The sequence below is a fragment of the Ylistrum balloti genome, unplaced genomic scaffold, assembly GCF_031769215.1.
Source record: "Ylistrum balloti isolate Yb309-2 unplaced genomic scaffold, AGI_CSIRO_Ybal_v1 Utg370486, whole genome shotgun sequence".
Classification (NCBI taxonomy): Eukaryota; Metazoa; Mollusca; class Bivalvia; order Pectinida; family Pectinidae; genus Ylistrum; species Ylistrum balloti.
In genome coordinates this window covers 31,457-175,635 of record NW_026782317.1, presented here as the reverse complement: position 1 = coordinate 175,635, position 144,179 = coordinate 31,457, and the positions used below count along the sequence as shown (strand labels likewise).

Sequence of the window (144,179 nt, the reverse complement as noted above, 5' to 3'; positions counted from 1 at the left end):
CTTCTCAAATACTAGAAGGCCTACGGGGCTAATACTTGGCCCATAGCATGCTGGCATGGAGCCCTACAAAGTTTGTTCAAATGAATGACCTTGGCCCACTTTCAAGGTCACAGGGGTCAAATATGTTAAAATATACAAAGGACTTCATCTCAATAAGCAAAAGTCTATGAGTGCCGATATTGGGTCTGTAGCATGCTGGGAGGAAAGGCTACCAAGTTTATTCAAATGAATGACCTCAACCCACTTTCAAGGTCACAGGGGTCAAATATGTTAAAATATACAAACGACTTCTTCTCAACAAGCAAAAGTCCATGAGTGCTGATATTGGGCCTGTAAGATGCTTGGAGGAGAGGCTACCAAGTTTGTTCAAATGAATGACCTCAACCCACTTTCTAGGTTTGGCTTGCTTTTTGTCAGATGACCGTTAAGGCCCATGGGCCTCTTGTTTGTATAATCAGATAGTGTATTTAGCATGTCCTGGAGGCCTTCAATGGTTTTGGAAAAAAGAACCATGTCGTCTGCATACATGAGTAGGAAGAGAGATAACTCTTGCAATTCAATAGGTGTAACACCACTATTTAAAAACTCAAATTCGCAATCATTTACGTATAGAGAAAACAGTAAAGGGGAGATAATTTCCCCCTGTAAGACTCCCATATTGTTGTTGAAAAAATGTAATAATTTACCATTATGTAAGACACTTGATTTTATGTTGGTATATAAAGACTTAACAACATTAAAAATCTTACCACAAATGCCAAGTTTTGAAATTTTCAACCACAAATGAGACCTGCTGATGCAGTCAAAAGCTTTTTGAAAAGTTGAAGAGCCTTACCTTTACCACCTGTTGACTGCCCCCTTCTCAGGCCTTACTTGTTGTTGGAGGTCGTTCCTCCTGTACAGATGGATATAAAGGAGGACTCAGTTCCCTCAACACTTTTGGTGAAGAGGATTCAGACTGAGAGGGCCATTACCACGCAGGAATTCCTAAGAAGATGGTTAAACTTTCAGCTACTCCGTCTACTGCACAGCTGAAGTCTAAGCCTCGCTTCAAGGGCAACAAGGGGGGGGGGGGGGTTTAGAAGGTAAGAACCCTCCACAGGGTAAGAAGAAGGCTTCCTGACTCCCTCTGCTCTTTGTCCTCTTTAGACAGCAAGCTTGTATGGGAGAGCATCATGTTAAGACAATTCCCCTGCTTGGTAGGCTCTCCATTCCATCCAGATCTTCCTATGGGCTGGCTTCTCTCTGTGTTTCTTCAGGAATTGATGGAAATCAGAGAGGATGCTTAGGCTTTGTCTGTGGTCAGGGAGGGTCTAGGAATACTGCACCCTTAGCTTCCTAGCCTATTTTCTTTCCTCCTCCAGCGGATCAAGTGCTGCAGGAGGAAGTAAAGACCATGCATGCCAAGGGCACAGTCCAGGAGGTGCCTGTAGTGGTCTGCACTTCTGGCTTCTATTCCAGAATGTGTGCTGTCCGATCATAGATCTGAGTGCCTTCAACAGGCATATATATTCTCCTCACTGCAAGATGGAGGCTTCTTGGTGCATCAGTGACTCAGTGAGAGACAGAATTTGGGCCATTTCGATAGATTTGAAGGATTCCTACTTCCACATCCCCATCAAGAAGTCTGCACAGATATTCCTCTGTTTTACTATCAACAGAAAGATCTTCATTTGGGCTCACAACAGCACCATTGGTTTTCACCATGCTGTTGCAAGTAGTCGTTGGATTCATTCACTCTCACCAAATAGATGTTCACATCTATTTCAACAATTCCCTTATGCTTCACTTCGCGAGAGAATCTTTGGTGAAGGACACCCATTTGGTCTTGAAAGTCTTACAAAACGTCGGCTTCGTTCTATCCAGGGTGAAATGAGACGTTTTCCCTCTCAAGGTTTTGTTGTCCTGGGGAATCGTTTAAATTTCAACACGGTTCAGGGAATTGCATTCCACCTTTTAAGAAGTTTGAGAAGGCCAGAGGTACTCTGGGGACTAAAGAAATATTTGTGAGGTACTCTGGGCACCAAAGAAATACTTGTGAGGTACTCTGGGGACTAAAGAAATATTTGTGAGGTACGCTGGGGACCAAAGAAATATTTGTGAGTTACTCTGGGGACCAAAGAAATATTTGTGAGGTACTCTGGGGACCAAAGAAATATTTTTGAGGTAAAAAGGACTCTGGGGACTAAGAAATATTTGTGAGGGAAAATGTATTATGGGGACAAATAAAATCTTTGAGAGATGAAATGTATCATTGGGACCAAAGAAGTTTTTGGGAGGTTAAAAGACACTGTAAGGATCAAAGAAATATTTTGTGAAATAAAAAAGCATTCTGATGATAAAAGAGATATTTGATTAAAAAAATGCATGCTTAGAACTAAAGAAATTCTCAGTGAAGGGAAAAGCACTTTGACCAAAGAAATGTTTGCGAGATAAAATGTACATTCGAAATCAAGGAAATATTTATGAGGTTAAATGTCACTTGAAACCAAAGAAAATCTTTGTGAGATAAAAAGCACTCTAGGGAAGTAAAATGTATTATATGGGTGACTAAGGAAATCTTTGTGAGGTGAAATGTATCATGGGGACCAAAGATATCTATGTGAGGTTAAAAGGCACTCTAGGGACAAATGAAGTATTTGTAAGGTAAAAATGGTTTTAGAGGACCAAGGAAATATATTTGGGAGTTGTTTTGAATGGGATTTTTAAGAATAATTGTCATTTATACTGGAGTGGTGATTTACTGGTGGGCGGAGGAAAACTTTATTTGTTTTAGAAAGAAAATAGTTTTGGGTTTGACATTTTTATTATGATAAACAGGAAAGATTTTGTCAGCTGCAAAACTGCAATATGACTGTTAATTTGATTGTTTAACTATAAAAACATGGTTGCTGAATTTACACAAGTAAGCTGTATCTTTTCCATTACAGCAGTTGTTTTGTACCATATTAATTATCGGATGTCATAAAACCTTCAAACCAAATTGGCATCTTTGAACAATATTGGTTTTTTGTCATATATCAAATAAACGGAAGAGAAGTGAATATCTTTCTTGAACTGAAAATCTAAAAATAGATAAATGCAACATCTAACGAGTAAAGTTCTCCTCATCTTCTCCATATAGTTTTATGACATTTTGTAAAATCTGTATGTTGTTACAGAAATTGTTTCTTCCGCTATGAAGATGTCAACTTTAATATGAACACTAGAAAGCTTTCCCATTGGTTTCATGTGTCTTGTTTTTCTAGGCTATAAAAAAGCACTGTTTTACATCACTGGAGAACGTACCTGGTTGTTTCTTTGTTTCATAGACTAGCTGTCATCCTGGAGGAAGGAAATTATTTACTGGGAAGAAATTTCAAGGGCTAAAATTGTATCTACCTACTGTGTTAGTGGTGAGATATAACAGGTATATACCGACAGTGTTAGTGGTGAGATATAACAAGGTTATACCTACATTGTTAGTGGTGAGATATAACAAGGTTATACCGACAGTGTTAGTGGTGAGATATAACAGGGTTATACGTACAGTGTTAGTGGTGAGATATAACAGGGTTATACGTACAGTGTTAGTGGTGAGATATAACAGGGTTATACCTACAGTGTTAGTGGTGAGATATAACAGGTATATACGTACAGTGTTAGTGGTGAGATATAACAAGGTTATACCTACAGTGTTAGTGGTGAGATATAACAGGTATATACGTACAGTGTTAGTGGTGAGATATAACAGGGTTATACCTACAGTGTTAGTGGTGAGATATAACAGGTATATACGTACAGTGTTGGTGGTGAGATATAACAGGGTTATACCTACAGTGTTGGTGGTGAGATATAACAAGGTTATACCTACAGTGTTAGTGGTGAGATATAACAGGGTTATACCTACAGTGTTAGTGGTGAGATATAACAGGTATATACCTACAGTGTTGGTGGTGAGATATAACAGGGTTATACCTACAGTGTTGGTGGTGAGATATAACAAGGTTATACCTACAGTGTTAGTGGTGAGATATAACAGGTATATACGTACAGTGTTAGTGGTGAGATATAACAGGGTTATACCTACAGTGTTAGTAGTGAGATATAACAGGGTTATACCTACAGTGTTAGTGGTGAGATATAACAAGGTTATACCTACAGTGTTAGTGGTGAGATATAACAAGGTTATACCTACAGTGTTAGTGGTGAGATATAACAAGGTTATACCTACAGTGTTAGTGGTGAGATATAACAGGGTTATACCTACAGTGTTAGTGGTGAGATATAACAAGGTTATACGTACAGTGTTAGTGGTGAGATATAACAAGGTTATACCTACAGTGTTAGTGGTGAGATATAACAGGGTTATACCTACAGTGTTAGTGGTGAGATATAACAAGGTTATACCTACAGTGTTAGTGGTGAGATATAACAAGGTTATACCTACAGTGTTAGTGGTGAGATATAACAAGGTTATACCTACAGTGTTAGTGGTGAGATATAACAGGTATATACGTACAGTGTTAGTGGTGAGATATAACAGGGTTATACCTACAGTGTTAGTGGTGAGATATAACAGGGTTATACCTACAGTGTTAGTGGTGAGATATAACAAGGTTATACCTACAGTGTTAGTGGTGAGATATAACAAGGTTATACGTACAGTGTTAGTGGTGAGATATAACAAGGTTATACCTACAGTGTTAGTGGTGAGATATAACAGGGTTATACCTACAGTGTTAGTGGTGAGATATAACAGGGTTATACCTACAGTGTTAGTGGTGAGATATAACAGGGTTATACCTACAGTGTTAGTGGTGAGATATAACAGGGTTATACCTACAGTGTTAGTGGTGAGATATAACAGGGTTATACCTACAGTGTTAGTGGTGAGATATAACAAGGTTATACCTACAGTGTTAGTGGTGAGATATAACAAGGTTATACCTACAGTGTTAGTGGTGAGATATAACAGGGTTATACCTACAGTGTTAGTGGTGAGATATAACAGGGTTATACCTACAGTGTTAGTGGTGAGATATAACAGGGTTATACCTACAGTGTTAGTGGTGAGATATAACAGGGTTATACCTACAGTGTTAGTGGTGAGATATAACAGGGTTATACCTACAGTGTTAGTGGTGAGATATAACAAGGTTATACGTACAGTGTTAGTGGTGAGATATAACAGGGTTATACCTACAGTGTTAGTGGTGAGATATAACAGGGTTATACCTACAGTGTTAGTGGTGAGATATAACAGGGTTATACCTACAGTGTTAGTGGTGAGATATAACAAGGTTATACCTACAGTGTTAGTGGTGAGATATAACAAGGTTATACCTACAGTGTTAGTGGTGAGATATAACAAGGTTATACCTACAGTGTTAGTGGTGAGATATAACAGGTTATACCTACAGTGTTAGTGGTGAGATATAACAGGGTTATACCTACAGTGTTAGTGGTGAGATATAACAGGGTTATACCTACAGTGTTAGTGGTGAGATATAACAGGTATACCTACAGTGTTAGTGGTGAGATATAACAGTATATACCTACAGTTAGTGGTGAGATATAACAGGGTTATACCTACAGTGTTAGTGGTGAGATATAACAAGGTTATACCTACAGTGTTAGTGGTGAGATATAACAAGGTTATACCTACAGTGTTAGTGGTGAGATATAACAGGGTTATACCTACAGTGTTAGTGGTGAGATATAACAAGGTTATACCTACAGTGTTAGTGGTGAGATATAACAAGGTTATACCTACAGTGTTAGTGGTGAGATATAACAAGGTTATACCTACAGTGTTGGTGGTGAGATATAACAGGGTTATACCTACAGTGTTAGTGGTGAGATATAACAGGTATATACGTACAGTGTTAGTGGTGAGATATAACAGGGTTATACCTACAGTGTTAGTGGTGAGATATAACAAGGTTATACCTACAGTGTTAGTGGTGAGATATAACAAGGTTATACCTACAGTGTTAGTGGTGAGATATAACAAGGTTATACCTACAGTGTTAGTGGTGAGATATAACAAGGTTATACCTACAGTGTTAGTGGTGAGAAAATGAGTCTAACATTTCTTTCGTGGGAAGAGGTTAATTTTTCCTAAACTTTTCTAAAAAAATTGATTATTTGAGGACTGGAAATAAATTAGTAAGAATTAATAGTATAGGTTGACAGTTTTGATGTTATGCATATATTGGCTTTTTATCTTCAACGCCACTATTTCTTTTTTCATGACACTTGAAAGCTACTTACCCTTCAACTTTTATATTCAATATTGCTTATCTCAGGTGACTGTTAAGGCTGCTGGCCTCTTGTTTTATTCTCACCTTGTCTGAATGACTGGTAAGCTGATGCCATTGTGCAGTGTCCATCTGGCGTGCAGCATCCGGGGTCTGGTGTCTATCATCTTTTAAATAAAATTAGCTACTAGTCATGAGCAACTTAACAGACTTTGACCAAATTTGATCACACATATCCTTAGAGAAGGGAACCTAGCTTGTATAAATATTGATTCTCAGATTGCAGGGGCTGGAGGGGCCCATAAGGGAGAAATCACCCTGGTAAACTCTTTAAAGTTCTTTAAAAAAATCTTCTTTTCCAGTAGGATTAATCAAATTTTATCTCATTTTGGTCTGAAGCATCCTAGAACAAAAGGAAATTAGTTTTGTTTAAAAAGTTGGTCTGGAACCCAAGGTGCATGAGGGAGGGGCCCATAAGGGAAATTTAGCAAGTACTTTAGAATCCTCCTGAAGAAATTCCAGGATTTGGTCGCAATTTTAATTTGAATCATCAACAGTCAGTCTGGACCTTGAGGGGTATTAGGGTTGGGGCACATCAGGTGAATGTTCTTTAAAATTCTTCTGTAGGAATAAAAAAAATCTTCATTTCATGATTTTGTCCTAGATTGGTCTGGAACATTCTTGAAAGAGGAGCAAGTTTTTACTAACAGTTAGTCAGGAGATGGAGGGGAAGTCCCCAATAGGTAAAATAGTGTAAATTTTTTAATATCCTTCTTTTTCTGTAAGAATGTCGGAATTCAGTCCCAATTTCTTGTGAAGCATTCATTGGTGAAGAGGAATCAATTTTGTATAAACAATGGGTCTCTGGCCATTGTGGCCCTGAGGGGTAGAAGCAGAACACAAAAGGGAGCATAAATCAAATATAGAAAGTCTTCTTCATCAGTAGGTATGACAAAATTCTGTCTTAACATTGTCAGAAATTTCCATGACTGAAGGAGAATCAATTTTGTATACACAATGGGTGTCAGTCTCCATGGGCCAGACAGGTGGGGCCCAAAATGGGAAATAGAACAAATTGTTTAAAGTCCTTCTTTTTCTTTTAGAATGTCAGTATTCTTTCCCAATTTGGTCTGAAACATTGTTGAGTGAAGGGGAAGCAATTTAAAATTATCAGTGGGTCTCAAGGTCCCTTGAGCAGCAATGGGAGGGGGTAAATGTGGGAAATTCTTTACAATACTACTTTTTCTGCGACATTCATTGGATTCGGTTCAAATTTATTTAAATGTTGGATCTCGACCCTTTGGAGTGGGAGGTAGAGCCGATTCTATAAAATCCTTATTTTTTTGTTGGCTGGGACCTAATCTGGTAGTATTCTTTATTTTTTTCAATTCTGTGTTAAATGACATGATAGCTGATTTAGCCTGTTGAGTGATACAGGCCCAATTGACCTCTTGATTGTTTACCTCAGCACTAGTCTGTAACGCATGTGTTTTATCGTTTTAAACTGAAGATGAAAACCTATCCATTAAAATGAAGACATTAAATAACATTTAGTTACAATCCTTAAGTTGTTTTTAAATGGATGGATAAAACCCAGTCAAAGCTTTGGGTTGGGCTATAGGCTAAAGGTAGTACATTTTATAATCATATGTGAAGGTTAAAAGTATCTGTAAATTTCTATGCGAATCAGACACCAGTGTATATACAACTGGATCTGATTGGCATTTCTTATGTGTTGATCAATACTAACAAGTGTGTTGTCCCCGTGATAGTAATATGTATACTACTTATAAAGTGTATTTCATGAGGTTGGCGTATACACTCCCCATCTGTGGCCATACATAGGTTTTAATTTTCTCTGCTGAAGGTATGGTGTGCTTGAAGATTGTAACTTAGGTGTGGGATAAGAGCCCATGATTTATAGGCAAATATGGAGCTCCGTCTTATAACTTCTGACTTCACTCTCCCATTTAACATCGAACATTTAAAGAGCTTATGGTATTATATTAGGATTACAAAAACCTGATATGGTGGTGGATTATACTTGAAGCATTGTATTTCATTAACTTAAGCTTGTAACAGTGTAATTCAATTTTGAAATATACTAATAAGTCTGTCAGGTATATGTCCTTCAGATATATTGATATCGCCAGTACAACTTTCCACTCAGGTGTAGGCAGTCATATGGCTCCAAGTGAATATTCTTTTACGGATTCACCTTTTGAAAAACTGCAGTTATTTTCTATTGATGGCTTTGTGAAAGAGTACGGATCAAGGTTGAGAGTGTTGAAATTTTGTGGACATCCAGAGACATTCATGCATATGATGTTGAGCTTAGCATTTGGGCATAATATATACCTGTATATGTGTATGTGATGTGGAAAATGCTTGTCCAGTGAATTAGCATAAAAAAACATACACCAGCTCCAGAGTAAAGGGATTTGCTCAGATGGTGGACAGGAAACTCTCAATAGTTTAATATTCAAAAGGCAAGCTTGATCTAGGTGGGATCTAGATAGTGTTTTTTGACACGGCCAAGTAGTTACAAATTTCCTAATTCTGTGGATTAAAAAGATTTTTTTTTATCTACTTACTCTACAAATATTTTTTTAGAAAATTAGTGCTTGCTATTGTTTTCCCGATACAGGAAGAAGGAAAATTGTACATACCATTACCTTCGAGGAGAGATAATTACACAAACAACCTTGAAATGATTGGAAATGGATGATTATCACACACTTTTCCAGGTAGCAGTTGGCGATACAATACATAAATATTGAATGACACTCTGAGTGAGGTGATTGTTTCGTGATGGTATTTTTATATGTGCAGTTAGGCTCTGGTGACAACTGAATCAGTGTTGCGGTGTTAACCAAGTGTATTTTCACCAGGACTACAAAGTTGGCATAGGAACCATCAACCGTGGTGTGGGATATACAAAGCCTGTGAGTCCATTGTGTGACTGGTTTGTCTCCAAGACCTCTGGTTCATGTCTAAGTGGGTTGGAGTGTTTCTCAAGGGAGTACGATTGTGTTTACTGGACCTCTGAGACACTCGCTCCGGTTGAATATTGGATGTTATTTGAAGGATTGTGGTTTCTGGGACAAGTTTGAGTGTGATACCCGGATAGTTGTCAGTAAGGAGCACTATATCCTTAGTGTCCAAGTCCGTCTTACTGTTACCCAGGAACCTAGTATTGTTTATTTTGATATACTTCCGTCTATGAAATCTGAGATAGAACAGATAGAAAGAACATTTTGCGAAAAGAAGAATAAAAAACCTGTAACTTTATATATATTTATTTACGTTTTAAGGAAAACCAGTTTCTCAATACAAATCATAGGATTATACAATCTGAGTTAACAATATGAGTATATATGTAAAAGACAAATATATACTACAAACTCTATATAAAACAGGCGACTATATTCTCGCATCAAAATCATAAAAGTGAAATTATTCAAGTATTAAAACAATATATAAAGGTTGTCAAATTCTTGCAGAGAAAATTACTTAGAATAAATACATTAATTTTCAAAGGAAGAAAATTTGCACTCTCCAATAACTTCAGTCTGGATGTCTGGTAAATTTGCATGCACAAACTGACAGCCGAGCCTTACATAAGGATACAGTTAAAATTATCAGGCCCTGGTTATAGAGTATTCCGGCTGCAGAGAAAGCCATTCATGAGCAGAGGTCTACAGTAAAGATACTGGAATGAAGACACTGGGCTTTGCTCTGGTGTATGTTTCCTGTTTCAGTGCAACAACAACAACAGGTCATATGTAAACAAACAACAATTATATCACAATTGATTGATTCTTCGGGACTGTTCGGGACAGTGTGTAGAGTTGGTGCACAGTGATAGGGACGCTGGTCACACAACTCCTCATCTTCCAGCAAGTAGTGGCTTTCACGGGTGATCCCTGACTTGACAGGCCGTGTGTAGTTAAATCTCCTTCTTCTATGGTATCCGTTTCACCAATATACAAATAATTATAGGCTGTCACTGTGAGGACTTTTTATCCAGTGGTTTTATGTGAAATGATGATGGTCTTACAGACTTTTATCACCAGGGAAAATTAACATGAAGGCAAAACTACAAATACATGTGCAGTGAAAGTTTCACCATGGTATAGTACAAAAGTTAATTGACTGATTTGTCAGCTACCCGAGATATTCACTGAGTGGAAGGCTCTGATAGGATCAAAGGATTAGGTTTTCTTTACGTCATTCCTACAGGATTTGAAGTTAAATACCTGGAGCATTGATTAACCTATAAGCTGGGAGAGGCATCAAAATATTGGTGTCCTTATATATTAGATGAAAACAATTTGTGCTCCTGTAATGAGGTTGTATCTTCTGTGAATAGATTTAATTTTGACAGACTTTTTTCTGTCTACACTGCATCATTCAGGATTATTAGATAAACAAGTGATTATTGTGTTCAGGAAGTATTTTCTTTTGCCACAATGCAGGTTGAATCTGGTGACTTACAGGCACTAAAAGCGTACCACCGCAGCATCTACAGTCGCAGCCGACGTCATACACTAGCCAACGTCAGGTAAGTTATACACTGTTTATAATGTCATATGTATTCTTCTGTATTTATTGAAATGATTATCATGCAATACAAACAACCTGTCTTAGAAGACCACCTGTCCATATCCACACAAAAATTACAAACACCCTTTTTTAAAGGTCACCACCTGTCGATAACCACATAGGAAAGAGTTACAACAACCTGACTATTAGGACCACAAGTCAAAGAACCTGTCTGAAATGACCACCTGTCTATAACTGCTCTATGAAATATTATGAACAACCTTTCTTAAAGGACAGCCTGTCTATATATAGCAGAGAATAACAAGCTCTCTGAAAGGACAGCTTGTCCATTACCTTATATTTAACAAACTGTCAAATAGGACCATAACCACACATTTTAGAACAAGACACTTTGTTTTAAAGATTTTTCTACATATGAAAGAATTCACAAACAATCTGTCTGGAAGGACCACCTAGTTATAGCTGCTGATGAAAAGATTTAAAAACAACCTGTCTTAAAAGTCCAGATAGGTATGATTTCACAATTTCATGATATAAGATTTGTTTATGTACTGCTTTACAATTTACCTATACATGTATAACCATCGTCTAGGATGTCCACATTATTTATGATCTCGTTAACTCTGTTTGTCAACGCTTCCTTGTTTACACCTACTTTCAAAATTAGAACCAGTATTAAAGAACCATTTTTCACAAATCAGTTATCATTTTGTGTCTATAAAGAAGTGAAGAAAGCTACCAGTGTCTTAGCTTTATATCAGGTGTTTATTAATTTCTTTTTGTCTGAAACAGCTTTTGTGATTTTCAGTTTTTCTCTCTATTAAGCAGAATCTGTAGACAAATAAAACCCAGTTACTGTCTCACATTTCCAGAACATGTCAGGAAACATTTACTTTTTCCAAATCCCAGACAGGTCTGCTGTTTCCTACACTGCATTTCGCATGGATTTTCTACATATTCATTAAATATTTAAGTGTGGTATATGTCTGACGCACTGCCATTGTTTTCTGGAAAGTTTTCATCTGAATAGACTGTCTACATCGGGCGTGATTGTGTGGTTAAGTTATGAAGTTTGTGCATTGTATTATGTAGGTAGTCTAGCTGGTTTGACCTTTTGTAATTAATTAGTGTAGAGTTAAGGGAAATTTACATGTACCAAATAGACATATATATACCATGCAACTGAAATAAGTGTGTTATGGAAAAGATATCTGGAAGAGATAAGTTAAATTTTTTTGGAAATTTTTAAGGTTAAGCATATTATGGAAATGGTATCTGGAAAATGCTGGTTAACTTTTTCAAAATTAAGGTTTTTTTAATTGGATTATTAATTCTTAAGAAAACCTATACTTAGGTAATGCCTACTTTCTAGATCCATTGGAAGATAGCAATGTTTGTTATCTAAATCATTAATGTAAAAAATCTAAATCCTACAGTGGTAGTTAAGCTGACAGTATCAGAGCCTCACAAGCTGATGCTAACAATTTGCAAGCTCTGCAAAGATTTTTGTTTAAAATATGGAGTTCAAATTTTAAACGTTTTACTTAAATAACTAACAAAATTTCGACTTGTATTGCTTGTTAATTATCATGTTTAACCTTGTGAAGATTACCAAAAAATAAAAAAAAAGGTTGTTGAAATGAAATTAATTTCAATTTTAAAGTAGCATTAGAACTCTATTTTGAAACAAGATTGGTAAAATTTATTTGAGTTATTTGGATTATGGAAATGAAAATTTGGATGTAAATGTGTTACATTTAGCAGTACAAATTGAATACTTCTTGCATATAAATCATTCTTATTATGTAAGAGCTTTTTCTTGCAAAAAAAACACCAAATTGTTACATTTATTGTAAAGTATCCATAAGGAAAAAAACAAAACAAAATAGTTACATTTAAAAGTTTCCTTAAACTGTATGTTTATGATCTCTTGACATTCCTGCTTGAATGAAACCACCTGATAACAGCACTATCAGAGTTATCAATTGACATATTTCTCTATTTAGTATAAGCTGTTTTTAATTACAGCGCAATACTTATATTGGCAGGTCTGGGTTACTAAGTATGTTCTGCATATCCTGGTTGGAGATGAAAAACACATGAAAGAAATATAGATGTTTCTAAAGAAAAGGAGGTATCAATTAAAATCTAGTGGGAGGTTCCTGTACATCTTTGTTGCATTGATGGTGTACATGTGGTGTATAATGTAGCATCAGACTGCAGCACAGGTGTGACCTCAATAAAGGAGAGAACTCGATATAAAGGTCATTTCGGTGAACAAATTAGATGGGCTTTATATACAGATGACTTTGATATTGATAACTGTAATATGGATGACCTTTGTTAAGTGACCTTTATATGAGATGACCTGATTATTGGGGGACTTCTGGAGGAGATGACCTATATTGGATGACCTATGTAGAATGTGACCTATATTTTGTGACCTCTGTAGGATATGACCTTTGTAGAATGTGACCTATATTTTGTGACCTCTGTAGGATATGACCTTTGTAGAATGTGACCTATATATTATGACCTCTGTAGGATATGACCTTTGTAGAATGTAACCTATATTTTTTGACCTCTGTAGGATATGACCTTTGTAGAATGTGACCTATATATTGTGATCTCTGTAGGATATGATGTATATTGGATGGCCTCTTTATGAAAGACCTACATTGTATGACCTTTATAGGAAGAATCCTATACTGGATGATCTATAGGAGGTGACTTAAATTTGGTGACCTGTATAGCAGGTATACTATATTGAATAACCTCTGTAGGAGATGATTAATATTGGATGACTGTTGTGGAGGGTGACCTATGTTAGATGGGGTGTTATGTTTAGCAGGTGAATTAAAGGATGAATTCTCTACACTGATAATCCTTATACATAGCTGAATTCTATACAGGTATGACATCAAGACAGAAATGATTTGTCTGACAGGTTTGACCTCTGTATGGTGTTGACATCTATATAGGTCTGTATAGACTTGAACTGTAAACAGATGTGACTTCTCTACAGAGTTAACCTCTATACAGGTATGACCTATATGCAGACTTGACCACTACAAAGGTGTCATCTCTATAGAGAATTGACCTCTATACAGGTGTGACCTTTATACAATTGACCTCTATACAGGTGTTACCACTATACAGATCTGATCTCTATACAGAGCTGTCCTATACAGAGTTTATACAGGGTTGACCCTTTTTGCAGTTTTGACCTCTATACACATGTGACATCTATACAGAGTTGACCCTCTATGCAGGTTTGACCTCTATACACATGTGACATCTATACAGAGTTGACCCTCTATGCAGGTTTGACCTCTATACACATGTGACATCTATACAGAGTTGACCCTCTATGCAGGTTTGACCTCTATACACATGTGACATCTATACAGAGTTGATCCTCTATGTAGGTTTAACTACTATTCATAGTTAACTACTATACAGGTTGACTTTAATGATCCCTGTTGATCTCCAGTGTTAAGTTTTACCATGATTGATGACTAGGTGGTACATCCTGTAACCTCTCTGTGAACCCTGTAGTTTAAAGACTAGCTGGATTACAAAAGGATGTGTCACTGTTCTTGGGGAATTAACATATAGCTTCAGCATCGTGTCAGTTCCTGTTTTATCCAGCTGATATCAGAACCATTAAGTGAGAATTAAAGAAACTCATAAAGAACCCTTATAGACCAAACTCTGTTGATATTGAATGGTTACCTATAATTATGAAACCTGTGTATACAAAAGTTTGATTCTTTAAATGTTTGAATCAGATAAGTATTTTAACTGATCCCTTTAGATAGAGAATTGACAAAGATAATGTTTGAATCAGATAAGTATTTTAACTGATCCCTTTAAATAGAGAATTGAAGAAAGATAATGTTTGAATCAGATAAGTATTTTAACTGATCCCTTTAGACAGAGAATTGACATAGATAATATATTGAATGACATTACATACAGCTAATACTTTTACATAGACCTCCATTTTATATTTGGAAGAAAAAATAAAAAAAGAAGGCAGTATAGTTTTTCATAGAAATGATTGGAGCTTATAGTCATTCTGTTACAACTGAATAGCAACTGTAACATGTGAAATGGAAATGATATTTGCCTGTTGATTCAACTTAGGAGTTCCACGTCATACACATGTAGCACACCATCCATGAACAAAACATGAACTAGAAGTCTGACCGATGGATCTGGATGTAAAAATGACCATCGAGACCAGTATTAATAACAGTGTCTTGTGACTGGCCATCAAGATTTTAATTGAGATCAGTAGAAATCAGGACATTAACATTAACATGGAACTGACCATTTAAATCAATAACATAGGTGGCAGTGTCTTGAGACTGGCCATTGAGACCAGTGGAAACCAGTGACATGGGAGTGACCATTTAAATTGATGACATTGGTGGCTGTGTCTTGAGACTGGCCATTGAGACCAGTGGAAACCAGTGACATGGGAGTAACCATTTAAATCGATGACATTGGTGGCTGTGTCTTGAGACTGGCCATTGAGACCAGTGGAAACCAGTGACATGGGAGTGACCATTTAAATCGATGACATTTGTGGCAGTGTCTTTAGAGTGGCCATTGAGACCAGTGGAAACCAGTGACATGGGAGTGACCATTTAAATCGATGACATTTGTGGCAGTGTCTTGAGACTGACCATTGAGACCAGTGGAAACCAGTGACATGGGAGTAACCATTTAAATTGATGACATTTGTGGCAGTGTCTTGAGACTGACCATTGAGACCAGTGGAAACCAGTGACATGGGACTGACCATTTAAATTGATGACATTTGTGGCAGTGTCTTGAGACTGACCATTGAGACCAGTGGAAACCAGTGACATGGGACTGACCATTTAAATTGATGACATTTGTGGCAGTGTCTTGAGACTGGCCATTGAGACCTGTGGAAACCAGTGACATGGGAGTAACCATTTAAATTGATGACATTTGTGGCAGTGTCTTGAGACCGACCATTGAGACCAGTGGAAACCAGTGACATGGGAGTGACCATTTAAATCGATGACATTTGTGGTAGTGTTTTGAGACTGACCATTGAGACCAGTGGAAACCAGTGACAATAACAGAGACATGGGAGTGACCATTTAAATTGATGACATTTGTGGCAGTGTCTTGAGACTGGCCATTGAGACCAGTGGAAACCAGTGACATGGGAGTAACCATTTAAATTGATGACATTGGTGGCTGTGTCTTGAGACTGGCCATTGAGACCAGTGGAAACCAGTGACATGGGAGTGACCATTTAAATCGATGACATTGGTGGCTGTGTCTTGAGACTGGCCATTGAGACCAGTGGAAACCAGTGACATGGGAGTGACCATTTAAATCGATGACATTTGTGGCAGTGTCTTTAGAGTGGCCATTGAGACCAGTGGAAAACAGTGACATGGGAGTGACCATTAAAATCGATGACATTGGTGGCAGTGTCTTTAGACTGCTGAAGGTGATTGGCAACATTTGAACAATATCGTGACTCCTCTATATGGAGTCATGATTCTTATCTATATCTTGTTGATGTATGGAGGCCTATCTCAATAACAGCTGCTTCCTATTCTTTGCATACTTTTATCTCTTAACCTCCTCGATGTTATTATTATCAACAGACATTGTCGTCTTTCTTTCAGGTTGTGTACCACTTCATATACAAGTATACATGCACTTTGTACAACATTGTGTCGGAGCCCTACGTAATTCTCGGCTCATTCGTTTGGATTTGGGTATTGATTATGTGTAATGTTCTGGAATAATGGATCTTTTATCAATATTTCTATCCTTTTTCTGTAATGAAAGATCACAGTCCTGACATCAAGCTTATATGAAGCGAAAGTCTTACATAAGCTAGAAAGGCTTTCCATCACAGCATCAGTGCATGTTTAGCATTAAATAGGATTAGTCAACTTCGAAAATAGAAAAAAAAAATCTTACCTTTAAATTTCTTTAACCCCACCCCCTCCCCCACCAAAAGTAAAGGATAGAAGTTTAAAAGTTCAATGAGCATTTTTCCCTAACACACTATCACAAGTAACCCTGACTAGAGACTTTCATCTGATATGTTTTTTTTTTTTTTTTTTTATATTTATCCAGTTTCAGCAGGTTAGTAAATATAAACACTTGCAAGTCTTGCCATCATATCATAAATTCAGTGCTTGATGTATAATTCCTAATTCCTGATATTGAGAACTAAAACTTTTCGTTTAGTGGATATATCATCAAGGGTCACTTCAAGGCAGGAGTCTTCATGTAGTAACTGGAGACTTACTAACTGAAGAACATACATGAGGCCAGTGACATGCCATCCAGATCATGTAGGGTAAAGTGTTTTGTCCAAGGCACGCATCCATGTCAGCACAGGTATCTCAGCTTCCTGATAAACACAAACTGCCCCGACTAGGGATCAAGCCCCACAATGTCACCTGAGATGGCGAATTCTACTGTTCTTAGTACAGATTGAGATTTTTCAATGCCTTTTTTCCTGATGTCAAGAATCCATTTTTTTATGATATGAAAATTAAGTCCCTTTACACTTGTAGGAAATAAATTCTAAAGCTAATTTTAACTGTCTTGATAATTTTTGCCTCAATACCAGTGTAACAATTTGAGGCCATATTTTAACTTGCTCCATTTTGCTTCTGTCCTTGAGAGTTTTTTTTTTATAAAGAACATTGACTTGATAAATATGTTGTGTCATTTCCTGATTCGATAGTCAGATAGAGACTTGAGTAGTTGCTGATGATGGTGTTTTTATGTAAGGTATTGATCGTCAGTATATACTGCTTTTGTCATTAATGGTATATATATTTATATTTAAGAGTCATGACTTGGTTTAAAGTCATGATCAAAGTAGAAGTTGTTGACAGGTATCATCACTGTTATAGTTTAGTTGTAGTCTCATGTAAGGTCTATTTCATCTCTGCATATATCAACAATTTCTTTAAAACAACTTCTGATGAATCGTTGAATAGAGTTTTGACAAAGATGGTGTTTCAAAATGACTGAAGAAGCGAATAAAACAGCTTGTATGTGCTATTGGTATCCTCTGTAGTCATACCTTTATAAATAGGAATTGAAGTCAAAACAGGTAAATATACTAGCATATAGCATCCTTTTTGTGCCAAAAATGAAACAAAATGTATGGTTTCTGTGGATCATGCAACAAAATCATATCTTCATGTTTTTATAGAAAAATAAACATGAAAATGCTGATGATAATATGTTAGATATCATATATGTGTAGCAAGAACAGGAGTTACAAAGGTGATGGATTTTGGAAAAGATCATGCTCTATTTCACATTAAGCTGAATTTTCTTATGGTAAAGAGTACAATTTACTATTGGAGTCCATTCATAATCATGTACTTAAAAACATCTTAAACCAGTATACAATAAATTGCCCAAAAATTGTAATTAGGAGTTTTGTGCAAAGTAAATAAAATAGATTGACAATTTTGCTATGTATTTGTTAAGTAAAGAATAAGCGAAGGGCAAAATCTGTTTTGGATTGAAGTTTTGTAAAGAGAACCGAAATAAAATGTAAAACTCATCTGTTATTTGAAATTTGAATTTCAAGATACTTTTGGATTCTGTTGAAAACTATGCCAGAGAATGGGTGAGGTGAGAATATGCTGCATTGGATTCACTTTCTGAGTGGGTAAAGCCCATTCAGTCCATCATTCGTTAAAGAGTTTGCAGCTAGAAATTGAAAATGAAAGCAAAACACAGGTCGGCTTTCATGATCTTGATGTTAAATTCACACTTGAAAATTTATGACTGGTATGTTATTGTGTCTGCAGGTAAGGCATGCAATAAACTTATCCTTGTCTGCAGACATTTTTACATTTCCTGTATACAAAAAAAAAAACTGTGTTTGCTTGATAACGTAGGAAACCACACATATTATGTAATCTTTCAAAAGGCAAAATGCTGACTATTCATGTTTCGGTATTACAATCATTTAAATTGCCTATTTATGATAAGGATATGGACCTCCCTCGTTTATACTGGATCCTAAAACTTCAGAAGAAACCATATAAACAACATTTTATAGCTGGCTCGTCTTAACTGCTCAACCAAGCCTTTGTCTAAACTACTAACCTCAATTCTGCAGTCAAGTACTATCAAATTTTGGTTACAGTCTTATTGTGATACTGTTAACTCAAGAAGTGGAATAAATAGAATGTGGATTTTGAAAAACTCCAAAGAGCCTTTGACCGAATCTTCAACACCCTTTTCTAAAAAACATTTCTTCTATAATAACATTTGATTTTCCACCCTGTACACCACCATACACAGTTCTAAACTGAAGGAACGTGTTCCACCCTGTACACCACCATACACAGTTCTAAACTGAAGGAACGCGTTCCACCCTGTACACCACCATACACAGTTCTAAACTGAAGGAATGCGTTCCACCCTGTACACCACCATACACAGTTCTAAACTGAAGGAACGTGTTCCACCCTGTACACCACCATACACAGTTCTAAACTGAAGGAACGCGTTCCACCCTGTACACCACCATACACAGTTCTAAACTGAAGGAACGCGTTCCACCCTGTACACCACCATACACAGTTCTAAACTGAAGGAACGCGTTCCACCCTGTACACCACCATACACAGTTCTAAACTGAAGGAACGCGTTCCACCCTGTACACCACCATACACAGTTCTAAACTGAAGGAACGCGTTCCACCCTGTACACCACCATACACAGTTCTAAACTGAAGGAACGCGTTCCACCCTGTACACCACCATACACAGTTCTAAACTGAAGGAACGCGTTCCACCCTGTACACCACCATACACAGTTCTAAACTGAAGGAACGCGTTCCACCCTGTACACCACCATACACAGTTCTAAACTGAAGGAACGCGTTCCACCCTGTACACCACCATACACAGTTCTAAACTGAAGGAACGCGTTCCACCCTGTACACCACCATACACAGTTCTAAACTGAAGGAACGCGTTCCACCCTGTACACCACCATACACAGTTTTAAACTGAAGGAACGCGTTCCACCCTGTACACCACCATACACAGTTCTAAACTGAAGAAGTAACGAGTACCACCCTGTACACCACCATACACAGTTCTAAACTGAAGGAATGTGTTCCACCCTGTACACCACCATACACAGTTCTGAACTGAAGGAACGTGTTCCACCCTGTACACCACCATACACAGTTCTGAACTGAAGGAACGTGTTCCACCCTGTACACCACCATACACAGTTCTAAACTGAAGGAATGTGTTCCACCCTGTACACCACCATACACAGTTCTAAACTGAAGGAATGCCTTGGTTTTCTTGTTACGATAGCTTTCTTCTCCCAAGAAAGGTGAATGGAGGTATAAATATATGGTTGTGAACTTAAACTGAAGCACGTTTCATAAAAATTATGTCCACACACCCTGATGGTTTTCTGTCCAGTAGGACACTGGTAATACTGATGTTTTATATGCTTAATGGTGTCAGAGTTGTCATGCTGGATCCAAACATTGTACTTGCTCTTATGCCTCAAGTGGATCTGACATCGTAAAATGTCCCCTGAGTGCTGATAGATCCAGATCTCGTAATCACCATCATCACTGATGTGCTCACTTACGTAGCCAGCTGCCAATGATATTTGGTATGTGCCACAGGATATTGTCTGATGGTATTCCATGTCTAACTTTTGAAAGTCACAATTATCTGCAGTAGCATATGGTTTGATAAATAGTGACCTGACCCTTCTAGTAAGACCAGGCTCATTTTTCACATGCTGAGATAAGTTGCGGTGAACATTAAGGGACTCTTTCATTTTGACAGCTAGCGCCCTATCCTTTGCGTCTCCCTCTTGTTTTCTAACAAATATCGGTCCTAGAATTCCATTTAGACAGGCTATTACTATTCTAATGAGTGTCTTGATTTCAATTACACCAATGAAATAGTTGGAGGCAAGTTGTGTTTTGAAAAAACAGCCGTTGCTTAAATTGTCTGTGATATGACTCCACAACCTATGTAGAGCCTGCCCAGTTTTAGATAAGACAGCATATATGTTGTGAAACCATGTGATTCCAAATCTGGCAAAACATCCCTAAACTCTTGATCAATAACGATGTTGTCATCTTTTACCAGCCAGGAGAGACTATCAGTGATGGCTTTTGTAATCTTTGCATCATTATCGCTTCCAGGAAAAGGTCCTACTGTGTCCAGAATGTAACCATCAGACAGGGCTATGCTCATGATCTTCAAATAGTTCCTCTTCTTTTTAGCCACAGTACTCTAGAGATTCTCTGGAGCTTGTGATCAAAACTCTTAGGAATAAAGATATATGTACAATCAAATATGACAGTCATCATATGGCTGAGAAATGCTTCTGAGAACACAGTGTTGTGCTGTTGTAATATGTTCATGTCCAAGGAGCAATGATTATATCTAATGCTTTTATTATGGAATGAATGTTTTCAATATACTGGAAATTGACATGTTAAATATAATTGAACTGGGTTTCCATGATATGTCTCTCCTTATTTTTACCCAGAACAACGATAGTGTATCCTCGTGGTTTAGAGTGTAAATACCAGTGCCAATAGAGGATGAACAGTAAGAAAGCATTTTTAGAAACTGTGTCCTTGTCCAACCAGTCCAGGCTTTACAATCTGCTTCATCCAGAGAGGAGAAATGTAGAGTAAAAGAAAACTCCTGGTTTGATAACATATGTGATATCTCCAAAAGATCATTGATGATTTCCTTTGATCTGGAAGGTATCTGGGAAGTCAACGTTTCTCTTTCATCAATGTAGATTTCAACGTTAGGGTTAAGATACTTACCAATGAGATGAAGTGAAGAAATATGTCAGAACAAAGGACACCACAGCTTGTAATCGTTGTTTCGTGCGCTTGCGCAATGTGGTCATGTTTTGATTGAAACTCTTCATACCTAGTGTGTTTGGGAAGACTGACCATAGAATACATTCTGTATGGATAATAGTGGGATGTTTTTGCCACTTATCATAATCAACACCAATGTTTTGACCTTCAGGTTGTGACTTTCTTTTCTTGATCATCAGTAAAGTTATTGCCATCTGCTTTTAAAACATCAGACAACCAGTTGAGCTGGGAAAGTCTTCTAGATGATCCCTGGGTTTTATTGTCTCTCCTAAAGACAACTTTACAACCTGCACCTACACATCTACCTCTCCTTGAGAGAACGGTTCTGTATTAGGTGCTTAAAATCTCTGTCTTTGTAGAAAATGTAGACAGTAATGTCAAAACAACATTTGATGATATTAGGTGATATGTATATGGTATATTGTTGGAAGATTTTTAGAGTAACTATTGGTCAAATGGTATATTGTATTTAACATCCTAATTACAAATGACAGAGTCATTTAAAGACATGTCGGCATTACTTGTATGCATGCTAGGGGTTGTTATGTATTTAGAAAGGCACATGTGTACATGGGTGTAACAGGGTGGTCTCCTTTGTCCACTATCAGTCAAAAAGTCAGTGGGTTGATACACATCAAAGCCAAAAATCAACACTTTGTACAGGTGGTGAAGTTTTGATCTTTGGGCAGGGTTAGGGTAAAAGATGAAGCTATATATATAATCTTTATTTGACTGAATATGGAAGACATTCAAAATGTCATTTGCCTACAAAAATTGACACTTTTCTCACAAAATGCTTAAAAAATCAATAATATCAGCGGTATACTTACTATTAAAGTATTTTTTGGTATTTATTTTATGGTTTTTCCTATTTCTTAAGAATAATTAATTATTTTAACTTGTGACAATCTGCATTCACAGTTCAGTAATTTAGTCACGTAATTAGTTAATCAGGCAAGTGTGTCATTGGTTAATTTTGATTAAAGCCAAGGAAACCAACATTGATGGCACCAAACAGTTTATCAGTGATTGGTCTCGAAAGGTGAAAAAATCTTTAGGCCGACCTCTGTGGGACAATACCATTGCTTGAAACCCCACCTTTGATAGCAAACATTAATATGACAGGTAATGGAAACTCAAACCTGTAAAGAGAAAGTGATTTCTGTAGGCAAAAGGGATGAGGTCAAAAAAATGTGTATAAAAAGTGAAGATATATTTTCTTGAGTTTTAATTTCTGAAGATTTGAGAAAAATGTGCATAAGAGCCATAATCAAAATTCACATGCAATGTTTATTATCAATATGTCGTCATCCACATCATCATCACAATGATGTTTGTGTTCCTCATCATGACATCCACCTCTTAGTTATCCTTGTTGTCACCTTCATGATGATCCCATACCAGTATTTGACCCATGTGATTGGGTAAACCATATTTACAGTCAGAAAGCATCAAAAATCTTTGAATGAGGGGCTCTCAAACTTGGCTATAACTGAATCCATCATTTCAGCAGAATAATGAGCAATGCTGTGAAAATCAATGTTATATTGGCATTGTATATTTTACCAACAATGTCTCTCTTTTTATATGACAATAATTTACTTCGTCATGCACATACAGACTAGTATACAGTATCGATTATTGTACAGATGTTGGATTTTAAAACTCATGTGGGGAATATTGGCTGAGGGAAATCCAGGTACTTGAATTTTTCAGTTCTACATCTTGAGTTCCTCACTTAGCTGCTCCTTCAGTCAACAATTACGTCTCTCTAGTGCTTTGATATTTTGTAATTTGATAATTAAGTGCACCTAGAATCTTGCAATCTGGGATTCCTCACATATCTGGAATCCATATTATTTTTTTTTATTTACCACTGCTTCAAGTAATGTAGATAAATATTACTTTTTGATTTCAGCTGAAATATGCCTAATACTATTTCAACAGCAAACTAAAACTGTTTTAATCTGTTAGCAACTTAAACATTCAGGCATAGAAAAATTTATGTGGAAACTTATGTGTCTATTCCACAGAATGGTAGGTTAGTTAATTCTAGGACTATTTAGATTTTTCCTACTTTCACAAACCTGAGGAAGATTTTGAACTCACCTGGTCGAAAAGGCTTATGATATATATTACGGCACCCGACCTCCATGAACTTTTAGCTCCAAAGGATGAGAGAACTTTCATAAAAAGAAAGTATGTTTTGAAAGGTTTCAATACAGATTTATGCTTTTACCAGCTGACAAGACAAAACAGCAACTTCTCAGAAGTGTGAGGTGTGATCATTTCACAAAAATCTGAAGTGACATGTGACCAATGTACAAATCTACAGTGACATGTGACCAACAGACAAATCTTCAGTTATGTGACCAACACACAAATCTTCAATGACAACGTGACCAACACACAAATCTTCAGTGACATGTGACCAACACACAAATCTTCAGTTATGTGACCAACACACGAATCTTCAATGACAACGTGACCAACACACAAATCTTCAATGACAATGTGACCAACACACAAATCTTCAGTGACATGTGACCAACTCACAAACCTTCAGTGACAATGTGACCAACTCACAAACCTTCAGTGACAATGTGACCAACACACAAATCTTCAATGACAACGTGACCAACACACAAATCTTCAGCGACAATGTGAACAATACACAAATCTTCAGTATCATGTGACCAACACACAAATCTTCAGTGACAATGTGACCAACACACAATCCTTCAGTGACAATGTGACCAACACACAAATCTTCAGTGACAATGTGACCAACACACAAATCTTCAGTGACAATGTGACCAACTCACAAATCTTCAGTGACATGTGACCAACACACAAATTTTCAATGACATGTGACCAACAAACAAATCTTCAGTGACATGTGACCAACTCACAAACCTTCAGTGACAATGTGACCAACACACAAATCTTAGTGACAATGTGACCAACACACTAATCTTCAATGACATGTGACCAACACACAAATCTTCAGTGACAATGTGACCAACACATAAACCCTAAATCACCTCATCTATGGGATAGAAATAAGACAAACTCCAAAACACTATTTGACAGATGCTGACAGACATGTAACCTTCATGTGACAGTTATGTTGGTGTGTCAGTTTATATATCATGCTGAGGAAATGGAATATATTAATATTTAAGTAAGTATCCTCTATCATACACATTATGTTTGAAAAAATATATATAAAATTCATACAATTGTCACTCCATAGGACTCTGTGCACTAAAAACATTTATTAAGCTAAAGTACTAGATCCTACTCCTGTTTTGGTCGCTGTAAAAAACGTTGTTAGTCTATGAGAACCTTGTTCATTTGGAACAGGTTGTTAGTTCATTAAAACAGAGCCTTTTTAATCGGAATTGTTTATCTTGTAAAAGAATTTTTTGTTAGAAGGTTAACTTTACCAGATCAATAAGTGAATGAATGAAAATTTAAAAACATCTTGTATTACTCATCTCACTCCTTTAAGACCTTAATCAAAACCATCTTCTGAGAATGGTGTGGTCTTGTCTTCCCTGTATTTCATTGTTATTACCAATAACCCAAATGAACAGACTTTAAGGCTCAGAGTCACTGTGAATCTAGCCAATTTAAGCTGCAAAGCATTTTTATTTCAAGACTTCAAATCTGTCTAAATCCCAATAGACTTGACTATACTGATTTAATGATTATTTCAAATTTACACTTTGAAAAAGATATTTTTAATCATCTTCAAGAATTTATCAGTTCAGGCAGAGTGCAATCCCCAGTGACTTTGTTTTATGGTTTTTGACATGCAGTAGACATAAAATTAAACTGTTAAGGTCCCAGGTCCTGTTACATGTAGGTTGGAATTGAAATTTTGTTTTCTCACATGGTCAATTTCAGTAAACATAAATTGATATGTATTTGTATGCATAAGATAACAAGTCATCAGGATTTGTTGATTTCTTGATGATCTTGTGATGTTAAATATTTTATGTAGGAACAAAATGGCTGTTAGTCATTGTCTTTCTTGAATTTTGATACTTTCAGCAATATTACTTAGAGATTACATTTCCATTTGGGCCATGGTGGCTGAGTGGTTAAGGTGTCTGACCATCTTTATCACTAGTCCTTCACCTCTGGGTCACAGGGTCAAGGCCTACATGGGACAGTTGCCAGATACTGGCTGCAGGTTGATAGTTGTCTTCTAGAATGCCTGCTTTCCTCCTCCACCCAGACCTGGCATGTCCTTAAATGTCCATGGCTGTTGATATGACCTAAAACAATAATAAACCAGACTGAATTCATAGAGGATATCTAATAGAGTCTTCAGTAATAACAAATATATTTCAAAAATGTGTCTAATATTTTAGTATCTTTCTCGAGTGCACAGCTTTTCACAGACATTACTCACTCAATATAACATTACAGTACGCGACAAGATAAAGTCCATTTTTTTTTTTTTTATTTAAAATATGTAAACATAAAAATGAAATTCAATGTATATTTATTTTCATATTCACATAGAAAATGTTACTTATTCATAACAGTAAGAGACAAAATTTGCTGTATAATGTTCAAAGAAAGTTTAACCTGTGACATGTTGGCAACCTACAGTTATCGCTGACACGAATCCCCTTGAAATGTCTAACGTGTTAGCTCCACATTCAAGACGTTTGGTTGGGGATTGAATTGGATCTCTGATAAGGTGATTTGTGTTGTATTGTTTGCTGACTTTCATGGAAATGGACATTTACTATGGAATTGAAGGTCGTGTCGCAAGTAAACAACCCTTCAGATGACTTGTTTTGTGTTTTTTGTACCAGGCTTCATGATTTGTCAATTTTATCAGATGATTTGTTTTCTCTGTGTTCATTGGCATTTTTCACTAGTGAAAAATTACTTTTTATCAATAATGTTTTTCTCTATATTTCACTGGCAAAAATGTAATAAATTGATATTTGGCTCTCTTTTCAATCATCAAGTTTACATGACTTGACTCTTTACAATCTATTTGGCCATTAATTCATTACACTGAATTTTCCCCAAATCAGACCTTCGTTTTTTACATAATTAATGTTTTTTATATCATCATAATATGTTATTTAGATATTACATATGGTGTATCCAGTGACCATGCAGTAGGTTGTTTTTACCGGGCACCCCCTAATTACAACCTCGGACTTGTAGACTAACACATTACGATTATCTACAGGCTCCATTCAGGATACACTGTTTAAATAACTTCAAATTGTCTGTTGTAATTAATCTATTTACGTATCCTCTGACCATGCTAGCTCCGCTACATTCAGATCAGGCTGTCTCTGCTGGGCTCCCCCCATTGACAGCCTCTGGACTTGTAGACTAACTTAAGTGATTATCTACAGGCTCCTTTCTAAGGATACACAAATATTAATTACATTGCAGAATCTGCTATCAACTGCCTTACACAGTCATACAGAGTAGCCCCTGAGAAGGCCATATGTTATAGAGGAATGTACATAAGTGTTTTACATATATAGTAGTAACAATAAATATTATTCATTTACTTCAATCTTTTGTTGTTTGTATAAATAAGTGTTTTTGATTTTATTAGTGTTTTTGTTTTGCTTGGCCGACCTTGTTAAACAAACAATAAAATGTTTGTCCATCATAATAGTTATTCACTTTTTAAAAACTTTATCTTTCTCAAATTTTGTAAGCAAGTTTCTTGATTGAACCATAAACGTCAGTATGAACTAGTTTTTTGATGTGCATAGATTCCCATGAATTTTGTCAAAAAAATGGGGACAAAACCAAAACAATCTTCCATAGAAAGCATAACAAATTGCTTATCTCTATTTTCACAATATGGTTATCCACTGTCTCATTAGAAAATGTGATTGCTACAATTATTATTGCTCGGTATAATAAAGTGCTGAAAGAGTTTTTGAAGAGTTCTTTCTAGACTCCTCTGGATTTGTTCTTATTGTTCTGTATGTAGGTTGGAAAAAAAAACAAAAATATGCTATCAACTGGGCTTGAATGTAACTCTTAAAGCTTGTTATACCTTATTCACATAATGCAAAGGACATCTTCCTTAAACCTGCTTTATATTTCTTAGTTTTGCATGCTTTGACCTCTTAGGGCTTTGGTCGTGATCAGAAGAACCATGTTAGTTGTCAGAAAGTAGAAATCTCCTCTCATGTTGTGTTTTGATCTTTATACTCCTAGTCAATAGAACAACTGACTACATGGCTTTGACAAGACAATATCTCAAGATAGATTAATGAATTTATGATTAAAAATTCACTACATGATTACATTTATTGCTGATATGATAGTTGTTCATGAAAGAATGTACCATAAATTTTCGCGTATAGTGCGCACTTTTTCAAGCTAAAACTGTCGTGTCTAAAAGGGGGTGTGCATTATATGCAGGAAATGCTATTCTTGGGGTTATCATTCCCGAGTTTTGCGTCCGCCATATTGGATTACCTCCCTTCACATAGTTATATGTAAGTCGTCGGTCTTATATGATAGTTTGGAGATAAAATCAACAGCAACAAAAAATAAAATAAGATCAATTTCGAATGTTTTAATCATCGGCCATTCACGCTAGCATTACGGTGAATCTAATTTCTTTTTTTCGTTTCCCGTCGTTCGAATAGTGACGGTCTTACTATTGGTCAGGGCTATAGTAGTGACTGAATTTCTGCCTCATTTTGATGATGTATCTGTGGAATTCAATGAATCCGAAAGTTTTTGTGCGATTGTCGTTCTGTTCATAAATCGGACAGCCCATCCCACCGATGCCCAAAGTTGGTGACCCCATGACCTCTCTTGATCTGCATGGCCCGCACGCGCAGTTCTGTTGTACTGGCAACGATGCCGTCATCTCGGCGATCGCATACAAAGTTGAACAGCTCTCTCCATCTCTGGGTGTTTCGCTGTCGCACCTATGTCAGCCCTTCTGGTCAGTGGTTGGGATTTTAGACGGTCTTTTCTTTTCTTCCGTGCCTTGATATTTCACTCTGGAATGTCGATGTGGCGACTGGCGGCAGGAAAATCAAGTCTCTCGGCGTTCGCCATTTCCCCATGTCGAAGTCGGTGTAAACAATCTATAACTAAGTACCTTCGGATACCGCGGTAGGTACAGATATGGGGACAAGGTATGATTGAAACTTTTCAGACAGTTAAAACAACATCATTTTCTGAGCAATAGTACGCGTTCATCCGAAGCCGGGTGTCATCAATCTCCTCATACTCAACGTGTTTGTTACCTGTTAAGAACCGTTAATTATCCAATTAGCCAAGCGTTTCATGCTTGTTAAGTGAGGCACCTGTGTGAATTTGTTTACATAAGGTAATTAAATATGTAAGGGTCACGATGATTGTGGTTTCCTAATTATCAATGGATCAAACCACAACTGTTTCATCGCGGTAACCAGTAATCAATGAATCTTTCTGTAGAAAACTTTTTTTTTTTTTTTTTTTGAATCTGACCCCAAAAAAGTACCTGTGCACTATACCCGAGTGCGCATTATACCCGCAAATTTACGGTAAAAAAAAGAAATGATAAAGGTAAGGAAAGAACAGAAAAAAGGACTGATAAAGATAGTCGATCATGAAAGAACACTCAAAAAAGGGACTGATGGAAATAGTTGATCATGAAAGAACACTCAAAAAAGGGACTGATGGAAATAATCGATCATGAAAGATCACTCAAAAAAGGGACTGATGGAGGTAGTCAGGAGAAAACAGAAAAAAAAATCATAAAGATAATCACTGAGAAAAGAAGAGAAAAGGACAACTGATGGCAATAGTAAGGAAAGAAGAGAAAAGGACAACTGATGGCAATAGTCAGGAAAGAAGAGAAAAGGACAACTGATGGCAATAGTTGGGAAAGAAGAGAAAAGGACAACTGATGGCAATAGTCAGGAAAGAAGAAAAAAGGACAACTGATGGCAATAGTCAGGAAAGAAGAGAAAAAGACAACTGATGGCAATAGACAGGAAAGAAGAAAAAAGGACAACTGATGGCAATAGACAGGAAAGAAGAGAAAAGGACAACTGATGGCAATAGTCAGGAAAGAAGAGGAAAGGACAACTGATGGCAATAGTCAGGAAAGAAGAGAAAAGGACAACTGATGGCAATAGTCAGGAAAGAAGAGGAAAGGACAACTGATGGCAATAGTCAGGAAAGAAGAAAAAAGGACAACTGATGGCAATAGTCAGGAAAGAAGAAAAAAGGACAACTGATGGCAATAGTCAGGAAAGAAGAGAAAAGGACAACTGATGGCAATAGTCAGGAAAGAAGAGAAAAGGACAACTGATGGCAATAGTCAGGAAAGAAGAGAAAAGGACAACTGATGGCAATAGACAGGAAAGAAGAGGAAAGGACAACTGATGGCAATAGTCAGGAAAGAAGAAAAAAGGACAACTGATGGCAATAGTCAGGAAAGAACACAAAAAAAATAATCAGGAAAGAACAGACAAAAGGACTGATAAATAAGTCAGTAAAGAAGTAAATGAAAAAAAAGAATGATGAAAGTTAGTCAAGAAAGAACAGAAAAACAGCAACAGACAAAGATCTCATTATTGTAGTTATTAAAACCTCTCTAGCTACTGTTGTTGTTTACATCGACATTGTTTTCATTTCTGTTGGTGATAAAACCATACCATGTAAGACAAAATATAATTACTATTCATGGATTTAATAGATGGTGATAATTGAAAATATATAATCCCTTTTTATGGAAAGAATCACAGCAGGAAATAAGCTGGTATCCATCACACACAAAGAGCATTACATATTATGTGTATCTGGAAACAAATCCTATCTTAAAAATTACGGCGTCCCTACACAATGGCTAAAGCATTATCATCATATCTATACAAAGGTTTAAACAGACTGGGTTTGTCTACAACAAGGCTGGGTAATAGTTTTCCATTTGCAGTTTGTCTATCCCAAAATATAAGGGACTTCTACCATCATGAAGGCCAATCTGGATATCAGGAATTAAATTCAGGTGTCCTATTCAGGTGTTGGGCTTTATCTACATGATACTATGTTTTGCGTGGACAACAAAATCACTGAAAAGCATTTTTGAAAAAAAGCAATAAAGACAGAAAAGTGTATTAAACAAAATAAAAAAATGAAAAGAATTATAAGTTTTTATAAGCATTTTGTGTAAATAAGTATTTTTATAAAAATGTCCAGGTTAATGTTTTTACGTAAGTGTAAAATTTACATTTTGCATGACATATACAAGGCATATATTGCAGTCAAGAAATTAATGCAGATTTTAAGCAAACTCTGTAGCTTGAGAATAAATAAAATTTTGATACATTACATTAGCCTGTAGGTGAGATGTACATGCAAGTCTGTTTTGTTGTTAACCAGCTCTGCATGAGATAGGGTCTAGTGAAGCTATAAAAAATCTGCTAGTTTCAAATAGGTTAATTGTATTAAATTTATGAGAGCTAAAAATGTCTGGAGTAGATATAAGATATTAATTTAAGTATGGGCTAGATTGCAATGTTGTTACTAAATAATTTACCTTGTGCCACGTGTAGGATTACTGTCAAAAATAACCCAAGAGAAAGAGGAGTTATTAAAATGTCTAGCATGATAAGTTGTAGACAACAACATGGTGTCTTTAATGAATGAAGAGATTCAACTATTGTATAACAATGTTTTAACACAACATAATGTTGACAAAGTATTATTATGCCATTGTTGTATTTTCTGTTTTCTCATTTCCTTTTTGTCTTTCAATCCACATGTCCCTTTATCCATATGGCACCTTGGTTATATGATATGTACCTCTCATTTAGAACAATTTTTCTTAATTAATTTGAGCTAGATCTTCGGTCATGTTTAGCCGCTTTTGAGATCAAAATTATGTGTACAATATACTTCCTGAACTGACTGCAAAAAAAATATTTTATAATTGCAGTTATTGTCCCAAAGTATAACACCTGATTAGATTAAAGTTAAAAAATTCACTGTTGACCAGGTTATGCAATAATAAGTAAAACATTCTGTTATCGGTTTCTGGTTTTATCCTATGTAAGCCCACCTAAGCTCACCTATATATGTTGTGCATGTGATCTCTGACTTGAGTTAGTGGTAAGGCTTATTACAGGACAAATTAGAAAACGAAAGTTATTGGTGATTTTGCAGAGCAGAAATAGAAATGGTTTAGACTAACAATTAGGGATATAGCTCTGCCAAACAAATATTGGGTACATCCATAGATCACCATCACTTGATTTAGAATGGATGTCAGTTACATGAAGGGCAATTAATGAAAAGTAACTTAATTAAATAAACTCTTCACGAGTATGCGTGTCTTCTTAGAACTATTTGTTTTCAGAGAATTCACTCAGCAAGATGTTTTTTTGCTGTTGATCACAAGTTTGAAATGAAACTGCATAGGTATCACTACACATGCATATCCTGACTGGCTGTACATATCAGATACATCAATTCAGATATACATTCTATGAAATATGATGGTAATGTTAATGCACAATGCTGGGGAATTTTTGTCAAAAGTCGAAGAATAGAATTCTGTAATATGTAGATGTTATCATAATACTCCAGGGACTTTGCTGGTAAAAAAGCTAGACTCAAACTTGGCTACAATGGCTCAGAGATGATCAGACTAAAAGCTGTATAGTGTACTACATAAGGCTAAATACAATGGATGTATAGGTCCTGGCCTATTACTGTTCCACAAATTACAAATTAAAGTGGAATTTTCTAATTTGAAGCAATACCTGCTTGCATGTATAGATTGTTTCTAGTATGCTTGAGTGTTTAATTTGTAATTAAAAAAATAAACATTTTGTTTTTGTAGTATGGCAGAAAGTACTTTCCTAACGTAATAATTGATAATGATGTTACAACATGTTGCTATGTTTGCACAATTATCAAAAACAAAAGCAAATGCATGTAAAAGAAAGAAGATGAAAGATTTACATGTTGTAAATTTGGTATTGAATTTTGCCTGTAGTATCTGTGTTATTATATCAAAAGTGATATTGAGAATTTCAAAGATTATGTCTCGTGCATTGGTATTATGTATATACCAGTAATTTCCATCAAACTTGATCATCAAGGTATCATGTTAATCTCTGTTGGTTTTCAAAGATTACCAGAGGAATTATGTCCCTTTGAGGATCCCTTTAGAAGCTTGTTGAGAGTAGCTTACTCCTTTAATGATTTTTTATGAGACTAGATATAATAGATCAGACGTTTAGACAGTTATTTCCTTGTATTTTAATTGGAATTAGGCCACCTTTTATGATAACCAAGTTAAAGTTTGTTTGGAGCTGTTCACCAATTTTTGCCCAATATCTTCAAAAACTTTGTGCATCAGTACTTTCATTATTTCGTTGTTGGTCTGATGAGCTATGCCCTGCTGGAATATCTTCATGTCTTGTATGTAGGGCTCAGGGATATATTAATTCACAACACAAATTTTGTTTTTAATGATTTTTGATATTCGTGAGATTCAAATTATAAGTTAAAATTTCTGAAATGGGTAGAAGAATTTGATTATAGCAGAAAACAAGGAAGCTTATTATAAATGATTTACAAATAATACAACAACCTGTTACAAATAATTGATACAATTATTGCCTTGATAAGAAGGAGATAGAAAGGTTTGATATTGTTCCTGATATATGTTTTTCTTTTCGTACTTCTTTATACAAAAATAACTGATTCATTAAATTTACACTGATGGAAAAAACAAAAATGAAAAAAAGTATAAAATAAATGTTATTGAAAAAACCTTTTTAACACATTGTTTTCATTCATTGTTTAAAAAGGAGGAATGAAAAAAACTGCTAGTTCTACATATACTGGGTACACTCCAAACAGAAGTATTTATATTATGGAGACATACACCATGTTTTATGAAGTTGAAGCACACACTACTGAGAGATAATACAATGTTTAATTTCATGTTATGGGCCTGGTTGGTTTACACAATCAGCTTACTGTAACAAATATGAGCTATATTACTGAGACTTGTTAGCTTGATACTATTTCTAACAGCTGATACTTTCACTCTCGTATGTTAGCAGCTGATCTGTCACAGGGAAAATGTACTAGCATTGTAGGTATTACTGAATTAGTGCAATAAGAGGTATATTTAAATACTGATTACGAACTGGGTTGATAGGAGCAGTTTTAATTGGCAAATTGATATGAAGTAACTAATCAGATTAAATCTGCCGACTGTTTTGACTATAAGATATGAGTGACGTAGTTTGCCTAAATTCCTCATGTTTGATGTTTTTTTTTATATGGCAGTTTTCAAAACTGATGAGTTTTGTCTCACCGATAAAGAGGCTGATCTTTGATAGTAAATACGTCAGACAAATAAAAGAAAATCAGATTTAGAAAGAAGAACATTATGGTTACTAGCCAATTATCGTTTTACACAAGCAAGAGCTCATGATGGGCTTCATCATGGATCATTGCTTATTCTGCGATAATTGCTACAATTTTGATGTCGCAATCAATTTCATGTTTTGAAGTGATTGGCTAACTGAAATCAGCTAAGTTGGAAATTATAGCTCTACTACGGCCTTATGCATGCTTTATCAGTTATAGTTTATCTCACAGTTATGTTGTATTTCATGCCATTTCATTATATGCTCTTAGTTTGCTTCTGGGGATTGATTTTGAAGCACGATGGTATGGATACATGTAGCTGTGTTGGTGTTTACTATGTATTTTTTTTTCTGAGTGATGATATTTGCCACAGTCAGATGAATCTGAATATAATTATAATATATCAGGAGAATGTAAAACAATTTGACTACGACTACTGGTTTAACATCAAAAGATTTGTTATTTATATCCCTTTCAAAAATTATAGTATGTTATAGTATGGTATTGTCTACCTGTCCATCCATGTGTCCATTGTTTATAGTATGTTATAGTATGGTATTGTCTACCTGTCTGTCTGTGTGTCCATTGTTTATAGTATGTTATAGTATGGTATTGTGTACCTGTCCATCCATGAGTCCATTGTTTATAGTATGTTATAGTATGGTATTGTGTACCTGTCTGTCTGTGTGTCCATTGTTTATAGTATGTTATAGTATGGTATTGTGTACCTGTCTGTGTGTCCATTGTTTATATTATGTTATAGTATGGTATTGTCTACCTGTCCATCCATGTGTCCATTGTTTATAGTATGTTATAGTATGGTATGTCTACCTGTTCTTCTGTCTGTCCATTGTTTATAGTATGTTATAGTATGATATTGTCTACCTGTCCATCCATGTGTCCATTGTTTATAGTATGTTATAGTATGGTATAGTATGTTTATAGTATTGTGTACCTGTGTCCATTGTTTATAGTGTGTGTCCTGTCTGTCTGTGTGTCCATTGTTTATAGTATGTTATAGTATGATATTGTCTACCTGTCTGTCTGTCTGTCCATTGTTTATAGTATGTTATAGTATGATATTGTCTACCTGTCTGTCTGTGTGTCCATTATTTATTTAATAAAACTTATATTTATTGGAACATTCTGTCCTTCTTTTTGCTTACAATATTTTTCAAACTTGGTATGCTAAATGATGATGACATGAAGTTATATTTTCCTGAATGGCAGTTTTATTTGACTGTATTTGGAAGAGTTACTGCCCTTTGTTGTGTCATATGGTGATTATCTCCTCTTTCAATTTTCAACCAATATCTTTCAAACTTGGTAGGCTTAATTACCATGACATGAAAGTTGGGTTTTCCTAAACAGCAATTAGATTCAACAGTTTTTGAAGGAGTCATTGTCCTTTCTTTTTTCAGCATTTCAATTTTGTATGAAGAGCTACTCATCAGTTTTCAGCAATTTCTCTGAAAATTGGAAGGCTTTATAACCATTATATCAAATTGTGTTTTCCATAATGGCAGTGTGATTTTGCATTTTTAGGGAAGTGTTATTGCCTTTTGTTTTTTTAACATTTTTGCTTTTGTTTTGTACACATATCTCAGCCCTAAGTTTTAACCATTCTCTTTGAAAATTGTTTTCCCCCTGGATGTTTGACTCGTAAGTACTATTTCCTATCTGCTATTTTTTATACAATAAATTATGACCATTTTTGTGGCATGGGAGAGATGTATTGTTGTTTTGATATATTATGTAAAAATTTGTTATAAATCAAGAGTTATGCCCATTTTGTGATTTTTTTTTAGAAAATTAGTTTTGAGTTACTGTTGTTTAATTTTTAATTGTTAATTAAACTTGTCCAAGTAGTGTACTGTGTGGTCTGCCATTGCAGTTTCACGTTTAGCTGTTTTCTAATCATCGCTTCCGTTGATTTACATTTACTTTTTCAATTACATTTATTCAAAACTGTATGGTTTTGTATTTTTAGGTCATCTGACCCAAAGGGTCAAGATGACCTATAGCCATCGTGCTTTGTCCGTCGTCGTCTGCCATGCGCCGTGCGCCGTGCGTAAACTTTTCATTCAAACAACTTCTTCTCAAATACTAGAAGGTCTAGGGGGCTAATACTTGGCACAGAGGATACTGGTATGGAGCTCTACTGAGTTTGTTCAAATGAATGACCTTGACCCACTTTAAAGGTCACAGGGGTCAAATATGTTAAAATCTTTAAACAACTTCTTCTCATTAACCAAAAGGCTCAGAGTGTAGATATTGGGCCTGTGACATGCTGGGATGAAGTGCTACTAAGTGTGTTCAAGTGAATGACCTTGACCCACGTTCAAGGTCACAGGGGCCAAATATGTTAAAATCTTTAAACGACTTCTCCTCAATAACCAAAAGGCTCAGATTGCTGATATTGTGCCTGTGTCATGCTGGGATGAAGGGCTATCAAGTTTGTTCAAATGAACGACCTTGAACAACTTTCAAGGTTACGGGTCAAATATGTTAAAATCTTTAAATAACTTCTTCTCAAATACTAGAAGGCCTAGGGGGCTAATACTTGGCCCATAGCATGCTGGCATGGAGCCCTACAAAGTTTGTTCAAATGAATGACCTTGGCCCACTTTCAAGGTCACAGGGGTCAAATATGTTAAAATATACAAAGGACTTCATCTCAATAAGCAAAAGTCTATGAGTGCCGATATTGGGTCTGTAGCATGCTGGGAGGAAAGGCTACCAAGTTTATTCAAATGAATGACCTCAACCCACTTTCAAGGTCACAGGGGTCAAATATGTTAAAATATACAAACGACTTCTTCTCAACAAGCAAAAGTCCATGAGTGCTGATATTGGGCCTGTAAGATGCTTGGAGGAGAGGCTACCAAGTTTGTTCAAATGAATGACCTCAACCCACTTTCTAGGTTTGGCTTGCTTTTTGTCAGATGACCGTTAAGGCCCATGGGCCTCTTGTTTTACATACTTATTAACAACTGGGGCAGGATTGCAACAGGCTTCAGCCAATGGGTTTGAACATTTCTTTGGGGAACAGGACTCTCATGATGCTTGTCCCCTTTGTCACACTTTTAATGAGTTGCTCTACATGAACTTTGTTTTCACAGAGAGTCTGGGGTCAAGACCTCCCAGCCTTTCAGGCGATCTTCTTCCTGTCATAAGAGAGATTTGTCTGGCAGGAGAGAGAAGTTCATAAGGGTTCTGTCTTGGACTCCAAGAATGTTGATGTTCTCGTCTTCTGGTGATCAGGGGATGGTCCCTCCTGTCCAGGAACTCCCTGGAGTAGGGGAATGACAGTCTAACCCTGGCTTGACACCGTCTAGGGTGAAATTGGCTGGAAATTCCTGTTAACCTTCATGTTTGTCCTTGGGGCAGGGGTTAATGGCTGCTGGTCACTGATCCTTTCAGTGATTCTGGAGCACTAGGTGGTGCTGTTGGTTGTTGTATTGTGGTGCTGGAACTGTCCTTACAAGTTCAGGTCTAAGGGTTACAGTGTGCAAATGGGTTATGGTTCCAGCAGTATTCCAGCAATTACATGTGTAGCCTGTACACATCTGAGTTTCCACCTCTCGGGACTCTTAGGACTTCCGCCTCTCATGTGGACCTGTTGGTCACTATGTCCAAGAGTTTGGCTTGGGCTTCTAAGCATAAGCCTATGGCCACCCTTGTTAGGTGCTTTGCACCTAAATGCCATTTTTGGAATGCAACTCCAGATAATTCATCTCTCTCATGGATGCTTGGATATAGATCCAGTTGTCAGATGATGATCCTCCTGGTGAGGAGGGTATGCAGGATAAGAGTGGCCATGAGGCTGCTGAGGTCGAGGCCCAGCATGTCTTTTCTGGGATGCAGGCCATTATGGCAGATGTTTCCCAGATCCTTAGGGTGGAGGTTTGTCCACCACCTTCAGCTTTGTCCATCCCGGAGTCCATTACTCTTTGATTGCTTCTTGGACATGTGCTCAATTGGACCACTTTCTGCCAGAAGGCACTATTGTGTCTTCAACACAGCCACTGCCCAGTCTCAGGTTTTGGAGAATTCTTCTTTAATCTGTACTCTTGTGTTTGCCAGGCTACAGCTCAGGTGCTCCAGGAGCAAGTAGTCACCAAGCTTTCAAAGGGCAGGGTTGAGGAGGTTTTGTTACCAAACTGCACTCCCTGCTTCTACTCCAGAATTTTTTTGGTTCAGAAATAGTCTGGTGCTTGGCACCAGATCATAGATCTGACTGCCTTCAACAGGACAGATTCTCCTCACTTCAAGATGGAGACTTGTCAGGGGATTGTTGCCTCCCATGAAAGACAGAATGTGGTCCAAAAATAACCAACATTTAAAGACAAAATAATGATGGATGCCAAGCATTATGGATATAAAGTTTGAATGCTTTTAATTACAGTTATAGATGATGATCAGTTACAAAGAATATATATAAATGTTGTGAAAGTTTTCATATTCTTAATATAAATTGACTAAATTACAGATATGTGAAATTCTAAAAAAATTGAACAGTTTGCCATTGACATTATCAACAACAAAAAAAAAAAAAATTATAAATCATAAAAACCAAAAAACTATTTTGCAATAAATGGTTTGAAAATCCGACACAATTCCACTCATTAAAGTGTGTTGAGATGATAATGTCTTTTTGTATCCTCATTATATTTGGTGATGTGATTACTGCATTAATGGTATCACAGTTGTCGCCATGGTGACTGTATTGGTGTGTATCCATTGTGGCAGTTCAATTAATCACTGACATCACCAAGTATTGATTAATTCAGTGAATAACGGACGTTTTTAACTTGTAGACAGGATGCGAGGGACACAAAGTTTTAACAGGATCTTTAGTGGAGCATGATGATTTGTGAAATATAAGAAAAATAAAAGGATTTTTTTCATTATTTCTGAACACCAATTTGGATGCCATTAGATGGTTGGACAGTCCATTTAGATTTCTGAGTATGCGTTTAATAAACAGAGACCACATATTCAGATATTAAGTTTTCATGAGATTTGTTACGTTTCCTGAATGCGTGCCAATTCTATTTTATCTCCAAGATAGTGAAGATTGTCTGTAGCTCGTCGTAAACTACACATGTATATTGATGTCCACACATTTTATGATGCAGGTCTTAAGTCCATTTCTGGTGACCATACCCATCGACAGCTTTGAACGCTGCATTTTAATTAGTGAATAGGACCATTAGCAATAAAATGAAATTTTATTTGAGCAATCTACTTGCGAAAAAGAAAAAAGATGGAAATCATTCTGATAAAGGATGAAAACCTGCCGTGTCTATGATTAATTATCATTATCATAACATCAAGTTGAGAACACATTTTACACAGAAGCCTTGAAGGTACATAAGTTTATTTACTTATGTATATCAATCACAGAAAAATCTTATTTATGTGGCGATCTATGTTTTTTGTTATTTGAAAATCACTCAAATTAGTGCTTTTGAACTTGAACCAGAAATTGTTGAAGTGATCTTGATCAAGGTTACTCTTATATCATTACGACAAAAGGATGTCAGTTACCATAGCATCTTTATAAACCAGATCACGGTTTTACATTCAACGTTCGTGTGCGAAACCTCACCTTGGATGGAGTTTTAACGTAATAGCCACTGACACGAAATAATGTCACTTGATAAGCTTCCAGGAGACTCATCAGTATTTTTCCATGAAAGGGATCAATATTTGATAAAATGAAATCTTCTGGGATCAATGTCCTTCAATAATCAATAGTAACCTCTTTATGAACAAGTTAACGGATAAAACATAATTGTTTCAGAGTTTGTCAGTGACTATCACGCTGATAGGAATCATGGCAGGAAATTGAAAAATGGGTGTAAATTAATTTGTATAATGCTGATATGTTAGATCGACACTGATGGACTAGATTTGAGTAGATAAATACTGGACCTGACCATTAGCTCAGCTCCAACTGATGTGGTTGTCCGAGTGTAACATATTGGTTGGACAGAGAGGCAGATTGTGCTTCTCTGATCATCAAGATGTAACAGATTTGGGTAGTTTGGATTTTGTAGTTAATCTACAATCTACATTTTATTTCATAGCACATATCCATGTTTGACATTTTTCCGACCTACCTGAAAGTGCCGACTGTTAGTGATGGTTTCTAGTGTACTTTGTGATAGTTGTTTTGGTCAAATTGGTCTTTCCATCTGTCGGTCCATGCTGAAAGTAAAGGGTATATGGTGTGGCTTATTTCATTTTTTTTGCCATTTTCTGCAGATCTATATCCATCCATAAGTGTATCCTGTTTACAATTTATCACTACCACTATTTATCCAGTTCAACAACAAATCTTCTTGAAACTCAAATGAGGGACAAGTAATACAATGAAAACAATTGAACTTCATCAAATATTCAATATGGCTGCCATGAAAAGCCATTTTGAATTTATCTTATCAGCAGCCCAAAGGTGAGCCAAAAAAATTTCATCAACATTCTTGTGCAGTATTGAATGGATCTTTCTCAAATTTCACATAGTCTATGGTCCCTTGCTCCTTGGTTGAGCCCAAGTGAATTTAGAACTGATTGAAAAAACAAAATGGCTTAGAGACCATCTTGGATTTTTAGGTCATCTGACCCGAAGGGTCCGATGACCTATAGTCATCATGCTTCGTCCGTTGTCGTCCGCCGTGCGTAAACTTTTCATTCAAACGACTTCTTCTCAAATACTAGAAGGTCTAGGGGGCTAATACTTGGCACAGAGGATACTGGCATGGAGCTCTACCAAGTTTGTTCAAATGAATGACCTTGACCCACTTTAAAGGTCACAGGGGTCAAATATGTTAAAATCTTTAAACAACTTCTTCTCAATAACCAAAAGGCTCAGATTGCTGATATTGTGCCTGTGGCATGCTGGGATGAAGGGCTATCAAGTTTGTTTAAATGAATGACCTTGAACAACTTTCAAGGTTACGGGTCAAATATGTTAAAATCTTTAAATAACTTCTTCTCAAATACTAGAAGGCCTAGGGGGCTAATACTTGGCCCATAGCATGCTGGCATGGAGCCCTACAAAGTTTGTTCAAATGAATGACCTTGGCCCACTTTCAAGGTCACAGGGGTCAAATATGTTAAAATATACAAAGGACTTCATCTCAATAAGCAAAAAAGTCTATGAGTGCCGATATTGGGTCTGTAGCATGCTGGGAGGAAAGGCTACCAAGTTGATTTAAATGAATGACCTTGAACAACTTTCAAGGTCGCAGGGGTCAAATATGTCAAAATCTTTAAATAACTTCTTCTCAAATACTAGAAGGCCTAGGGGGCTAATACTTGGCCCATAGCATGCTGGCATGGAGCCCTACAAAGTTTGTTCAAATGAATGACCTTGGCCCACTTTCAAGGTCACAGGGGTCAAATATGTTAAAATATACAAAGGACTTCATCTCAATAAGCAAAAGTCTATGAGTGCCGATATTGGGTCTGTAGCATGCTGGGAGGAAAGGCTACCAAGTTTATTTAAATGAATGACCTTTAACAACTTTCAAGGTCGCAGGGGTCAAATATGTCAAAATCTTTAAATAATTTCTTCTCAAATACTAGAAGGCCTAGGGGGCTAATACTTGGCCCATAGCATGCTGGCATGGAGCCCTACAAAGTTTGTTCAAATGAATGACCTTGGCCCACTTTCAAGGTCACAGGGGTCAAATATGTTAAAATATACAAAGGACTTCATCTCAATAAGCAAAAGTCTATGAGTGCCGATATTGGGTCTGTAGCATGCTGGGAGGAAAGGCTACCAAGTTGATTTAAATGAATGACCTTGAACAACTTTCAAGGTCGCAGGGGTCAAATATGTCAAAATCTTTAAATAACTTCTTCTCAAATACTAGACGGCCTAGGGGGCTAATACTTGGCCCATAGCATGCTGGCATGGAGCCCTACAAAGTTTGTTCAAATGAATGACCTTGGCCCACTTTCAAGGTCACAGGGGTCAAATATGTTAAAATATACAAAGGACTTCATCTCAATAAGCAAAAGTCTATGAGTGCCGATATTGGGTCTGTAGCATGCTGGGAGGAAAGGCTACCTAGTTTATTCAAATGAATGACCTCAACCCACTTTCAAGGTCACAGGGGTCAAATATGTTAAAATATACAAACGACTTCTTCTCAACAAGCAAAAGTCCATGAGTGCTGATATTGGGCCTGTAAGATGCTTGGAGGAGAGGCTACCAAGTTTGTTCAAATGAATGACCTCAACCCACTTTCTAGGTTTGGCTTGCTTTTTGTCAGATGACCGTTAAGGCCCATGGGCCTCTTGTTACTTTTAAGCTTTGTTATTGCTATTTCTTGAGCAGGACTGAATGAATTTTTCTTAAATTTCATATGTAGGTTCCCCTTTGTCCCTAGTTGTAGCTGTTATATATTGGGAATGATGAAAAAAACAAAAAGGTGGATAGATAGCCATCTTGGATTTCAACAATGAAAGTTTGTTGTCATTATCTCTCGAAAAGTGCCAGGTGAATCTTTCCCAAATTTCATATGTAGGTTCCCCTTTGTCCCTAGTTGTAGCTGTTGTATATTGGGAATGATGAAAAAAACAAAAAGGTGGATAGATAGCCATCTTGGATTTCAACAATGAAAGTTTGTTGTCATTATCTCTCGAAAAGTGCCAGGTGAATCTTTCCCAAATTTCATATGTAGGTTCCCCTTTGTCCCTAGTTGTGCCTATTTGATTTTGTGACTGATTAGAAATAGCTGACAGACGATCATCTTGGATTTGGTGGTTAAAGATAATTTTCGCTATTTCTTCAGAAGACTGTTCAGAGATAAGAAAAGAACAAATTAAGATCAAACAAAATTGGACACCAAGAAACCCTCTAGGATCTCTTGTTTTTCAGAAATCCTGAAAATGAAAACATTAAATACGAAACACCAGATGATTATAATATACCATTTCAGAAGTAAAAACATTCAATAAACAAGAATAACATCAAATGGTTGTTCAACATTGAATGTTTACAAACAGGATCCAGAAATTCAGGCAGTAATAAATTCTACCAGATGTTTTCCAGATGTATGATACTGCCTTGAAATATGACAAGCATTCAGTGTGGGGAATTTGAGCTTGGTCTGTCTATAAAATAGTTATAAAAGTTCAAATCCAGATGTGCATGCATGCGTACATGGATACATGTGTGTGTTCGTGAAGACGGAGGACAATAAACTAAATTTAACCTTGCCTACAGTATATTGAGAAAAACAACACACATTTAATGCGATGAAAAAGATCTATGTATCAAATCAGGTGGGTTCCTAGAGAATTCCTACCTGTACAAGTCTTGGTATTAGTGTGGTTATTGGCAAAAATTGATTTATTGATCATTCTAGTGGAGTTTATGTGCAGTACTACCCAGGGAGAGGTCCACAGATGATCTCCTCGAGTTGTATAATAATTACTAGGTACCTGTCTAGTGAGGGTGGGGGAACCAGGGCTTACAACATCATCAGGGATTGTTTGTACATATAGGTATACAGACAATTGATACCTGACTGCAAGCCTACAAGTTAGGGGATTAACATTGCCAAGCAACAGATGGTAGATATAACCTTTTAAAGTGTATGCTTGAATGAGAATGAGAAAAGGGAGACCACTGCTATTGTCCTTACTTATTTTCTGTCATGGATGCAAATACAGATGACACTGATGGGAAACAACTCTTATGTATTTGTCTTATAAACCACATTTATATGTCCTAATATACAATTTTGTAAATTCCTCAGGATTTCATCACATAGTCCTTTTATATACATATCCATTTGTACATCTATATACAACTCGGTGGTTGTCAGATTAATCTGATACTGTCCTAATATAATGACCTGCTCCAAACATGAACAAAATTAGAATGATCTGTTATTTTATTACATTTTTTTCTCATGACACTCTAACACTTATTCACACTTGATTCTATCAATTCGGCATGTGGTCAGTTACAACAGGTTGGCATACAGTGATTATATTGGAATGGGATTGACATTATGGTCCCAGTAGTCCTGACAGAAACATACTAAGTTTTCATGTTTAGTTACATGTGTCAACCTTGCATGATCTTGCAGCAAATTTTAAAAACATTTAGTTTATTTGCTCACCTCCATAACAGATGCCTTTCCATCATTGTTTCTCTTATTTATGAAATATTTCTGATGACTTCCTTTTTACCTTTGTATTTTGTATTTTCAGGTAAGTGGAATATTTTACAGCTAAGCATTTGATTTCACCTGGCTGTGAGAAGAGGTCAGTACTGGTCAGTGGTAAGATTTTACCTGGCTGTGAGATAAGGTCAGTACTGGTCAGTAGTAAGATTTTACCTGGCTGTGAGATAAGGTCAGTACTGGTCAGTGATAAGATTTTACCTGACTGTGAGATAAGGTCAGTACTGGTCAATGGTAAGATTTTACCTGACTGTGAATTAAGGTCAGTTCTGGTCAGTGATAAGATTTCACCTGGCTGTGAGATAAGGTCAGTACTGGTCAGTGATAAGATTTTACCTGACTGTGAGATAAGGTCAGTACTGGTCATTGGTAAGATTTTACCTGACTGTGAATTAAGGTCAGTACTGGTCAGTGATAAGATTTCACCTGGCTGTGAGAAGAGGTCAGTACTGGTCAGTGGTAAGATTTTACCTGACTGTGAGATAAGGTCAGTACTGGTCAATGGTAAGATTTTACCTGACTGTGAATTAAGGTCAGTTCTGGTCAGTGATAAGATTTCACCTGGCTGTGAGGTGAGGTCAGTAATAGTCATTGGTAAGATTTTACCTGGCTGTGAGAAGAGGTCAGTACTGGTCAGTGGTAAGATTTTACCTGGCTGTGAGATAAGGTCAGTACTGGTCAGTGGTAAGATTTTACCTGACTGTGAGATAAGGTCAGTACTGGTCATTGGTAAGATTTTACCTGGCTGTGAATTAAGGTCTGTCAGTGATAAGATTTCACCTGGCTGTGAGAAGAGGTCAGTACTGGTCAGTGGTAAGATTTTACCTGGCTGTTAGATAAGGTCAGTATTGGTCAGTGGTAAGATTTTACCTGACTGTGAGTTAAGGTCAGTACTGGTCAGTGGTAAGATTTTACCTGACTGTGAGATAAGGTCAGTACTGGTCAGTGGTAAGATTTTACCTGACTGTGAGATAAGGTCAGTACTGGTCATTGGTAAGATTTTACCTGACTGTGAGTTAAGGTCAATACTAGTCAGTGATAAGATTTCACCTGGCTGTGAGAAGAGGTCAGTACTGGTCAGTGGTAAGATTTTACCTGGCTGTGAGATAAGGTCAGTATTGGTCAGTGGTGTGATTTTACCTGACTGTGAGTTAAGGTCAGTACTGGTCAGTGGTAAGATTTTACCTGACTGTGAGATAAGGTCAGTACTGGTCAGTGGTAAGATTTTACCTGACTGTGAGATAAGGTCAGTACTGGTCATTGGTAAGATTTTACCTGACTGTGAGTTAAGGTCAATACTGGTCAGTGATAAGATTTTACCTGACTGAGAGGTAAGGTCAGTTCTGGTCAGTGATAAGATTTCACCTGGCTGTGAGGTGAGGTCAGTACTGGTCAGTGGTAAGATTTTACATGACTGTGAGATAAGGTCAGTACTGGTCAGTGGTAATTGAAAGGGTGTCAGTTACAAAAAGCACATAAAACAATTGTTTATTTGTTTTAAACTTTCAACTTCAATTTTGAAATGGATAAGTCCATTCCGTTTTGTTTTGTCATGATTGCAAATCTTTATGTGAGATATTTGATACCTACAATCATAGTTGTTTCCTGTCAGAAATTATTAGTGATTGCTTACTAGACCATGCTGAAACATGGTCCAGTTTCCCCAGAGTGTTCTACAGTTCATACAAACATCAAAAAGCCTTGAATTTCAGTCCTTGCTTGCAAAAATCTTGGAGTTAAATGTCATCCCTGAAAAGTTTTGGAATTTGGCCTATAAAAGTCCTTGAATTGTTATCTTTGGTCCACAACCTAAACCACAAAAAGCAGCAGTTACACCTCCCTTAATAGTAGAAATATGAACAAAAAAAGATGGCAATGAAAAGTCTTTGGTTAGTTCTTGAATTTAATGCCAAAAAGTGGAAATGTGTTTGAATGTAATGTCAAAATAAGTTGAAAAAAGTCTGTGAATATAATGTCAGAGTATCATGGGAAAAATCCTTGATTTTTATGTCAGAATGTCTTGGAAAGGTCCTTGAATATTTGATGTTAGAAAGTCCTTGAAAAGTCCTTGATTATCTGTTGTCAGAAATACAGAGAAATTTCCTGAAATTTAATGTCAAAATGTCATGGAAAAGTCTTAGAAGTTTGTGTGTGAAAATTCATGAAAAGTTCTTGAATTTGATGTCAGAAAATATTTGAAATTTGATCTCAAAAAGTCTTGGAAAATCTTAATGACTCCAAGTTTCTACAAAATAGGGTATGCTGAAAGGCTCTGTTTTTTCCATATGATTTATGGTTTCCTTTTAGGGTCTGTCTAAATTATCTTTGTTTTATGATTATAAGATTCACTACAAGGCCTCTCTAAAAATGGCACTGTTTCTCTTAAATATCAAGGTATTCCCTCACACTATACTAAATGTCCTATTTCCTTGTAATATTAATGATTTTATGCCATGCCATGCTAAAAGCTAATTGTTTTCAATTTTTTCACTACATTTCTCGACCAGAAGCATATTATATCATGTACATGTTTCTTGTAACATGGTAGGATTCAGTGGTGCAAGTTTTGTGATATCGAAGCTGAATTGTGTACATGTATGTAGATACAAATCTGCGAGGAAACAATTACAAGAACATTATCTTTTCCATTATGCTTAATAATAAGTGTCATCTGAAACTTTCCATTTGTTTGATTTGGCCTCAACACAATCTGCTTCACTGTCTAGACAGATCATCAATGTGTCTGTCTTCTGACCAAACTTGTGTTGTAGATCAAAGGTTTTACAGTCCAGTTAGAGAAGCACAGATTAAGGGGATTTCACACTGATGGAGGGGAGACAACTTGTTGTCAGTGTCGAGGCAGTAGTAAAGCTCTGACTAAAATGAATGAGATTTTCCTATAACAGATAGTCAAATAGCAATAAATGTATGGAGATTTACAGGAAATAGAAGGAGAGCTGGCTGGGGATTGTGCAGAACTTGTTACTTTAAAGTATGGAGAGTTGTACAAGGAAAAGAAGGGGTGCTAGGGATTCAAATATTTGATATATTTTGTTGTCATCATAATTGAGGTTGTAAGGTCAGAGACTAAGTCTCAGGATCCCCTTTTGTCCAGCATCATGTATCATATACTTTTCTTCTGGAAAACCCCTGAACCAATTTCAATGAAATTTTACAAAAACCTTTCATGACTTAAGACACACCAAAGTTGTAAATAATTTTGTCCCTGACCCCAAGGGGCCTGAGGAGTGGAACCAAAAAAGGTCAAATTGATTGAAAATTCAAAAATCTTCTTCTCAATACCCAGATGAAGTAGAACCAAATACTCTTCTTGGATGGAAGTTTCTTATGGTCCTTTACCAGAATTGCAAATTTTATGTCCTTAGGGTTTCATATTTTCATTTATGGAGGGTGTAAAATTTACTATAGTTTATATAGGAAAATAATGTTTTTGAGTATAATTTGTTTATTTTCTTTCAGAAGTAGTTCAAACTTTTATGGTATAATTAATTTTGTGAGCTGACAGTTTGATGAGACGCACATACTGACCATGGCTGACCCCTCCCCCAAACACCCCCCCCCCCCTCTTACCCCCATGGATCAGAATTGATTAAAATTTTTAAAGATGTTCTACTGTTTCTGGATGGGAGATTTAATATGGAAATATTCAATTTTTGGGTGTAATTTCTTTTAATTCAAACTTGGTTAGAAACCTTCACACGGAATGGCAGTTAATATTATGCACAATTTACTTTTGCATTATGTGTACAATGAAGTAAAATTATCTTACTTTTTTTAATAAAATCATTTCAATGACATGTTACAAGAAACATTTATACTCAGGTGACTGTTAAGGCCCTTGGGCTCCTTGTTTCAAGTAAAAACAATTTATGATGTTATACTTACCATAACTTTGGTAACCAAATACAGTACCGGCACCTCCCTCCTCCGAAGAAAAAAAAAGAAAAAATCCTGCCCTCCCTACAGTCCCATGAACCATAATGACAGAGATAGAGCATGATCTCCCTTCCTCAAAAGCCTTTATGGAGCCTAGTAAAGGTTACCAGGCAGAGAAGGAAAGGGTGGGACTTCATAAAGTTATGGTATTATTACATCATGCAAATTGGAACAGCACAACCCAGAGGCAACTCCAGGTAGGAAGGGAAAGGTTCAGGGAACCCCAAAAATAGTGCCAGAGAAGGGATGAAAATTAGAGAGAAAAGAGAAGGAGGGAGGGGTAAAATTTACTATTGGTATAGGAGTAATGGATAGAAAGAAAAGAGAAGGAGGGAGGGGGAGAATTTACTATTGGTATAGGAGTAATGGATAGAAAGAAAAGAGAAGGAAGGAGGGAGGGAATTTACTATTGGTATAGGAGTAATGGATAGAAAGAAAAGAGAAGGAGGGAGGGGGAGAATTTACTATTGGTAGAGGAGTAATGGATAGAAAGAAAAGAGAAGTAGGGAGGGGGAAAATTTACTATTGGTAGAGGAGTAATGGATAGAAAGAAAAGAGAAGGAAGGAGGTGGAGAATTTACTATTGGTATAGGAGTAATGGATAGAAAGAAAAGAGAAGGAAGGAGGGAGGGAATTTACTATTGGTATAGGAGTAATGGATAGAAAGAAAAAGAGAAGGAGGGAGGGATAAAATTTACTATTGGTATAGGAATAATGGATAGAAAGAAAAGAGAAGGAAGGAGGGATAAAATTTACTATTGGTATAGGAATAATGGATAGAAAGAAAAGAGAAGGAGGGAGGGGGAGAATTTACTATTGGTAGAGGAGTAATGGAAAGATGGAGGGAAAGTCAAAACATTAAATAAATTATCTGATTTTTCCATCTACATGAACTGTAATTAATGCTGGAGTAGCATTAAACATGTAAAAGGGAGGCAAACCAGAATTCCAGGACAGTGTACTGAGACTACAAAAACAAAACAGACTGGAAATTAGATCATCACTATAGAAACTATGAATATGAGACAAGCGAAACAATGCAACCGCAGACATTTTGATCGAGATGTGATAATGATGACGTTTGTTTGATTAAGACTTGATAATCTAATGATATTACCCATACTTTCTTGTCAGGCATTTGGGGAAAGGATCAATTAGATTTCGAAGAAAAGGCAAGATGCCAGCAGGCAGAATTGATCTTGATCATAAGACTGAGATCTAGATTGCAACGCAAGGAAAACAGCTTTGTGATGAAGCTAGATGGAATTTTTTTTGCTTGATATCTAAAGAAACCATTATTTTTTAGAAAGAAATTTGGTTAGGTATCAGCATTTGTTTAGCCCTCAGAAACATGTCCCAGTCGTGAATCTGCTCATGACAAGATAACAATCTGTTGATGGTGTAGAGACTTCCAAATTCCCTTGGATTCATAGAATGTGATCAACTGATGTTGAAAAAATATATGAAAGGCAGAGAGCATCAAACTGTTCAAATTTATTTCGATTTGCCTTGGCTCCAAGATTTTTTCCCTTTGGTGCCTGTAAAATAAGTGTTCTGACAATGCTTTGTAAGCATTCCATCTGGCATCTTTCTTGAAGCTGATACACGGAAAGGAAACAATCAAAATTTCACATTCTCTCTCTGTTTAAGTTTGTCAGTTTTGAAATAAATCTGGATCTTGTTTAAATGTAATACTTCTAAATATTATAGCAACAGCTCAAGAAGTGTCATATGTTTTTATAACAGGTATGGTCAATTGTAATTTAGAAATATAAGTTGATGGAACCTTTAGTGGATCTCAGCTGAAAGTATTAGTTGTTTCAATAGGTGATATATGTATATATATGTTGTATAAAGGTTGATGAAACATGCATGTACCTCAACTGAAGTCATTAGTTGTTTTATTACTGGTGATGTAGATAAAATTATATATATGTTGTATAAAGGTTGATGAACCATGTGTGTACCTCAACTGAAGTCATTAGTTGTTTTATCACTGGTGATGTAGATAATTATATATATGTTGTATAAAGGTTGATGAACCATGTGTGTACCTCAACTGAAGTCATTAGTTATATGTTGTATAAAGGTTGATGAACTGTGTGTATTACTGGATGTAGATAAAATTATATATATATATGTTGTATAAAGGTTGATGAACCATGTGTGTACCTCAACTGAAGTCATTAGTTGTCTTATTACTGGTGATGTAGATAAAATTATATATGTTGTATAAAGGTTGATGAACCATGTGTGTACCTCAACTGAAGTCATTAGTTGTTTTATTACTGGTGATGTAGATAAAATAATATACTGGTATATGTTGTAAAAAGATTGATGAAACCCATTTTGTACATCACCTGAAGAAGTCAATAGTTGTTTTAATGTCACATATCTGCAGTTAATATTCTAAAAACAATAATGTAAATGGGAATATTTATATGTCATAAGATGCTGACATGTTGTGACAGTAAAGTGATTGGTTTCCTGTGACAGCTCTTTGATTAAGCTGTGGTAAAATTGCAAAGATTGCAATATATACATCAGATATTAAATGAGCAAGTTTAATTTCTTTGTTGGCATCAGTTTCTCCTCTGAGGAAAACAACAGCAGTCAGCAGCACTTGACACAATGGAGAGTATGGCACTAGGGTACATTTCTTTTGATCTTGTTTCTACCTAGGTGTTTGAAGTTTTTTTCTTTTTTTTTGTAAATGATCTTATGAAGAATGAGGTTGACTTGCTGCAGTCCATTGATGCTGACTTCCTGTCTTTGCTGACAAAGTCTCAAAGGAAACGCTTTGCTTTTATCGAGATTTTTGTCACCAATGAGACATAATGTCCTGCAGTTGAGAGAAACAGTAAAAAGTTTGTTTGATTGATAAAAATTATTTTATTTTAGACCTGATAGACTGAAATATACATACAGCCTAGTTCTAAACCGAGAGAATAGAACATATGAAAGTAACAGAGCTTAGGTAGTTACAATTTTTTCAAAATTAAATTTAGATTTACATCACACAAATTTTGCTTTAATTGAACCTGAGTGTTGGGCACTGGTTGTGTTGTCGAAGAGACCAAATTCATTGGTATTCATTGTAACAATCTTAACCAGCATTGTCAATAGATTGAAGGAGAAATTATATAACTGAATTTACAGGTCATTAGGTCAAATTTCAAGGTCATAGAATTCAGATCAGATATTTACTATAGCCGTTGATGAGTGTATAGCTGCCTGCTGCTAGATATTTGAATTTTGATTCTGATCTTTTCTGCTTCATTTGATTCTGATAAAATAGACAGCCTCATACAAGTTACTTTTATGTGGAGACATTTAACATTTTGTCTTCCTTAGCAACTGACGTAGTGGAAATATTCACAACATCAGTTCTATTAGCCTACCATTACCAGCAGAAAGGGGAATGGGTGAGCTGTTCTGGGCTGTCGGAGTCAAACACCTCAGTAATTTCCGAACCTATCAATATTCATTTATTGTTGTCCTAGTCAGATACAAAATTCTCTGTATTTGTTTTACATGGTTGCACCACCAACCTACTCCAATTCTCATTTACAAATGAAAAAAAAACAAAATGGAATTTGATCTTGGGATGCAGCTATTTAATTAAATGAATTGGGGAGAAAAATTACAATATTTTATTTGTTATCATTGCAATTCAATATCAGCACCACAGGAAGGATAGTCCAATCCATGAGATGAAAACGTCTTGTGATTTATAAGGCATGAAAGATTCAGCAATACAACACTGGTTTCCAAGACAAGAGCTGCGTGATGTCTGCGGTAACTTCTACGTCAGTGTTTCGTAGCACAGAAAACAAATCCATCATCTTTATGCGTTGACCAAGATGGAAGACATTGGACGTCCATTTCTATTTACTAAAAATGTACAAAGCTATGTCAGGAAGGTTTGAAAGAAGCGAAATCCTGATTTAATCAAGAATTTATTGGTTTAGGAAAAACTTGGCGTCATTCAGATGTTCAAGGATTAGAATCTTATGGATTTTTTGGGGAGAACTGAGGTTTACAATCAGTTTAAATTTTATTAAGTAGAACAGATTTATGTAAAGTTCAGGAATTATCTTGCATGCAAATATGCTAGATCAATAATGTACCGCATAGCAAGGAGGATATATAACCAGTTTCTCTCTGAAATGTGCAAGATTATTCTGTAACAATGATTCAATATGTCTTCTCCAAATCTGCACATGTGAAATAAATATCTACATCGGAAGACAGTGATAATCGGATTGGGTTTAAATTTGAGTATTAAACACAATTTGCTTTGTTGATAGATTTGCTAAAAGATAGCAGTGCATGCCTGAAGCGCTCAGCTTTAAATACTAATCGACAACCTTCTTTGATTTCTGTAGTGGTGATTGCAAGGCAATATGTTTCTAACTGTTAACTTGCCTTTATCCTTTGTTAATGTTGTCTTAGGTTCCTCAGTCTTACTGAAAACATCATCAGATAGCATTGATTTTTATGTTACATATAAAAAAAAGATACATGTTAGAGAAACATTAGAAATGAATGCTATATTTACCTACAGGTGATTCCAGAAAAGAAAAAAAAACAGTTTGTTGACAATCTGTATACTACTAGTAAACAAATAGTGTATATGTCTATGTATCAAACTGTCAGCTGCTGTAATATAAACATTGTTTGAGAGAAGCTTTCCCACAGCTGAATGCCAGCGTCTGACAACTCGAATTCACTCATCTGTGTCGCAGTTAGTAGGGTCCGCCAAATGTAAAGAAATATATACACATTCACACATACCGCTTCCTCTCTGTACCCTTATACTGCAGTTACTGTCATTTCCCTTTCTCATCTGTACCTTAATAACAGGCTTTGTTTTTGTTGGAAAAATTACTAGTCAGCTTTCAGTGCAATGAAGCTTTCAGGTGGTGGCCGTAACAGAAACCAAACTGAGATAACCATCAGGTAGGTGCCTGTGGTCATTCTTGACCACTTGCATGTTGACTTTAAGATGGACAGGTGTATACATTGTTTACATACCATGCACGGCTACTTGGTGTTAGGTACTTGTACGTTATAACATTTTATACTACCGTAGATATCCTTTGATAAGTCCAGGCAACCAGAACAAGTAAATCTTGTTTCAGGGCCAATGACAAAACATTCAAAGGCATGCTTTACTTAAGTGGGTCGGATTATTATCAAATATAGGCGTATTGCCAGATATATATGGTAATACTTGTGCACCATGTGTTTTTCTTTGTTACAGGGATCGGGGCTTATGTTGCAATGCATATTTATATGGAATGGTTTAGTCTTGCTAACAATTTCTTGATAAGTTTTAAGATATTGTGGTTTTTAATATTCAAACCTATTTCAACAATGACACTTACAGCTATTAGTTCAGTTCTTTTAAAAGAAGGAGTCATGAAAATGGACAATGGAGATTCAGCAATGCAAAAAAATCAAGACATTTTACCATAATTTTTAAATCATAGGTTTATTGTCTATAGTTTCTTGATCATTTGCACTGCCTTAAAAAGAAATGGATGATCCCAACCAGATTTGAAAAAAAAAAAATGTTTCTTTACCTGGATGAGGGTCATTTAATCCATATTACTAAGTTCATTGTCCAAGCTTACCATCTGACAAAACTTTCCAAACTCTCTGTGCATTTCATGTCTAGGCCGGTAGAATACAACAAATCTAAATGCTGAAATGTCATAAAAGTCGTGTTTATAGTTCAAGGAGACATTTGAATGTTCCGGTGGTTTGGGTAGAGGTATAAGCTTAATATCATATCATCATGCCTAACAGTTATAAAACAGCACCATACCCATTATATATAAAGTGTTTTGTTTTTATCAAGCAATATATAAACGATTACTGTTTGGCCAAAACGCTCAGTGAACTTGCGTCATAAGGGATCCAATAAGTGTCTGACATGTTGATGAAGGTTATATAGGATCAAAATGAGAGACGAACATATTTGCTGCACCATTGATGTTAATTAAGGTACATTGGTGTTGCTGCACCACAGCTCAAGAGGATTCCTGAACTGTTAGCTTAACATTTTCATTGGTAAAATATTTTTCACTTCTTTTTTTAAGAGGTTATTTATGAAATTAGAACAATTAAAATTAAAGTTTGTTCTTATATCTATTAGGCAAACATTGTTTTAATAAAATGTTGTTTTATGTTTGTGTGGAAAGAATTATTTTGAAAAAAAAAGTAAGAGTATTGTATAAAGCTGACAGAGCTTGAGGTCTTGTTTGTCAATATTTGAGTAGCATATCAGTTTCCCTCTGAAGGTTTGTACAACATGCTTTACATATAGAATAAAATATGTATTTGTGTTGGACTTACACATTTGTTATGATGTATCAAATTGCCTGCCCCTGAAGGTTTAAGTTGGCATTAAACACATGTCTGTATGGGCAGACAAATGAAGTACAGGGGAACTTTGTATACAAACGGCCCTAATGGACAAATCATTTGTGGTAATAACAGTTCAACTAGGCAAAGCACATGACGAAAGTAGACATATAAATTAGCAATTTCAATGAAAAGACAGATCGGATTATTGGATCAGGTTAGATTTTGTAAAAAATGTTTGTAAAATAGTGCAGAATAAACATCGGGTTTAAGGTATAATATATATCATACATTGTGTATGTCAGACTTACAGAACAAAATAATATAAATACTGTAATAAAATCTCCCATACCACTGTATACTGGTAACCTGGCCATGATTGAGGCTGATATACCGCTGTATACTGGTAACCTGGCCATGATTGAGGCTGATATACCGCTGTATACTGGTAACCTGGCCATGATTGAGACTGATATACCACGGTATACTGGTAACCTGGCCATGATTGAGACTGATATACCACTGTTTACTGGTAACCTGGCCATGATTGAGACTGATATACCACTGTATACTGGTAACCTGGCCATGATTGAGACTGATATACCACTGTATACTGGTAACCTGGCCGTGATTGAGACTGATATACCACTGTTTACTGGTAACCTGGCCATGATTGAGACTGATATACCACTGTTTACTGGTACCCTTGTCATGGTTAAGGCTGATATAACACTGTATACTGGTAACCTGGCCATGATTGAGACTGATATACCAATGTATACTGGTAACCTGGCCATGATTGAGACTGATATACCACTGTATACTGGTAACCTGGCCATGATTGAGACTGATATACCACTGTATACTGGTAACCTGGCCATGATTGAGACTGATATACCACTGTATACTGGTAACCTGGCCATGATTGAGACTGATGTACCACTGTATACTGGTAACCTGGCCATGATTGAGACTGATGTACCACTGTATACTGGTAACCTGGCCATGATTGAGACTGATATACCACTGTATACTGGTAACCTGGCCATGATTGAGACTGATATACCACTGTATACTGGTAACCTGGCCACCACTGAACCTGGCCATGATTGAGGCTGATAGACTGATATACCACTGTATACTGGTAACCTGGCCATGATTGAGACTGATATACCACTGTATACTGGTAACCTGGCCATGATTGAGACTGATATACCACTGTATACTGGTAACCTGGTCATGATTGAGACTGATATACCACTGTATACTGGTAACCTGGCCATGATTGAGGCTGATATACCACTGTATACTGGTAACCTGGCCATGATTGAGGCTGATATACCAATGTATACTGGTAACCTGGCCATGATTGAGACTGATATACCACTGTATACTGGTAACCTGGTCATGATTGAGACTGATATACCACTGTATACTGGTAACCTGGCCATGATTGAGACTGATATACCACTGTATACTGGTAACCTGGCCATGATTGAGGCTGATATGGAGGATTGGTCATTTCTAGAGATCTTTCATTAAATCAAAATAATTCTCTGTTTTATTTTATTTTCTTTTTTATTGAAGAATGAATATGAAACTTTCCCCTTGCTATTTCACAGTGTTGTTATCCTATTATATTACTGAATAATTACATCAAGTCATGGAGGCAAAATGTAATCTTCTAAGCAGCTTACAACGGTGTTCAGTTTTAATTCAATGTGTAATATGGTAATATTAAATATGAATTTGATTATGTAATTCAATATCAGCGAAATACCTCAATTGTACAGGAGTTCAGATTGCATGCCAATCAAAATTTTGAAAAGATATATCACATTTTTGCATTGTTTCCATCATTTTCTTGTCTTGCTTTTCTCAGTATTAAAAATTCCATTGAATCATTTGTGAGTTATATAATGGTGATGTTGAAGTATGTTGTCTTGAGGAACAACTTCAAGACTTATTTTTATTTGTTCGTTAAACGTTTTCATGTTTTCCAGAACTGTTTTGATAGTTAACACCTGTCTCTTTTGAAATTCCAATTTGATAGACAGTTTTAGAAGAATTATTGTCCCTTGTTTTTCCATATCAGCAATATTTGTGTTCTGCTGTCTAGTTGTGGTTTTATTAAACTACAGGGCTAGTGCACCTCCACATTTACACTTTGACATTTTGTTTTGATCACTTTGGATTTTCCTCAGTTGCCACCTAGGTTTAAAATTAAAGCCCTTTCATGGCTGACAAGACCTTGATGGATGAAACAGCTGTATGATGTAGCATCGCTGACGAGTCCTTGAAGGATGAAACAGCTGTTTGATGTAGCATCAATGATGAGTCCTTAAAGGATGAAACAGCTGAATGATGTAGCATCACTGACGAATCCTTGAAGGATGAAACAGCTGTATGATGTAGCTTCGCTGACGAGTCCTTGAAGGATGAAACAGCTGTTTGATGTAGCATCCCTGATGAGTCCTTGAAGGATGAAACAGCTGTATGATGTAGCATCGCTGACGAGACCTTGAAGGATGAAACAGCTGTATGATGAAGCATCGCTGACGAGTCCCTGAAGGATGAAACATCTGTATGATGTAGCATCGCTGATGAGCCCTTAAAGGATGAAACATCTGTATGATGTAGCATTGCTGACGAGTCCTTGAAGGATGAAACAGCTGTATGATGTAGCTTCGCTGACGAGTCCTTGAAGGATGAATCATCTGTATGATGTAGCATCGCTGACGAGTCCTTGAAGGATGAATCATCTGTATGATGTAGCATCGCTGACGAGTCCTTGAAGGATGAAACATCTGTATGATGTAGCATCACTGACGAGTCCTTGAAGGATAAAACAGCTGTATGATGTAGCATCGCTGACGAGTCCTTGAAGGATGAATCAGCTGTATTATGCTTTTCATCCATTGTTTGGTCTTCTTTATCATATTTAAATTTGTATTAAAAGATATTATTCATATGTGTGTCTTTTGACTTCATAGTTGTCAAATAAATAGTGTTACACCTTTTGTGATATCTTGGTTTCTACTTTTTCTGTGATATAGATATTGTCATGTTATCTAAATTAATTGGAGCAATTTTCTCTTTATGGTGTTTCTTTAAGCTTAGAGATAAATTTGATAATTCTTCTAGCTTTGGGAGGAGTATGCTTCTTTGAACATTTGGATAGATATAGTATTTCTTTGAGCTTTGGAATCATTATACCTTTTTAGGTCACCTGAGCCGTAGGCTCATGGTGACCTATTGCCATCATGATTTGTCTGTCATCTTGTGTCGTGCGCCGTGTGTCGTGCGTTGTTAACTTTTTACATATTTGACTTCTTCTCAAGAACCACTGAATGGATTTTGACCAAACTTGGCACAAAGCATCCCCATGGGAAGCCACTTCAAGTTTGCGAAGAAAAAGGGCATGGCCTCAATAGGGGCCCAAGGAGGGGGAAAAAAGTGGGAAAATTAGGTAAATCTTTAAAAATCTTCTTCTCATGAACCAACAGTCAGATTAAGTTCATATTTGATATTTAGGGTCCTTATGGCAAGGTCTACAAAGTTTGTGAATGAAAAAAAAATCGGGTCAAAAACGGCCCCACTAGGGGGCACTCGAAAGGGTCAAAAATTCAACTTTGACAGATTTCAACCAAATTTAATAGAAACCATCCCTTAGTGAAGGACATATGAAATTAAGTTGAAAAAAGTGATTATATTCCCTTTGGGGCCCATAACGGGTGTAAAAGGGGCCATATGTAAAAACCTTCATTAAATGACTTCTTCTCAAGAACCATTGGATGGATTTTGACCAAACTTGGCACAAAGCATCCCCATGGGAAGCCACTTCAAGTTTGTGAAGAAAAAGGGCATGGCCTCAATAGGGGCCCGAGGAGGGGGAAAAAAGGGGGAAAATTAGGTAAATCTTTAAAAATCTTCTTCACATGAACCAACAGTCAGATTAACCACTGGGTTGATGATGTCTAAACTTGAAACGAATGTTCTTCACAAGGTCCTGGCAAGTGTTTTAACTTTTTGGGGCGATTCAAAATCCAAGATGGCCACCCTGGCCTTTGATTGGCTAAGACATTTTGGACTTCCTGTCAAGAACCACTCAGTGGATCATGTTCAAACTTGGTACAGATGTTTTACATACGGTCCTGCACAAGTGTTGTTACATTTTTGCAACATTTTAAAATCCCCAGATTATTGAAATATATTCCTCAGGTGACCGTTAAGGCCCCTTGGGCCTCTTGTCTAGCTAATTGGGATAAATATGGTATTACTATGTAGCTTTGGGATAAATTTGATCTTTCTTTGGGCTTTTGGATAAATATTGTATTTCTTTGGAATAAATATGGTTTTAACCCGAATGTGAGCGAAATGACACCTTCCTAAAAAGCTTCAGGAGTTAAAATGAATAGAAAACCTTAACTAATACACTGACATCAAGCTCTCACCAACCAATTGTTCTATCAACGTTACACATTTAGAACACAGCAATCTTGTTGACACCTGTGCCTTTTTTGTCCATTTAGCAATTTGGCATAATTCAAATTCAGCAAAACTAAGTTGATGAGTGCTGACACATCTTCTAGCACTTAATGGCCAGGCTCTCTCATGTCCTTTGTGTGCTTCGTGCCAGATCCCAATGTGAGTTTCTGAGGATGCAGGATATAATTTTCAAATTGCCACTAGAGGTGTGGACCAGAGACAGTCCAAGGATACTTATATTGAACTGGAGTGGAAAATTACACAACATATTTTTCTTTATCTGGTTTTTAGTTCATTAAGGAAAGCTTGCTTATGATAAGGAAAGTTTGCTAATAGGTTAAAGATTAAGAAGTTTTGTGTAGTAGAATATTATAAATTTTTTGTCCTTATATATCAATATCCTTTAAAACATGGATCTTCATGATGTGTACAGAAGCGCACAACATTCTCATTTTAAGTTGCAAAATTGGAAATGTTCCTCCAGCTTGGATACAATGATAGCACCTATTGCTCTCTTCATTCTATGAATCTTTTCTTTGGCTACAACTTGACATACCTGACTTTGGCCTCTTGATATTGAATTTCCTCCTAGTGTAGAAAGTTATGGTTCCCTAATGGTCAAGACAAACCAAAGTCTTTAGAATAAGTACCAGTGCTCTGTGTGTGCTTTGAATGATTGGCAAGAACTTGTTAGCCTTGTACTATCAGTATAGTGTGACTGCATTGCATGTTAGCCTTGTACTGTCAGTATAGTGTGACTGCATTGGATGTCATCCTTCCATGTCCAGTGAAGGACATTTCAGTATAAGTATCCTACTTAAGTGGCCTCATCAGGTACAGATACCAGCTTCTTATGACCTCATCTGTTTTGATTTCCTAAGCTGACAAACAATCAAGAAAATAGTTAAAGCATTCTATTGAAATTGTGAATACATGATATTTTGATCAAATTGAAAATGTGATTACCATAAATAAGAAAATTGGAATTTGATTCCAAATCTGTAGTAGCTCAAAATTACTGTAAAAGTTGTGTATTTCAACAGATTCCATTTTTTTTGTTAGATTCAAATTTGTAAGAAAATAGCAAAAAAAATTACATCAAAATTATAATTTTCAGATGAAACCAAACACTTTTTCATGATGTTCTTTTGTCTTCTAGCTCTTGGCAAAAAGTGCACAAAACGTGGACCATCAGAAAAAAAAAACCCACGTTGACATTAAGCTAACAAATCTCTGGTCACTTTGTGTAACACACTGGACATTAGTGGATACTGAATGACATAATGCTTATTAGAATTAAACTATTCGTTGCCTTATGAGAATTAAGTGGTCAGTTTCATCAATAATAGATGGACAAAGAGACAACTGTTCAGTATTGTATGTTGACCATTACTGAAAGTGTAACAGTCTATTGGATCATTAGGCAGGCTTGACCAAGGATAGTCCAATCAATTTCACTGCTTTACGGCAAGCATTGATTACAGCTATATGTCTTGTTGACACTAAATAGCCCTTTCCTGTCTGGGTGTGTGCGATTCACATATGTCACATGTTTGGTTTTTATCTCATGACGTGTTACTTTTCTACCTAACAATATCCTAATTTTCATTATTTAATAGGGTCAAAATGTCATGAACTTGTTTCATACTTTCCGTGTCCATTCTAATTTCTGGTGAAAATTAAGGTTTTTCTTGAAAAACCAATTTTCATGACGTAATACTTACCATAACATCAGTATGCATATTCATTGACTATACCCATCTTTGTATCACCTAACAAGGATTTCAAATAATCCTGTCTACCTTCCCCAATACATTCATACAAAATCTTGTATTATGCAACATCCTCTGAACTAAAAAAAGGCAAAGCTATGTCACACAGGAAGAGGAATAATGAAGTCATGGTAAGCATTACATCATGATAATTTCATTTCAGAGATACATACCATAACTGTTGTATGCGGATTTGTCATACCATAGTGGTTACTCCGGGATCCTGGCACACTAGGCTAACAAGGCATGAACATACACAGTGGTTACTCCGGGATCCTGGCAGACTAGGCTAACAAGGCATGAACATACACAGTGGTTACTCTGGGATCCTGGTAGACTAGGCTAACAAGGCATGAACATACACAGTGGTTACTCCGGGATCCTGGTAGACTAGGCTAACAAGGCATGAACATACACAGTGGTTACTCCGGGATCCTGGCAGACTAGGCTAACAAGGCATGAACATACACAGTGGTTACTCCGGGATCCTGGCAGACTAGGCTAACAAGGCATGAACATACACAGTGGTTACTCCGGGATCCTGGCAGACTGGGCTAACAAGGCATGACCATACACAGTGGTTACTCCGGGATCCTGGCAGACTAGGCTAACAAGGCATGAACATACACAGTGGTTACTCCGGGATCCTGGCAGACTAGGCTAACAAGGCATGGAGTTAGAGGTTTTAGAGGATATGTCTGTCTGCTTGGCCTTATTATCCTTTAATCAGCCCCTCCACCAACCATGAGTTAGTGGATATGCATGTCCCTTGGGGTTATTGTCCTGTAATTAGCCTACCCCTGACGTTGAGTTAGAGGAGATATGTTTGTCTCTTAGCAGGCACATAGATTTCATTTCTCATTATCTTTATCAATTAGGGGGGAAGTGTACTTAAATTGGTTTTTGAATAATAATTTCATTGAAATGCATCTTCAAATTTATCTTATCCTTTGCTAAATCATGAACTGTTTTATGATAGAAAATTTAAAAATCTTGATTGCAAAACTCCATTCATTCAGAATTTGTGATATGTATTATTCTGTATGGATAAAATGTCAACAGAAACTGGAGGTTGTTTGGAATTGCTATTGTAGCCATTAAAGAAGTTAAAAGTGGTAGTTTTGTGATGGTTCTGAGGATATTTTTAGGTCATCTGAATTGAAGAGTCTTTTTCACAGGGGTCAGATATAATCTATAAACAACTTCCGCTCATTAACAAAAAGGTTCAGACTGTTGATATTGGTTCTTTGATATAAGTAGATGAAAGGCTACCGATTTGTTCAAATAATTGACCTTGACCTTTATTCAAGGTCTTGTGGGTTAAGTATGTTGAGATCTAAAAAATTATGTTTCAAACAACGATAGGTTAGGAGTAATGACATTTGTGTAGTAACGTATATAAAGAATATGGTTTCAAGTTTACATAAAATGGTTTTAAGATCCAACCATTTCTTCTTTGTAAACTATTTGAGAAATTTATTCCTATGTCTCTTTAAAACATTCTTCAACTAATTATGATATAAAAGAATAGTAAGTGATAATGTATAAACGTCATAGAAATCCCAGAACAGCAAACATTGTGACTCAGCTGGGTAATTAGCACTTCAGATCAGGATATTGTGTCTTAATTAATTACTTCAGATGCATAGACTGGACTTGCTGTAGTAATTGGTCTGTGTGTCTTATTCCTTAATAAACAGAAGATGATGATGAAGAAAATGATCTATAACCCTTCACCAATATCATCAGGGCACTCTGTCAATCAATTATATCACATGCTGTGGGATCTGTCTCATACAATGTGCTGTCCATTACAATTTGCCAAATTTTGTGTGTGAGGATATCTTCGGATAGTGCCAGATTGAGTGCTTCACATACTCAGAATCAAGTCTCATCCCAGCTTAATTGGGAGTTATGAGACACAATGTTCAATTTGCTTAACTTTTTGTGGTCATAATGCATGGGGGTTTAGTAGTTTGTCACATGTTGAAATTGCCTTTCTTGTTTCATCATAAACAGAGTTATGGCCCTTTGTTATCTGTATGTGCCATAATTTGTATGCTTTCGTATGTGCATGATTACAAACTTTTGTTTACAAACATTTCAGGAGTAAGTTCCTAAGGGAAGTGATATATATCTTAACTAGTTTTCATGTTTCAATCCTTATTTTTTTTGACTGCAAGGCTAAATTACTTTGTCATACCTTTGCTTTTTTTCAAAATAATGGAAAAGTGTAAATTTAATATGTAAGCCTGATGGTTAAGTGTGATAAGAAATAAAAAGAAAGCATGGAGGGATACAACTGGAAAAGAAGATATTGTTTATGAGAATATTTTGAAATATGCACTATTAGATGATAATATAGTGAACCATGATCATGCAGCTGGTTGTAGCATCAGACTTAACACTAGAGATAAATCAGATTTAAGTAAGAGATATAACGATTTGTATGTAGAATTATATCACCAGATAGACACAATTACAGCCACCTTGAGGATTTCTCTGATGGAGTCTGTGTCAGTCCAAGATGATTTTGCCATGTCTTTCATAATCGCCTTGACAGGATTGAGTAATTTCCTGCAGGATTGATTACTTGAAAAGCGTCATTAATCTTTTAAAAATCCTGAGGTTTTATTATCTATTAGCTGTTAAATGTTTATGTTATCTAGGGCTCTTTTATACTGTTTAGGTAAAATCTGAATAAGACTTACCTTTAAGTGAAATAAGTCCAAGTCAGATTCAGTGAAATAAGTCTAGATTTGTTAGATATTCTCAGCTGGTAATGAAACAATTGATTTCCTGACAAACCATGTAATATATACAGTACATCTCCTGACTGAAATCTGAATGATACAAGTAACCATTATTAATGTGACTTGTTAGCTTACCTGGCAAAGTGAGCCTATCTAGTGTGGTATCCTTTGTCAACTTTTAAATTGCTTTTTTTCTGCTCAATAATCAAAGGCCTAGGGTCATGATATTTGGCTGGAGTGTTCCTTGGATAAAAGTTTGACAAACGTTGCAGAAAAAAATGTCACAGGAGTCAAATTTGATAAAACATTTAAACAACTTCTTCTTAATAATGAAAAGCCTTAAAATCATTATATTTGGCTGGAAGATTCCTTGAATGAAAATTCATAAAGCTTGTGAAAAAAATGATCAGACTTAAATTTCTTAAAACCTCCAGACAAGTTTCTGATTAAGCAGAAAACCTTAAATCATGATACTTGGCTAGTAGGTTCCTTGGATAAAGCTCAACAAACTCTGGGAATAGAAATAGTCATGAGGTCAAATTTATAAAAACCTTGTGATGAATTTTTCTCATTGACCAAGATTTTGAATGATAATTATGTGAATCCTTAATGCATTTGTGAAAAGCATTGATTACCAGCTGAGCAATGCAGGTTCGTTTGGCCTATTGTCTAAGATAAAGAAGTTTTGTCGCACATGCATATATATAAAACCATTTCCATATACACCTATACTAAATTGTCAGGACAAGAAATGCTTTTGAAATGAAGCAGCATTTCCAACCCTATCTCATTAAGCCTATACATCAGGTGGATTTTTTTACCACTTTGTTAGTGCAGAAAAGTATGAAGTGTAAAGCTAGTGCCTTTCTGATGTGTTACTAACTTTAAAATGTTCATTACTGAATAAAAAAAACCCAGCACCTCCTACTCTCCTTACAAGTAAATATCGTCTAGCTGGTCTTATTGGCTTATAATGACCCTGGGTTCCTCAGGCTACAGTTCTACAATAGGCTTACAGTTGAATGGTGTTAGACCTCAATCAGATCATGTCTTATGTACGCTGGTTATATTTCTTGACTTGGTAACTTTGAAGTGACCTCAGTCATGCTAAACGAGAAAATGGTTTCAACATTAAATACATGGTGATTAACAACAATACACTAGGATACTGCAGTGATTGAGAGCTCCCCTATGCTACCAGTGTGTTAGGATTAACCTGCAGATCAATGACTATACTGGCGTTTTTTTGCTCTGATTATATACATCCTCTGTACACCATGGTAGTGATATACTTACGGGGAGGCAGGCAGGGGAATGTTGAAGTGGTGGAAAACAGGAAAACAAAGGAACCTATCAGCTCTTGTAGCAAACATTAGTCTGTGTTGTTGACATGCTTAGGCCTATGAAGAGATCTCACTTAAAGCCTGGCTTAATCTCTTTATTTCAGTGAACAAGATGCATTAAAAGACTTAATGATAAAGTTTGATTGTAAATTATCCTTCATGATTGCACTTTCTGAATTATAGTACTTGTTGATTTAATATTGTATATTGGTAAAGTATCTTACAACATTCTATTGCTTTTGATGAACATTATAGATGGTGATATTTACCTCTGTAAGTGATGCTAAACAAAAACGAATAGCCACAATCAGTGCTGGATGAGAAACTCTATGTGAATATATACCAAAATAACTTGAAAGCAACATGGTGTTGAAAAAATAAATATTTCCTTTTCTATGTGATTTTGTATGTTGTACTTGTAAATAGTTTTGTCTCGGAATGTGTTAGAATCACATCGATATTGTCATTCAAATGTCAATGTAATGTAAATTACTGTTATTATAATGATCATTACAAAATATTTTTACATTTTGGCACTTTCAGTCATCATGTATTTTCCTCAAGGGAGTGTAATTCAGCATTACATTTTCCCAACATTTTATCGATTCTTACTGTTGATGTGTCATAGTCATAAACATATAGCACGAAGCATTTCCAACTGTCATCTCCTTAGTCAAAAGCACAAATAAAAAGGAGCATTTCCAACTGTCATCTCCTTAGTCAAAAGCACAAATAAAAAGGTTTCTAGAAACCTGCAGTTATATTAGTGCTAGATGAAATATTCCTGATTAAACTTTTAGATATATACATATGATTGCATTGTGAATGGTTTCTACATGATAACATTGACTGATATATATACAGAACTACTCGATTGATAGATCATACAAACTCTTTGTTAAGGTCACTCAAGTTCTTGTAACTAATGACAATATTGCATGTAAAGACATATTAACAAATTTCATGTATACATCAGCTTGTCTTGGTAAAACCATCAGCATGACGAGAAAGACTGATGGACATGGTGTTTGCCTGACCCTCAGTTCAGTATTTATTTTGGAAATATCTGGATATTATGTTAAAATCCATTTATGGGGTTTTCAGTTTGTATCACATTATGAAGTTATATCTTTTACCAATGTAAGTTTGTTTCGACCTTTGTTCTCCATTTGAAAAAATGCAATGTGGAATGGTGTTTAAAAGTTTCAATGAGTGAATATTTTTTACATCTGATGAACAGGGAAGTCTTAAACCAGATACAAGTGGCTGTTTTGAATCAATGACCTTCACCTATGTTCAAGGGTGTGAAATGAATACAGATCTTCAACTGAATTTTTTCTTTTGAACAATTAGATGAAATTGACTTTGGATTAAATTTAAGGTGACTGAGTTCAAACGTGGCTGAAAAACATAATTGTTTTAAAACTTCATCTTAGAACCACAAGACCGAGAGTCATTTTGGGTGGTATGTAACATGCTTTGGCTGTGCAATTCAATCAATGTAACTTGAATTCAAAGATGTGTCTTGAGGTCAAGTGTGTTGAAAATTGTTATTAATTTGTTTCGACGCAATCACACATTCTCCTGGCCATGTTACATTTTCCTTAACTTAATGTAGTGACTTGTCAGAAAACGAATGTGAGATAAAACACAAAATTACATTAACTCTCTGGACTTGAATCACCAAAGGACTTTTTAATTGAATTTCCATGATTTGAAATATTGTTGATAATATTGATTAATTTATAAATATAGGAACTAGTTCATTTAAAATCATTTCAAACTTCCTTTTAACTAATCTGTTTGAAAAGATATATCTATAAAACTGCTATTGTTTCAGAGCCGTTTTTAATCAGGAATAAATTAGATATATGCTGTATTTTTTAATCTAGGTTAATGAGATACACACATTATAAATATAGCATACACTTGCCATCTCATTGCTAAAAATATTTTACAGTAAAATTTATTTAGAAGTTAAATGCTCAAATTAATAAAGCTGTTAATAGGCGTTTGTTATATATGGTTTAACTTGCTGGATTCTGTGTTATCTTACATCACTTAATTCAAATAAGAAAGAAAGAAATAAAGTAACATGAGACAAACTCCATGACATAACGTCATTTATTGGTCTTCCTTACTTATAATCTGCCTTTGAAATCTTGAGAAAGGAAAATAATTTGAATCGAAGGTAAACAAGTAGTATTGTATGAAATTTATTTTACAAATTAAAAAACTTAAGCAACCATATACTTATCTGTCATCTATAAGTATGTGTTACATGCCCCAAAGGGTCTTAGTGGTTGAATAAATTTACATACATAATAAAATATATATGGTTGTCTTGATCTACAATAGGAAAACTGTTGACACCTGTAATTAAGACCGTCACAAACAGTCTTGACTCAGTTTGAAAATTGACCTGTGTTTGAATTGAATATTGTTGTCTATATTTAGTTAACTTTATCTAGGTTTCACTTTCCACTGAACCATTACACATGTTTATTGCTGTCAAAGGTAGTGCTGGGACATCACATATTATAGAATTTCTTGTTGCTCAATATCTGCCTGCAGAAGCCACTTTTGTGATCTGGAGCGTTTTCCTATTGTTGTCAATATTGAAACAAGGTATTTTCCTTTTATATAGGTTGTTGACATGTGCGGGGACAATAAGAGTCCATAATCCTCAGCATATTTGTAGGTTAAAGTTTCTACACTTCAGTACCACTGAGGATTTACACTGTTTTGTTGATAAAAACCTCTCGTCATTTCTAAAGTTTTCCGGAATCAGTTACTTAAATTTCATTCGCTGGTTTTAAATATATAAATTGAAATTCATTTGACGTTTTGTCGTTAGGATTATGATGTCTTTTTAAAAGGTAAGGATCAGGGAAAATGAATGAAAAATTTCTGTTTTGTCAGACAAATCTGTTGTGAAGGTTTCTGCCTCAGTGATTTACTTTAAGGGGCTACTCAGGTGTGATGGATAATGGATTTGATCTGCTTGGTATTGAGAGACAAACCTGATCAGATCGCTGCATTTAATAGGTCTGTTGTAAAATTGAAAGGCCTATGTAGAAATATGTTAACTGTAAAAGTGTTTCTGGGAACTCACAGATAGGGTTATATAGATTTCTATCTTATTGTGATGTAATTCATGTTTGAATAAAAATATTGGAGTAGGGACAGCTTTGTTGTCGTATAGGAGTAAGCAGAGGGCACTCGGGATCAGAGTAGCGATGAAGAGTCTGTGTCGTGCAGATACAACAAACACCTCATAGCTATACATTAAACTTGTGTTGGCTGAATTGGCATTAGGTATCATTGAGTGCAGTGTCCCGCACGCGACGAAAGCATGCCGTAACATTGACGAGGATTGAGGCTGAACCTTGTTGACAGAGGGCTCGGTGGATGTTATCATTATACGCGAAGAACAACAGGGATGAGTAGTATTTATGAGCCAGTAGTGTAACGATTTCTTGATCACCTCCCAACCTGTTGGAATATGGTACTAATGTTGCTGTATGTTGTCTTCAGGCAAAGTACCTAAAAATCTGTGATCTCATGTGTGATCAATTAGACAATCAGATCTGTTTGGCCTGTGTCTTACATAGAATTCCATCTGTAATACTCTAGCTGAAAGTTCTCTACAACACTGAAGAAAATATCACCATTTTGGCTTTTTTATCTTATAGGCTCTGTGATCAATTTTGACTCTGATATTACGATGCAGCAGTGGCTTTATGAACTTATGGATTACTGAACACAGCTCTGAAGGCCTATAAAACCTGGGGATTCTCAAATATTACCCAACTGTCAGATATTTGTCTCCATGAACAGTTGGTGTCGTGGGAGCTGAGAATTGTTTCAGTACCGTGTATATTGTTGCTCTTTGTGTGACTATTCTTGTTAAACCTTGGGTTTGGCTTCAACTGTCTGATAAATTTGGAAGTGTACCTGGAAAACGTTTCAGTCTCAAAACCATTGCATTCTGTCTAAGTTCTGTCTAAGGATATATGTTCTCCATTTAATTCCTGGATGTATCGCAATGGAAATTTATTAAAGAGAGTATTAAACTTTGATAGTTGAATCGGACGAACTGGATTTTTTGAAATAATTAATTCATAATGGATATTTGTTGATGATGGGTACTACTTTTTGAAAATCGTTTTTCAGTTGGTTTATTAACTGATTATTGGCAAACTATCTCTTCATGTTAATCTAATTAATGAAACCTATTAATTAATTAGGACAGTTATTTGCCCTTGGCATGATCAGGAATTTCAAATGTTTTAGTAGAAATACTTGTTATATGTATATAAAAGAAATAGCTAACTAACCCACAGGAAGGAAACTTTTACAGTATAAGTATCTGTATAGATAACAGTTTTTATCATTTTCTGTTTATGGAAATGTTGGGACAAGCATTATTTGCCAGCTAAGGAATAATTGGATTGAATGAAAGTTTCAGTAAACTGTGACCTGTATTTGAGATGTGCAGTATGTCCAGTGTGATCTTCAACCATTCTGATCATTGAGGATAAAAATCCAAGAAAAAACGAGTTAAAAACGATATTTCGAGAACTGTCACTAAGTAGAAAAGGAAACACTGTTCAGAAGATACATTGGTTTAGTTTGTGTGTTATTTCACCATTTGGATACCATTAGATGAATGGCCATGTTGTCACTTCCTGTCTCTGATTTGACTGCTTGCGGGAACAGACGCCGACACTCATGGATATGGTAAGTCTTATCATCTTCTTTATTTGGTTGTAACCCAATTAATGGTTGAGGTAGAGTCTGGCTTCTGAAGGCACTGATCTGTAACTTTGTAATCAGCACAGAAAATAAATGACAATGACTTTTATAGACTTTCAGGATAAGAAGAGTAGGGGTGGTTGGGGGTGGGGGAAAGATTGGGTGGGAGGGTGGGGGGGGGGCGGGTGAGAAAAAACAAGAAATATAGGTCTTTATGATTTATATATAGGATATAACTTTCAGACAAAGAAAAAAAATTGATATTATGTCATCAGTTTGTTGTGAAGTCAATTTTATATATAGATCAAGGACAATTTTGTTGCTGTTTTTTTTTCTATAGAAAGCTAGATCTAATTTGGTACTGCTGTTATACATTTTTAATGTGAATGGCTTCATGTGTTGTAAAATATGAGGGACTATTGTAGAAATGAAACTGAAATAAACTTACACTTGAAAGATACAATGAAAATCATTTTTGTCTTTTTGAAAGTTGTTTCATCTTGATGAGTGCCAGAATTAATCTTATCTCAAATGTAAGGAGAGTGTTATGAAAAAATTCTGTATTCTTCCTGATATGCTGTCAACATTGATTTATTGAGAAGACACTTTTGGGTATAGAATGATATGTAAAATTATTTGTAACTTAATAATGGAATAATATATTGATGCCACGATAACAGGCATGGATGGCTGTTAGTGTAATGTTTTGTCAATCATTTACCTAATATCATCTGCTGGAGGGAGTCAGACCATAACTTTGTTAAAGGTTTATAAAAAGATTGCAATTTCAAGTTTTCCTTCCCAAAGGGAATTCAATTATTTTTAATGACAAAACAAATTTTCTAGATCTGTAGTTTAATAAATGATTTATTCTTGACGAAGAGTACAGAAATTCTGCTGACAAATTGATTTCCACTTTCGAAAATTTGTACCTGTAGCAATTGCACTGTATTAAGCCAAGAAGTAAGAGACACAAACAGAATTTAAGAAACTGTTGACAACAGATTTCCTACAATTGTAATTTGAATTGCTACCATTATTTCTTTAAGATGACTCGTCTGCTTTATTTTTTATTTCTTTGGTCTTTATTTGTCACAATTTTGAGAATCTTAAATTTTCTGTTACATCTGATGTTCAGGAGAATGTTTCCTACTGTTACATCTAATACTGTTTTAATTTTGTCTGCATTTCATTCAATGGAATATTTCTGATATAGATGTGAGTTTGCAATGTATGAGAAGCTATATGTAAGAGAATCTTTGCAGCAGATTTCTGTCCAAAATGTAAATCAGGCAAGTGTATGTCTCACACGTTCTTCTTGCATAGGGTAACTCCAGTAGGAATATTGGTAAAACTCAGAAGTATGGCAGATATTTTGAATTTCAAATCAAGTTATTTACATATTACAGAAAGTTCACATCTAGCATAACAGGGTTTGAATTACATATGACCCATGTGAACTCCTAGGAAATGGAATTTTGTTAGTGAAGAAAATACCTTTTCCTAAAAACAGTAAATGAATAGACAAGATTTTCTTAAAGATGGATTTTAAGCTAGTAAAGAAAATATCTTGTCATAAAAAAAAGGAAAAATGATGAATTGTCTTTAAAGATCTGAAGTGAAGAGCTTGTTCTTCTCAGTAGATTTGCCTCAGATAATGAATGTTGCATTTTTTACTCATGGTGCAAAGACCCAAAGACAATGGCATATATTATCTTTCAATTGACCTTAGAGTCATCATGGGAATTTTTGTTAGTAAAGTAATTACACATACATCACTCATAAACTGTCAGCAGAGCTATAACCTGTCACAGCACACCAGTAATGCAGTAATGTAATCTTCTTTATTGAAGTTTGAACACAGACTTTAGGTGTTCAAATAAAAACATGACAATGTCTTATGATTTTATCAATATGTCATTGTGAGATGTATCCTACCCAGAAGATTGGAAGATTCTAAGAATGGTTTTAAAAGATTAAGCATTATTCTGAAAAATCCTATATTTACTTCCTTTGGTAAAGGGGATCAATTGTGTATGAACCATGGGTTTGACCACCTGGGAAAGGAGAGGCAGCGCTGAATAGTGAAAGCAAATTATTAAATATTCTCTTTTGTTAAATTGATTCAGGTTTGTCCACATTTGACCTGAAGCATCCTTGGGTAAAGCCCTTGGTTTTATACAAACAGTACATCTAACCCTCTTAGGAAGGAGTGTGGGGTCTAATAGATACAAGCGTTTTCATTACTTGTCCATCAGTGTATCTATGCATGCCATTGTACATCAGTCACAGGATCTATATCAAGATATCATGTTATAAACTCTTAGTCTAAGGTTAATATATAAGATGTTGAAAATGAGGAGATGCAAGGAAATTCAATTGATAATTGACAAAAGAAGACATTACATTTTGCACTAGTGCTTTCAGTGTATTAGATCTTCAGGTGATAGTAGCAGTTGTTACAGTACATGGTGAATATTTAGTTGTTACAGTACATGGTGAATAAGTATATGGTGAATATTTGATTGTTATAGTACATGGTGAATATTTATTGTTACAGTACATGGTGAATATTTAGTTGTTACAGTACATGGTGAATATTTGATTGTTACAGTACATGGTGAATATTTAGTCGTTACAGTACTTGGTAAATATTTTGTTGTTAGAGTAAATGGTGAATATTTAGTTGTTACAGTACATGGTGAATATCTAGTTGTTACAGTACATGATAAATATTTAGTTGTTACAGTACATGGTGAATATTTAGTTGTTACAGTGGTGAATATTCAGTTGTTACAGTACATGGTGAATATTTAGTTGTTATAGTACATGATAAATATTTGGTTTTTACAGTACAAGGTGAATATTTAGTTGTTACAGTACATGGTGAATATTTAGTTGTTACAGTACATGGTGAATATTTAGTTGTTACAGTAAATGGTAAATGTTTAGAAGTGACAGTACATGGTGAATAAGTACATGGTAAATATTTAGTTGTCATAGTACATGGTGAATACTTGATTGTTACAGTACATGGTGAATATTTAGTTGTTACAGTACATGGTAAATGTTTAGAAGTGACAGTACATGGTGAATATTTAGTCATTACAGTACATGATAAATATTTGGTTTTTACAGTACATGGTGAATATTTAGTTGTTACAGTACATGGTGAATATTTAGTTGTTGCAGTACATGGTGAATATTTAGTTGTTACAGTACATGGTGAATATTAAGTTGTTACAGTACATGGTAAATATTTAGTTGTTACAGTACATGATAAACATTTGGTTTTTACGGTACATGGTGAATATTAAGTTGTTCCAGTACATGATGAATATTCAGTTGTTACAGTACATGGTAAATAACTACATGATAAATATTTAGTTGTTACAGTTCATGACAAATAATTACATGGTGAATATTTAGTTGTTACAGTACATGTTGAATATTTAGTTGTTACAGTACATGGTGAATAACTACATAATGAATATTTAGTTGTTACAGTACAAGATGAATATTTAGTTGTTACAGTACATGGTGAATATTTAGTTGTTACAGTACATGGTGAATATCCAGTTGTTACAGTACATGGTAAATAACTACATGGTGAATATTAAGTTGTCACAGTACATGGTGAATATTTAGTTGTTGCAGTACATGGTGAATATTTAGTTGTCACAGTACATGGTGAATATTTAGTTGTTACAGTACATGGTGAATATTTAGTTGTCACAGTACATGGTGAATATTTAGTTGTTGCAGTACATGGTGAATATTTAGTACATGGTGAATATTTAGTTGTCACAGTACATGGTGAATATTTAGTTGTTACAGTACATGGTGAATATTTAGTTGTCACAGTACATGGTGAATATTTAGTTGTTGCAGTACATGGTGAATATTTAGTTGTCACAGTACATGGTGAATATTTAGTTGTTGCAGTACATGGTGAATATTTAGTTGTTACAGTGTAACATAATATAGCAAAATATGTTCCAGGATGAGACATATTGAAAGGGTTTTTTTTTTCTTAAATTTTCTATCAAAAATAAAAAGTAGCTAATAAGAAAGTAAGACATTAAAGATTTTATCAACAAAAATGAAACTGTAACTGGTGAGCTGATTTGGCCATTCTTGTCATTACCTGGGATGTGAATGTAAACATTTTATCGTATCATCAACCTTGACCTAAGTGACATTTATAAGGTAACTGTCTGATTGAACAGCTTTCATTAAAGCAATTACATTCAATTAGATATATATTTTGTTCCGGCAGATTTTCACCATGATAATCAATGAGATTGATGTCTGTAAATGAAGGCAGCTCTTTGTGTCAGCTGTGTTGATATATTCATGAGAAGAGACTTTTAACATTGGTTGGCATTGTAGACAGTTGACAATCAAAGATTTCTGCTTGACCAGCTCCAGTTCCATTTCTCAATTTGTTACATGATGAAAGTACGCCTGACCTTACAGCACTAATTACACATACTATGACCTACTGTGTGATCCCGTCACTGAAAACTTTGACGCATTGGACACTATACTTCAACTACAGTTGTCAAATTATACCTATATCTTAAAACATACACATGTTCAGTATATGTCACGCATGTATCATTGACCTTTATTATAAACATGAATATTTCTCACCAATTAAACATTCATGAGGGCATGATAAGTAAAAGAAAAGTTATCTTTAAACATGGGAACATTTTTCAAAATGGTGAAGGATGGTATGATTTTCAGTAACGATTTAAAGCTAAACATTATTGCAGTATATTACATTTTAATACATTTGTTTGAACACAAGGGTCAACAGAGATGCAGCACATTATTCATTGAAAAGTTGTATTAAACATTCCATTTACAATACTTGTCCAATTGGCTACGATATTGATAATTAGCTGATATTAATTAATTGTGTAAAGATTTACCTTCCAATTTTGATCTCTGTTGGTCAGCTTTTGTATCGTACAGCTTGATACTGTCTGTTTAGTACCTACTTAATTCACTTTCCACCCCTTTAACAGATGATAAGCTTGATGAAAAATGAGAATTTGATTGTCGGGGCTCACCAAACAGATAGTTGACTTTCGTGAATGTCTATGGATGAATTCCTCAACTAAAATCTATTTGTCAGTGTTTTGTCTCAAATGAAAATATATTCTATACCGCCATAATTTCCTGCATATTACTTGCTATTATAAAGGATAGAGCCTGCAGGATGTAAAAGAAGGCAATTTTAAGCTTTTTGTAAAATGAATTTCTGAAAATCTGTACCGGCAGATTGCCTTCAGGTTATAAATCAAATCTCTTCATATATGATAACCAATTGGACATAGTATTGCTTATCAAAATATCTTTGGCTTTGAGCACTGAACAATGATATGAATTTTGTGCTGTAACAAATAAAATATAGAATCCAAAATATTTGAGTAGTTGTCATTGTTGATAAAAGCTCTTAGAGTTTGTTTGGTGAGTGTCAGATGTGTTAACATTGATGGTCAAAGTTACACTTAGGGGTAGGAAATCATGCAAAGGCAGAGAGTCCACTTTGAAAAGAAAACATTAAAGTTATGCTGCCGAATTCAGATTGAAAGTTGTTGATTTTGCTGAAATACATGGTAATATGGAAGCTGGGTGAAGTTCTTGATTTTGAAGAAAAATCAGTAAGACAGAAAAAAAAAAAAAAAATGAACTGCCTGCTCTACAATTGGTAATAAGCCGACCCCTGACTTCGATTCAGAATTTGTTTGTTTATCCACAGGGATCATTGGAGGCGAAATATGGTAACAGGTTGATAAAATCCCATTTGAATATAGCTATAACTAAAGCTATTAGACTTGCTCAAGTCCCTTTGTATTACAGTATATAGTATTTGCTTTAGTTTGACTTCACTTCACCGTTAACAGGATTGCTATTAGCTTCGATTCAGCTGTCGACAAGATTTACCTTTCAACAATGAGTCATAATGAGGCTGACATCTACTGTTATTCTGAGATTGGATCTGTGTACTGCAGACTTGTACTGGTATTAGAATCGTGCATTGAACCCTTTCTGTAACACAATAAAAACGTTTTACCGTGTTATTTGATTAGTCATAGGACAATGACTGTTGGGAGTCCATATTTCTCGTTTGGATAAAAATTGCATCACAATAAGGAATGTTTTATGTGGTTCCCAAACGTTTTATACATGATACGGGTCTAGAAGAGTAGATACTTAGATAATTATTTAGTGACAAAGTTGACCTGTGGATAACCTTTCACAGTATATGCCCTTATGGAAATAAAGGCTGAAAGTCTTTACTACACTATTTCCAGACTGAGTGATGACACTAGCTTGAAGAATTAAGAATAATGATTTGTTGGTCCTTTGGGAGTTTGTTTAAATCTTGGACACATTCACATTGGTTTAGGAACTGAATATTTTATACCAAACATGTAGTGTGACTGCAGTCTGATGTGACCTCTGCTGTTTGTAACATCATTTCTCACCTTGTATGGGGGAAAACCCATTATTTTTCCATGTGTTTTTCCCCCAATCAGGTATCAAATCATTCAAACTAGTCACTACAAATAGTGCTAAAATACATTGGTTCCCAAGCTTGAAACAAGCTTTGTTTGTTGTAAATTTATTCCCACACATTTGAAAGTTCCAATTTTCATTGAAGTGGTTTTCAAGGTTACATATTTTGACTGTAAATCCTTTACATCACTCATTGTCTCTTCTAAATAATTTTCAATCTTCAATCATTCTGACATTGATACTTTTCTGTCATACATGTAAGCAGCCTACGAGTCTATTACTTTTAATGCTGGCAGTTTTATATCATACCCAAAATCAAGTTGTATACCAATTCTAATGCTTTTCAAGATCAATATTCATGGCTGAATTAGTTGTGGGTATGTGTTGCATATATAAACACAAAGTTCTGAGTTCAATTCTTGATTTGTTCTGATTTTTATCTTCTATCAACATTTCATCGTAACTGATGTTTGCTATGTTATAGGCTGTTATTATAGGATTTTACCATGCAAATACGAAAATCTAATTAGTCTGTAAGTGTCAGCACATTTGTCTGTTCTGTATAATAGTATTTACCTAATTCCTAGACCAGGCTGATGGATATTAGCTCAACTATCCGTTGTCATTTATGTAAACATTATCTTCAAAAAATCTTCGGGGGAAGCAAAACTGACTGAAAATCAACCAAAACTTGCGTAATCTAATTGATTTGTTAATCTGATGAATTTTTTATCCATTTTGAGAGTTAGAAGTCTCATCAGATACAGATGAACTTGTTTTTAGGTGTCGTGACATCCCTTGACAGTTGTAATATATCTTGCTGATTAATAATGACCTAATTTACAAATTACAACTGCAGAGTGCTTTCTAAAATCAACATATCAAATTACATTAGATCTGTATATTACCTAGTAATCAGTTTTGATCAGTATCTAGTTTCTGTGTTGTTGGTATCAGTTTCCTGTTTACAGATTCATTAGAGGGATATATACATGAATATTTGATAGGATGATGGTGTTTTGTGAAGTGTTTAGTATAGAATGCCTCAGATTGCATTTTAAATTAGTGTTTCAGTTATATAATCTCCATATTTTTTGCCACCCTAACATAAAATATACCTCACATCAATACTAAACCTGCTACTGGGTTTCATAACCTCATATTCTCAGGGAATTACTCTCATTTGAACTTCTATTTGAAAAAAACCCAAGAAAATATGAACAAAATAAAGATTTACAAGGAAACTCCTGAAAAAAACAATGGTAATAAGACCAGGTGTTCCAGAAGTGGAAACCAATGAATTAGATTTAATGAAAATAGAAATAAGTAGGAAATTTTGTTGATTTGAAATGTAAAACCTAACAATGCAAAATTTGGATACTGCTACTGTCAAAATATACCAATTGAAAAAATATGTGATGTATTTGACCCCTTTGACCTCGAAAGTTGGTCAATGTCTTTCATTTCAACAAGCTTTAGAGCCATTCATCCCAGTATCAATCTGTATAGACAGTATCTACATGTGATATCAGGTTCTTAATCTGTTCTACACCCACTGTCTATATCGTCAAGTTTGTGAATTTTTTCTCCTTTACTTCAAAATATCCTGCCAACTGCACATGCCAAAAGCCATTAATAATTCATTTACTGTAGTAATATATGTAAATTGTTTTAACTTGAAGGGATACCCAGAGGAGCTGAGAAAGTGACCAGATACAGACATTGATAGATATGTTGTGATTGGTAGAGTTTCTTCAGTGTACCATTTTGGTTTGAACTGTGAGATTACATTAGCCTTCTCTCTAGGGCTGGCAATTTCAATCACTTCTGTATGGCTTCTTGCTCAAAATGAACTACATTGAAACAGTAGGTCCATTTGCTTTTGAATTCTGTTGGTGTTCAGAATGTTAAATGGTTTGTGAGGATCTGTGACTATTAAAAATGTCTCTTCAGTAATTGTCTCCCAACAATCCTAATTGAACAGAAATTGTTTTGGAATTTCTTGTTTGTTTCAATCACTCATTGAGTTGTTCACTTCCTCCTGTCCACTCTTCGTATTTTATATGTTCCATCTGTCTCATTTCTTTTCCTCTATCTGCACTACATTAATTCTCTTCATCCCACTCTCTTTTCAACTCATCTTCCTTTCTTTCTCATCGTTCTTTAACTCCCCTTCCCTTCTGTCCTACTCTCTTTCTCTCTCATTTCTCTTTCCCTCCAAATCCCTCTCTCTTTCCCATTCTTCAGTCCCATCCATCCTACTGCCTTTCCTCTCTCGTCTCCTTTCATTCCACTCTCTTATCCTCTTTTAGACATCTTCAGCTTCTTCTTCCAATACCAGTACAGTATTGTCTCCTCCATTTCAAGTTCCCAGGTCGTATTTCTTATTCATTTTATCTTGTCCTCTTCCGTTATTTAGTTTGTAGATTCTATGGTTTGTTACATACAAAAGGTAGACATGTAGCTTCTATGGTTTGTTCGTGGATTCTATGGTTTGTTACATACAAAAGGTAGACATGTAGCATCTATGGTTTGTTCGTGGATTCTATGGTTTGTTACATACAAAAGGTAAACATGTAGCATCTATGGTTTGTTCGTGGATTCTATGGTTTGTTACATACAAAAGGTAGACATGTAGCTTCTATGGTTTGTTCGTAGATTCTATGGTTTGTTACATACAAAAGGTAGACATGTAGCTTCTATGGTTTGTTCGTGGATTCTATGGTTTGTTACATACAAAAGGTAGACATGTAGCTTCTATGGTTTGTTCGTAGATTCTATGGTTTGTTACATACAAAAGATAGACATGTAGCTTCTATGGTTTGTTCGTAGATTCTATGGTTTGTTTGTAGATTCTATGGTTTGTTACATGCAAAAGGTAGACATGTAGCTTCTATGGTTTGTTTGTAGATTCTATGGTTTGTTACATGCAAAAGGTAGACATGTAGCTTCTATGGTTTGTTCGTAGATTCTATGGTTTGTTACATACAAAAGATAGACATGTAGCTTCTATGGTTTGTTCGTAGATTCTATGGTTTGTTTGTAGATTCTATGGTTTGTTACATGCAAAAGGTAGACATGTAGCTTCTATGGTTTGTTTGTAGATTCTATGGTTTGTTTGTAGCTTCTATGGTTTGTTTGTAGATTCTATGGTCTTTGTAACTTCTGTGGTTGATACCGTGATCTACTGGAAAGCCGTCCATGGCAGCTAAATGGAAAATCATGAAAACCTGGACCAATAAGTGCCATGGTTATGGATAGTGAAGTTTTCCTTGATTTTGGAGACTGATCATAAGCGTTTCTACGGCTACCTACCATTGAATACTTCATTATTGCATGTATGCAAATATATATCAATGCAATCTTTGTACCTTTCAGTGAAAGTATTAAATAATTATTTCCATTTTTGTTTTTTATTTAGTGCACAAATTTCTAGTCAACCACAAACATACATCCCGTTAAATGTGACTTATGAGTCCTAGGTCATGCTTGACTACCATTTCTTGATTAGCTTATAGATATGAGGCTCTCCATAGGGAAATCAGACGCAGTATTTTCTTAAAATTCCATTTGATTACTGATGGCAAAGAATTACAAATCTCATGTGCATAAAAAGCAACATAAATATTTTTTAATCTATTTTAAGCGCCCTTTTTATTTTGTGCTTTTGTAGCTTAAAGCATTATAATCTCATAACAATAAATCACCTATCAGAGGCCCCATCCATAGTCCTCATCTTCTCATGTGTGTTTGACAAGCAGTTCTTTGAAAAGCACCTTTTAAACATAGAGCAATTTTCCACGTTCTGCTAGAGTTTGACATAAAAGATTCAACATTGAATTATCTAGTGTTTCAAGTCTAAATTAACATGACAGGTAGGCAATGTATTACAATGCTAGTGTTAACAAAAGAATGAACACAATAGATAGCATGAATTTAAGTTTCAATGTTAACAACTCTGGTAATTTCCTTGTGGATCGCCACGTTTTTTGTGCGATTCGGTAACACGTGGAAGCATTTGGAAATTTGACATATAAAATGTTGATGAAACAGAGTTTTTTTAACCCCAAATAATTGCCCACTTAAAATTACTGCCCATGGTCAACTTATCGGCTTGGCAGCTTTCCGGTAGATCCTGGTAGGTAGATTTTATGGTCAGTAATGTAGCTTCTGTGGTTGGTATGTAGCTTCTATGGTTGGTATGTAGCTTCTATGGTTTTTTTTATGTAACTTCTATGGTTGGTTTGTAGTGTCTATGGTTGGTATGTAGCTTCTGTGGTTGGTATGTAGCTTCTATGGTTGGTATGTAGCATCTATGGTTGGTATGTAGCTTCTGTGGTTGGTATGTAGCTTCTATGGTTGGTATGAAGCTTCTATGGTTGGTATGTAGCTTCTATGTTTTTTATGTAACTTCTATGGTTGGTATGTAGCTTCTATGGTTGGTATGTAGCTTCTGTGGTTGGTATGTAGCTTCTATGGTTGGTATGTAGCTTCTATGGTTTTTTTATGTAACTTCTATGATTGGTATGCAGTGTCTCTGGTTGGTATGTAGCTTCTGTGGTTGGTATGTAGCTTCTATGGTTGGTATGAAGCTTCTGTGGTTGGTATGTAGCTTCTATGGTTGGTATGTACCTTCTATGGTTTTTTTATGTAACTTCTATGGTTGGTTTGTAGTGTCTGTGGTTGGTATGTAGCTTCTATGGTTGGTATGTAGTGTCTATGGTTGTTATGTAGCTTCTGTGGTTGGTATGTAGCTTCTATAGTTGGTATGCAGTCTATGGTTGGTATGTAGCTTCTATGGTTGGTATGAAGCTTCTGTGGTTGGTATGTAGCTTCTATGGTTGGTATGTAGCTTCTGTGATTGGTATGTAGCTTCTATGGTTGGTATGTAGCTTCTATGTTTTTTATGTAACTTCTATGGTTGGTATGCAGTGTCTATGGTTGGTATGTAGCTTCTATGGTTGGTATGAAGCTTCTGTGGTTGGTATGTAGCTTCTATGGTTGGTATGTAGCTTCTGTGATTGGTATGTAGCTTCTATGGTTGGTATGTAGCATCTATGGTTGGTATGTATGTAGCTTCTATGGTTGGTATGAAGCTTCTGTGGTTGGTATGTAGCTTCCATGGTTGGTATGTAGCTTCTGTGATTGGTATGTAGCTTCTATGGTTGGTATGTAGCTTCTGTGGTTGGTATGTAGCTTCTATGGTTGGTATATAGTGTCTATGGTTGGTATGTAGCTTCTGTGGTTGGTATGTAGCTTCTATGGTTGGTATGAAGCTTCTGTGGTTGGTATGTAGCTTCTGTGATTGGTATGTAGCTTCTATGGTTGGTATGTAGCATCTATGGTTGGTATGCAGTGTCTATGATTGGTATGTAGCTTCTATGGTTGGTATGAAGCTTCTGTGGTTGGTATGTAGCTTCTATGGTTGGTATGTAGCTTCTGTGATTGGTATGTAGCTTCTATGGTTGGTATGTAGCATCTATGGTTGGTATGTAGCTTCTATGGTTGGTATGAAGCTTCTGTGGTTGGTATGTAGCTTCCATGGTTGGTATGTAGCTTCTGTGATTGGTATGTAGCTTCTATGGTTGGTATGTAGCTTCTGTGGTTGGTATGTAGCTTCTATGGTTGGTATATAGTGTCTATGGTTGGTATGTAGCTTCTATGGTTGGTATGTAGCTTCTATGGTTTATTTGTTACTTCTTATTATGGTGGTTTATTGTAGCTTCTGTGGTGTGTATGTAGAATCTATGGTTTGTTTGAAGATTCTATATTCAGTATGTAGCTTCTATGGTTGTCTGTAGAATCTATGGTCGACAGATACATGTCAATTTGTGTCAGTTGATTGTATCTGCTGTTCTTTACTGATAACAACTTGGCTATTCCTTTATTAGATACTACTACAAATCAACATGATTACTAGGACTAGATGATATACATAGATGATCTGTCTGTAGATGACAAAGTTTGCTCATGAATGGAGTTTGATAAGCAAAGTCTAGTTTACTAAAGGTAGCTAAAGAAGGAACTCTCATTTTATCTTCGATCTGTAGAGATACCATCTTCAGGGCACCAGCCTGTTATTACTACAATAATAGCAAAGTGTTGCAGACCACAAGCCACCAAAGACATCGTAGAGCATCACAATTGATTTTTTTTTAAAGTACAAATTCTGCCTTTCTTAGACTAGACTTAGCGTTTTAGTGGTCCGGTTCTGTCTTATAAACACATCAGAGATTGTGATGGTCAATAGGAAGTTTCATTAAACGTATGTCTGAACCTATATAAAGTCAGAAGTTACAAGAGAATATGTCAACTGTATATATTTGATGAGTATAGCCTGGTTTTAGTCTAAGCTATTGTGAGTTTTACCTTTGACAGACAAGTCATTCAATAGAGGACCTTCATCTTTAATGATTGTTTGATAACAGGGATGGCATGCTCTTCTCTTCTTGGCTCCATATTTATCTGAAAGACATGGCTTGTATTGTCAGTCTCCTCTGCTAATGAACGATAATGCTACTCTTTTATTCTGAAACTCTTCTCTCAGTTGTCATATTTCCTAGAATTTGAGATGTTTATTCAATGAGTGTCTGGTGTGTCTACAATGGACATGTTACTGATTAACCAATGAGAGATGCTGTGATGTGACTTTTTAGCTATCGAAGGTTACTGCAATGAGAGTGATTAACCAATGGATGTTGCTGATATGTGACTGATTAACAAATGAGGGTCACTGAGATGTGACTGATTAACCGATGAGAGTCACTGAGATGTGACTAATTAGCCAATGAGAGTTGCTGAGATATGACTAATTAGCCAATATGTGTTGCTAAAATGTGACTAATTAGCTAATGAAGGTTTCTGAGATGTGACTAATTAGCTAATGAAGGTTGCTGAGAAGTGACTGATAAGCTTATGAAGGTTGCTGAGATGTAACTAATTAGCTAATGAAAGTTACTGAGATGTGACTAATTAGCTAATGAAGGTTGCTGAGATGTGACTAATTAGCTAATGAAGGTTGTTGAGATGTGACTGATTAGCTAATGAAAGTTGTTGAGATCTGACTGATTAGCTAATGAAGGTTGCTGAGATGTGACTAATTAGCTAATGAAGGTTGCTGAGATGTGACTAACTAGCTAATGAAGGTTGCTGAGATGTGACTAATTAGCTAATGAAGGTTGCTGAGATGTGACTAATTAGCTAATGAAGGTTGCTGAGAAGTGACTGATTAGCTAATGAAGGTTGCTGAGAAGTGACTGATTAGCTAATGAAGGTTGCTGAGAAGTGACTGATAAGCTTATGAAGGTTGCTGAGATGTGACTAATTAGCTAATGAAGGTTGCTGAGATGTGACTAATTAGCAAATGAAGGTTGCTGATATGTGACTAATTAGCTAATGAAGGTTGCTGAGAAGTGACTGATAAGCTTATGAAGGTTTCTGAGATGTGACTAATTAGCTAATGAAGGTTGCTGAGATGTGACTAATTAGCAAATGAAGGTTGCTGAGATGTGACTAATTAGCTAATGAAGGTTGCTGAGAAGTGACTGATTAGCTAATGAAGGTTGCTGAGAAGTGACTGATTAGCTAATGAAGGTTGCTGAGAAGTGACTGATTAGCTAATGAAGGTTGCTGAGAAGTGACTGATTAGCTAATGAAGGTTGCTGAGAAGTGACTGATTAGCTAATGAAGGTTGCTGTGAAGTGACTGATTAGCTAATGAAAGTTGTTGAGAAGTGACTTATTAACCAGTGGGAGTTTGATAAGATAACTGATTGGGCAGCTTTCATTTCAGTCATAAAAAGAAAAAAGTATGTTTAGAAAAATTGTAACATTTTACCTTTCATTTTAAAATTGAAGTGTTTTCTGCTCCGTTGAAGCTGGGGGCTGTCCTGATTGTCCTTGGATAAAAAATTCCTTTCAAATTCTTAAATCAATAAAATGTTTGGTCTAGTAGATCCTCAGGGAAAACTAAACCCCTGAAACTCTTCAACTGTCTATAGTTATCTGGCAAATTAGTCACAGCCCTGTGTTTTAGTCCTCTTGCAGTTGAGAGACTGGAAGTTTTGACATATACCAACTATGAGGAGTTTCTCACTTTAGACACCAGTTATACCCTGAAAGCATCTTTTATATTCTACGAGCAGTTGCCATCCTAAACTTTGTGATTATTGAGACCTGTAATGGGATTTTGACACAGTTGAAGGAGCGAGATAACTGCTGTAGACATGCTTTTACATTTAGGATATAAATGTCTGACACGGCATGAAAGATTGTAAAGGTTATGTCATACCCTGAATAACAGTAAAAACAATAGTTTATTGATACCGTAAATATGGCGTGATATTTGTTTGGGGTTTTTGTGATGTAATCACATCATGTGATTTGTATGCTGAATTTGAGCTTCATTTCCTGCTTCAGTGACTTTCAGGATATAGTTTGATTTGTTTTAGAAGAATCGAGAAGTTCCATTGGAAACATGAAAACGCTATGTGTGTAATACTTCTGTAAATTATATCACTTCTTTATAGATACTGTTGTAGATTCCCACCATATATTTCCTTACACATGTTTTTTTGTTTTATTTTGTATTGAGGAACATAGTTAAGTAAACTGATAAAAAATTAAGTGAAGAAACATCAATTGAAAACAAAGTGTGAAGTGACTTCACTTTACTAGGGAGAGGGGGGGGGGGTGGGGGTTCATTTCATCATAATGGTGACATGAACTGCAGATCACTTTACCATGGGCTTCATTTTATCATACTACACTGGTGTAAACAGAAAAGGATACACAACCTACTATTGCAGTAGTGTATTCGACAATATGCTTTGAAATAAAGCGTTCACATAATTTACCTTTGCTTTAGTGGTTTGACTGTATGGAAGCTGTATTGCAGCAGCATTATTGTTGTCCCAGTTTGTGCATTTATCTTTAAAAAGACCCAAGGAACCAATGTTTAAATTCTTATTCAAAATCAGAGGGTTGTCTCTATAGAGGACAGATAAAATAACTATTCACTTGTAATTACTCTGTAAGAACAGCAACATATATTGGATGGGCTTATAACATGCAGGCCTATAATAATTTTTTTCATTGAAGCACTATCATCTTCTGTCATCTTCTGAATTTTCTGTTTCTCGTGATATTCATGAAAACACTAAACTTGTTTTATTCTTGAACCAGTCTTTGAAATAGAGAGAATCGATCGTAGAAAATGGTTAGATTTGTGATATATAATCATAAAATTCAAGAAGTCAGCTCTAGAGGAGTGGATTATTAGAAGAATACATATTTATATCTTACAGAATACATATACTTTCTCAGGGAATACAACTTTTTTACGCAGCTAGAATGGTAGAAATTGATTTTTTGTATATAAATTCTAGTACTGTGGTAACCAATTTCCGTTTCACACAGATATTATCTTAATAAATCTTCCAGGATCGTCTTAAAAGCCTTGAAGTATCGTGAGTTTTTTTCATCTCCATATTTTATGGCAAATTTTATAGCATTTCTAGAGGTATTGATTAAATGATTCAGAGCATTTTTGACAGTCTCCTGATGTCAATGAAAAATGTCTGTCTGTCTTTATATTTCTGGGTGAGATTTTCAGGGGAGACATTAAGACATATGTTCATCGGTAGTGGTAAAATTGATGACTTGACAAGTGGCCAAAAGTTTCTCTGTCTGCCTTAGTAAAAAAAATGTACTGTCTTTAGGTAAGGATGTAGAATGTATATTTTATGTCAAGGTAATTTTAAGGATGCATATATACATACAAGGATCTTTCTTGAGTTTTCATTTCAAATGTGGGCGATGAAAAAAAGTCTCAAGAATTTTCTATTTCAGCGAACTTTTGGTAAAAAAATGTATACAAATTAATGATCTTATATTTATCACATTATGATTAATTATTTTGACAAATATTGCAGAAATTGTACTTTTCTTTATTACTGTTTAGGTCCTCTTGTCTCTCTTTATGGTTATCAGTGTGAAGCCATAATGTAATCTGTGAATATGTAATGCCATAGTATGCAATCCTGATGTGACAGTAAGCTGTGTATTATCACACAAGGGTGTACATAAAAATATTAGATAGGCATGTGATAAACTATTATTTACATCTTTCCAGTCAAATGGTTTTGTACCTATCTTCGCCTAATTTTTATTCTATGTTGGTGATATCATCACATAGACACACATAAGGTACCTTAGACCTACATAATACCTACATAACCCTCTGACAGAACCATGTAAACAAACCACTTCTTCAGTGTTCAGTTTTTCGTCTGTTTGGTAAAGGGAAATCAGTTTTGTATAAATGCCCCCTGGAGCATTGCTTTGCACCATCAACAATTCATTTGGATCTTTGGTTTTGATCTTATTCTGGTTGTGATCCCCACTGAACAACTATAGCATTGCTTAGCATCAGGAGATAAACACAATCATAACTGATCATTTGTCCTGGAGTCTGGTCCTACCCCAGGATTGATTAAGTCTTTGAAGCCATTGAGATTACCATTCCATAACGTAATAGCATTGCTGGACATCAAGAGATTAAAACTGATCTCAGTTCTCATCCATAGGAAATTTAAAGCTGCATCTGTGGGGTGAAGCTGATTAGGGGAAATATATTCCTTGTAAAGAAATGTAAAGTTTTGCATTATAGACTTAAATATCCGGGTGAACAATACAGGCCCTCTGGGCCTCTTGTTTTTTCATTTTGTTGATTTTGTTTGTTTTTTTGTTCACGTATAAATTGTATGCCCGACAGCCAAGGGGAAAAGCTGCGGCTTATAATCCAGAAAATATGCTTGTTATTTTAGTGATTAGTGTTGCCAGACTTCAGATTTTCAGGTACACAGATTTTACCTACTGTCATATAGGGGTGGCCATTTGGAGTTGAATGGAGTTGAATGGCTTCTGTGAAGCAAGTGAGCTGCCTACAACAGGAATTTCTTTTGTACTATCAACATGCAGCTTTTTGCTTGTCATCTTTGCACTTGTGAATGAATCCTATTGTTTTTATGTTAAATGATAGATTACATTTTGTTTGTAGACATTTCCGTAGGATGAAACAGTGTACATCTGTGATGTCATGTTTACTCACAGCTTTCCTACAGCAAATATGCAGCTCCCATTTATAAATGTTATGGATACCAGCTTCTATAGACACATGAGATTGTGCAATGATACTTCTGTTTTAGAAGCTGATATGATTTGATAATGTAAATGACTTTAACTTGCTTCCAAACATTGTCACAGGGGTTTAAACACTTTCTATATCACAATATTCATATGGTTTGAAACTCAGAAAACATGTACGTCTTTATCAATATATCTTAAGATTGTAGAATATGTTCTACAGATTATAGTATATAGTGGCTGCCTGCTGTAAAGGTTGATAAAAGAAAAACTCCATTTATGGAATAGATAGTCTTAGTGTTATGGTATGTTTAGTGCAGTGTGTTTTCCTCCAATCAAGTGTGATTGAAAAAAAATAAATAAAAATCACCTAATGATAACTGACTTTTTATGTAAGCTGTTGAACAGGTGAGCAGTTAGGCCATCCCCTAAGCCTATCATATATAGGTCTTTATAGTCAGCTGACCCTAAAGGTCAATTATGCTTCTTGTTTTGAAATAGAAACTGTCCTTTATAGACTGGAAATATCCTAATCCTAAAGTCAGACAGGTTTTAAGGAACTGTGCTTTAAGTCAGAAGGGTTTTTATTTTGGAACTCTCCTTTATAGATAGATATTATCTGCATCCTAAAGTCAGACACGTTTCAAAGTAGGAGCTGCCCTTTATAAACAGGTAATGTTCTACAACTCATTACCTCTTACAGATTTTCTTGTCCTGTATCGACATTTTCTTCCCCAGAGAAACATGTATGTTAAAATGTGTTTTGCCAGTACAATATAGACCAAACTTGGAACACCAAGTCTTACAGTACCAAACCTTGCCACTATCCAAAATAGAAATCCCAAAGCTGAAAAGGGTAATTGCTTTCACGGAATGTTCCGCAAACTCTTTTTGGGAAAAAATATCGTTACTGGTTTTTAATGAGATGTTGGTATTGATTTGAGATTTTTCATGAGAATTTTGCAGGTCTGGAATGGAATGTTTACAGTGTGTTGTCCTCTCTTTAATGTGTCCCTTATTAAAAATCAATAGAAAGAATTTATTTAAGGCTGGATTTTAATTCCATCACATGCCCTTTTTTTTACCATCTAACTTTAAGTCCTGGCTTTAACAGAGAAGCTGCTGTTTATCTCAGGCCAGGTCTTCATGTCATCCAATGTTGTTTTTGTTACTGTAGCGGCTTAAAATCAGTAAATTACCTGTGTTTCATTACATCACTGAAATGTTCAATTTTACTTCGCAAGCTTGAGATTAAGTGTTAATTATTGTAGGTGGTCATGAAGCTACATTAAAACCTGTCTTTAATTACATTACCTTTCTATAAAGAACAGCTCCTGCATTAAAACCTGTCTGACTTTAGAATAATTACATTACCTTTCTATAAAGAACAGCTCCTGTATTAAAACCTTACTTTACTTTAGCATTAGGACATTATTTGTGTATAAAGGACAGCTCCTATGTAAAAACTTCTAGTCTGACTTTAGGATTATCTGGAGAAACCTGTCTGACTTAAAGATTCTGATATTACCTCTATAAAAACAGCTCCTACATTAAAACCAATCTGTCTTAGGATTAGGACATCACCTGTCTATGAAGGACAGTCCCTATATCAAAGACTATTACAACTTTAGGATTATGATGATATTTGCCTGTAAAGGCCAGTTTGTAGAGTCTACAGAAAACAAGAAATCAGGTAACATCAAGACCTGACCTGATAAGTAGCTTTCAAATGTTTATTTATCCATTAATAGGCACATGCCTTTTTAATGAGCCCACTCACATGTATTGTAGTTTCAGTATAGATTCCTATTTTTGGTATATCATTGTCCATTAATAAGCCCACCCCTTGCTTTGAGTTAGAGAGTATATTTTAAACACAGTAAATTTTGAAAGACTGAGGGGAAAATTTCAGATTTCACCGTTCATTCCACTTGTCATTATTTCCTAGAATATAAGGGTCATGTGTATGGCTCCCACATGACTTACTAATTTCAGGTTGAAATAATTGTCACAATCAATTTTCTTTTGATCTGGAATATTTTGTAATGTGAAGAAAGAGTGCGGCATAGCAGTATAACATCTCAGTTTATTTTCTCAATTGACTTGACAGAGGTTAATTACCGCACATTTGACCTGACACTTATTTGGTTTGTTTCAATGTACAGACTATGCATGACATTTTCCAGACATGCTGTGAGAAATTGTATTTGTAATGTAGGCTGAAATCAGAGGGTTAAAATCAACACTGTTGCAGATGCTTTTCAGTTTTCCTTGTTAAAAACATTTTCTGTTCCAGAGGAAACATATTAAAAATCAAAATTAATGCAATGGTATTTATTATTTGTTTCAAACAATTGAAAGGCAATATATATTATTTTCAAACTTGTTGTGGTTATGTCAAAAATGGTTTTACTTGTAACACTCCTTTGATATTACTGAATGGTAAAAATGTTCAGTTGTCACATGTACATCTCACTTAATGTAACATTGTCATCTTGTGTAATGTCAAATTCCTGTTTAAATCATGCTTTCTTTAAACAAATTCTCTTTGTATGCTGTTTGTAATTTGAGTATTGTATGAAATAATTTTGTTAAATATACCTTGGTTTGGATAACAAGCACTTTTTTAGCGTGAACTTTGATCTGTATCACAGATATATCCATACAGGTCACCTGTCTTTAGAGGTCATACTTGTATTACAGAGACCTGTAATGGTTACCTGTATTACCAATACTTGTCTCTAGATATCATCTGTCTATAGAGGTCACCTGTCTTTAGAGGTCATACTTGTATTACAGAGACCTGTAACGATTACTTGTATTACCAATACTTGTCTGTAGATATTATCTGTCTATAGAGGTCACCTGTCTATAGAGGTCATACTTGTATTACAGAGACCTGTAACGGTTACTTGTATTACAAATACTTGTCTGTAGATATCATCTGTCTATAGAGGTCACCTGTTTATAAAGGTCTTAATTGAATAGCAGACTGTTATAATGGTCACCCAAAAAACTAAACCTGTGGATTAAGGTCTGCAATGAATTTTTGCTTTAGAGGTTAAGTAAATGTCAATAAAAGTCAAGTGTATCAGATATTTGTTTGTAATTGTCATGTTTATTTTATAAAGGCATGTGGAGAACAGAGAGCTGATACTTTCTATAAAACAGGTCACTTCTCTATAATGAGTATCGACACCACTGTGTGGTAGGTACCTGTGTAAAAAAGTAACCTCATTTGTATAAACACCTCTCTAGAAAGGTCACCTTAGGTGACATTTTCAATTTCGTTTGAAAATTAATTTAAGTGCATTGTTTTCATATGGCTAGATAATTGGTTTCAATCTTACAAAGGCCAGCTGTTATGATAATAGTTGCTTAGACTTTCTGAGAAGTTTGGATTCACTATGGAACTAGAGACTGTTGGCTGATTGTGGCCCCCTGAGGATTGTGGAGTGATGTACATGTACATCTCCTCCCTGAAGGGACAAGAAAGGACTTTGCCATTTTGTGTTAATTAATTGTTGTTTTCGAGGTCTTGCCTGTTGGGACCAAATTAAATATTAGAAAGTCTATCATAGGAAGGTTATAAGGTCAGGCTATGACACGATACTGCTATTTTGTACACTTGATAATTATCATCATCTAATTACCATCAGACACCAAGTTCCTTGTAGTGTTTTTAAACTCAAACTCAATTCTTTAACTAAAAAAGATGACATTAACAAAACAATTGAATTTAGGAAGTGAAGATCCAGAAAATTATTAGGATTAAGGTTATCAGCTTTTCTGTACTGTAAGAGTTAACATTATCCCACTTGGTAGCTGTCCAATCTCTTGTGTCTTTACATTTAACTGATGAGAACTGAAAAGAAAAATACACTTTCTGAATTTTTAAAGATTTTAAAGATATAAAAAATATGTACTCATTATGTTTAAAAGATAATGTATGTGCTGTGAAAAACCTTGTTAAATTAAGCAAGATATTTATGGATGTGTACTACTTTTAATGTAATATTGTATCTCCTTGCTTAAAGAGTTCCACATTTCAAGTTAATGCAGGAAATTATTAGCAACAGCATTTTTATCAGCTGATGGCATATTTTTATTCTTAGTAAATCTTTTTTTTTTATAAAATACTTCTAGCAATGATTACAGAATGATAATCACTGTTTACAATTTTAAAGAAGTGAAGATAATTTCTTCTGCATTTATTGAAATACTGATGGAAGTCTGCTGTAAGATATGAAGTGTTCTTATTGTCAAAACTTGTATGATTTACCTCCCTTGAATGACTAACTAATGTATGGATAGATAATTATTGATATATAAAAAGGGCATCTGTGTAATGCACACCAGTCAGTCATCCAAATAATGTCTCATAAGGCACACTTGGCACAGTTTACTGATTTGCTGTCTCTATTTTTTAAGAGATGAATGGCTCATGTAGCAACGATAACGATGAATTTGGCCTAACAATGTGCTATGTATTGAGATTAATCTTGAGATGGTGTAAGATTATGAATCATCTTGTAATACCATAAGGCTGACCTTTGTGTATGGAAATCTAATATAACAGTCTCCACGTCATCTGATGGAAGCTTACACATAAGTCAAAGAATCACGGCCAAGTCACGACCATTGATCACATCTGTTTTGAAATATTACCATTTATCCATATTGTGTCCTTGATCATTTGGAAGGATTGTCCTACACCTGACCCTTTCATCCACAAAAGTGAGGATATCCAGAATATCCCACAGAATATCAAAATATCCTTGCCAATGATGGCCTTTGGGCAACACCGTGACCATATAGATCAATGTTGACCATCAAAGAACTCCACTATCAAAGACCTAAATGTATTGTTGCTAGTTGAATGTGCCATCATCACAATAGCTAACATATGGTGTTTTATTTGATGGTCAGTCCAGAGGCACAGGAAATAGAGAAGTCATTCACCCACAGCTATGTGTCTGCAGACAGGGCAGTGATAGCTCTGTTGGGTAGAGAGTTGGCCTATGTAACCTCTGCTGATATCTAAGGTGTGTAGTTCGACACTCACTACCTGTTGCAGGTTGTGTTTCTTTGGAAGCTGAGAAATAGACTGGTCTGTGCTGATGTGGTTGTGTCTAGAGGTGATTGCACGCAGCAGGCCTCCCTTATGTTGTTCGATGATGTAGCTACCCGCAATAAAAAGGAGATTCCACCTCAAAATGGCCCTGGCTGTTGACAAGGCAACCAACCCAACAAATAATAAAAATGTCTTCAGACAAACTTATTGTATCACTGTTAGGAAAGGTGTTTATGAAGTGAGTTGGGTTGATGATGTCTTGTTGGATGTTTTCCAAATACAATTTTGAATCATTATTGTCAGATTGTAATTGGTGGGTAACTTGGTCTTTTAGACATTTGTGCCGTGTATAAATATGGATACAACCAATTATTGATAACTTTGATGTCAGCAAACCTCAGAGAACCATACATTTCTCCACCTTGCGGCTACATATAATTTTCAAGCTTTGATAATTTTAGACGTATACTGTGAATTTGCCACTGACTATATGTACTAGACGATTTTAACTATGTTTGTAGGCATGATCATTTGTTGCATGTTTGCTGAACTGTAGGATATTGGTATTCAATAATCATTGTCATCACTAATTGCTGAGTGCTGACTTGGTACCTTAGGTCTGTTTGTGTGACAATCTTACATTCCACACATTCCACAGACTACAGGATGTCATGTCTCTCTACTGATGTATAGTTTTAATTAAAGTCACAATATTGAAGGTCATTGGCATTGCTGGTGCTGTATGTCATGATCCTCAGGACTCAATCCCAGAACACCATCTCTGAACAAATACACATACATCAATCATCTTCCCATCTGATTCTGATCTGTTTTCAACTTGTCTTAGGTAGATGTAGGTCAGAGATTTGGGTGTCATGTTGGTGACTATGCAGTCATGTTAACTTTTTTCCTCAAAATATATGTAAAGTCCGGCAAATACGGTCCTCAAGAAATATAAGGATTTGTTATATGAAAGAAATTTGTTTATAAAGCTTTATGCTATCTTCCTGTAAAATGGAAATATGATGCTAAATACAGCACTGTAAAATGATGGCTTAAGGCTGTATGCTACCTTTCTGTAACATTAAACTTTAGGCTGTTTGTACTAATGAACTGTAATTTGATGACTTAAGGCTATAGGCTACCTAACTATGAAGAGATATCTTAAGTCTGTATGCTACCTATCTGTATAACTAAATGTAAAGGGTTGTTAAGGAGATTTAAGTGGTATACCTTAATAACTCCTTCACTCAACCATCTGTCTGCAGAGTCAAGTGGTTAAGTAATTACACGTTTACTGATACCAGTGGTGTAGTGATCACCTGTCTACAGAGGCCAGTGGTTCAGTGATCACCTGTCTACAGAGGCCATTGGTTCAGTGATCACCTCTCTACAGAGCCAAGTGATCCAGTGATCACCTGTCTACAGAGGCCAGTGGTTCAGTGATCACCTGTCTACAGAGGCAAGTGGTTCAGTGATCACCTGTCTACAGAGGCCAGTGATTCAGTGATCACCTGCCTACAGAGGCCAGTGATTCAGTGATCACCTCTCTACAGAGGCCAGTGATTCAGTGATCACCTGTCTACAGAGGCCAGTGGTTCAGTGATCAACTCTCTACAGAGCCAAGTGATCCAGTGATCACCTGTCTACAGAGGCCAGTGGTTCAGTGATCACCTCTCTACAGAGCCAAGTGATCCAGTGATCACCTCTCTACAGAGCCAAGTGATTCAGTAATCGCCTGTCTACACAGCCCAGTGGTTCAGTAATCACCTGTCTACAGAGGCCAGTGGTTCAGTGATCACCTCTCTACAGAGCCAAGTGATCCAGTGATCACCTCTCTACAGAGCCAAGTGATTCAGTTATCGCCTGTCTACACAGCCCAGTGGTTCAGTAATCACCTGTCTACACAGCCCAGTGGTTCAGTAATCACCTGTCTACACAGCCCAGTGGTTCAGTAATCACCTGTCTACACAGCCCAGTGATTCAGTGATTCCTTGTGTTTAGATCCCAATTGTCCAGTGATCACCTGGTCAACATTCATGATTGACAGTTAGAGTAAAGATAATTTGTCAACTTTCATGGTCTTTATTGATAGACAGACTGCAATAAAAAAAACACTTAGGTTTGTCTGTACGCTGACATCAAAAAAACATTAGGAGATTCTGTGTACTTAGGACTAACATACAGAGTACAGGTTACTGGTGTTGTGGAAAACGTTACAAACTGTTCCCATCAATTGCGTCTTGCTTTAATTCTCTAGAGATATGATAGTTTCAGAGATTCTCACAATGCTACAAAATCCTAGACAGATATATATTGGGAGTGGCAAATCATGATAATGAGATTGAAATTAAGATAGTTCTAAGATTGATACAGATTTGTACAACCTTGCAAATGGCTATTAAGTGATTACACAGTTCATTTTGCTGTTTCCAGAATTTGGTGGTTAAATGGATTTTCCTGGTGAAGAAGAAAGCAACTGATGAAATAAATTGTCCAGAGTGATTTTATAACATTGTTCAACAAAAGTTATGTCTGATGTAGCATTGGGAAAGCATTTATGAAATGAAATATATCATGTATATTTACAAACATCTCTTTTGTGTATAATGTCTGATTTGCAAATGATTTTAAAATAAGATTGACATATATCAAGCAATTATCTACTCGTTTCAAATGAAGATGATGATTAAAGAAGGTTATAGAATGAGTCTTTGGAGACAACACTTAAATTCCTATTGGGCTTATTACCGTATTTTTTTTTCATATAATATTGTGTCACCCCAGAATAACTTTCCATCTTTGCCAACAAGAATGATAAATAGGAGTTGATACAACATGGCATATAAGCTGTAAAATAAATAAACTTTATATTCCATATCATGAGAAAAGTGTCTACACACAGACCATCAGGGTCTCTTGGTTCATGCGCCATCATTTTTGTTGTTAGTAATTAAAGTACAGCAGTCGCGAATTTGAAGGTTCATTCTACACAGATTCTGCGTGCCAGCCAGATCCACCACCAATGTACGATAAAAGAGGATTCTCCAAATAGTAAATATCAATAGGGCTTTCTCCTTATCGGAACACCTCCCTCAAACATCATATCCATTAAAAGCTAGCACTGTGAAAGTTTTTCTGTAAAACCAGGGAAACAAACTGCCTTATCTTCGTAAAACTGCATTAGCTTGTCACCATAGCAACCATACTAACATTGCCCAATAACAGTTGCATAAGTGAAAAAAATTGACAGTGTTTCTGCAAATGTCAATATTGTATAAATTTTATTTGTACGCTATCTCTTGAACATAAAACACATTTCTTTCCTATGGGAAGATAGAGTTTGATTATTGATTGACGGTGAAATCGTGTTTAATACAGGAAATATTTACTCATGGAAAAAGACAAGATTAACATGTATTGTTCATTGAGGAAAAAGGAAGATTAATTTTTATTGGAATTTAGAAGCCATGATTAATAATTATTTTCATATCTAAGCCCTTGATTAATCATTATTGACCATACTATTTCACTGACTTTCAAATTTGCTGGTCTGAGATTAGTAGTCCGTTTCAGGATCCTAATCAATTACTTTTGCTTTGGATTGACAGTTTTAGACAGTTGTACTGAACTGATAGATTTTTCTGTAAAAGGCAGAATAACCCCTTCTCCTCACCTCACATCCCTTCTCCCCTCCAAGAATTTGTAAAAAGATATGATATCTTGCATGGTTCAATAATAAAATTTGTAAACTTCAGAAAACTTATTCCTTTTCATCAAAGAATGTAATATTGATGCAATCTTTTGGCTACATATGACTTAAAATTGATTTGTGGGTAATCTTGTCAGTTCTGTGAAGAAGGAAAAGAATTAGTAAAAATCCATCTGTCTGCTATTTTCATATGTATACAACTGAGGCCAACTATTTTTGGTATGATCCTGCCCTTGCATTGATCAGACTCATACCCCTATGTCCCAGCTCCTCCTCTCTTAACTCATTATTGTCTATCTCCACCCATCAACTTCCATCTGAATTGCTGTCTTTCTAAGTCTTCTTATATATTCATAATTCTTGTGCCTGAATGATATGTGAACAGCTGTGATAATGCACAATATACCAAATCGTTGTGCACACATCTTCAATACACATGCAATATACAGTATCATGCACACAATTGTGTGATATATACAGTATCATGCACACAATTGAGTGATATATACAGTATCATGCACACAATTGAGTGATAAGATCGCACATTTTGTGCTGTTAAGCAAAAATGGTTGACTTATATTACAGATTGAAAATTAAACAGAGAACTTGTGAAGTTATGACTAAATAGTGATCACAGGAATATTGAAATTGATTGGTATTGTAAAAGACTTTTTCACTTGGATAGTTTTCAAAATAAAGCTCAACACTTCGTTAATTAGTCTTTTTGAATAGTTTCACATTTCAGAGAGCAGCGAGTTGTGTACCTTGGGCAACACGATTACCTGTATATTGGTATATACATGACAGGTACGGGTCTGTACTGGCTAGGTTGTCCATGTAACAAACACAACACTTCAGATTTACCAGAGTATATATGTTTTGTTTACCAAATGATAGAAAAATGAGAATAATACAGAACTAATGAAAATGAAATTTCCTTTCTGACGTTATGAGATTTTAGATGATTTATTGCAGAGACAAAAAAGATTTGATGTTGATATAGATATATCTATATATCTTTATAAATGTATATAATGTATATATGATATATATATTATGAGCATCTGTACACTATGGAAAGTCACATGTGGCACTAAAAAAAATTCAACTATTTGTGGACACTTAATTTTATGGATAGATATAGCTTACTTAATCTACTTGTACTGATTTTAAGTCTGTGGATACATGACTTTTTGAATCAAGAGTATTCACAAAACTAACGAAAATATAATCACCACAAAAATTAATGATTCTGCACCAAGATTTTTTTTTAGTTTATCAGAAATTAGCCTCAAAATAATAGCCAAATTTATTTGGCACAATTGAAATAAATTACCACTAGTCAGATACATTTACAAATGTATAATTATTTTAGATTCAATCACAAATGAAGGTTGAAGTAAAGAACTGATTATATTTTTACACTTATGTATGAAAGAAAAAAATATTTCCTGACTTGATAATTGACAAATGCATTTTGTTCTTGTGTTATTAAAGATAAACAGAAATCAAAGAAGAATTTAAAATGTAATTTTCAGTTATCATGGTAACAGTTTTATTATAAGGAAATCAGGTCAGAAATTGGAGGAATCTCCCGATCACTACTGACCAATGAACCCTCTTGTGTCGTCCTAATGGCTATAGGAGTGATCACTTGCAAGGATATTATCTGTAGTTTCCAATGAGTGATGTTTGTATCTGACCCATCAGATGATTGTAGAACATTGTCGATAGTTCCAGCATAGGGAATATAATGGAGAGTAGAATGGGTGTTAGGTATGCTGGTATTTGGTCGCTGACATCCGTCGACAAAGAAGAACAATTCCGCTGGGGCCATATTGACTTTTCTCAGTATCATGTTATTTCAAGAGGAGAATGGGAGGGGAACAGAGGACTCTGAGGGGGCACTATATTGTTTAAAGTGTATTTTTACATCTTTATAGTGAAGGCAAATCGAATATTGGTTCTGTCAAAATTGAATAATATTGCCATTATTACTTATTGCCTAGAGTAAACTTTCATTAATTTGTTCAGTGAGACGTTCAAAGCTATTGGTGTGATTTTGTTATGGTCTACATCAAAGACTCTACCAAGCAGAAATTAGTTGTGATATCAAATTGTTTTCATTTTATGTATTGAGATCAGGTTTAATAGAATTTTGAGTTGTTTCTGGAATTTTACTGCTGTAACAGATTTTATCTGACATGACATGCATCCATTCTACAATATTTCTATTTCTTGGGTGTGAAAACATGTTGAAAACCTCAGTCATCCCTAAAGCTACAAAAGGGTTTCTCATCACTATAGTAACAAGTGATTTCTCATCACTGTAGTAACAAGTGATTTCTCATCACTATAGTAACAAGTGATTTCTCATCAATATATTAACAAATGATTTCTCATCACTATAGTAACAAGTGATTTCTCATCACTATAATAACAAATGATTTCTCATCACTATAGTAACAAGTGATTTCTCGTCACTATAGTAACAAATGTTTTCTCATCACTTTAGTAACAAGTGATTTCTCGTCACTATAGTAACAAATGTTTTCTCATCACTATAGTAACAAAGGATTTCTCATCACTATAGTAACAAATGATTTCTCACCACTATAGTAACAAATGATTTCTCATCACTTTAGTAACAAGTGATTTCTCATCACAGTAGTAACAGATGATGTCTCATCACTATAGCAACAAATGATTTCTCATCACTCTTAGTAACAAATGATTTCTCACCACTTTAGTAACAAATGATTTCTCATTACTATAGTAACAATTGTAGTAGTGGTGGGGCCAGTTGTAAATGACAGGTGTATGTGGCAGGCCCAGTAGAAACTGACAATACTGGTGTGTGTGTGGCAGGCCCAGTAGAAACTGACAATACTGGTGTGTGTGTGGTAGGCCCAGAAGTAACCAACATTACCTGTGTGTATGGCAGACCATTAGCAACTGACATAACTGGAATATGTCTCTCAGGCCTAGCAGTCACTGATATTTATGGTGTGTGTATGGCAGGCTCTAGAAACTGACATTACTGGTGCATGTGGCAGGCCCAGTAGAAACTGACAATACTGGTGTGTGTGTGTGTGTGTGTGTGTGGTAGGCCCAGTAGTAACTGACATTACTGGTGTGTGTGTGGCAGGCCCAGTAGTAACTGACATTACTTGTGTGTGTGTGGTAGGCCATGTAGAAACTGATAATACTGGTGTGTGTGTGTGGCAGGCCCAGTAGAAACTGACAATACTGGTGTGTGTGTGGTAGGCTCAGTAGTAACTGACACTACTGATATGTGTGTGGCGGGCCCACTAGTAACTGACAATACTGGTGTGTGTGTGGTAGGCCCAGTAGTAACTGACATAATTGGAATATGTCTCTCAGGCCTAGCAGTCACTGATATTTATGGTGTGTGTATGGCAGGCTCTAGAAACTGACATTACTGGTGCATGTGGCAGGCTCAGTAGAAACTGACAATACTGGTTTGTGTGTGTGTGTGTGTGGCAGGCCCAGTAGTAACTGACATTACTGGTGTGTGTGTGGCAGGCCCAGTAGTAACTGACATTACTTGTGTGTGTGTGGCAGGCCCAGTAGTAACTGACAATACTGGTGTGTGTGTGGCAGGCCATGTAGAAACTGACAATACTGGTGTGTGTGTGGTAGGCCCAGTAGTAACTGACATAACTGGAATATGTCTCTCAGGCCTAGCAGTCACTGATATTTATGGTGTGTGTATGGCAGGCTCTAGAAACTGACATTACTGGTGCATGTGGCAGGCTCAGTAGAAACTGACAATACTGGTTTGTGTGTGTGTGTGTATGGCAGGCTCTAGAAACTGACATTACTGGTGCATGTGGCAGGCTCAGTAGAAACTGACATTACTTGTGTGTGTGTGGCAGGCCCAGTAGTAACTGACATTACTTGTGTGTGTGTGGCAGGCCCAGTAGTAACTGACAATACTGGTGTGTGTGTGGCAGGCCATGTAGAAACTGACAATACTGGTGTGTGTGTGGTAGGCCCAGTAGTAACTGACATAACTGGAATATGTCTCTCAGGCCTAGCAGTCACTGATATTTATGGTGTGTGTATGGCAGGCTCTAGAAACTGACATTACTGGTGCATGTGGCAGGCTCAGTAGAAACTGACAATACTGGTGTGTGTGTGTGTGTGGCAGGCCCAGTAATAACTGACATTACTGGTGTGTGTGTGGCAGGCCCAGTATTAACTGACATTACTTGTGTGTGTGTGGCAGGCCCAGTAGTAACTGACAATACTGGTGTGTGTGTGGCAGGCCATGTAGAAACTGACAATACTGGTGTGTGTGTGGTAGGCTCAGTAGTAACTGACACTACTGATATGTGTGTGGTGGGCCCACTAGTAACTGACAATACTGGTATGTGTGTGGCAGGCCCAGTAGTAATTGACACTACTGATATGTGTGTGGCGGGCCCAGTAGTAACTGACATTAATTTTGTGTGTGTGTGACTGGCCCAGTAGTAAATGACATAACTGGTTGGTGTGTTGCTGACCCCGTAGTAACTGACATTATTGGTGTGTGTGTGTGGCAGGCCCAGTAGTAACTGACATTACTGGTTTGTGTGTGTGGCCGGCCCAGTAGTAACTGACACTGCTGATATGTGTGGGGCAGGTCCAGTTAAGGAACTGACATTATTGGTGTGTGTGTAGGGCTGGCCCAGTAGTAGGTGACATTACTGGTGTGTGTGTGTGGCTGGCCCAGTAGTAACTGACATTACTGGTGTGTGTGTGTGGCAGGCCCAGTAGTAACTGACAATACTGGTGTGTGTGTGTGTGTGGCTGACCCGGTAGTAACTGACATTATTGGTGTGTGTGTGTGGCAGGCCCAGTAGTAACTGACATTACTGGTGTGTGTGTGGCAGGCCCAGTAGTAACTGACATTACTGGTGTGTGTGTGGCAGGCCCAGTAGTAACTGACAATACTTGTGTGTGTGTGGCAGGCCCAGTAGTAACTGACATTACTGGTGTGTGTGTGTGTGTGTGTGTGTGTGTGTGTGTGTGTGTGTGTGTGTGAGGCTGACCCGGTAGTAACTGACATTATTGGTGTGTGTGAAGGGCTGGCCCAGTAGTAACTGACAATACTGGTGTGTGTGTGTGTGTGTGTGGCTGACCCGGTAGTAACTGACATTATTCGTGTGTGTGTAGGGCTGGCCCAGTAGTAACTGACATTACTGGTGTGTGTGTGTGTGTGTATGTGTGTGTGTGTGTGTGTGTGTGTGTGTGTGTGTGAGGCTGACCCGGTAGTAACTGACATTATTGGTGTGTGTGTAGGGCTGGCCCAGTAGTAGGTGACATTACTGGTGTGTGTGTGTGGCTGGCCCAGTAGTAACTGACATTACTGGTGTGTGTGTGTGGCAGGCCCAGTAGTAACTGACAATACTGGTGTGTGTGTGTGTGTGGCTGACCCGGTAGTAACTGACATTATTGGTGTGTGTGTAGGGCTGGCCCAGTAGTAACTGACAATACTGGTGAGTGTGTGTGTGTGTGTGTGTGTGTGTGTGTGTGTGTGTGTGTGTGGCTGACCCGGTAGTAACTGACATTACTGGTGAGTGTGTGTGGCAGGCCCGGTAGTAAGTGACATTACTGGTGTGTATGTGTGTGTGTGTGTGTGTGTGTGTGTGGCTGACCCGGTAGTAACCGACATTATTGGTGTGTGTGTGGCAGGCCCAGTAGTAACTGACATTACTGGTGAGTGTGTGTGACAGGCCCAGTAGTAACTGACAATACTGGTGAGTGTGTGTGTGTGTGTGTGTGACAGGCCCAGTAGTAACTGACATTACTGGTGAGTGTGTGACAGGCCCAGTAGTAACTGACATTACTGGTGAGTGTGTGTGACAGGCCCGGTAGTAAGTGACATTACTGGTGAGTGTGTGTGACAGGCCCAGTAGTAACTGACAATACTGGTGTGTGTGTGTGTGGCTGACCCGGTAGTAACTGACATTATTTGTGTGTGTGTAGGGCTGGCCCAGTAGTAACTGACATTACTGGTGAGTGTGTGTGGCAGGCCCAGTAGTAGACAAGGGAGTCTGTTTTGTTTTGTAAAGCCCTCTCTCTCTCTTCCCCCACCTCCTCAGAAAAACCCAGTACAATTACTGGTTGTATTAATGATAAGGGAGACCTGCTCCTCTGCTTGGAAGAATGAAAAACTATATGATGATAGCACACACTCCTACTTCTCTGATAGCAGTAACAAATATACATTGAAGCTTAGTGTTCTTGGTTCTATGATCTATTTATCTTACACGCATGTACATTGCTGGAATAAATAACATTCTATATGAATATTTACAAAACATATTTTTGTCTGTTGTGAATTAAGTTGTGATTTTGCCTTTTATGCCCTTTCCCTGTGCTGAACTGCATACAATTTCTCATTTTCAAAGATTTTTATTTTCCTTGCTCAAAGGATATTTCAGATTTTTTTATTGAAATCGATCATCATCTGTAGGGCAGGCAAGATATAATGTAATGATATATTATAAGTGTGGACCTATTCCTGTAAACAAAGGGCCAATAACATGCTGGGAATGTCTTTCTTCTTAAAAACTGAAATTAAGAAGGATCTGATATAAATTGTATAGTTTACATCAAAATCCTGGTTTACTTAGTATATAGAATCCAATAGAAAGACTACTATTGTACAGAGAGGCTTGTCCATTACTGATGACCATAACAAAAATATGTCATTGTTTAAACTGATTAGTACCTATTTAGACCAGTACACAATTATTGACCCATCCATATATGATTAAAAGTTTTCATTTTTATGAATTTTAGTATGAATCTCTAAAATTCCTCACCTTTTAAAGAAATAACAATATTATTGTGAATAGCAATGATTTAAGTGAAAGCTGATATATCTAAGTGGGCCATACAGGTCCAATAGGCCTCATGTTTCAAACATTATGGCAAAAATTGCTTGTGGATACTTTTTTCACATTTTAAACCTATTACGTCATTTTTTAAGTCCTGTCTCACATCTTAGTATTGTGGTTTGTCTATTTTATAATACAATAATGTATAGCTGAAAACTGACAAAATAAAACTACTAGCTTTAATAACAGAGACTCAGATCTGTCAAATGTTTGTATACACAATTAGCATAATTATAGTTGTAGTTGAAACATTTAGGTCAGTAATAGATATGATGATCACAATGATAAAATGATCAACGAGATATTGATCACTCTGACGCAGAAACTGTCTTCCTATTTTCTTCCCCAGCAATTTTGCCCACTAAAACCAAAGAAAAAACCACTTTGCATATACCTTTAGTAGATAAATTAATTCTGTGGTTTGTGTGTGTTTAATGTATTCTATAGAAATTGTCAGTGAAGTTTCAACATGGTTATCAAGCTGGAAATCCAATCGTAAATATGTGTTAAGTGCTCATCTTAGTATAAATCGAAGTTGAAACATCTGCAGGAAATCTCTGTTATCAGATATTGTTCTTGAATTGGAGTTTTCAATTAATAATCATCAGATATGTGTGATTTTTCCAATATATTTGGTGATACAGGAAGTTAGGTCAGACAGATGAAGAAATGCTTGACATTGTTGCTGCTTGTAGTCTTGATGTAACTGAGGAGAAAAATAACTCTGATGCTTTCTAAATACAGACCAACATAACAGTTTCTGTGAAGAAAAAAAATCTACAACTGTACCTTGTAATAAACGTCTCCAGTCTTTCTACATGGAATCAAAACGGGAAGGAAATCATCTTCATGTGGAGGAACAATGTTGTGGGTACCACCTGAAGCTGAAGAGGAAGGAATAATAGACTATAGGGGCGAGATTTCATACCTTATAGAATGTATGGAAAGTTAGAGAAATTTGTGGCATGCTGTTAGTTGGGGGGGTTAGCGAAGCTATGCACATGCCTAATGTGAAATATGGTACAATGATTAGTGAAGTACACCATTAGGTTATTACCACAGTGTAACTTCTACTTGTAAGCTTGTAAATGTTTCATACTGTAAATGATAGATTGGTTTTGAAAGCTTTTTTTTTATTCTTTTATCTTGAAGAAGATTTTATTGGATAAGTAATTTTTAGGACATATGATTTACTGATTTTCATGCATTTCATTTTTTTTTGTAGAATGTTATTATATAATAGTCCTGTTGATGTATTGTTAAAATAACTAATTGGAAATGTTAAAGTACCATGTTTGATATAAGCATAAAAAATTTAATCTAGAGTTAGAGGTTTAAAATGAAGATATGATAAAAAAATTGTGATGAGGAATTGCCCCATATTGTGATCGGAAATGTGACTTTCAGGAATGAACTGCCATATATTCTATAATTCTGTATGTGAAGATAATTTCGATTCAACATCTGGATGTAAATTTTGTGTTGGGATGAAGTACAGAAAACATCACTGTGGAATTTTCATCGTTTTCCAGTGTCCCTTTTGGAAAATTTAGATTCCAAACAAGGTTGATGTGCAAGAAATTATAGACAACTTTTGAATATTTTTGGATATTTCGTTATGGAGTCAAATCAGCGTGGGATTATGAGTGACCAACAATGGTTACAACACTTGTACAACCAGGCCACATCTGTCGACCTAAATGTCGATGAAATAGATGACACCGAAGAGTAGGTATCAGTCCGTAACAATTAACTTGTATGATTTTGAATGTTAATTTTTTGTTTTAATAAAATGATAGAGGTGCTTACATTTTAAGGGGTTTGAAAATTCTTCAGGTTTTAAAAATCAAGTCAAGATGTTAAACAGACAATGCATGGCAAGATCAGAAAATACGCCAAAAGTGACACAATATACATAGCTTTCTGTTATTCTAAATTCAGTGTCGTCTATACTTTTGTCACTGTTAAGAAATAAGTATGTTTCATTTAAAATCTTGTCACTTTCATTTGACATATTAAAGTGATATTGTAGTGATTTTTTGATAAATTACATTTAAAATTATAAGCAAATGTGACAGGCAAGGACAAATTTTTGTATCATTGTTTTGTCACAGAGTCTTTCACATACTATTAGATAAATGACACTTAAAAATCATGATTTTTACCTGTACTGGTAGATTTGTCCTTTGAAGTACTATGATTTGTCTTGTACATCGTAATTGTAATATCTTTTATAGATTTTGGTTCTAGCTGTTTAAAAATAAGTATCTTATGAAATCTTCAAATACCAGGTATTTAAGGTTTTTAGGTTAAAGAGAGAAAATACATGTCAAAACTCTAGTCAGTAAAATGATGCCAGTCTTTGTTAATGAAAAGAAGTTGTGCTACAGGAAAGATGTATTTTACCTCTTCTGGGGATAGAACCTGTGATCTGGACTTAATTACTGGTCCTTTGTTCTATCAATTCAGCTAAAGAGAAATTTCCTCTTTGCTGATATAGAAAGTGACTGTATCGGTATGTACTATCAAAACCACTCAGCGTTGTAATTGACTAAGGTGATTGGCTAAAGTTCCTTCTATGTTTTTTAAGCTGAATCTTCCATTAGAAAGAAAAATGTTATTCTGTAGTAATTAATTGTTGTTAATTATGTGGACTTGAGTAAGTCTAGTGTCAAAACCCTGTGCCTACATAGATATATTCATTACTGATGCAGATCATTGTGACTGGCTCACATTCCACTATAATGTAGAGTTATAGGTTCACTGAGGAGTCAAGGACAAGTAAAATCTTATATATGTTACTTTTCACAAGTTAGATGGGGACTCTGAACCTGGGCTAATGAGGAGTTTGGAAATGGAAAGACACATAATGTAGACACTGTTGACTACAGAAAACCTGATAAAGGCAGATTTTGGCACACATGTAATTTGTTATCATCATTTCTACATATGGTGTATTTGAAAATGACCCTTGTTGAAGATCATCAATTCAGGAGTTAAAACTTTCAATGTAAATAGTTTAAGGGGCATATTGAGAATTCTGTGGAATCTCAAGGAAGAAAGATCAGAATCCTTCTATCTTAGACACCTTTGTAGTATTATTCCTCATTTTATTTTATATTGATGAAAGTTCTGAAGTAATTGGTCTTGGATTGTCAATATTTAATGTTCTCACAGTTATAGGGATCAATCTCTGTGGTAATGAAATAAACAGGAAAACATGCAACATACAAAACTGAAACCAAGGTGTGAGACTGAAGTGAAGAAGTATCATACTTTTAATGTAAAAGAAAAAGATTGTTTTCATGTTTGATGTCATAAGATGTACTGAGAGGGGTGTGACCATGAATCTCAAAGACCAGATTACATGGTTTAGTTGTTGTTGAAGGAATGCTGTTTTACGTCCTCTGTCTTTTAGTAAGGATATCTTTAAACAATGCTAAGACTGTGTAACAGAATCCAAAACAATCATTTGAATATCTGAAACATTTACTGGATAACTAGGAAATTGTGAGTATTTGCAACACATTCGAAACTAAATCTAAGATGATTTGAGTTAAAGTTGCATACAACTGTGTGTTTCGATCGGGGCCAACAAGAGAGTGATTAATATAAGCTTTAAGCTTGTTTCACAATGGTTGAAAATACAAAATATATATATATATATATATATATATATATATATATATATATATATACTACCAGTTATACATTTACTTTTTGTAGGAATTATTTCCCTTTGTGTAATTTTATCTGATAACTATTCCCCTTACTTCAGAATTTCAAGTTTATATATTGATCGTTATTATTTTGTTCATACATCACACTATCTGTATATGTGCATCCACACGTACCAAGCATTAATGCACAAGATATTTCATGAAATCTATTTAAATTTCTTACACAGTATTGGAACATCAAGTTCTACACTTGAATAGGTTTTAAAGGTCATTGGCTAAGATTTAAGGATCAGCATTCACACTATAGTCTTGGCTTAGATTTAAGGATCAGCATTCACACTATAGTCTTGGAATATAAAATTCTAAATAGTCACAATTTAGAGGTCATTACTCGTTGAGCATAATGGATCAAAGGTCAAACCTAAACAGTTTGAAAATAAAAAGCATGTGTTCAAGACATCTAATGAAGTCTATAACATACTTGTTCATATTCACACATACAGCTTTGGAATATCAATTTGTAAAATTGATTGGATTTGGTGCTATTTGGTCAATGTTAAAGGGTCAAAGGTCATCATTTATCAATTTGGAAATGAAAAGCATGTGTAAAGATATTTCATGAACGCTTCAATAGTAAATATTTGTAAGGTCATGGTCAATGGGTAAATGTCACTCCAGATATCATGACTGCTATATATCCTGATGTGGGATTGGGTTTGGGTTATAACTAACATGAGCCCAGCTAACTCATGCTGGTTATAACTAACATGAGCCCAGCTAACTCATGCTGACTGCTTATACAAGAAACAAATCTTCAGTGCCATATCAATGTATTCATATATTCAACAAGTGTTTTTTGCTTTACATTTTTTCATTCTTGATAATAATGAAAATGCTTCGATAATCAGGTTAAATCTTCATTGAAAACAGAAAATGCTAAGGTGTAGTAGTCATAGAGTCAGTTTTTATCAGATATTAGATATGAATGTCATCCTTGGAAAGAGATTTGAGGATAAAGAGGAGTGCAGTAAGGAGTAGTATGGTAATTTTGGAAAATGTTGAAGATGGAATTGAACTTAGATCGTTTTACAAATCCAATTTTTTTCTCTTGACAGTTTAAGGGTGTGCAATAACTTAACTGATTTTTACTGTAAATATACCTTAACATTATATGCATGGAAAGTAAATATTACGTAAATGTAAACCTGGTGAGTTCTTTGAAATAGAAGTAGAGGATGATGACCAGTCTTGACCATAACTGCCATACAGTAAATAGTGCAGATTCCAGGCAGCTGTAGTTGGCCCGTTGTCTGTCATCTTCTATATTATCTAACACCTCATCATCTTGTTAGCCTGGACTGTGATTCTCTCTGGTCTCTTCTCATTGTCAGGGATCTGTACCATCAGACAGACTCTGACGTAATGGCTGTCAAACAGTGATAGACATATGTGCGTCATGCTGTCACTGCAAGGCTGGTACCTGAGTTGCATGCTTTCTCACAGTTAGTACAAAATCTAAATTGTCAAGTTGCCATATCTTTTTCCAGATGTTTCTCTGAGAAAAGTGAAAATATTTCCTGTTTGTATCCTCATTTCCTTGCTGTTTACTAGTTTTGGGTCACAGCCAATAAACAATTTTTATTTATCTTGTTATCTGTTGAAAATGTGTCGAGTGAAATGTTTCTTTGTTGCACAAGTTTTCAATTAGGAGATTTTATTTATCCGACTTGGTTTTAACTATATTTGTCTAGGTGTGGGCTCAAAGCACCTGGGCAGTGCGACTTGCTAAATACATGGTGCTGAAATAAAGTATTTAGTTTAAATAAATGACTGTTACATCTGAAGGTTCTACTCCAAACTTGCCAGAGTATATCTCTAAACTATTTTATGCTATTTCTGTTTGGTGGAAATAATTTCCTTCCCTCTGCCCCCTCCCTCCCCCACCAACCACTACTTGACAAGGGTACAATGAGGATAATTATCAAATTTATGAAATGTGAATTATCTGAAAGGCAGAAGTATTCGAGCTCAATCATTTCCATTTCTTGTTAGTCCTATTGATCAAAATTAGTGTGAAATAATTTGGAAGATTTGAAGATAATTTGATATAAAAAAAATAATTACCTTGGCAGTTGATTTGCTGAGACTTCATTTTCTGGTAACCACCAAACTATGTTACAGAGGTCTGAAATGAAGTTTTATTGTGAAATATCATTGGAATTTCAACGCTTGTTAAAACTGAACTTTAGAGGTTTTCCTTATTTTCTTTGTCGATGTTAGACAGTATACTGCCTCCTCTTTTTTGAATTGATTTTCTCTCCAGTGTAGTTCTCAGCATCATATATGCTCAATAATGATATATCCTACCTTGTAATGGTGCCAGTTCGCTGACAGAATGAGACTTCAAATCAAATTCCAAACTTCTTGGAGATACTTGATCTTTATAAATCTCTATGTACTTTTTCAACAGTCTCAAAGTTCATATTTTGCACTTGCTTCATCAAGTTTTATATTGAATGGAGATGAATGTTGTCTGGTTCTTGCAAATATCGCCAGGATTTTGAAAATCCATAAAGAAATGTTTGAGTTTATAATTTACAATGTTTTTCAGGGTTGCTGATAATGATCTGTTTTTGCTAATAACAATAACACCAAAAAGCAATAGATTTAATATTTTGTATGTCATTCATGATGCTATGAGAGACTTGTCATTCACTGCTATTAAATTACTTAAATTCTTTTGAATTGCTGTTAAAAGAGTTCAATAAGAAAAAAATCAAAAGTTTGGTTTAACATGTTTTAAAAAGTTTTTTCTCTGCTAGTACAAGTATTTAGTTTGGGAATCTGTCCTTTCATATCAATTATGTGATTTTATTTTATCGTCAATATTTTATAACGTCTTGTCTTAATAGAACTGATAAGAGTACAGGGATCCTGATTTTCCTTCCTGTCTGGAGGTTTCTGAAATAGATGATAAAAGAAATAATAAAACAATAATAGAATTCCAGTATTTTGACTGTGTGTCGATGAATTTAGATATTAACTCAATTTTACAAAATTTTGGTGATGGTTTAGAATTGAGGTGAAAAATGGGACTCTTGCATACAAAATTTGAAAAATAGGAGCTGTGTATTATTTTATAATTAATCTCATTTAAGGTGTAAAAATATCAGTCAGTTTTGACATTATTTGACACATAACCAGTGTCATGTGATCATATTTGTATAATGCCTGCATGTTACATGGCAGTGGTCTATTAAAAAAACATGGGGTTACTTCCCTTTATCCAGAATTTGTTGGTCATGTGTTTTAAATGATGCCACTTGAGGGGATGTGAAGTGGCCTTGAAGAGAATTTATACTCCAAAGATACACACACTGAACATAACAATATGTGTATAGGTTTTTCTCTACATTTGTATGAGGTATCAGGTTCCACAGAGTATTAGAAGCCTTTCTCGTATGAGTTCTTAATGGTTTGTCCAGGTTTTTTGAAGCATAGCCAAGTCAAAGGCAGGAATTTGCTGTAAAAGCATGCAAAATATGAAGATTCTGGCACATGTGATATATCTATCTTACATAAAGTATATTTATGCAAATTGTATACTTGCACATGTTGATAATTTACATAAATTTTGTTATCATTTGTTTTCTTTTCCATTTTTTTCTTTTGCATAAAACCTCAGCATAAATGAATAATAATATTTGCAGTGCTTGTTGATCATGAACATTGATATTCACTACACTCAAAAGGCCTGTGGTATCAGTTTACTTGATATTCCTACCTGTATTTCCAGTATAAGGTGATGGTTATGTAACTGTTTTATTTGATATGATTTTTTTTATTTATTTTCTTTTACAAGCTGATAACACTTTATCACTCATGCATTGAAATGATATATAACCAAGACATTCATGCATTGTTAGCTTAATATAAATTGCTACATCTTACAGTATATGCTATATCACATACACTTAGGTTTAAAATCTTTTTGATTATTGTTAGTCTTGTTAATGTATTTATCTCAATTTTGATTGGCACTATCTCTTTATTTTGCTTGGCAGTAGTAAGGAAATCTTTCCCCATTTCCAACATGAGACAATCAGAGTCACAGCATCTGACATAAGTAATATCTTTATATATTACACCTTTCATATCTTTTCTCATTATGTTCACTTTTTTCATCCCAGGGCTAAATGTGAATTGTTTTTTCAGTTCATCATAAAAAGTCTTGTCAAGAAAGAATACATTTCACATCAGACAGATATCATTAAGCTATGAAAGGATACTTCTGATTATAAGTAATAGTGTGGTGTGATTCTGGTTCATGTGGATTAAAGGGGAGACAACTCAATGACAACCCCCTGTCCCCTTTAGTAAAATGGGGAATGGTGAGGAGTATTGAACATCTATGTATATTTATTTGCCTGTGGTTCAGCACTTAGGTAAGTGATCTGCTGATGTCTCGATAGTAGGTAGCTTGTGTTTATTAGTACATGGTATCCTTTAATCCCTAAGAGATTTAGTTCATATCTGCACTGTAACATCACATCTTCAAGTTCTACTACTGATTTTGGTAATTATGGATCATGGTTAAAGCAGTGAAAGGAAGTGATTGGATGATGATAGCTTATCATCAATTATCTAATCATTTAACCCATATGTGATTAACAGTTGTAATCATTGACTCCAATAGATAAACTTCCCAATAGATTTTGTTCATGTTTATACTGTAAAAGGTACCACGCCATCAAGTTCATTGTCGTGGTTATTGATCAAGATTAAAGGTCAAAAGTCACAATTGACCCTATTGTTTTTTAGCATTGGCAGTTGATTAAATAGAAAAAAATAAGGGAATCCGGTTTTCTGACACCCAAGCACCTCTATGTTATGTTATGTTTCTATCTCTCATTTTTTATTTTTATTGTTTTATTTTCCACAAAATGTTAACTTGACAAAACGAAGTACACCATGTGAACTTTTCACAAAAATGTGACTATAGAGATAAAAACTAACAGCTTATATAATGGTGAGACAAAAATTGTCTTGAATTGCTGTAAGAGCATTCACTGCTGTATGAATGACAAATCATCAGGGACATTGTCACACAGATGCAGGTGGGCTTGTTTGCATCTCTGTATGCTGTAGAGAGACATATACCAGTATACAGGATGGTGTCGTGTAGCCAATGATGAATGTGCTTAAGGGATCAAGAAGTGCACTTTCTTCCCAGCAGGTTTAAAGTGTGATTACTCCTAAACGCACACACAGCATGCATGTTCTCGCACATGACAGCTCACAAATATCACAAGTATATATCAATTAGTAGCTTCCAAGTCTCTGTATCACCTCCAATATGTCTGTGTCCGCAGATTTGCTTGTTTGATATAGACGACTGATTGGTACATGTTTGCAATGAAGGATCACTGGGCCGAGTATTGAAAATGAAAGGTGTGTTTTATACTATTAAGGTTTAAATCAATCCAGCCATGGACTCTTTCCATCAGGTCCACACGAAGCTCAGGGTGGTATGATGACGGAGGTAATGTGTCGTTGTAATGGCTGAGGCAACACGCTTCAACTTCCATGGGAGACCTAACAGTACGGTTGTAGCCAAATGCCAAAGTGTCTGTGGAATTTTGGACAGCAAATCGTACACACAATTCGTGACATGTAGCTGCTACCTGGTCCACAAACCTGGAGAATCCATCAGTGCTAGCGTTGTATAGAGCCCAACAACTGGTTACAACAGAACAAACCACGCTTTCCTTACTGTCAGTAAGTCTTGGGATCCAGAGAGTGTGTTCTGTGATATAAATCACAATTTGGAACAAATGAAGGAAGGAGTAAGATCCTATACTGTGGAGATATACAACTGTGTCTCGGCAGGAGAGAGAGAAGAGGGGAAATATACCCAGCAGGAGTGTTAACAGTGAGGTCCTCCAAGGTACAACTGTCATGGCGTGACATGGGATTATATGTGGCCTTGATAACCACTGTGATTATATGGAGACTTCCTCACAGCCAAATCCATGTTTTCTTAATGGCTGCTGCAGCTGTCTATAAGAAGTTTAAAAAACTTGGTGTTCATATACCACGCCGGCGAAAGAAACTCCCGGGAAGCCTCGGGGGGTGTCACAGGTAATCTGTTATCACAGCCAATGATAACAATGCATGCATGTTGAGTCGTGTGCACCTACAGTTAATAGGTCTGCAGGCATTCTTTCATTCATTACCAGCATCCTTAGTTTACCTGCCAGCATGTGTGTTGGGAGGGGAATTTGGGGCCAAGGAATAATGAATTAAGGTACCCTGATGCTATATAGATAGGTAGGCATATATTGTTATTTGTAGACATGGAAGTGAAACAATAGTGATTTATAAAGGACTGTTACACAGTTCTACAGGCAAAGACGTGTTTTGTTTACAAGTGATGCTGGTACAGCTGTCAATATACACACCTATTATACACCTACACCTGCGCACATCTGCTCACGACTATATCAATTCATTGTTCTTTAATAGAAGTCAGGATACTGTTATATAAATATCACAGAATACCACATGTATGATATTTTAAAAGTATTCATTAAAAGTTGTAATATTAAGGTTAACAAATCTAACAGGATACCTGAGGAAGTGAAAGATCCTGGCATACCAGGAAGGACACAACCTTGGTGTACCAAGTAGAAAATGACCTTGACATACCAGGCAGGACACAACCTTGGTATACCAAGTAGAAAATGACCTTGACATACCAGGAAGGACACAACCTTGGTATACCAAGTAGAAAATGACCTTGACAGACCAGGCAGGACACAACCTTGGTGTATCAAGTAGAAAATGACCTTGACATACCAGGCAGGACACAACCTTGGTATACCAAGTAGAAAATGACCTTGACATACCAGGCAGGACACAACCTTGGTGTACCAAGTAGAAAATGACCTTGACATACCAGGAAGGACACAACCTTGGTGTACCAAGTAGAAAATGACCTTGGTATGCCAGGCAGGACACAACCTTGATGTACCAAGATGAAAATGACCTTGACATACCAGAAAGGACACAACCTTGTTGTACCAAGTAGAAAATGACCTTGAGATACCAGGCAGGACACAACCTTGTGGTACCAAATAGAAAATGACCTTGACATACCAGGCAGGACACATCCTTGATGTACCAAGTAGAAAATGACCTTGGTATACCAGGAAGGACACAACCTTGGTGTACCAATAGAAAATGACCTTGACATACCAGACAGGACACAACCTTGATGTACCAAGTAGAAAATGACCTTGACATACCAGGCAGGACACAACCGTGGTGTACCCAGTAGAAAATGACCTTGGTATACCAGGAAGGACACAACCTTGGTGTACCAATAGAAAATGACCTTGACATACCAGACAGGACACAACCTTGATGTACCAAGTAGAAAATGACCTTGACATACCAGGAAGGACACCACCTTTGTGTACCAAGTAGAAAATGACCTTGACAGACCAGGAAGGACACAACCTTGGTGTACCAAGTAGAAAATGACCTTGACATACCAGACAGGACACAACCTTGTGGTACCAAGTAGAAAATGACCTTGACATACCAGGAAGGACACAACCTTGTGGTACCAAATAGAAAATGACCTTGGTATACCAGGCAGAACACAACCTTGATGTACCAAGTAGAAAATGACCTTGACATACCAGGCAGGACACAACCTTGGTGTACCAAGTAGAAAATGACCTTGGTATGCCAGGCAGGACACAACCTTGATGTACCAAGATGAAAATGACCTTGACATACCAGAAAGGACACAACCTTGGTGTACCAAGTAGAAAATGACCTTGAGATACCAGGCAGGACACAACCTTGTGGTATCAAATAGAAAATGACCTTGACATACCAGGCAGGACACAACCTTGGTGTACCAAGTCGAAAATGACCTTGGTATGCCAGACAGGACACAACCTTGATGTACCAAGATGAAAATGACCTTGACATACCAGAAAGGACACAACCTTGACATACCAGACAGGACACAACCTTTATGTACCAAGTAGAAAATGACCTTGGTATACCAGGAAGGACACAACCTTGATGTACCAAGTAGAAAATGACCTTGACATACCAGGAAGGACACAACCTTGGTGTACCAAGTAGAAAATGACCTTGACATACCAGGAAGGACACAACCTTGATGTACCAAGTAGAAAAATGACCTTGACTTACCAGGAAGGACACAACCTTGGTGTACCAAGTAGAAAATGACCTTGACATACCAGGAAGGACACAACCTTGATGTACCAAGTAGAAAATGACCTTGACATACCAGAAAGGACACAACCTTGATGTACCAAGTAGAAAATGACCTTGACATACCAGAAAGGACACAACCTTGTTGTACCAAGTAGAAAAATGACCTTGACTTACCAGGAAGGACACAACCTTGGTGTACCAAGTAGAAAATGACCTTGAAATACCAGGAAGGACACAACCTTGATGTACCAAGTAGAAAATGACCTTGAGATACCAGGCAGGACACAACCTTGATGTACCAAGTAGAAAATGACCTTGACATACCAGGAAGGACACAACCTTGGTGTACCAAGTAGAAAATGACCTTGACATACCAGGAAGGACACAACCTTGATGTACCAAGTAGAAAAATGACCTTGACTTACCAGGAAGGACACAACCTTGGTGTACCAAGTAGAAAATGACCTTGAAATACCAGGAAGGACACAACCTTGATGTACCAAGTAGAAAATGACCTTGACAGACCAGGAAGGACACAACCTTGGTGTACCAAGTAGAAAATGACCTTGACAGACCAGGAAGGACACCACCTTTGTGTACCAAGTAGAAAATGACCTTGAAATACCAGACAGGACACATCCTTGATGTACCAAGTAGAAAATGACCTTGACATACCAGGAAGGACACAACCTTAGTGTACCAAGTAGAAAATGACCTTAGTATACCAGGTAGGACACCACTTTGTTGTACCAAGTAGAAAATGACCTTGACATACCAGGCAGGACACAACCTTGATGTACCAAGTAGAAAATGACCTTGACATTCAAGGCAGGACACAACCTTGATGTACCAAGTAGTAAATGACCTTGGAATACCAGGAAGGACACAACCTTGGTGTACCAAGCAGAAAATTACCTTGGTATGCCAGGCAGGACACAACCTTGATGTACCAAGATGAAAATGACCTTGACATACCAGGAAGAACACAACCTTGTTGTACCAAGTAGAAAATGACCTTGACATACCAGGAAGGACACAACCTTGATGTACCAAGATGAAAATGACCTTAGTATACCTGGGAAGACATGACCTTGATATACTAGGCAGCACATGATCTTGGTATGCCAGGTAGAATATGATATTGGAATGCCAGATAGGGCAAGACCTAAGTACACTGGCTAGGACTTTATATTGATATACTAAGGAGAATATGACTTCAGTATACCAGGTAAAACAAGACCTTTGTATACCAAATAGGACATGACCTTGTTTTGTCAGGTAGAGCACGACCCTGGTATATCAGGCAGGACATGACCTTGATATGCAAAATAGAACATGACCACATGGTATACAAGCTTAAACATGTGTTTGGTATACCAAGTAGAACATGACCTTAGTATACTAAAAAGGACATGACCTTGAGGTAGATTATGCCCATGGTATACAAGGAAGAATATGAGACATGACCTTTGGTATATCAAGTAAAACATGGCCTTGGTAAGCCAATAAAACATAATTTTGGTATACCAGGTAGGACATAACCTTGCTATACCAAGGAGGACAGACTTTAGTATTAGTAAATGACTTTGGTGTACAAGGTAGAATGTGATATTGATATACTAGGTAGTGCATGACCTTGATATTCCAACATGAACTTAATAAACCAGACAGAAGATGAACTTTTATACTGGGTGAAATGTGACCTTGGTGTTCTCTGAAGTTATTTTGACCATAACTTTGTGTTTGCTTTATGTACAAACAAGGGAATGTTATGATATATTCTAATATAATATATTTAAATGAGGTACCATGAACCAACTGCCAAGGTCATAAATCTCAAGTGGTTTAAGAAGTTTAAATACCATCATGAGCTAGTTTGAGGTAATGATACTGATTTAGTTTGTATCATAAATCTTGCCCCATATTCAAGGCCATCTAATGTATAGTTATAGCTACAAATCATATCAGAATTTCAGTTCAGACATAAGGAGATATGATATATATGTTTGAAGCATGGAGAAGTTGTGGAATTACTGTCTTCATTAAACTTTTAGTGTTCTGCGATATCAAAGTCTTAATATTTGGTATAAAGCTTGCAAGGTTGAATTGGTAAAACAAGTATTTAGCAATTAACTGATCTTGCTACATATTAATATGTGTTCTTTAAAATGCAATTTTCTTTCTTTTTACAAACTTCGGGTCAAGATATTTTACCAACAGACAAAAAGCAAAGATCATCACAGCATCAAGTGGGTTTGTTCATAAAGAGTTCTCCAAAATTTAGCATATTGCATAGAAACCCATCCTTAATCTGTGAATTTTGATTTTAAACATAGTCTATTGTCATATTAGAGTAAAGAAGGATTGGTGAGGAAGTTTTACAAACTTACTGGTGACCTCTCCATAAACACAGGTATACAATTATGCAATAACAAAAGTCACATCAATACACATTAAGATACAAAATATTTAGAAATTAAGAGAAACAATTTAACAGGTTTTGTTCATAGCTTGACAACTTTATGTAGATTAACTACTACATATAAATCAGTGTCATATCTCCCTCTCCTGTATCAGTGTCATCTCTCCCCATCCTGTATCAGTGCCTTCTCTCCCCCTCCTGTATCAGTGCCTTCTCTCCCCCTCCTGAATCAGTGTCATCTCTCCCCCTTCTGTATCAGTGCCTTCTCTCCCCCTCCTGTATCAGTGTCATCTCTCCCCCTCCTGTATCAGTGTCATCTCTCCCAGTCCTGTATCAGTGTCATCTCTCCCTGTCCTGTATCAGTGTCATCTCTCCCCATCCTGTATCAGTGTCATCTCTCCCCCTCCTGTATCAGTGTCATCTCTCCCTGTCCTGTATCAGTGTCATCTCTCCCTGTCCTGTATTAGTGTCATCTCTCCCTGTCCTGTATCAGTGACATCTCTCCCCCTCCTGTATCAGTGTCATCTCTCCCTGTCCTGTATCAGTGTCATCTCTCCCTGTCCTGTATCAGTGTCATCTCTCCCTGTCCTGTATCAGTGTCATCTCTCCCCCTCCTGTATCAGTGACATGTCTCCCCCTCCTGAATCAGTGTCGTCTCTCCCTGTACTGTATCAGTGTCATCTCTCCCCTCCTGTATCAGTGTCATCTCTCTCTGTCCTGTATCTGTGTCATCTCTCCCCTCCTGTATCAGTGTCATCTCTCCCCATCCTGTAGCAGTGTCATCTCTCCCCCTCTTGTATCATTGTCATCTCTCCCCCTCCTGTATCAGTGACATCTCTCCCCGTCCTGTATCTGTGTCATCTCTCCCCTCCTGTATCAGTGTCATCTCTCCCCCTCCTGTATCAGTGTCATCTCTCCCCATCCTGAATCAATGTCATCTCTCCCTGTCCTGTATCAGTGTCATCTCTCCCCTCCTGTATCAGTGCCATCTCTCCCCATCCTGTTTCAGTGTCATCTCTCCCCGTCCTGTATCAGTATCATCTCTCCCCGTCCTGTATCTGTGTCATCTCTCCCCATCCTGTATCTGTGTCATCTCTCCCCGTCCTGTATCTGTGTCATCTCTCCCCGTCCTGTATCAGTGTCATCTCTCCCCGTCCTGTATCAGTGTCATCTCTCCCCGTCCTGTATCAGTGCCATCTCTCCCCATCCTGTATCTGTGTCATCTCTCCCTGTCCTGTATCAGTGTTTTCTCTCCCCTCCTGTATCAGTGACATGTCTCCCCCTCCTGTATCAGTGTCATCTCTCCCCTCCTGTATCAGTGTCATCTCTCCCCTCCTGTATCAGTGTCATATCTCTCTGTCCTGTATCAGTGTCATCTCTCCCCATCCTGTATCAGTGTCATCTCTCCCCTTCCTGAATCAGTGTCATTTCTTCCTGTTATTAGTCATTGTCATCCCTCCCATTGCTGAATCAATCTTCTGTTTCATGTCTTGAATTGTATTATCACTGTTACTTCATTCCTGAAAGGAATTGCTGTCAAGTTAATGCAAGGATTGTAAGGATATGAATATTTATGTTTAAGCAATGACATATATGTCCTGCAGATATCGTCTAAGTTAAAGTTTGGAAGCCCTGTTGAATAATATTCAGATATCTGGGTTACTAATGTTCCATAGTTTTCCTGGTTATCTTTTTGTTTGTAAACAGCAAATATAGAGGACCAGGCAACATCCGAAGGCAGAATTAAAACTGTTTAATAGTTGACATGTTTCGGCATGCTAGGTATGCCATCCTCAGAACAAGAGTTATTATTCAAAATACCAAACTTATATACTATCTCTACCTAGCAACTACACAATATTTACAGTTGATGTCATAGATTATACATAGGTGACAATTACTTAGTCTATAACTGATGTCATAATGTACAAACCTTGGTTGGATTATGCTAGTAATGATACGCATGTTAACTTAATGATATAAACTTATCTATTCTTTCCCCTTCATATTTGAAATTATATGTTGCCTTCATCAACACAGACAATTTCATGGCTTGACGATCTTCTTTCCAGTCCGAGATCTTAGTAGGGGTAATGTTGTCCAGTCCTGTCTCTCTCTGGCCATTACACAGTCACTATGGGAGTCTGACCATGCAATTAATATCTTTTACGTCAACTGGCGTTAGCGTGGATTATGCATGGTCATGACAGCTACAACTTTCATTAAAATGCCTTTCAAAAGGTGTAAGTGGTTCCCCTCATCTTTCCTTGCTTTTGTTGGTGTTGTTACACACTTTTCATTCTCTATAAACTCCGTCATTCGTGCGGAATGCCACCAGTACACAAAAAGAATGTTACATCACCACATGTGTGGAAACATTTCTTTTATATTACATAGGGTCAAATCTCCTGAACACCAAATACTTGTGTGACCTAGTCAATTTGCCAGAAGTTTCTGATTATAAATATAAATAGTTCTGCTAGTGATAAAAAGTATATTACAGCTTACCATCATCAAAGCATATTATTTTCTGTTTCATATTAGACAAAATTTGGGTCATTCCATCAGTGGCAATGCTGTGTCGATCCCTGTTGTCATCTACACATAGATTTCTGTTAGCGATGACTAAATATAGGTTGATTGCTTTGATTTTCATTAAACTAGATTCTTATGGTGTCAACTACCTGCTTGAGTTTGATTCCAGCGATACAGAAATATTCAGTGTGGCTGCCAAGCTGCTTTATTTGGGTTTTGACATATATAGAATGACTTCAACTAATGATCCTGAAGGAAACCCATTAGTTTTAATTAGGCTTTGCCTATATGATGTAGAATCAAATTTTTTGTTGAGTAACTTATGGAATTATGTGACTTCAACAAAACTGCCTGAAAATACTATCACTTTCCTTTCTCAGATTGGTTTTGCAATGGCTGGTAGAGAATTTTTGAAGCTTGCTGTCTGGGATAGAGGATTGATATTGGACTGAAACTTGCCCACAATATACATTATACCCAAGTCTCTCACTCAAGTTTTATCCTAAACCAAATTAACAAATAATTGATGAAGCTGCAGTGAACCAATCAATAACACAAACAGCAGATATATTGGGTTTTATTTCTTCATCAGAAGTAAATTCCAATCGACCATCAACCGTTTAAGCTTGAGCAGACGACACAGATATTCTAATGCGGCAGATTATATCTTGATATGTAAACCTGATAATCAAGTTGGAAGGGAGACCACTGCTACAGGAAAATTCAATCGAATGGAGGTAATACATTGAATGTCTTTGTGTGCCTTTGAGGCTGCAGTAGGGGTAGACACTGTTGGCAGGCTAAATTAGTCTTGGAGGTTTGTGTTTGACATGCCACATTTTGATTCTTCTGAACACTGTGCACAGCTCAGAGGTTTAGTTATTTTGAAATCATCCAGTTTTGAAAATCTATATTTTGATGTCTGTTTCAGCCACTTTTGATTTTCCTATGTTGCCTAACACTTAAATAAGGTTCACTGACAAATCCTAGAAGGACGAAACAGCTGTAGGGTGTAGTTTGATCATTTATTAGCTGTGTTGTATTTCAATTTCAAATTTTTTTTTTACAGTCTTTATAAGCCTTATAACTTCAGTATGACAGAGTCATTGTAATAATTAAACATATAAACAATATATAGAGTGTATTTTCATGTCCTTACAGGATCTAATGTAGTTATAGTTAATCATTTTTGATAATATACACTGATACACTGTGATAAAAATGCATTATTTCTTCATCACATCTACATTATTAAAGTGGTCAAGGGTGATATGTTTTGTTTATCAGCAGATTTCTTTGTATGATTGAATACTGGACAGATAAATGAAATAATGTTTAAAAGTTTATTCACTGACGTTGAAAGAACATGATGGAGAATATTTTAAAAGGTCCCGGAAAAGGTCAGATTTCAAATTGCTTGGATCATTTCAAAGTTGACACATAATTATATTTCAACATTTTTGAAAAGTAGAGCTTTAATTTGTGACAAAGGATAAGAAAATAGCTACTACAGTACCTTGCTGTTCTACACATTGGAATGCTGAAATTTCTAATAAGTATCTTATATTTTCATCACGATACATAGAGGGTTGTTCAATATCTTTTCAGATGTTGTGGAGTCATGTCAGGAATTATCTTAAACGTTACTATTGATTTATGTTGATTAAATCTATCAGAGAGAGATTCCCAAACAAATTCTTTATAAAACTCATAATGAATGGTATTGCTACAAAATCCTGATATGGTTCTAGCAGCTTCTAGATAAATAGATTCTAGCAGTTGTCTAGATTGTTGTGTGAAATTGTCTAGCAAGACATCTGCATATTCCAATATAGGTATACTGTATGTATTATATATTTTTGAAAGGGTGTTTTTCTCGAAAATCCTTTTGAAGTGATATAGATGTATTTATCCTTTTAAATATTGTCTCTTATATATAATTTACATGATGAATCCATTTACCATTTGCAGAAAATAATACATCTAAGTGTTTATGAGTAGTGAGGGGTTGAAAATGGGTTGTTATTAAAAACAAATATTTGGATTAAAGGGAATATTATAGATATGGTTTTTTGAAGAGTTAAAATTAATATCAACGAAGACAAATTATCTCATCTCATCCAAAATTTATTTCAATTTCATTAAAAAATAGTAATAAAATTATCAATATTAAATTACGTTATATGATATTTTCTCAATAAAAGTGAACACATATAAACAGAGCGTAACAGAATATATTTTAAGTGCTTTATATTTGCTACTTCCATGCCCATCATGTACCAATAATTAAATCACATAGTGATAGGGCACTAATGGGATACATGAGGTTTTCAGTTTCTGAAGTTCAAGGTCAAGTTTTTTGTTATTAGGGCCCCGCACCAGAGATGCGGGTGCCCTATAGTAATCAGGTTGTCCGTCCGTCTGTCCATTTTTTTGCTTCTGGCATTTCTCAGAGACAACTGCATGTATCTTTATGAAACTACATATACATACATATTTTCACATTACAGAGTGTCACATACTCATTTCGAGTATCTACAGTGAAAATTTGCAGAGTTATGGCCCTTTGTCATCAAAATTTGTCTGGCCTATAACTTCCATGTTGTTTGAACGACATTCACCAAACTTGCTATATTTATATATCTTGGGAATGCAGAGTGTCACAGACCAATTTCAAGTTTCAATGACAAATATTTGCAGAGTTATTGCCCTTTGTCACCAAAACTTATTTCTTCTAAGTTCTGTGCACAACATCGCAAGGTTGTCGAGGGAAATGTAAAAATGCTTCCCACTTGACTCTGACAGCTTACATGGATTGTAACACTCAACTGAAGCTGACTATTATTAGGGCCAAACACATAGCAGGGCCCTTTCTGACTTGTCAGTGTTCTAGTTATCGACGGAAAATCATTTTTCAAACAATATCTTGCATTCTGTTGAACTGATATTTCCTCTGACCCATTTAAATTTCCATTATACATTATGCACTAGCATTTCTTTGTGATACCTTTTCTGAAAGGTCTGTAATGAGAAAACTGCTGTTGTAACATCCACTAGAAATGAGAGCTAATTATGTCTCCTCTTTTAAAAAAGTGAGGTAGACAAATTATGTCTCCCCATCAAGAGACATGTTGTTTTATTGCTAGTTCTTCTGGTTTTTATTAGCTCACATGGCCTAAAGGACTAGGTAAGCCAATAAATATATAGAAAATATTATAAATATTTGATATACTTCTTGTTCTTATTGCTATGTTTAGTAATATATACTTGTCTCTACCGTATCTACCAACACTTACCAATGTCTCTACCGTATCTACCAACACTTACCAATGTCTCTACCGTATCTACCAACACTTACCAATGTCTCTACCATATCTACCAACACTTACCAATGTCTCTACTGTATCAAACAACACTTACCAATGTCTCTACCATATCTACCAACACTTACCAATATCTCTACCATATCTACCAACACTTAACAAAGTCTCTACCATATCTACCAACACTTACCAATGTCTCTACCATATCTACCAACACTTACCAATGTCTCTACCATATCTACCAACACTTACCAATGTCTCTACCGTATCTACCAACACTTACCAATGTCTCTACTGTATCAAAAAACACTTACCAATGTCTCTACCGTATCTACCAACACTTACCAAAGTCTCTACCATATCTACCAACACTTACCAATGTCTCTACCATATCTACCAACACTTACCAATGTCTCTACCATATCTACCAACACTTACCAATGTCTCTACCATATCTACCAACACTTACCATTGTCTCTACCATATCTACCAACACTTACCAATGTCTCTACCGTATCTACCAACACTTACCAATGTCTCTACCATATCTACCAACACTTACCAATGTCTCTACCGTATCTACCAACACTTACCAATGTCTCTACCATATCTACCAACACTTACCAATGTCTCTACCATATCTACCAACACTTACCAATGTCTCTACCGTATCTACCAACACTTACCAATGTCTCTACCATATCTACCAACACTTACCAATGTCTCTACCATATCTACCAACACTTACCAATGTCTCTACCGTATCTACCAACACTTACCAATGTCTCTACCATATCTACCAACACTTACCAATGTCTCTACCATATCTACCAACACTTACCATTGTCTCTACCATATCTACCAACACTTACCAATGTCTCTACCGTATCTACCAACACTTACCAATGTCTCTACCGTATCTACCAACACTTACCAATGTCTCTACCATATCTACCAACACTTACCAATGTCTCTATCGTATCTACCAACACTTACCAATGTCTCTACCATATCTACCAACACTTACCAATGTCTCTACCATATCTACCAACACTTACCAATGTCTCTACCGTATCTACCAACACTTACCAATGTCTCTACCATATCTACCAACACTTACCAATGTCTCTACCATATCTACCAACACTTACCAATGTCTCTACCATATCTACCAACACTTACCCATTGCATTAACACAATGTCAAATAAAACTACTTATTCAGTTATTATTTTTCTTCCACACATATCCTACTACAAAAGCAATAAATACACATACTTGCTTGAAAAGTGAGACATGTTTTTGTTCACCAAAACAAATCTCCACTTCTGTTGTAATAACGCATCTTGTCAACCAAGGTCAGGTTCAGTATACTAAGTGGTTTCAAACTTATTTTGGTTTTTTTAGTGTGTTTCATTTTGTGAAAACTGCAGCCTTGGTTTTAGAATAAGCTAATGCCTCGCAAAGCCTTTGAAGAGGTTTATAAATAGTCAGTCTAATTTATATCTGCCTGGATGCAGGAATTTTCCTGAGTAGTTGAGGAATCATTGGTCAGGGGTTTATATTGGATTAAATGTGGTAGATGGAAGCTTTCATAACTGACATGTATTGGTACAGCATTAATGTTAATTAGTGCAAAAAGATGTGTACCGAACCTAAATCACATTGTTTTCATTAATTAAGTTATCTTGCAGTACTTTAATTAAGTCAAGTATGCCAATTTTGAAGAAAAAAAAACTCCTTGGTAAATTAACATTTACCTGCACATAGAGTTTGCATCTAAGATAATTTACAAGCTAAGTTTAGTTTTAGATGCCACATTTCCTCACAAATTGGATAAATGGATTTTCAACTTCTGTCTCAAAACATTATTTGAATTGGCTACTTACGAATCAATGAAAACTTGCTTTGAAATAGGGATTAAGAACATTTATATTATCAAAAATTGTCTATTTGAGATTCTGAGCTAGGTGTTGGTGTGACACTGTAAGGAACGTGTAACAGCTGGACTTAAATAATACCAGCATAGGCAATTTAGATGCTGGTTCATTCTCTTGTACTAGTCAATATGTGTTACAAGGGAAGTAACTCTTTCTTCCTTAATTTCTTCTCTGCTGATCTATTGATATGGTTAAAAAATACATGTCATTCATTATGTATTTCATAAATCTATAGAATGGCTTGCTGGAGTTTATTCAGATTGATTTAAATCTAATGAAGTTATGATGGGAACAAGAAAAGTTTTACTTAATTAAGTAGCAATTGAACACCTGTTATTTGTTTTTGTTCAAAATAGCTTTCTCATCTTATCATAGCTACTACCAGCTTGCCACATTTTGAGTAAAAGGAACTTTGAGGTATTGAAAACTGAGTTTTTGTGACTTATTTCCCTAATACTGTTGCAACAAACATGTTTTGGTTGTTATTGTATCCAGACATTGTTTTATTTTGGGACGCAAGCATTTCTGGCGAGAATCACCCTGTGTCTATCTGGTAGTACTTGTCAGGGAAGTTTCTACGCAGATGATGTAAATACCTGGTAATTTGGGAAACGCTGCCAGTAATCAGGGACACTCATCTACTGGAGTAGTGGAGGAACGTAAAAACTACGTCAATTGTAGATAATGTGGTGATGAAGGAGGAATAAAGACGCAGAGAAGATGATGTCAGGGATAGTTATTCTCTGTGGTGTAGGGTATATACTAGTTTATAGTGATGGCAAGGTCTGAGAGATGTGTATAGCATAGGGTGATGTGGGGTCTGAGAGATGTGTATAGTGTAGGGGGAGGTGGGGTCTGAGAGATGTGTATAGTGTAGGGGGAGGTGGGGTCTGAGATATGTGTATAGTGTAGGGGGAGGTGGGGTCTGAGATATGTGTATTGTGTAGGGAGAGGTGGGGTCTGAGAGATGTGTATAGTGTAGGGGGAGGTGGGGTCTGAGATATGTGTATAGTGTAGGGGGAGGTGGGGTCTGAGAGATGTGTATAGTGTAGGGGGAGGTGGGGTCTGAGAGATGTGTATAGTGTAGGGGGAGGTGGGGTCTGAGAGATGTGTATAGTGTAGGGGGAGGTGGGGTCTGAGAGATGTGTATAGTGTAGGGTAGAGGTAGGGTCTGAGAGATGTGTATAGTGTAGGGAGAGGTGGGGTCTGAGAGATGTGTATAGTGTAGGGGGAGGTGGGGTCTGAGAGATGTGTATAGTATAGGGGGAGATGGGGTCTGAGAGATGTGTATAGTGTAGGGGGAGGTGGGGTCTGAGAGATGTGTATAGTGTAGGGGGAGGTGGGGTCTGAGAGATGTGTATAGTATAGGGGGAGTGTATAGTGTAGGGGGAGGTGGGGTGGGAGATGTGAGAGATGTGTGTATAGTGTAGGGGGAGGTGGGGTCTGAGAGATGTGTATAGTATAGGGGGAGGTGGGGTCTGAGAGATGTGTATAGTGTAGGGGGAGGTGGGGTCTGAGAGATGTGTATTGTGTAGGTCGATGGAGCAAAAGAGAGATGTCAATTGACTATGTGGACTAGGGGTCTGAGAGATGTGTATAGTGTAGGGGGAGGTGGAGAGATGTGTATAGTGAGAGAGAGATGTGTATAGTGTAGGGGGAGGTGGGGTCTGAGAGATGTGTATAGTGTAGGGAGAGGTGGGGTCTGAGAGATGTGTATTGTGTAGGGGGAGGTGGGGTCTGAGAGATGTGTATAGTGTAGGGGGAGGTGGGGTCTGAGAGATGTGTATAGTGTAGGGGGAGAGTGGGGTGGGGTCTGAGAGATGTGTATAGTGTAGGGGGAGGTGGGGTCTGAGAGATGTGTATAGTGTAGGGGGAGGTGGGGTCTGAGAGATGTGTATAGTGTAGGGGGAGGTGGGGTCTGAGAGATGTGTATAGTGTAGGGGGAGGTGGGGTCTGAGAGATGTGTATAGTGTAGGGGGAGGTGGGGTCTGAGAGATGTGTATAGTGTAGGGGGAGGTGGGGTCTGAGAGATGTGTATAGTGTAGGGGGAGGTGGGGTCTGAGAGATGTGTATAGTGTAGGGGGAGGTGGGGTCTGAGAGATGTGTATAGTGTAGGGGGAGGTGGGGTCTGAGAGATGTGTATAGTGTAGGGGGAGGTGGGGTCTGAGAGATGTGTATAGTGTAGGGGGAGAGGTGTGTATAGTGTAGGGGGAGGTGGGGTCTGAGAGATGTGTATAGGATAGGGAGAGGTGGGGTCTGAGAGATGTGTATAGTGTAGGGGGAGGTGGGGTCTGAGAGATGTGTATAGTGTAGGGGGAGGTGGGGTCTGAGAGATGTGTATAGTGTAGGGGGAGGTGGGGTCTGAGAGATGTGTATAGTGTAGGGGGAGGTGGGGTCTGAGAGATGTGTATAGTGTAGGGGGAGGTGGGGTCTGAGAGATGTGTATAGTGTAGGGGGAGGTGGGGTCTGAGAGATGTGTATAGTGTAGGGGGAGGTGGGGTCTGAGAGATGTGTATAGTGTAGGGGGAGGTGGGGTCTGAGAGATGTGTATAGTGTAGGGGGAGGTGGGGTCTGAGAGATGTGTATAGTGTAGGGGGAGGTGGGGTCTGAGAGATGTGTATAGTGTAGGGGGAGGTGGGGTCTGAGAGATGTGTATAGTGTAGGGAGAGGTGGGGTCTGAGAGATGTGTATTGTGTAGGGAGAGGTGGGGTCTGAGAGATGTGTATAGTGTAGGGAGAGGTGGGGTCTGAGAGATGTGTATAGTGTAGGGGGAGGTGGGGTCTGAGAGATGTGTATAGTGTAGGGGGAGGTGGGGTCTGAGAGATGTGTATAGTATAGGGGGAGGTGGGGTCTGAGGAACATGTGTAGTTTAGGGTGAGAGATCTCTGTTAGTGTTGTAATGGATGGAAAGGAAAAGAATGAAGATGATTTTAGACAAATCATGGTTACATCAAGTTGAATGATAAAAATAAGGGTTGTCACAAATTATGCATTGATTGAAAGTATCATACATGAGGGTAGGGATTGATTAAGGCTTGGAAGATGTTTGCAAGGAAAGGTCATGACTTGTAACAGATGTTTCTGATAGTGAAACCTTGTGGATAAGGATATTAAATCATCATTAAACATGTATCAGAAATGAATTGAGAATACTGTTCTAGTATTATAGATCTATCAACATCAGGAAACCTGGAGGATCAACATAAATTCAATAAGATGATGGCAGTAATACATGTCATCTATTGTACAATGAGATCCAGACATGTGGGTGTATTGATTTTATACCATGACTGACCTGCTCAGAGAGTCAGATAACTGTGGCAGATATCACACCACCATTTATTTCTTGTCGTGTAGCCTGGTCAAACTACATACATAATGTGTGAACTGATTGAGACCTGTCCCTAGTGTAGATAAACTAACTAGAGATCAGTTTACTTGAATTAATATATTCTCATTTGATTGAAAGTCCTGCGTATTTAAAAAGATCATTTGAATCTTGAACTGTATTGATAACTTCTTCAATCTCTCTCAGTAGTGATATGTGTTAATGTGTTTTACATTGAAATAGATGGATATTACTTATCTATAATATACATAGAGTCACCACACCTGTGTTGTGTTATTTTAATGTTTCTGTTGAATTTGATTCAATTCATAAATATGCATTGTTGTGACATGAATCAAGATAGTGGTATCTGCATAAAATCTTAAGTACATGTCGTAGACATCAGAAAGAAAATGATTTAAGGTATATTTCAGTTTGGTATTTCAAACACATAAAGCATATTCATACAAAGAATAAGTTCTGTCAATTTTTTTCTTGTATGTATGTTTAATTGATGAACGATATTAACATTGAACTGAGAAAAAGGAAAGAGCACAAGAAAAATGAATTAAAAATAAATCTATATGAATCTTCAATGGATAATTTGTGTGACAATCCAATATTTAAATTGTTTATTGTCCAAATATTCCTAAAGGATTTCCAACTTGATGCTTTAATCATAAAAGATCATGTTTCATTATAAAGATTTATCAAGAAATGACATAAAAAAATGGATTAATTTTCATACATCTACTATGAAGTGGAAACTGATATAATATTCTGTTTATCACATAATTTAATACTCTTGGAAATATTTGTGAGGGAAGCTACCTGAAAATGATACATTAAATTATCAAATATCTTGTTAGTTAGGCCCTCCGGACTAATTGATAAGATATTTTAATGCTACACTGATTAAAAGAAGTATTGTATTTTTCTGGGGCTTGAATTTCAAGGTTTCCCCGTTGATACTTGATTGTGTGGATAAATCTCAGTCACAAAATTAACTTTCTCTATAATCTTTGTCAACTTTTATCTGTTTGTCTCTTCATAGACAAATAAAATCATGGATTTAGGATACCCATGTTATTCAACCGAACAAAAAATCCACCATGAAAATAAGTGCTTTTACAGTATTGATTGTTTTATGCATACATTTTCAAACATTAACAGGACTGTAAAATAAGTTTGGTAACTTAATATCATTTACAATGGTTCCTGGGCCTAGCTTTCTCTAACCTTTTGTGTAGTTAATGGTGTAATGTGGCCTTTGAAAACAATTTAATTCTCTTGGTGAGGTTGAAAACATTGGTTTTTTCCTGGTGTTAAGTGCTTCTGAAAACAACTGGTATTTGAAATCATTTGCCAGCAGAAGCACAATGAATTGATCAAAGCCTAAGGATGTGTTTTGTGTGAAAAAAATATAGAATTCAACAACTGGTATCTATTTCAAAATGTTTTATTCACTATATTGCTGAAATAGATCCAGGAAAATGTCTTTGTGCTACTGAGCAGATCAGGTACTGATACAAATATGGAACTATTATAACAGAATAAATGTCAGTTTGTTGGCAGTATGATTTGCTGATATTGCAATAAAAAATTTATCAAGGTCTCATTATTATCAACATTTCACCCTGTGATAGAAATGATAAATAGATATAATAATTTGACAATCACACACCATTCATTTGTTTGGGGTAAGCCCTTTTAGGATACAAACAAAACCACAGAATATTCCATTTTACTTCAAAATATTGAAAAATATTTAATGAATATGGTCAAAGGATGTTGGTACTTGTTATTTACCAAGATAGTATTCGCTCATGTCTGTGTTCTCATGGAGTGTTTTGTAGTCATGGAGTCTGCTGGAGTCTTTGTTGTGATGTTGTCTCATGGAGTCTGTGTTGTCATGGAGTCTCCTGGAGTGTGTGGTATGATGGAGTCTACTGAAGTCTGTTGTCATTGAGTCTCCAGGAGTCTATGGTATGACAGAGTCTCCTGGAGTGTGTGGTATGATAGAGTCTACTGGAGTCTGTAGTCATAGAGTCTCCAGGAGTCTGTGGTATGATAGTCTACTGGAGTCTGTTGTCATGGAGTCTCCAGGAGTCTGTGGTATGATAGAGTCTCCTGGAGTCTGTTGTTATGGAGTCTCCAGGAGTCTGTGGTATGGTAGAGTCTCCTGGAGTCTGTTGTCATGGAGTCTCTTGGAGTCAGTGTTGTCATGGAGTCTCCAGGAGTCTGTGTTGTCATGGAGTCTCCAGGAGTCTGTTGTCATGAAGTCTTCTGGAGTCTACCAGAGTCTTTGTTGTTACAGTGTCATGGAGTCTTTTGAAGTCTGTTGTCATGGAGTCTCCTTGAGTCAGCTGTGTTAAATTGTCATGTAGTTTCCTGGAATCTGTGATGCCATGGAGTCTGTGTTTTCTTAAAGTCTATATTTTCATATAATCTGTGTTCTGATATAATCTGTGGTCTGATGTAAACTGTGTTGAGATGGACCTTAATGAAACTGAATATCTATTCTCATAGACTTAAACATACTCCTAGTACAGGTAGTTTTAGGATTGTGACCTAGTAAACTTATTTGCAGTGAGCTGGGAAAAGACAATATTAGATCTCTCTGATGATAATTGAGGGATATAATTACTTTCACATTAGCGATTGATCCGATGTCAAATTTAAAAAAGAACACTAACTAGGGGGTTATGTAGGTTATATGTCACAACAAAACAGCTTGCAGGCAGAAAAAAATATAGACCAGAATTGTTAACGTTATCCTAATAAACAGTATTATATTGATATACCCTTCATGTGTATCAGGATAAGCGCAATTTTCTATTCAACTTTATTTTAAAAAAATATTTTGACTGTTGTGTACAGGTCTAATAACTATCAGCATGCTAAAACAGAAGATAGTGGAAAAACTCCAATATCATTGTTGAGTTTTAAAATAGCTCTTGTAGGAGTTATATGTAAAGGACAGGGAAACTCGGTATGGACTTTTCAGACTCTGTCTCTTTTTCATTGCTCTCTGATATTGTAAATAAGTGGTCTTTGAGCCTGCAGTTGAACAGAAGTTGAAAATGATTTAGTGACTGGTGGTCTGTTTCAGTCTCTGAAATGATTGCACTCTCTTGCAGGGGAGTCATTCTGATGACAAGTGATCTGAGTCATGTCTGATTAGGTTTTTGATGACAGATATGGACTGTTGATAGACTAACTGGATTCTCATAGCAGGTGGCTATCCAAAGCACCAGAAAGTATTTCATACCAGCAAATAAACCCAGCTATTTGTAACATCATCTTGAATAGTATGAACAAAGATGTTTTTCTCATTTTGATGATTATAATTTTGAGTTTCAAATTTGCCAATTATTTAAGCACTTATACATTAGCCTTAAGATATAGTATACTAAGTAGGATACTCCATGAACCTACATAAAATAACTAGTCTTATAAATGTTTGCTCTGTCTCCCTTGTTAGGGAGATAGAGACACCAGCATGAGAAAATGAAGGAAAAAAACCCACAAAATTGAAGTGCTTGGCAGAATTTGTGGAATCCAAGTAGAGTTGTGTTTTTTGGAATTTTCTCTTAATTAACCTATTAACCTAGCTGATGGTTTCGATAATGATCCGTTGTCACTCCAACAGTGAAGTTGGATCTAGCAACATACAAAAGAAGATATACACCTTCCGCACCAATAAATAATTTCTAAATAAAAGTGAAGTATTTGCAGTTAAAATATGTACTGTTTTATATACTTTTTTATTAGAAATAACGAATCACAGAAAGTGATATCAAAATATTTATTTGAATTGTGTATTTACATTAGAGTTGGTCATACAATTTCATTATTTAAGTTAGACATTTCTCATTGTGCTATCATAGGTTATAAAATTAGGCAAGGGAGATCAGAAGAAAGTTATGAAACAAAAGTTGAGATTTTCTAATTAAGGCTTCATTTAACAGTTACTTGGCAAGTTTTACAATTCTGTTAATATTTCCAGCATGGATGTTATTTTCTAAGTTTTGTATAATTTCTAAAATATGGCATTTATTGACATCAACGTGTGGTTAATTCATATTACAATTTGTGATTATAGAAACCTGTTACTTTCATCCTCACAAATAGACAAAATATGACCAATGAGGAAATTTTGACAGTAATACAAGTATTATGTACATGGATGATAAGTCTAAAACAAATGAGCGAACAAGCTATATGGTATATGCTAAAGGTGAAAAATCAGAACTCTTATATACTGTGTAAAGTATTTTCTGCAAGGGAGATAACTTTCACTGAAATTAGGGAAGTTTTTAAGGGAGATAACTGACAGTTTTGATTTCACTGCAAGCATAAGCCTTTTCTTCAATTTGTCCATTTTAAAGTGATAATTGGTCAAGGTTAAAGTGTCAGATGTATTCTTAGTTGAAAATGTGTGACTTAAAATAATAATTAGGATGTGTATGAAGCATATGAAAAAACCCATTAAAAAATATGATGGTTAATAGTTTAACATTAAAATTGGCTTTACTGTTTTGGTAAAGAAAGAATGATGAGCAGAACTTGACAGAGAACTGTGTCCAGCTGTGGGTCAATTAATATTGGTCTAAGTGACCAGTACATATGATGATTGATTTACATCTTAGTTTTGCGCATAGGACATGATTCTGACTAGATGTCATAACCAGCCTGAAATCTGATTAGTAACCATAGAAATGGCCAACAAGAGTCCTATCTCTGAAAATTGGAGCTAGGAGTTTGATACTAAGAATACGAATATTAATAAACGCATGTGTCTGGAATTGAATCGGCCATGTGTTTGAAATTGAATTAGGGTTTAGATTCAGAGGTTATTGGCAAGATAAAATACAAGGCGATCAATAACATAAGCATGTGCACTGGGAGAGGTTAATAAGTTTATACAGAGAGAATAAACCCATTTCACACATGACCAGCAGTTAAATCAAGGATGTATGTCAACTCATCACAGCTGAAAAATAATCAGATGCTGTTTTTATAGTTCACATGTGGACTGAACACTGTCAGCTGTATGTGGATTGTACACCATCTTGTAATCAAGGTCTTTACTTAAATGATATTCTGATAAGTTAAAAATGGCAAAACCTTGAATGCTGGAATCCTCTTTTGTGGAGGCCCTGGTAACCTACTGACCTTTTAATCTGGTTGACCACAGAGTGTTGGTGAAGTCTAGATAAGCTCTGTTATAAAATTGTAGATATTCAGTTATTCTTCCTGAAGAAGCTGACCGTTAGCTATATCCTGCTTAAATGGATAGATATGTTATATTTGACCAGTTCCAGCTACAGTGTAGCATGTTCAGACTTGCTATGCTCTCATGATTCTGAAGAACTTTGTAAGGTTAAGAGATTCCCTTTCCAGTAGTCTTGTACACCCAACAGATTAAGACAGCCCTTTTAAGATTGAAAAATTCCCTATCCTATAGTCTTGTATACCCAACAGATTAAGAAAGCCCTTTTAAGATTGAAACATTCCCTATCCTATAGTCTTGTATACCCAACAGATTAAGAAAGCCCTTTTAAGATTGAAAAATTCCCTATCCTATAGTCTTGTATACCCAACAGATTAAGACAGCCCTTTTAAGATTGAAACATTCTCTATCCTATAGTCTTGTATACCCAACAGATTAAGAAAGCCCTTTTAAGATTGAAAGATTCCCTATCCTAAAGTCTTGTATACCCAACAGATGATAAGAAACCTTCAGGATCTAGAGATTCTCTTCCTTGGAGTAAAGATTTAGAGATTCTCTTCCTTGTAGTCAAGATTTAGAGATTATCTTCCTTGGAGTAAAGATTTAGAGATTATCTTCCTTGGAGTAAAGATTTAGAGATTCTCTTCCTTGGAGTAAAGATTTAGAGATTCTCTTCCTTATAGTCAAGATTTAGAGATTATCGTCCTTGGAGTAAAGATTTAGAGATTATCTTCCTTAGAGTAAAGATTTAGAGATTATCTTCCTTAGAGTAAAGATTTAGAGATTCTCTTCCTTATAGTCAAGATTTAGAGATTATCGTCCTTGGAGTAAAGATTTAGAGATTATCTTCCTTAGAGTAAAGATTTAGAGATTATCTTCCTTGTAGTCAAGATTTAGAGATTCTCTTCCTTGGAGTAAAGATTTAGAGATTCTCTTCCTTGTAGTAAAGATTTAGAGATTATCTTCCTTGTAGTCAAGATTTAGAGATTCTCTTCCTTGTAGTCAAGATTTAGAGATTATCGTCCTTGGAGTAAAGATTTAGAGATTATTTTCCTTGGAGTAAAGATTTAGAGATTATCTTCCTTGTAGTCAAGATTAATAAATTCTCTTTCATGTTGTCTTGTATACCCAACAGATGACGAGAAACTTTCAAGGTTGAGAGATTCTCTACCATTTAGATTAGATGTCAATATTCTTTTCCATGTAGTGGAGATTTAGAAATTTTCTTCCTTGTAGTTAACATTTTCAGATTCTCTTTCTTGTATTTAACATTAAGAGATTCTCTTTTCTGTAGTCCTGTTGTTAACATTTAGATATTCTCTTCCCTGTAGTTGAGGTTTAAAGATTTTCTTTATTGTATTTTTGTATACCATACAAATCCCCTTTAAGATCTAAAGCCCCTCTTTCCTGTAGTTAAAGATCTAGAGATTCTCTTCCCTGTAACCTTGTATCACCAACAGATAAAGTTCTATAGGGAAATCCCCAATGGAAAGTTTTTAAAGGGAAATTCCAAAGTGAAGAAATTGTACAGGAAAATTACCAGTTAATAATTGATCATTTGTATTTGTGAATTTTCCCAATGATGAACTAGAATTATTTACAGAGAACATTACAAGTGTTTGGTCTACTGTTTTCTAGTAAAGCTTATTGCAATTTTATTTGTGGGTCTGCAGTCTAGTCTCTTGAGATAATTATGACTGTTCTATTGTTAGGTCTACTATTTATTGGATAGTTGTCTGCCATTCAATGATAACAGGGATTGGTTAAAAAACACTCCAACCTCTTTTTCCTGTTTATTTGAACTTACCAGTTTAGGAAAAATAATCTCATATTTTGAAACCAGTTTTTGGTAGATGTCAATGCAATCTTGACCTTAGGAATATTTAGATTTAGATGAATTTAGATGAATTCACGTCAAATAAAATATTGGATGACAATTGATTTTTTAAAGATTATTTAAATGTAGCTGATTCCTATGGCATTGTCTTTGTCTTCAAATACCAACAGCGTTTCATGATAGTGTTAATGAGACAAAGGAACATCAGGATAAATGAGATAGGGCCCAGTAATACAGAGTGTTTTCTTGTACCTATCGCCTTGGGGATTCCGAAGGAATCCTAATACGATAATGAAGGTGAACACAGATTTTCTTTTGGCCTCCATGGCCTCGTTTGCATATATATATTTAGAGTGTCACATTAACCCACCTACTCTCTCAGAACAGCAAACTGTTGGTGAACCTCTCGCTCCATTTTCAGTGTAATTGAATTTACATGTTGCTATTAATTCATCCAATTGAATGGCAATGAAAATATCCTTGATCCTGCAAACTCACAACTGACTTTGATTTTCTGCTGATATCATGTAAACTAATTATCGCTACAGGAATATGCCATGTAATATGAGATACTTTGGTATAGATGAAAACTTTTTCACAAAGAACAGAACTATTGATTCAGAAGAAAAATGGGCAATTTCATCCTTTGTAAAATGAGCTACATACACATGATGTAATTAGTGTTTTGTCCCCTGTAATGATCGAGAGAAAGTCACAACATCATTAGCGTCTTTGATTTTCAGATTCAGAATGTTTATATCTCCAATTCCCCAATAAGTCTGGGAGATTCAGCTACATCCATAAATTTAAAAAAACCTTTTATTATCGTAGAATGGCCGACAACAAAATAGAAATGATTCCACATACACAGTAAAAGTCAATACATTGTTTCTTGAAAACAATAGGTCTGTACCTACATTTAAACAATACAGACTCTAGTGAGGGTTTCTTGGCATTAATATCGCAACATCAGGCTCCAGAGAGGGATTTACCCTTATATTTAAACATCAGGCTCCAGAGAGGGATTTACCCTTATATTTAAACATCAGGCTCCAGAGAGGGATTTACCCTTATATTTAAACATCAGAGAGAGGGATTTACCCTTATATTTAAACATCAGGCTCCAGAGAGGGATTTACCCTTATATTTAAACATCAGGCTCCAGAGAGGGATTTACCCTTATATTTAAACATCAGGCTCCAGAGAGGGATTTACCCTTATATTTAAACATCAGGCTCCAGAGAGGGATTTACCCTTATATTTAAACATCAGGCTCCGGAGAGGGATTTACCCTTATATTTAAACATCAGGCTCCGAAGAGGGATTTACCCTTATATTTAAACATCAGGCTCCGGAGAGGGATTTACCCTTATATTTAAACATTAGGCTCATGTGAAGGCTTTTAGCTGTATATTTATAGACACTAAGGCTCCACTGAGGGCTTTTGGCCTTACATTTAATTCTATAACAGCCCAGGTGAAGGTTTGACCTTGAGTTCAAATTTTCAAAGCCAGTGAGGATTCCCAAACAGCAGCTCTGAAATTACATTCGTAACCAAACTGATACTGTTCATGAATTATCTTTTCTGTATGCATAATTCAAAATTCATTAGCTTTTACTGAGATCTTAATTGTGTTAAGTCATAGGTCAAGGTCGTATACTAATAAATAACCCCCAAGAGGTCCTGTAATAAGTCCACCCCCTAACTTTGTGTCAGAGGTATTGGGTAATGTGTTGGTCTCTTTGGGTCTTGTAATTGATCCAACCCCTAATTTTGATTCAGACGCAATGTGTTGGCCTCAAGGGGTCCTTTGATAAATCCGTTCCATATTTTTGTGTCAGTGGAAATTTGTTGGCTGGCCCCCTGAGGTTTTGTAATAAGCAAACCATATTACTTTGTGTCAGAGGTAAGGTGTTGGATGGCCCTTAGAGGCTTGTAATAAGTCTGCAATCTGGCTTTGTGTCAGTGGAAATTTGTTGGCTGGCCCCCTGAGGCCTTGTAATAAGCCCAGCACCTGACTTTGTGTCAGTGGTAATGTGTTGGATGGCCCCTTTGGGTCCTGTAATAAGCCCAGCACCTGACTTTGTGTCAGTGGTAATGTGTTGGATGGCCCCTTTGGGTCCTGTAATAAGCCCAGCACCTGACTTTGTGTCAGTGGTAATGTGTTGGCTGGCCCCTGGGGTCCTGTAATAAGCCAACCACCTGACTTTGTGTCAGTGGTAATGTGTTGGCTGGCCCCTGGGGTCCTGTAATAAGCCCAGCACATGACTTTATATGAGTAGTAATATGTTAGCATTCTCAGGCTTAATATACTGGGGAAATATGACACTTTTATATATACATTATTTACATTTTAACTTGGTTGTATACTTTGTCCAAATTTCATCAGAATAAGTGCTGATTCAACAGATTATCCTAGTTTATATATAAAGAAATCACTCACCCTTATTCAGCACTTTAAGAGATCTGGCCCTAAATTTATTTTCATTGAGTACCAAGTTTTCTAATTCCAATTTCAAAAGATTTTCAAATGGATTCTCTGTCAGATGTGTAAAGCAATTGCTTGTTTTATCAACATCAGCACTTCTTCCTTTGGTTTTACTATTGATTTTAAGGTTTAAACATATTCGGCGCCACTAAAAAAATCACAAATGACAGCCTTGGATCTCTCTTAATATGGATATAGATGAAGGTATAGTCAGGGTATCTAGCAGGCTGTAAGTCCAAAGTGTTTTTCTCAAAAAATAAAAAGGGTCTGCTTGGAAAGTTTGATCTTCTAGTCAAGCAATCTAAGTCACTTTGTTATGGTCTATTTATAAAGTACAGACAGATGTTCAGTGAGAGCTTATAGATGGCCTTCAATTAGACGTCCATGTAAGCTGCCCATTATGTATATCACAGACAAGGGGAAGAATACACATGTCTTGTCCTTACGAATTCCAACGAAACTGGGGGTCTAAAGTCATCTAGGGATCACGAACGTTTTGGCATGTGTACAAATGGCAGTTACAAGTAAAACATGTGTTTCATTTTCGACCATAGGTTTTTTCTGTATCAGGAAACACAACATATGATTCACATTGGCAGGGTATACTTTAGTATAGGTAGTATTTTAGCATTTGTATTTATTGGAGCCAGCAGATCAGTGGCTGTTACCTTTCTCCCAACAGCAGGACACCAGATGAAAAACAACAGCTGGTAATAGGCTAAAATGATTTTGGATTCTCTGTGGCAGCGTAACTTGAACAGTCCTGTGCTCTGACATCAGGAGTGACTTTCAACTAAGTACCACTGATCCTTGTGTTCCCAACCAACATCCAATGATAAAGTATATACACGACTGATGTATTTATATATTTATATACCAATACCGTATTTACTCAAATATCAATGAAAAAATATCAACATCATAATGAACACAGCTATGATATTGAATTCTATAACCTGTTGTTAGGTATGTTAACATTTATGCAAGTCAAAACAAACATTTCTGTCAGTGTTAGATGCAGTTGAACTTCTCCAAACTGACTATGCATCGGAATTCACATTTGGACGGTTTAGGGAGGGTTGGGTTTGTAGAAGTGAAGCAAGTTGACCAGTCCAAACTGTGATATAATTGAACTGATTCTGTTCTGTACATTACATTAACCATCCAGTATCTAAACTGCACAAGTCCAACTGATTATAGAGAAAAAAATGTAAAGTGAAAATATTTTGGTAAAGTGAGAAGACGGTGATACTTGTATACTATGTATGACTTTAGTCAAAAAGACGTCTGTGCATTGCCCAGTGATCTTAGAAGTAATGTGCATTGCCCAGTGATCTTAGAAGTAATGTAACATTATATACAGCCTGCATAAGGCTGTCTATCCATGTATGTATCTATTTGTTTGATAATCAGGCATGATTTAGAGGTCAAATGTCAAGGTCATAGGTCTTAACGAAGTTCCTGTAAAGTTGTTACTGCATGATTCAGTAAAAGTTGTGTAGTTGCTGATTTCTAAGTTAGCATACCTATACCTCTTTGTAACAGGATAAACTTTATTGGCTTTTACAGTCAAAAGTAGGTCAAGGTCACTATGATCATACATCAAAATTGTTCATTAGCATTTGACTAAGAAAAAAGGTTGTTAAGAATAATCAAACATGGCATTGCATGTTCCCTTCATGAAAGGGTGTAACTTATTTCTTTTTGAGTCAGGATCAAATGTGAAGGTCACTGGGACCTATAATAAGTTGTCAGTATTTTGGAAATATTTTCCCCTTCAAGAGGTGATAGGTCCTATTAATTTTAAGTAATTAAAGGTCATTTTGTGTCATCTTTGTTTGTGGTATTTATCACCTCTTTTCTATATGATTTGCATGGAAAGTTTGTCTGTTCCAGGCATGATTTAGAGGTCAAATGTTATGAGTCAAGGAAGTATGCTATGCTTCAATTTGCTCTTGTTGTATTTGATAAATCATGGAACTTAGGACAAGAATATTGTAGGGATATATGTATCACTATATTGTCTGTTGTATTGGATTACAATCTCTGCAACAACAATACAGTACATTATATATGGTATGGACATTTGGGTTAAAGACTGTCTCAGCTGTTCCATTAGTCTGGATTAACTCTTATTTTTGAATAAATCAGAATGTTAAAATATTGGACAGGTGTTCATTATATTCAACAGAAAGGAATATTATAAAAATTTCCTCTGTAATTAAAGTAATGAGAAACATCCCTGAAGTCTACAGCTATGACACTGTGCGTATCTCAAAGGAAATACATCTCCATCCCACAATTTGCTTGAGAGTTTTTCCCATTCAGAGGATCAGGCTTTATAAAGTCTTGCTCCATTACAGTAATTGACCTGCATCATCCTTTTGTAAGATATATCTGAAGATAAGGACCTGGTATTTCAGATCCCTATGTTGGATACATCAATACCCGACAGACTTTTTCTCTAACAGATCCTTGCTTATAAACATTTTGTCTCTCCATGTTGACTCTCTATTTCAAGAATGTTCTTTAATCTCTCCTTGGTGCAGTTTAGCTCTTGGGAACAACAATGGTGGTTATAGAAAGGATGGCTTTCTGAGATTATAGATAACATACATTCAATTAGTATGTATTACAGAATACATTGATCTGTCTATAGGGAATCCAGTAAGCCCATTCCTGTAAATTTCTTGGCCAATTGCTATAGGTCCACCTCTCTGGGGATCACAAGTTGCTGAGCCATCTTTAAAATCAGACAGATGATCCAATTTAAGTTCACAAAGATAAGATTTGCTTAAAATAAAGAGAAGTATTTAGTCAATAAAGTCTGTAGATGTTTTGTTGTTCATTGAAATGTATAGAAACCAAAGAGTTACCATTGAAATGTATAGAAACCAAATAGTTACCATTGAAATATATAGAAACCAAAGAGTTACCATTGAAATGTATAGAAACCAAAGAGTTACCGTTGAAATATATAGACACCAAAGAGTTACCATTGAAATGTATAGAAACCAAAGGGTTACCATTGAAATATATAGAAACCAAAGAGTTACCATTGAAATGTATAGAAACCAAAGAGTTACCATTGAAATGTATAGAAACCAAAGAGTTACCATTGAAATGTATAGAAACCAAAGATTTACCATTCTAACAAGAAAAAATATCTTTTTTGAAAATTTTACAAAATCATAAAGGGAAGTTCATACTTAGTATGAGTCCTACCCACCACTTTAAATTATTGTGTCATCCCCCTGGGCTTATTAGTGGATTCATTAGGTATTTATATTCAATTTCCAGTTTGCTAATTAATTCCATTATGCCTACAAAATAAACAGACACCTTAAGGCTTGCTAATTATATCTAGTTATATAATTATGTCTGCTTATTTATCGGAAGAGGCAACATAGGTAAAGTACTTGTTCACCTGTTTCTGATTTTAGTAATGATGCATTGTCTACAGACTGTCACATTTAAACTGCAAAGGATTCTTGATGGAATTATTGATGTTATAGTGGCATTAACCACTGTAGTATAATTAGGTCACTGTGACCTGCATTTTGAAAAAAATGATATGCTACTTTCACTGTGTGTCTGGGAAATGATTTGGAAAGATAGCAAGAAATAAAAGAGAAAAATGCTCATGTTTATGGTTATCTAGATAATCTATTTGTTTGTTTACAGAAGTTAGGATTGGTGGATGACGTGCAAAATATGTGGGGAATGCAAGTAACTCTGTTAACAAAAAGATTCAAGTACTAATTGGCCCTCTGAATAGATCCTTTAATATTTAGATTTAAAAGGGACGCAAGTTTCAATGATTTGATAATTCTTCTGAAATTTTGTCTTAAAGTATGTTACCTAAAAATAGGTTTTTCAGATGTAAAATTTCTACATATATTTCTGTATGTCCCAAGTCACTTAATTCAGTGCTATCACTTTGAGATGAGTTTTATCTGAAAACCCCCTGTATCTTGAATACATCGAATCATTATCTTGCTAGAAAAACAGTTTACAAGTGTATATAAATATGTAATTTATCTTTTAAGTGCATTGCCTGTTATTGAGTCACGAGCACCCACAGGTGATCTCTTGGGATGGAAACAGAACATGTTATGGAAGCTTATCAGGTGTTATATACCCATGGCAATGTACTTCAGAAGCTTATATATAATGTGGTATTCAGTGCTTTGAAACCACTGATGATGTCAGAAAATCGGAGTGTTGTCTTACAAAAATAATTTAGCTTCCTCCGCAGGGACTTCATATAGCTTATGACGTCTCCGATAATGTTACCTGCCGAGAAGTTCTTAGATTACAGAACTGCTTCTTACGGCTTCTCTCTAAGTAAACAGTATGTTAGAGCACAAAGATATATTTCCTTTCTCAATTTCAATGAAATCCAGCACATTTTTATAACTTTTACTTGAATAAGATTGCAACAGATTTCTTTTATTGATCAAAATGTATGTAATAAAGGAAAGTGTCTGATGAACGCACACATGACCATTTCATACAACCCTTTCTTGTCGTGCCCAGAATTCATTAGAATCAATATCGATAAGAATTAGGCTTGATTCAATATATCACAGTGATTGGACTTGTACGGGTTGAAAAGGAAGGAACAGTGTGGGGTAGCTCTTCTGTAGAGTTAGGATGTACTTGTTATCAGGAGATGCCTGTTGTATAAGTGATACATGTTTACTCAGTGTAGATACATATTTACACAGATACATGTTTACTCAGTGTAGATACATATTTACACAGATACAGGTTTACTCAGTGTAGATACATATTTACACAGATACATGTTTACTCAGTGTAGATTCAGTGTAGATACATTTTAACACAGATACATGTTTACTCAGTGAAGATACGTTTTAACACAGATACATGTTTACTCAGTGTAGATACATACTCAGTGTAGATACATATTACCACTGATACATGTTTACTTATTGTAGATACATATTACCACGGATACATGTTTACTTATTGTAGATGCATATTACCACGGATACATGTTTACTTATTGTAGATACATATTACCACGGATACATGTTTACTTATTGTAGATACATATTACCACTGATACATGTTTACTTATTGTAGATACATATTACCACTGATACATGTTTACTTATTGTAGATACATATTACCACGGATACATGTTTACTTATTGTAGATGCATATTACCACTGATACATGTTTACTTATTGTAGATACATATTACCACTGATACATGTTTACTTATTGTAGATGCATATTAGCACTGATACATGTTTACTTATTGTATATACATATTACCACGGATACATGTTTACTCATTTTACCTTTGAAGGATAAATCAATGGTTAGATTATATATTCAACTGATATGAGATACATTTAAAATAATCAAGGACAGCTTTAAAAGGCAACAAACTGTAAGGGGAGATAATTTTCTTTTTAGAAGTATAAAAAATAAGAGGAAAATCTAAGTATATATATAGATATATATATATAGTAACTGTCAGGGGAAACATGTCTGACTACTTCAAGTTCTATTCTAATATTTAGGAAGTATACAGATAACCATGTTGAGAGGATATGCAGTTGCTGAATAGGAGGTATGTTAAAAGCTACAGGATCTTTGTTTGCAGCAAGCATTTCATTACCACAGGAAATGTGGAAGTGTGTTTTCATAGAAAATTAAGTGTGTCTCAACAAGGCTACAATACATGGAGAGAACTGTGTAGGAATTTACGATTCCAGGATATTAGTTTTTTGGAGGACCACATACGATTTGAAAAGGTATTACATCATGTTATGAGTGTAAAATTTCAAGGGATATGCATTATTCAAAAGATATACCCGTTAAGTTTACAGAAGTCACTGTATAAATATTGAAGTGTGATTTGAATTTGGGACAGATACTGTGAGAACACTGTAGCAGACGTGTTAATGTTTACTATAGATAGGCA

General features: G+C 36.0%; 1 long non-coding RNA gene across 3 annotated transcripts; it reads right to left on the bottom strand.

Annotated features, from left to right (window-relative positions):
• Positions 1-25,474: 25,474 nt before the first annotated feature.
• On the bottom strand, positions 25,475-109,059 carry LOC132555414 (uncharacterized). Of its 3 annotated transcripts, none has more exons than XR_009554436.1 (5): positions 108,974-109,059; positions 108,055-108,275; positions 103,959-104,053; positions 40,269-40,356; positions 25,475-26,024 (listed from the first exon to the last, which is right to left on the bottom strand). It is a non-coding gene; the product is annotated as an uncharacterized LOC132555414 (long non-coding RNA). The 3 variants fall into 3 exon arrangements; XR_009554437.1 differs by lacking the exons at positions 25,475-26,024; positions 40,269-40,356 and adding exons at positions 69,287-69,863; positions 75,753-75,857; XR_009554435.1 differs by lacking the exons at positions 25,475-26,024; positions 40,269-40,356 and adding an exon at positions 89,792-91,337.
• Positions 109,060-144,179: the final 35,120 nt, after the last annotated feature.